This window comes from Scyliorhinus canicula, chromosome 15 (genome assembly GCF_902713615.1).
Source record: "Scyliorhinus canicula chromosome 15, sScyCan1.1, whole genome shotgun sequence".
Classification (NCBI taxonomy): Eukaryota; Metazoa; Chordata; class Chondrichthyes; order Carcharhiniformes; family Scyliorhinidae; genus Scyliorhinus; species Scyliorhinus canicula.
The window spans coordinates 143349638-143493816 of NC_052160.1; the positions used below are offsets into that span (position 1 = coordinate 143349638).

Below are 144179 nucleotides of genomic sequence, written 5' to 3' on the forward strand. Positions count from 1 at the left end.
CTCAGGCTTCTCAAAAGTTCTAACACATCTTCCTTCTGAATATCTACCTCCTCCAGCCTACCAGCCTGTATCGCACTATCCTCCTCAGCAACATGGCCCCTCTCCTTTGTGAACACTGAAGAAAAGTATTCATTTAGGGCCTCTCCTATATCTTCAGACTCCATGCACACATTCCCACTACTCTTCTTCACCGGCTCCAACTTCACCTTGGTCATTCTTTTATTCCTCACATAAGTGTAAAAAACCTTGGGGTTTTCCTTGACCCATCAAAGACCTCTCATTTTCTTCTTTCTAGGCTATTAATCAGAGGCCCTGGAACTCTGTACAGAAATAACACGAGCACTGCACTGTCCTGACCTGGACTTTCCTGGGCAGCTCTCTCCAGAAGATTCTGTTGTGAGATCATGTCCAATCGGTACACTGCCTATTTGAGTCTCTGGCTGTCTCTGACTTTTGAGACAATGACCAATCTTAGAGTCCTCTGACCACATCACCAAAAACGGTCCACCCACGTCGACGCTACCACCAAGAAAACACAACAACGCCTGTACTTACTCAGGAAACCAAGGAAATTTGGCATGTCCACATTTAATCTGACCAACATTTATCGATGCGTTATAGCATCCTATCGGGCTGCATCACAGTCTGGTATGGCAACTGCCCGGCCCAGGACCGCAAGAAACTTCAGAGAGTCATGAATACCGCCCAGTCCATCACACTAACCTGCCTCCCATCCATTGACTCCATCTACACCTCCCGCTGCCTGGGGAAAGTGGGCAGCATAATCAAAGACCCCTCCAACCCGGCTTACTCACTCTTCCAACTTCTTCCGTCGGAAAGGAGATACAGAAGTCTGAGAACACGCACAAACAGACTCAAAAACAGTTACTTCCCCGCTGTTACCAGACTCCTAAACAACCCTCTTATTGACTGACCTCATTCACACTACACCCTGTATGCTTCATCCGATGCCGGAGCTTATGCAGTTAAATTGTTCACCTTGTGTTGCCCTATTATGTATTTTCTTTTATTTCCTTTTGTTCCCATGTACTTAATGATCTGTTGAGCTGCTCGCAGAAAAATACTTTTCACTGTACCTCGGTACACGTGACAATACACGTGACAGGGGAGGAATTAAAAATTTGTGTCAGAGGCCCTGCCATCTCCTCCCTCGTCTCCCACAAATATCCTGGAACAGAATTCATCCGAACCTGGAGATTTGTCCACTTTTACGCCTGCCAACACCTCCAATACCTTGTCACTCCCGATGTCAACTTGCTCAAAAACCTCACCGTGTCTCTTCCAGATTTCCACATCTGCATCCTCTTTCTCTTGGGTGAAGACAGATCTGAAGTTTTCATTCAACACTCAGCCCACAGAAACATAGAATTCCCACAGCGCAGAAGGAGTCTGCACTGACCCTCTGAAATAGCACCCTACCTAGTAACCCCCCCCCCCCTCCCATCCCCGCAACCCCATAACCCCATAACCCTGTCTACTCTGCACACCTTTGGACTGAGAAAGGAAAGCGGAGCACCTGGAGGAATCCCACGCAGACACGGGGAGAACGTGCAGACTCCGCACAGACAGTCACCCGAGGCTGGGATTGAACCTGGCTCTCTGGTGCTTTGATTCAACAGTGCTAACCACCGCGCCAACATGCCGCGCAAGTGCCCTCTGGCTCCAGTCATAGACCTCAATCCATGTAACATTGCCTCCTGCTCCCTGCCTGACCCACTTCTCCTTTCCTGGGGTCAGCCTCCAACTGGAGAGTTTCTGCTCAATTCCACACCTCCCCCCACACCAAGTCCCAGCCCAGTGACCCCATTAAATCCCACCCATTGCTTCTTTGCAAATTCCTCACTGTTCTCTGATTTCTTCTCCAGATCCTTTATTTAGTCTCGTGCTGGGACTCTCAAAGGCACCAGACGGAAATCCAGTGACTGAGCAGATTCCCAGCTCCAGGATGGGGAAGTTGCTTCTCTTGACTGGTCAGTATTGGCTATTTTGTGTTGGATTATTTTCCCCTGTTCGGGGAGGCTGGTACGGGAATTGAACCCGCGCTGCTGCCTTGTTCTGCATTACAAGCCAGCTATTTAGCCCACTGTGCTAAACCAGCACCTACATCAATGCAGGAGTTCCTCAGGTTAGTTTCCTGGGCCCAAATACCTTCAGCTGCCTCATCAATGATCTTCCTTCCAATATAAGGTCAGATATGGGTGTGTTCAAAGAACGAAAACAACAAAGAAAAGTACAGCACAGGAACAGGTCCTTCGGCCCTCCAAGCCTGTGCCGACTATGCTGCCCGTCTAAACTAAAACCTTCTACACCTCCAGGGTCCGTATCCCTCTATTCCCATCCTATTCATGTATTTGTCAAGATGCCCCTTAAATGTCACTATCGTCCCTTGCCTCGTACATCTCCTCTAAACCTTGCCCCTCGCAGCTTAAACCTATGCCCCCTAGTAATTGACTCTTCCACATTTGGAACTATCCACTCTGTCCACGCTGCCTGGCAGCCACTGTCTCTCACTAGGGCGAGCAGGGCATGCCAGAAATCAACCACAGACTCACTGGGAAGTTGGTGCTGTGTGGATAGGAGATGCCTGGCGTAGATTTTGTTGGTCCGTTGAGCGTAATTCTCCTTCAGTAGCGCCATGGCTTCTGTGTAGGTCAGCGCGTCCTGGACAAAGGGGAAAGCTTTGAAGACCAGCCGCATGTACAGAATCTGGAGCTTCTGTGCTTCTGGGATTGGGTCTGGCGTAGACCCGATGTATGCTTCAAAACAGGCCAGCCAATGTTCAAAGTCTTTTTTGGCGTTGTCTGCTTGAGGATGCAGCTGCAGGCGATCGGCATGATGCGGAGGTCTGAAAAATCTCTGTGCAATAAATTGATGCACTGTCAATTACGACAAGACGAGAGTGGAGAGTAATCGAGCCTTTATTACACAGAGATGTGTGGCCTCCTACAGAAGCTGACGAAATGGCTGCTGTACGGGGAGCACACACATTTATACTCCACCTACTGGGCGGAGTCAGCAGGCAGGGATCTACCCCCGTACCTGTAGTACAGGGGCCTTACCGTAAAACCCATATTTCCAGCATAATACATCAGTGGTGACTACCACACACAGGAGGAGGTGGAGTTATCCCTGCTCAGTGCTTCGCACAGAATCCCCACCCTATCTCTGTTCCAAGTTCATTCTCACATTTTTGTGTAGTCTCGTCCAGTGGAGTCCGGGCTTTGTCCAGTAGCTGTCCATATATTTTCCCACTGATGCTCGATCAATGTTTCTGGAAGCGAGATTGGACGACAATTGGAGGCTTTATTGGACTAGATGTTACCCCCAGCAGCGCAGGCACAGAATGCAGCAGCTGGGGAGACACAGGCTCCTATACTCCGCCTCACTGGGCGGAACCAGTAGGCAGGCTTCACCAATGATATAGCAGTCTCAGGTACCTTCCACACCAATGGTCTTACAGCATCGATCTGGGTACCGTAATACCCCTAATACCGACTGCCACACCCACAAAGCCCCCCTTCTTGCTGCTTGTGCCTATCAGGTCCTCTCGTCGTGTGGTTTCTGGGGCCCTGGGGTACCCTACTGTCTCTTTGCGGAGGAAGTGCATTATTTGGAGGTGTGTCATTTCCTGTCCTTTTGCTAGCCTCCACTTCCTCATCAGTTCGGCTAGTGTCGCCAGTCTGTGCCCTGCGTAAAAGTCCCCGGCCGTCAGTGAGACCCTGTCCCGCCTCCATTTTTTGAAGGTGGTATCTAGCATGGCTGGGGGGATATCTGTGATTGCCGCAGTTGGGGGAAATCAGGGACATTTTAGTTAGTCCAAAGTGTTCTCTCAGCTGGGTCCACTTTTCAGCGTGGCCACTAACACTGGTGGCTACCATTGTGTATCTTGTTGATGGGAATGGGAGTGTAACTGTAGCCAGGGCCCGGAGGGTCGTTCCTTTGCAATAGGCCTCCTCCATTTGTACCCAGTCTGTGCTGAGTTCTTCTATCCATCAAGGGGCTTGTTTGGCACAGTGGGCTAAACAGTTGGTGGTAATGCAGAGCAATTACCAGAGCATGAGTTCAATGCCCGTACCGGCCTCCCCGAACAGGCGCCGGAATGTATCGACTAGGGGCTTTTCACAGTAACTTCATTGAAGCCTACTTGTGACAATAAGCAATTATTGTTATTATTATACTCTTTCTGCCGTTGCTGCCCAGTGGTAGTATTGTAGGTTTGGTAAAGCCAAGCCCCCTCTGACTTTCCCTCTTCGCAGTGTCTGTTTGGGAATTCTCGGGTTCTTACCCAGCCCCACACAAACGCCATGATTAGACTGTCCACATTTTGGAAAAAGGCCGTGGGGATAAAGATCAGAATGGATCTTAACACGAGGAGGAACCTTGGCAGTACGTTCATCTTGATCGTCTACACTCTGCCCGTCAGGGAGAGTGTGAGTGAGCCCCACCTTTGAAGGTTCTTTTTTACTTCCTCCACCAGGCTGGTCAGTTCCATTTGTGGATCTGTGTCCAGTCTCTGGCTATCTGCATCCCCAGGTCGCGGAATCTGTTCGGAACAGGAGCCCCTCCAGCTCTCTCCCTCCCCCATTTGGGTTCACCGGGAATGCCTCGCTTTTGCCCAGGTTACGTTTGTATCCCGAAAACATTCCAAACTCTTTCAGTATTTGCAGTGTTGCCTTCAGTCCCTCCTGTGGCTTTGTGACATTGAGGAGCCGGTCACCTGCATAGAGTGAGACTCTGTGCTCTCGGTCTCCTCTCCGGATTCCCTCCCAGCTTTTCGCGTCCCGCAGGGCTATCGCCAGGGGTTCGATCGCGAGCGCGAACAAGAGTGGGGACAGAGGGCAGCCCTGTCTTATTCCTCTCTGTAGCTGGAAGTATTCAGAGCTGGTGGTGTGAGTTCGGACACTCGCTTTGGGAGCGTTGTACAGGAGCCTCACCCAGGCGGTGAACCCCGCTCCGAGCCCAAACCGTTCCAGTACCTCGAGGAGGTAGCTCCATTCGACTCTGTCAAAGGTCTTTTCTGTGTCCAGGGAGACAATCACCTCTGGTGTTCTCTCACCGGGGGGGGGGGTCATTATTATGTTCAGCAGCCTGATGTTCGCTGTGAGCTGCCGACCCCTGACAAAACCCGTTTGGTCCTCTGCGACCACCTCTGGTACGCAGCCCTCCAGCCTTTTGGCCAGGACCTTTGCGAGTATTTTCACATCCACGTTCAGCAGTGAAATGGGTCTGTATGATCCACATTCCGTCAGGTCTTTATCTTTTTTGGGTATCAGTGACATTGTGGCCTGTGCTAGCGTGGGGGGCAGGGTGCCCCTTGCCAGTGAGTCCATTAACATGCCCCTTAGGTGAGGGACCAGGACTGGTGCAAATTTTTTGTAGAAGTCCGCCGGGATCCCGTCAGGTCGCAGTTCCTTCCCCGCCTGCATGGAACTCATGTTTTCCATGATTTTTCCCAGGTCTATTGGTGCTTCCAGCTCCCCCTGTCTGTCCTCCCCCACAACTGGTAGTTCCAGTGTGTCTGCGAACTGTTTCATCCCGGCTTTCACGCTCTGCTTCTGAAACAAAGAAGCAACATTAGCTATTCTCCAGCCCTCAGGGACCTCAGTAGCCAGTGATTTTCCAAAGACTTTTGTCAAGGCCCCATCAATTTGCTCCCTTACCTCACTCAGTAATCTGGGGCAGCTCCCAGATGGGGACCTATACACCTTAATGTTTTTCAATAGGCTCAACACTTCCTCCTTTTTTACCTTACTCTGACCCAGACTATCGACACACCATTCCCCAGAATCATCACCCATCAAATCCTTCTCTTTGGTGAATACTGATGCAAAATACTCATTTAGTACCTAGCCCATTTTCTCTGCTTCTACGCATAGATTCCCTCCCCTGTCCTTGAGTGGGCCAACCCTTTCCCTGAATACCCTCTTGATGTGACCATCAATTCACAGGACACGTGGTTGGAAGTGAACAGTGGTTTTAATAGTCTTACAACTGAGCCTGCCTGCGATGAGATGAACTGGCAGCAGGCTCACAACTGCAGATCTTTATACTTCTAGTTAGTGGGAGGAGCCATGGGCGGAACAATGGGCGGAGCCAAGGGTGGAGCCCAGTGCAAACTCCTCATCTCCCCCTATGGGCAGAGCCGCGCAACTGCTCGTATACCGAGCTTACAGAGACACAACACTCAATTACTAGGATTGTGATTTACCACATTCACCCCCTGTATAAAAACTCAAGTCCAGCGGGGGTGATTGTTTACAAATTGAGTCGGTCCGGCGACCGAGTCGTCCTCTGCGATCTACGAAGCGCTGGGGTTGTAGCCTCTTCTGGTGGCTGGGTGGTGGCGGTCGGCTCAGGGGGTGATTTGGTCCGAGCTTCGTACCCGACTGGTTCAACTGGTGGCGGGGAGCGCCGGAAACCCATAGGTGCGGGGGCGCGGAGCACAGGCAGTGAACCTGCAGGCGTGGGGGTGCCGGGCACGGGGGGTTGGGTGGGGTGTAGTGTGAGGGGCACTTTGGTGGTAGTGGTGTCAGAGTTGGATCCTGCAGATGCCAGGTCCCGGAGGGAAACAGTGTCCTGACAGCCGTCAGGGTATTCAATGAACGCGTATTGGGGGTTTGAGTGGAGTAGGAGCACTCTCTCTACGAGTGGGTCAGTTTTGTGGGTCCGGACGTGCTTCCGAAGGAGAACCAGGCCTGGTGTCTTCAACCATGCTGGGAGCGAAACCCCCGTGGGAGTGCCCCTGGAGAAAACAAATAGCCGTTCGTGAGGGGTCTGGTTGGTGGCCGTACATAGGAGGGACCTAATAGCATGGAGCGCGTCGGGGAGGACCTCCTGCCAATGGGAGGTCAGGAGCTTCCTGGACCGGAGGGTCAGTAGGACAGTCTTCTAGACCGTTGCGTCCCACCTCTCCACCTTCCCATTCCCCCTGGGGCTGTAGCTGGTAGTCCTGCTCGAGGCAATGCCCTTGTCGAGCAGGTACTGACACAGCTCGTCGCTCATGAAGGATGAACCCCTGTCGCTGTGTACATAGCTGGGGAAACCAAACAGGGTGAAGATGCTGTGCAGGGCCCTAATGACTGTGTGAGAGGTCATATCGGGGCACGGGAAAGCAAAGGGGAAGCGGGAGAACTCGTCTATGACATTCAGGAAGTACACATTCCGATTGGTCGAGGGGAGTGGCCCTTTGAAATCGATGCTCAGGCGTTCAAAGGGCCGGGAGGCCTTTACCAGGTGGGCCCTGTCTGGTCTATAGAAGTGTGGTTTGCACTCTGCACATAGAACATAGAACATAGAACATAGAACGATACAGCGCAGTACAGGCCCTTCAGCCCTCGATGTTGCACCGACATGGAAAAAAAACTAAAGGCCATCTAACCTACACTATGCCCTTATCATCCATATGCTTATCCAATAAACTTTTAAATGCCCTCAATGTTGGCGAGTTCACTACTGTTGCAGGTAGGGCATTCCACGGCCTCACCACTCTTTGCGTAAAAAACCCACCTTTGACCTCTGTCCTATATCTATTACCCCTCAATTTAAGGCTATGTCCCCTCGTGCTAGCCACCTCCATCCGTGGGAGAAGGCTCTCGCTGTCCACCCTATCTAACCCACTGATCATTTTGTATGCCTCTATTAAGTCAGCTCTTAACCTTCTTCTCTCTAACGAAAACAACCTCAAGTCCATCAGCCTTTCCTCATAAGATTTTCCCTCCATACCAGGCAACATCCTGGTAAATCTCCTCTGCACCCGTTCCAAAGCTTCCACGTCCTTCCTATAATGAGGCGACCAGAACTGTACGCAATACTCCAAATGCGGCCGTACTAGAGTTTTGTACAACTGCAACATGACCTCATGGCTCCGGAACTCAATCCCTCTACCAATAAAGGCCAACACACCATAGGCCTTCTTCGCAACCCTATCAACCTGGGTGGCAACTTTCAGGGATCTATGTACATGGACATCGAGATCCCTCTGCTCATCCACACTACCAAGAATTTTACCATTAGCCAAATATTCCGCATTCCTGTTATTCTTTCCAAAGTGAATCACCTCACACTTCTCCACATTAAACTCCATTTGCCACCTCTCAGCCCAGCTCTGCAGCTTATCTATGTCCCTCTGTAACCTGCAACATCCTTCCGCACTGTCTACAACTCCACCGACTTTAGTGTCGTCTGCAAATTTACTCACCCAGCCTTCTGAGCCCTCTAGGTCATTTATAAAAATGACAAACAGCAACGGCCCCAGAACAGATCCTTGTGGTACGCCACTCGTAACTGAACTCCATTCTGAACATTTCCCATCAACTACCACTCTCTGTCTTCTTTCAACTAGCCAATTTCTGATCCACATCTCTAAATCACCCTCAATCCCCAGCCTCCGTATTTTCTGCAATAGCCGACCGTGGGTAACCTTATCAAACGCTTTACTGAAATCCATATACACCACATCAACTGCTCTACCCTCGTCTACCTGTTCAGCCACCTTCTCAAAGAACTCGATAAGGTTTGTGAGGCATGACCTACCCTTCACAAAACCATGATGACTATCCCTAATCATATTATTCCTATCTAGATGATTATAAATCGTATCTTTTATAATCCTCTCCAAGACTTTACCCACCACAGACGTTAGGCTCACCGGCCTATAGTTACCGGGGTTATCTCTACTCCCCTTCTTGAACAAAGGGACCACATTTGCTATCCTCCAGTCCTCTGGCACTATTCCTGTAGCCAATGATGACCTAAAAATCAAAGCCAAAGGCTCAGCAATCTCTTCCCTGGCTTCCCAGAGAATCCTAGGATAAATCCCATCAGGCCCCGGGGACTTATCTATTTTCACCTTGTCCAGAATTGCCAACACTTCTTCCCTACGCACCTCAATGCCATCTATTCTAATAGCCTGGGTCTCACCATTCTCCTCCACAATATTATCTTTTTCCTGAGTGAATACTGACGAAAAGTGTTCATTTAGTATCTCGCTTATCTCCTCAGCCTCCACACACAACTTCCCACCACTGTCCTTGACTGGCCCTACTCTTACCCTAGTCATTCTTTTATTCCTGACATACCTATAGAAAGCTTTTGGGTTTTCCTTGATCCTACCTGCCAAAGACTTCTCATGTCCCCTCCTTGCTCGTCTTAGCTCTCTCTTTAGATCCTTCCTCGCTTCCTTGTAACTATCAAGCGCCCCAACTGAAACTTCACGCCTCATCTTCACGTAGGCCTCCTTCTTCCTCTTAACAAGAGATTCCATTTCTTTGGTAAACCACGGTTCCCTCGCTCGACCCCTTCCTCCCTGCCTGACTGGTACGTACTTATCAAGAACATGCAATAGCTGTTCCTTGAACAAGCTCCACATATCCAGTGTGCTCAACCCTTGCAGCCTACTTCACCAACCTACACATCCTAAGTCATGTCTAATGGCATCATAATTGCCCTTCCCCCAGCTATAACTCTTGCCCTGCGGGGTATACTTATCCCTTTCCATCACTAACGCACAGATCAGGCAATCCCTGGTGATGGCTTTTACCTCCTCGGTGGAGAAAGGCAGATTTCGGGCTTTGATGTAGTGGGCAAGCCGGGTGACCCCCGGGAGGCAGAGGTCGTTGTGGATAGCTTTCAGGCGGTTATCTTGCGCGCTGGCGCAAGTGCCGCGGGACAGGGCATTTGGGGGCTCGTTGAGCTTCCCCGGTCGGTACATGATATCATACTTGTAGGTGGAGAGTTCGATCCTCCACCGTAGGATCTTATCGTTTTTAATTTTGCCCCTTTGTGAGTTGTCAAACATAAAGGCAACCGATCTTTGGTCGGTGATGAGGGTGAACCTCCTACCTGCGAGGTAGTGCCTCCAGTGACGTATAGCTTCCACGGTGGTTTGTGCTTCCTTTTCGACCGAGGAGTGTCGAAGTTCCGAAGCGGAGAGGGTTCGGGATAAAAAGACGACTGGTCTCCCAGCCTGATTTAGTGTGGCTGCTAGAGCTACCTCTGAGGCATCGCTCTCTACCTGGAAAGGGACTGATTCATCCACCGCCCGCATGGCCGCTTTGCGATGTCCTCCTTGATGCAGGTGAAGGCCTGGCGAGCCTCATCTGATAGAGAAAAGAGTGTGGTTTTAAATAGTGGGCAGGCTTTGTCCGCATACTGAGGGACCTACTGGGCATAATATGATAAAAACCCCAGGCACTTTTTGAGGGCCCTGGGACAATGAGGGAGAGGGAGTTGTAAGAGGGGGCGCATACGGTCCGGGTCAGGGCCCAGGACTCCGTTTTCCACGGCATAGCCGAGGATGGCTAGCCTGATCGTGTGGAAAATGCATTTCTCCATGTTATACGTGAGGATGAGTTTCTGGGCAGTCTGGAGAAATTGATGGAGGTTAGCGTCGTGGTCCTGCTGGTCATGGCCGCAGATGATGACGTTGTCCAAGTACAGAACTGTGGCCCGCAGCCCGTACTGGTCCACCATTCAGTCCATTGCTCGTTGGAACACCGAGACCCCATTCGTGATGCCAAAGGGAACCCGGAGGAAGTGGAAGAGGCGGCCGTCGGCCTCGAACGCCGTGTACTGGCGGTCCTCCGGGCGGATTGGGAGCTGGTGGTATGCAGACTTCAGATCCACCGTGGAGAAGATTTTATAATGGCCAATTTGATTCACCATGTCTGCAATCCTGAGGAGGAGGTACGCATTGAGGAGCGTGAACCAATTAATGGTGTGGCTACAGTCCACTACCATTTGGAATTTTTCCCCGGTCTTGACGACCACCACCTGAGCTATCCAGGGGCTATTACTGGCCTCTATGATCCCCTCACGGAGAAGCCTATGGACCTCGGTTCTGATAAACACCCTGTCCTGCAGGCTGTATCGCCTGCTGCGAGTGGCTACGGGTTTGCAGTCCAGGGTGAGTTTGGAAAAGAGGGAGTCGATTTGTAGCATAGCGAGGCTGCAGATAGTGAGTGGGGGCAAGGGCCCGCCGAAGCTGAGTGTGAGGCTTTTGAGGTTGCACTGGAAGTTGAGTCCCAGTAAGAGTGGGGCGCAGAGTTCGGGGAGTACGTATAGCTGGACGTTCGAGTAGCTAGTGCCCTGGATCGTTAGGGTCGCGGTGGTGCGCCCTTAGAGGTGAACGGAGTGTGAGCCCGAAGCGAGGGAGATAATTTGCCGTGTAGGGAAAATAGGGAGCGAACAGCATCTTACCAGATCTGGGTGTGCGAAGCTCTCGGTGCTCCCGGAGTCAAAGAGGCACGGCATCCTGTACCCGTTGATTTAAATGGTCATCATTGAGTTGCGGAGGTGTTTCTGATACAACTGGTCCAACGTGACCGCGCTGAGTTACGGGTAGTCGGCGGCTCGACCAGCTGTGCTGGAGTGGCCCCGTGATGACTGTCCGCTGAGTTCGTTGTCTTCGAGATGGGTTTCAGAGTTTGAGGAGGATGGATCCCAAGGTGGCTGCCCCCGTGACTCGCACGTGGCGGGCGGCGAGGAAGATGGCGCCCAAGATGGCGGCCCCATGAGTCGCACGGGGCGGGTGGGGGTGGAGTCGGAGTACAGGCCGCAGCATTTCGGGGCCTGCGGGCCACTGAGTTTTGGAAACGAGTGCTCTGGGCTGCGGGAGAGTTTGGAGATGGGGAATTCTTTGCCAGGCAGACCCGGGCATAGTGTCCTTTGCGACCGCAGCTGCTGCAGGTCGCGTTGCGGGCCGCGCAGTACTGCCGTGGGTGCTGGGGCTGTCCGCAAAAATGGCACACTGGGGCTGCGTAGTGGGTGGGTGGCCGCGCGGCGCAGGCCTGGGGCAGTCGCTGGTCGGGGTCCCAGGGTGGGGTCGCTTGGTCCACGGGGAACGAGGTGATGCTGCGGAATGAGACCTCCATGGTAGTAGCCAATTCTACAGTGTCCTCCAAGTTCTGGGCCCCTTTTTCAAGCATCCGCTGGTGAACATAGTTTGACCTGAGCCCTGCCACGTACACATCTCTGACAGCGAGCTCCATATGCTGTTCGGCTGATACAGCTTGGTAATTACAGTCCCGAGCTAAAGCTTTTAAATCACGCAGGAATTCATCCGACGACTCTGCGGGGCGCTGGTGGCGGATCGTAAAAATGTGGCATGCGTAGACCTTGTTGATGGGCCACACGTACATTCGATCTAGCATGGCTAGGGCCCCCGTATACGAGGTAATACTGTTAAGTTGAGTAGAGATACGGTGGCTCACACTTGCGTGCAGTAGACTGAGTTTCTGCTCATCTGTAGTTTCTGATGTGCTTTATTCAGCCAGGTAGGCCTTGAAACATCTGAGCCAGTGTTGAAAGATTTCTTTCGCCTCTGCAGCCTGCGGGTCGAGTTCTAGTCGATCAGGTTTGAGGGCTGATTCCATCGTCATTTTCTTCAAGTTTCCTAAGACTATTAAATTGATGTGACCATCAATTCACAGGACACGTGGTTGGAAGTGAACCGTGGTTTTAATAGTCTTACAACTGAGCCTGCCTGCGACGCGATGAACTATCAGCAGTCTCACAACTCTAGATATTTATACTTCCAGTTAGAGGGAGGAGCCATGGGCGGATCCATGGGCGGAGCCAAGGGTGGAATCCAGTACAAACTCCTCATCTCCCCCTATGGGCAGAGCCGTGCAACTGCTCGTATACCAAGCTTATAGAGACACAACACATACAATATAACACAGTGTGGATTACTAGGATTGTGATTCACCCCACGTCCTGCTTTTTATATATGTGTAAAAAGCCTTGGGACTTTCCCTAATCCACGGATGCACAGTGCTTAGCACCAGGGCTTCACAGCGCCAGGGTCACGGTCTGTGTGGAGTCTGCACATTCTCTCTGTGCTGCGTGGGTTTCCTCTTCCTCTGTGTACCCGAACAGGCGCCGGAATGTGGCGACTACGGGCTTTTCACAGTAACTTCATTGTTAATTGTGAACCTACTTGTGGCAATAAAGATTATTATATTCTTTTCATCCTGTTTGCCAATGACTTTTTGTCACCCCTTTTCACTGATGAATGCACAATGTTCAGCACCATTTGCGACTCCTCATACACTGAAACAGTCCACGTGCAAATGCAGCAAGACCTGGATAATATCGAGGCTTGGGATGACAAGTAACAAATAAGATTCACACCACATAAGTGTCAGACAAGCATCTTCAATAAGATGCCCCTTAACATTCAATGATGTGGAGATAGCAGCGATGGACTGGGGTGAGCACAGTAAGAAGTCTCACAACACCTGGTTAAAGTCCAACAGGTTTATTTAAAATCACAAGCTTTCAGATGAAGGAGCAGCGCTCCGAAAGCTTGTAATTTCAAATAAACCTGTTGGACTTTACCATGGTTTTCACATTCAATGGCATTACCATCACTGAATACCCCACTATCAACATCCGAGATGACAATGGATCAGAAAGTGAACTGGGCTAGCGAGAGAAATACTGTGGCTACAAGAGCAGGTCAGAGGCTAGGAATCTAGCACCATCCAAAACCATGACCATCACCATCCAGAAGGACAAGGGCAGCAGATACCTGGGAACGCCACTGCTGGGAAGTTCCTCTCCAATCCTGACTTGGAAATCACCATTCCTTCACTGTCACCGGGTCAAAATTCTGTAACTCTCTCCCTCGCCATCCTGTGGGTGCACCAACACCACACGGACTGCAGTGGTTCAAGAAGGCAGCTCACCACGACCTTCTCAACTGCACTTAGAGATGGCAGCAAATGCTGGCCTAGCCAGCGAAGCCCACATCCTGTAAAAATAAATAAATAAATTGTTTACATCCAGATTGACTGGATTTCAACAAACTGTTAACGCCCTGGGTTTGATTCATCTGAAAATGAAATCATCATCAAAGATATAGAAGATTAAACAGAATAGAAATTAATTTACGACATTGATGTCAGAATATCCTTTACACCGAGAATAATCAAATTAAAATATTAAGTTAATTTAGTTTGTAATGGATCCTTTGAGACCAAAACTCTGCAGACATTTGATAATTGTTTGTCAAATGTGATATGAACTGAAAATGTGTATTTATTTTTATTTTAGTGAGTTTGGTCTTCTCACAGTACGTATCATTGGGTAAGTTTTTGTACTTTTCTATTTTATATAAATTGGTCAGTTTCATTGTTCCTGGGAAAGGTGTCGGGTGGAATTAAAAAAATAATATAAATTTAGAGTAGCCAATTATTATTTTCCAATTAAAGGGCAATTTAGCATGGCCAATCCACCTACCCTGCATATATTTGGGTTGTGGGGGCGAAACCCACGCAGACACGGGGAGAATGTGCAAACTCCACACGGACAGTGGTCCAGGGCTGGGATTCGAACCCGGATCCTCAGCGCCGTAGGCAGCAATGCTAACCACTGTGCCATCGTGCTGCCCCTGAGTGGAATTTAATAGCCCCATCTGGCAGCAGGTTTGGAGGTGGGACAGAGTTTAATCAGGTGGAGGGTGTGGGGTAGGGACCCTGTTTCCTTCACGCCTCTGCCCCATTGAGTCCAGGATTGGTCAGGATTATGAATGGAATCCCCATCCTTTTAAAAAATAATTTACAGCACCCAATTCATTTTTTCCAATTAAGGGGCAATTTAGCGTGGCCGATCCACCTACCCTGCACATCTTTGGCTTTTGGGGGCGAAACCCACGCAGACACGGGGAGAATGTGCAAACTCCACACGGACAGAGACCCAGGGCCAGGATCAAACCCGGGTCCTCGGTGCTGCGAGGCAGCAATGCTAATCACTGTGCCACCGTGCTGCGCAATAAGTGGCCAATTACTGCCCGTTGAAGGGACATATTCCACCATGATTAAATGTGTGCAGTGGGAGAGACGATTGAGTGATACGGTGAGAAGGTTTGAAGATCAGGTTGACTAATGTAAAGGTGAGAGGTTTATACAGCCCAGAGACCTTTCCACTTCCGAAACGTGATTGTTTTCCTCACCATCAGTTCCTGGGATTTCCACCTCCCATCCTGCAAGATGTTCACAGCTTCTCCTGTTTCTATCGGTTATTCAGGTTCCTCTAAACATGGTTTGGGTTAAATATCTGCCTCCAGTGTAAATTAAACCGTGCAAATTAATATAAATTGCTCAAATTTGTGAGGGACGTGAATCCAAATTGCGCACAGCTCTCCGGCAGGACACTGGAGACAAATAAATTACTTTGAAGAAAAATGCAAACGTTTCCCTTGGAACCAAAGTCAAAGTTCCCTCAGAACCTCAGCAAATGTTTATTCCCGTCATGCCCAAGGATTCTGGAAAGTCCGTCACGTATTTCTTTTTAAAATTTTGTCACCTTATTGTCTTTAATATTTCAAATAACTACAATCTGTTCTTCATCACTTTAGTCCCGTCCTACGTACTGCTCTGTCACTACATAAAAACATTTAAAAGAATGTTACCAAGCATTGACTTCATCCCAGAAAAGATTGACCCTTCCCTCTGCACCCACTTGGTTTATACGAATTTCAAAGATTCTCCCAATCTGACTGAGTGGAATGATGATGATATGTACAAGAGATTTAATGATCTGAAAAAGAAGTAAGTGATATCATTTTCTCTGAATTGTATTAGTTAGAAATTTCAAATCCATTTTACGATGTACAGTTATTTTTGTTTTTGCACACTAACTTGCTAAAAGAATTCTGTAACCAGGTCCAAAATCTACTGCTCCTGACTGCAGTACGGAAGCCTAGATGGTGGGGAACCTAATTTGGTGGGAAGCAAAATAATCAATTTCCTGACTGATGCACTATCAATGACCACAGAAACGAGGTTGTAGTCCGAATTGAAGGCTTTAATCGACAAGATGTTTCCCCAGCAGCTCAAGTACAGAAAAGGCAGCTGCAGGGGAAACATGGGTTCTTATACCCCGCCTCAATGGGCGGAGCTACCTTACATTCTGACCAATGGGTTACAAACCATTGGGCCAATGAGCAGCGAGCCTTTTCCACCAATGGTGGCTCAGCACTCCAAGGTACCGTAGTACCTCTAGTCATACTACCGCATTCACCCCCCCTGTTGAAAAAATTAACCGGGGGGCGCACTGCTTGATCGTCCAGCCATAACTGGCGGTCTGTGCGGGTGGAATAGCATAACTGGTAGTATGACTAGTGATAGGGTACTGCACTCCTCTCGTACGGCGGCTTCCCACTGGCCCGTAACTATTTACAGAGACATCTACGGTTCTAGAATTCTGGCAATAGGTTGTGTACATGTCACATTCAAAAGAGTCCATCAATAGTTCATAGTGACTCGATCAGGCGATCGGGAGCCTTGGTCGTCCTTTGCGATTGACGGAGCATCGGCGGAGACGTCGATGGAGGTGCAGACGTCGGTGACTCCAGGAGTGTGGATCCGGTCCCTGTGGCGGTTTCAACACCCCTAGATGGCGCTGGTGAGGATGGTCGGACCGGGGAGGGGGCGTCTAATCCTCTAGGTGGCGCAGGTGAGGGGGTTGCCGGACGAGGGAGGGGAGCATCTGTAGAGTGCAGTTGTGGGTGGGGGTGGTCCGGGCCTAGCCTGCGAGAAAAACGGTTGTCCAGGGAAGGGGGCTATGGTGAGAGGTGCCGGTGGGGGGGAGGGTGGGGCTGGTGGCGAGGGCGATGGAGGGGATCCGGCGGGCGCCAGGTCCCGTAAAGAGACCGTGTCTTGTTGGCCGTCGTGGTACTCCACGGATGTGTATTGCGGGTTAGCGTGGAGCAGTTGGACCCTCTCGACCAACGGGTCCGATTTGCGTGCCCGCACGTGTTTCCGGAGCAGGATGGGCCCGGGGACTGCCAGCCAGGTCGGGAGCGGGGTCCCTGAGGAAGATTTCCTGGGGAAGACAAGGAGACATTCATGAGGTGTTTGGTTAGTTACAGTGCAGAGCAGCGTCCGGATGGAGTGGAGGGTATCTGGGAGGACCTCCTGCCAGCGGGAGACTGGGAGATTTCTGGGCCGCGGGGCCAGTAGGACGGTCTTCCGTTCTCCCTCTCAACCTGTCCGTTACCCCAGGGTTATAACTGGTCGACCTGCTTGAGGCAATGCCCTTGCTAAGCAGGAATTGACGCAGTACGTCGCTCATGAAGGAGGACCCCCTATCACTGTGTATGTAGGTGGGGAATCCGAACAGGGACAAAATGCTGTGGAGGGCTTTGATGATGGTGGTTGTGGCAGGGGATGGTGAACGGGAAGCGGGAGTACTCGTCAGTTGAGGAAGTATGTGTTGGGTTGGTGTCGGGGAGGGGACATTTGAAGTCCATGCTGAGGAGTTCAAAGGGACGGGAAGCCTTTATCAGATGCGCTTTCTCCGGGCGGTAGAAGTGCGGCTTGCACTCCGCGCAGATGTGGCAGTTTCTAGTGACTGTCCTGACCTCCTCGATGGAGTAGGGCAGGTTACGGGTCTTCACGAAATGGAAGAAATGAGTGACCCCCGGGTGGCAGAGGTCCTTGTGCAGGGCTCGGAGGCGGTCCACTTGTGCGTTGGCACATGTGCCGCGGGATAGGGCATCAGGAGGCTCGTTTAGCTTCCCAGGACGATACAGGATCTTGTAGTTGTAGGTGGATAGTTTGATCCTCCACCGCAAGATCTTATCATTCTTTATCTTGCCCCGCTGTGCATTGTCAAACATGAAAGCTACCGACCGTTGGTCAGTGAGGAGGGTAAACCTCCTGCCGGCCAGGTAATGCCTCCAATGTCGCACAGCTTCTACTATGGCCTGTGCTTCCTTCTCGACCGAGGAGTGGCGGATTTCGGAAGCATGGAGGGTGCGCGAGAAGAAGGCCACGGGTCTGCCCGCTTGGTTGAGGGTGGCTGCCAGAGCAACATCAGACGCGTTGCTCTCGACTTGGAAGGGGAGGGACACGTCGATGACGCGCATTGTGGCCTTTGCGATATCCACTTTGATGCGGCTGAAGGCCTGGCGGGCCTCCGTCGACAGGGGCAAAGTGGTAGTTTGCCTGAGAGGACGGGCTTTGTCGGCGTAATTGGGGACCCACTGAGCGTAACAGGAGAAAAACCTGAGGCAGCGCTTCAGGGCCTTGGAGCAGTGAGGGAGGGAGAACTCCATAAGGGGGCGCATGCATTCCAGGTCGGGGCCTATAACTCCATTGCACACTACATAGCCGAGGATAGCTAGGCGGTCGATGCTAAACATGCATTTGTCCTTATTGTAGGTCAGGTTCAGGAGTTTTGCGGTCTGGAGGAATTTGCGGAGAGTGGTGTCGTGGTCCTGCTGGTCATGGCCGCAGATGGTGACATTATCGAGATACGGGAGTGTTGCCCGTAAACCGTATCGGTCAACCATTCGGTCCATCTCTCGCTGGAAGACCGAGACCCCGTTTGTGACACCGAAGGGAAACCCTTAAGAAGTGGTTGAGTCGCCCATCTGCCTCGAACACAGTGTACTTGCGATCGCTCGCGCGGATGGGGAGCTGGTGGTAGGCAGACATTAAGTCTACCGTGGAGAAGACCTTCTACTGCCCGATCCTGTTGACCAGCACGGATATACGGGGAAGAAGGTACGCATCTAGTTGCATAAACCTGTTGATGGTCTGACTGTAGTCTATGACCATCCTATTCTTGTTCCCGGTCTTCACCACCAAAACTTGTGCTCGCCAGGGGCTGTTACTAGCCGCAATGACCCCTTCCCTCAGAAGCCGCTGGACCTCGGACCTGATGAAGGTCCGGTCCTGGGCACTGTATCGTCTGCTCCTGGTGGCGACGGGTTTGCAATCCGGGGTGAGGTTTGCAAACAGGGAGGGGGGATCGACCTTGAGGGACACGAGGCTGCTGACAGTGAGGGGGGGGGGGGGGGGGGGGGGGGTATAGGGCCGCCAAATTTAAACGTCAGACTCTGAAGATTACATTGAAAGTCTAACCCCAGGAGTGTGGCCGTGCAGAGGTGGGGAGGACGTAGAACCTGTAATATTTGAACTCCCTCCCCTGGACAGTGAGGTTCGCTACACAATACCCCTTTATCTCAACCGAATGGGAGCCAGAGGCCAGGGAGATCTTTTGGTTGACGGGATGGACAGGAAGAGAACAGTGTCTTACCCTGTCGGGATGTATAAAACTCTCCCTGCTCCCAGAGTCGAGCAGGCAGGATGTCTCGTGCCCGTTGATCAGTACTTTCATCGTCGCAGTGGACAGTGCGGGGTCGAGACTGGTCCAAAGTTACCGATGCCAATCATAGCAAAGGTTCAGAGCCATCATCGGGCAGTGTGTGGTCACCCGCGCTGGGGTCTTTGGAGGCGGCCCACTGGTCGCACGTGGCGTCGGCAGAGCAAGGTGGCAGTGCCCGGAGGCCTCATATGGCGCTGGAGGAGGAAGACGGTGCATTTCATGGACCGCATGGGGCACATGGAGAGAGTCAGAGCAACGACCCGCATTCGCTGCCTGGGACCGCAGCGACCGCCCTGGCTTGGCAGACCGCCATGAAATGGCCCTTCTTGTCGCACCCCTTACACGTTGCTGATCGGGCTGGGCAACGCTGTCGGGGGTGTTTTGCCTGTCCACAAGAATAGCAACGGGGCCCAGCGGGGTTTCCAGGGCGTCTCGCAGAGCAGGCCTGAGGTGGTCCAGAGTCTGTGGGGGAAGAATTCCACGCTGTCCAGGGAGCCACCGTGCGGTCGGGGGCGTAGGCACGGGCATTTCGGGAGGCAACGTCCAGTGAGTTTGCAAGAGCCCGTGCCTCCGTGAGGCTCAAAGTTTCTTTTTCTAGAAGTCTCTGGTGGATTAGTGGGGTCTGCATACCCGCAACATAAGCGTCTCGGATCAACAGCTGTTTCTTCGTTGGCCGAAACTTGCGGGCAGCCGCAGTTCCTCCCCAGTACGAGGAGCGCACAATAAAATTCATCTAAAGACTCACCAGTGGTCTGCCGCCTCGTTGCCAGTAGATGCCAAGCATAGACTTGGTTTACTGGACGGGTATAATGTCCTTTGAGTAGTTCCATTGCAGAATCGTAGTCAGTCGCATCCTCGATGAGTGTGTAGACGTCCGGGCCCACTCTCAAGTGCAAGACCTGTAGTTTCTGCTCCCTCGTAGGTGTGCTTTCTGCTGTGCCGAGGTAGCCGTTAAAACATGCTAACCAGTGCTTCAAGGTTGTTGCTGCGTTAGCCGCGTGGGGGCTAACCTGTAGATACTCCGGCTTGATGCGGAGCTCCATTCTTTAAAATCTTGTCGATTAAATTGATGCACTATCAACGACCACAGAAACGAGGATGTCATCCGAATTGAAGGCTTTAATCGACAAGGTGTTTCCCCAGCAGCTCAAGTACAGAAAAGGCAGCTGCAGGGGTAACACGGGTTCTTATACCCCGCCTCAATGGGCGGAGCTACCTTACATTCTGACCAATGGGTTACAAATCATTGGGCCAATGAGCAGCGAGCCTTCTCCACCAATGGTGGCTCAGCACTCTCAGGTACCGTAGTACCTCTAGTCATACTACCACACTGACGGCAGAATGAACTTTTGCAGATAGGGTTTGGAGTTTATAAAGGCGAGCGAGCTTCCCATCGTTGTCGGAAATCTCTATTTCATGCATTTCCATGACACGCATGCTCATTGACAGGTCAGCTTGCCACCATTTGCTGCCCCTCCAAATTATTTTCTCTGCCATTAAAAAATTAGAACGTTTATATTTCTGATGACCCATAACTGTCATCCATATGTCGAGTTTGACTTCTTCCTGGACTTTAATGTGAGCAGCTAGGAGACAAAGCAGTGCAAAGTCTAGACAGGGGGCAGAGACCAGAGGAGAAGCGTAGAGAGGAGACTAGACAGGACAGGGAGTGTGAGAAAGAGTTAATGTTCCTCAGTACTGAAGTATGAATTGAGTTTTGAATGTTGAATAGACAGCACCAGTGTGGTGAATGTAACTTAGTAATTCACACTGTATTTACCGATACCATTGTAAGCACAGTAGTGTTATCCGAACACTAGGGGGAGTAGCTCTGGGAATGCTCATGAGTTTATACAGGACTTCACCCTTGGCTTCGCCCACGACTCCTCCCCTGGACTGCTGTATAAATACCCTTGTCCAGAGCCAGCCTGCAGTTCATCGAGAGTTCAACGGGTAACAGGCTGGCTCTGTAGTAAGTAGATTAAAACCACTGTTCATATCTTAAAGCACGTGTCTAGTGAATTGATGGTTCCATCAATTTAATCTACATAAGAACAGTCAGGATCGATCATGGAGTCAGCCCTCAAGCCTGGACGCCTGGAACTCGACCCACAGGATGCAGAGGCAAAAGAAATCTTCTCCCACTGGCTGCGGTGCTTTAAGGCCTACCTGGCAGAAGCGAGCACAGCCTAAACAACAGAGGAACAGAAGTTAAGTCTACTGCACGCGAGGGTGGGCCACAGAATCTCTACGCAACTAAACTCAGCCGGTTCATATACTGCAGCGCTAGCGATACTCGATAAGATGTATGTAAGGCCCATTAACGAAGTTTATGCACGCCATGTGTTCACGACTCGCTGCCAGCGGCCTACCGAATCACTCGCCGAATTTTTAAGAGAGCTCAATAATCTATCAAATGACTGTAACTATCAAGCGGTTACCGCGGCTGAACATAGAGAACTTGCTGTACACGATGTTTTTGTAGCGGGCATCAGGTCTAATTATGTGCACTAACGACTGCTGGAAAAGGGGGCCCAAGACTTAGAAACAACTGCGGAAATTGCTACCACGATGGAGGTCTTCTTGCGCAGCCTCACCTCGTTCCCCGCCGACCCCACGACCCAATCATGGGCCCCCGACCAGCGACTCCCCCAGGCCTGTGCTACGCGGCTGCCCAGCCACCATGCTGCCCCAGCCAGCCACTATGCTGCTCCAGCCTGCCATTTTTGCGGCCAGAATCAGCACCCGCGGCAGCACTGCCCGGCCCGCAACGCGACCTGCAGCAGCTGCGGGCGGAAAGGTCACTCCGCGAGAGTGTGCCTCGCAAAAAGGGCCCCAGCTTCCAACTCCCCAGCGGCACAAAGTAATCGCTCCCCACACCCGCAGGCCCGCGGGGCCCGAAACGCTGCGGCCTATGCCCCGACCCCGCCCCCTCCTGCCACGTGCGATCCATGGGGTCTGCCATCTTGGCAAACCTCCACCACGCGACCGGCCACGTGCGACTCCTGGGGGGGGCGCCATCTTGGACGCCATCCTCCTCGCTGCCCGCCACGTGCGATCCACGGGCCCGACCTGCATCTCCACGCACAGACAACTCATCGGAAGAGTACGACCTCCCCAGGTGCTCGTCACGCGGCCCGCAACTCAGCGCAGTCACCCTGGACCAATCACGCCCGAAGCATCTGCGAACTTCGATGGCAGAGGTCCAAATCAACGGGTACAACACGCCATGCCTTTTCGACTCCGGGAGCACTGAGAGCTTCATACACCCAGACCTGGTAAGACCCTGTTCACTCCCCATTTTCCCCGTGCAGCAAACTATCTCGCTCACTTCAGGCTTCCATTCTGTCCAGATCAAGGGGCGCACCGCCGCGACACTCACAATCCGAGGCGCTAGCTACTCAAAATTTCAGCGTTTTGCCCGACCTCTGCTCGCCATTCTTATTAGGCCTAGATTTTCAGTGTAACCGTAAGAGCCTCACCCTCAGTTTCAGCGGGCCCCTGCCCCCACTCACTATCTGCAGCCTCGCTACGCTGCGAATCTCCCTCCCTCCTCTCTTCGCCAATCTCACAAAGGACTGTAAACCCGTAGCCACTCGTAGCAGGCGATACAGCCTGCAGGATAGGGTATTTATCAGATCAGAGGTCCGAAGGCTTCTCAGTGAGGGGATTATAGAAGCCAGCAATAGTCCCTGGAGAGCTCAGGTGATAGTCGGGGAAAGTTTCCGCATGGTTGTCGACTAAAGTCAGACCATAAATAGATTTATGCTCCTCGACGCGTATCCCCTCCCCAGGATTGCAGACATGGTAAATCAGATCGCCCAGTATCGGCTCTTTCCCACGGTGGATCTGAAGTCTGCATACCACCAGCTCCCAATCCGCCCGGAGGACCGCCACTACACGGCATTCGAGGCCGATGGCCGCCTCTTCCATTTCCTCCGGGTCCCCTTCGGCGTCACTAATGGGATCTCGGTGTTCCAACGAGCAATGGATGGAATGGTGGACCAGTACGGTCTGGACCACGTTTCTGTACTTGGACAATGTCATCATCTGCGGCTATGACCAGCAGGACCACGACGCCAACCTCCACCGTTTTCTCCAGATGGCACAGAAATTAAACCTCACTTATAACAAGGAGAAATGCATTTTCCGCACAACCAGACCAGCCATCCTCGGCTATGTCGTGGAAAACGGAGTCCTGGGCCCAGACCCGGACCGTATGAACTCTTAGAACTCCCCTCCCCCATTGCCCCAAGGCCCTCAAACGGTGCTTGGGCCTCTTCTCCTACTACGCCCAGTGGGTCCCTCAATATGCGGACAAAGCCCGCCCACTCTTTAAGGCCACACGATTCCCCCTGTCAGCTGAGGCACGCCAGGCCTTCAACTGCATCAAGGAGGACATCGCCAAAGCGGCCAAGCGGGCGGTGGATGAATCCACTCCATTCCAGGTTGAGAGGGACGCCTCAGAGGTAGCTCTAGCAGCCACACTAAATCAGGCAGGGAGACCAGTCGCATTTTTCTCTCTCTCCGCTTCAGAACTCCGACACTCCTCAGTCGAGAAAGAAGCACAAGCCATTGTGGAGGCTATTCGTTACTGGAGGCACTACCTCGCAGGTAGGAGGTTCACCCTCATCACCGACCAAAGATCGGTTGCCTTTATGTTTGATAACTCGCAAAGGGGCAAAATAATAAATGATAAAATTCTGAGGTGGAGGATCGAACTCTCCACCTATAGCTACAATATTAAGTATCGACCCGGGAAACTACAGGAGCCTCCGGATGCCCTATCCTGCGGGACATGCGCCAGCGCGCAGATTGACCGACTGAAAGTCACCCACAACGACCTCTGCCACCCGGGGGTCACCCGGCTCGCCCACTACATCAGAGCCCGAAGGAGGTAAAAGCGGTCACCAGGGACTGCCCGATCTGTGCGGAGTGCAAACCGCACTTCTATAGACCAGACAGGGCCCGCCTGGTCAAGGCTTCTTGGTCCTTTGAACGCCTCGCGATTGATTTCAAAGGGCCACTCCCCTCAACTAACAAGAACGTTTACTTTCTAAACATCGTAGATGAGTTCTCCCGCCTCCCCTTTGCTATCCCGTGCCCCGACATGATCTCCCACACAGTCATTAGGGCCCTGCACAGCATCTTCACCCTGTTTGGTTTCCCCAGCTACGTGCACAGCGACGGCGGTTCGTCCTTCATGAGCAACGAGCTGCGTCAGTACCTGCTCGACAAGGGCATTGCCTCGAGCAGGACTACCAGCTACAACCCCAGGGGGAACGGGCAGGTGGAGAGGGAGAACGCGGCGGTCTGGAAGACTGTCCTACTGACCCTCCGGTCTAGAAAGCTCCAAGTCTCCCAGTGGCAGGAAGTCCTCCCAGATGTGTTCCACGCTATTAGGTCCCTTTTGTGCACAGCGACCAATCAGACCCTTCACGAGAGGCTCTTCATTTTTTCCAGGGGCACTACCACGAAGGTCTCACTTCCGGCATGGCTGAGGACACCGGGCCCCGTACTCCTGAGGAAACACGTCAGGGCGCACAAAACCGACCCCCTTGTTGAGAAGGTGCGCCTGCTCCACTCCAACTCCCAGTACGCCTTCGTTGAGTTTCCTGACGGCCGTCAGGACACAGTATCCCTCCGGGATCTGGTACCCGCTGGATCCAGCGGCCCCTCTACCCCCACAGAAGGACCCCTCACCCTACACCCCATGCTGCCGCCCCCTCGCGCTCCCGAGCCCACGAGCTCGCTCCACCAGTTCCGTGCACCCGCGCCGGCCAGCCCCCAGCGCCCCCAGTCCCCGGTCAAACAGGTACAGTATGAAGTTCGGACACAACCCTCCCTGGAGTCCGCCATCGTACCCCAGCACACAACTTCATCCTGCACTTTAAAGTGAGTAGCGAGGAGACAAAGCAGTGCAAAGTCTAGACAGGGGGCAGAGACCAGAGGCGAAGCGTGGAGAGGAGACTAGACAGGGCAGGGAGTGTGAGAAAGAGTTAATGTTCCTGAGTACTGAAGTATGAATTGGAGTTTCGAATGTTGAATAGACGGCATCAGTATATAAAGTGAATACAGGTGGCATTGTTTGGATGTGGAGAAGTGATACTGAACCAAAAGAAATTTGGAGTGGAAGAAATCAAGACTTGCTTCCGTGTTCTTGTCATAGATTTACCATTGGAGCTTAACAATAGTAAGAGAGGATGGTTTCTCCCTGTCAGAAAAAAGAATGCAAACTAAGGTGTTTTCAGACGATCGACTATCTTCTCAATTCTAAACTGAAGAGTGATTTAGAGCAACTTGAAAAAGAATGGCTGAATCCAAGGGTAGGATGCTAGGGTATCACCGTTGTTTTCAAGAGCATCAACCTGAGGATTAATGGAGGAATGAAGTTGCCATGGAGATTACATGTGGGAGAGAGTCGGGGTGTGTGTGAGAGAGAGAGAGAGAGTCGGGGTGTGTGAGAGAGAGAGAGAGAGTCGGGGTGTGTGCGAGAGAGCGAGAGAAAGAGTCAGGGTGTGTACGAGAGGGAGGGAGAGAGAGAGAGAGAGAGTCGGGATGTGAGAGAGAGAGAGAGAGTCAGGGTGTGTACGAGAGGGAGGGAGAGAGAGAGAGAGAGAGAGTCGGGATGTGAGAGAGAGAGAGAGAGTCGGGGTGTGCGAGAGAGAGAGAGAGTCAGGGGTGTGAGAGAGAGAGACAGAGAGAGAGTCGGGGTGTGTGCGAGAGAGAGAGAGAGAGAGTCGGGGTGTGTGCGAGAGAGAGAGAGAGTCAGGGTGTGAGAGAGAGAGAGAGAGAGAGAGAGAGAGTCAGGGTGTGAGAGAGAGAGAGTCAGGGTGTGTGAGAGAGAGAGAGAGAGAGAGTCGGGGTGTGTGAGAGAGAGAGAGAGAGAGTCAGGGTGTGAGAGAGAGAGAGAGAGAGAGAGTCAGGGTGTGAGAGAGAGAGAGAGAGAGTCAGGGTGTGTACGAGAGGGATAGAGAGAGAGAGAGAGAGTCGTGGTGTGAGGGTACGAGAGAGAGAGAGAGAGAGAGTCAAGGTGTGTACGACAGGGAGAGAGAGAGAGAGAGTCAGGGTGTGAGAGAGAGAGTCGAGGTGTCCGAGAGTGAGAGAGAGAGAGAGAAAGAGTAGGGTGTGTACGAGAGGGAGAGAGAGAGAGAGAGAGAGTCGGGATGTGAGAGAGAGAGAGAGAGTCGGGGTGTGTGCGAGAGAGAGAGTCGGGATGTGAGAGAGAGTCGGGGTGTCCGAGAGGGAGAGAGAGAGAGAGAGAGAGTCAGGGTGTGTACGAGAGGGAGAGAGGGAGAGAGTCAGGGGGTGTGCGAGAGAGAGAGAGAGAGACGGGGTGTGTGTGAGAGAGAGAGAGAGAGAGAGAGTCATGGGGTGTGAGAGAGAGAGAGAGAGAGAGTCAGGGTGTGTACGAGAGGGAGAGAGAGAGAGAGAGTTGGGGGTGTGTGTGCGAGAGAGAGAGAGAGAGAGAGAGAGACGGGGTGTGTGAGAGAGAAAGAGAGAGAGACGGGGTGTGTACGAGAGAGAGAGACGGGGTGTGTGCGAGAGAGAGAGAGAGAGAGAGAGAGAGTCAGGGTGTGTGAGAGAGAGAGAGTCAGGGTGTGAGAGAGAGAGAGAGAGAGTCAGGGTGTGTGAGAGAGAGAGAGGCGGGGTGTGTACGAGAGGGAGAGAGAGAGAGAGAGAGAGAGAGTTGAGGTGTGTGAGAGGGAGAGAGAGAGAGTCGGGGTGTGTACGAGAAAGAGTCAGGGTGTGTGAGAGAGAGAGAGAGTCGGTGTGTGTGTGAGAGAGAGAGAGAGAGACAGGGTGTGTATGAGAGGGAGAGAGAGAGTCGGAGTGTGTGAGAGAGAGAGAGAGAGAGAGACAGGGTGTGTATGAGAGGGAGAGAGAGAGAGAGAGAGTCGGAGTGTGTGAGAGAGAGAGAGAGAGAGAGGAGGGGTGTGTGAGAGAGAGAGAGAGAGTCGGTGTGGAGGGAGAGAGAGAGAGAGAGAGAGAGTCGGAGTGTGTGTGAGAGAGAGAGAGAGAGAGACGGGGTGTGTGTGAGAGAGAGAGAGTCGGAGTGTGTGTGTGTGAGAGAGAGAGAGAGTCGGTGTGTGTGTGTGAGAGAGAGAGAGAGACGGGGTGTGTATGAGAGGGAGAGAGAGAGACAGAGAGACGGGGTGTGTATGAGAGGGAGAGAGAGAGTCGGAGTGTGAGAGAGAGAGAGAGAGAGTCGGTGTGTATGAGAGAGAGAGAGAGAGACGGTGTGTGTGAGAGAGAGAGAGAGTCGGAGTGTGTACGAGAGGGAGAGAGAGAGTCGGTGTGTATTAGAGAGAGAGAGAGAGTCGGAGTGTGTGTGAGAGAGAGAGAGAGAGACGGGTGTGTGTGAGAGAGAGAGTCGGTGTGTGTACGAGAGGAGAGAGAGAGAGAGAGAGTCGGTGTGTGTACGAGAGGGGAGAGAGAGAGAGAGAGAGAGTCGGTGTGTGTACGAGAGGGAGAGAGAGAAACGGTGTGTGTGAGAGAGAGAGAGAGAGTCGGTGTGTGTTTGAGAGAGAGACGGTGTGTGTGAGAGAGAGAGAGAGAGAGAGTCGGTGTGTGTGAGAGAGAGAGAGAGAGAGTCGGTGTGTGTGTGTGAGAGAGAGAGAGAGAGAGAGTCGGTGTGTGTACGAGAGGGAGAGAGAGAGACGGTGTGTGTGAGAGAGGGAGAGAGAGAGTCGGAGTGTGTACGAGAGGGAGAGAGAGAGTCGGAGTGTGTACGAGAGGGAGAGAGAGTCGGAGTGTGTACGAGAGGGAGAGAGAGAGACGGAGTGTGTACGAGAGGGAGAGAGGGAGACAGAGTGTGTACGAGAGAGAGAGAGAGAGTCGGAGTGTGTGTGAGAGGGAGAGAGAGAGCCGGAGTGTGTACGAGAGGGAGAGAGGGAGTCGGTGTGTGTGTGAGAGGGAGAGAGAGAGACGGAGTGTGTACGAGAGGGAGAGAGGGAGTCGGTGTGTGTGTGAGAGGGAGAGAGAGAGTCGGAGTGTGTACGAGAGGGAGAGAGAGAGAGTCGGTGTGTATGAGAGGGAGAGAGAGAGTCGGTGTGTGTGAGAGAGAGAGAGTCGGTGTGTGTACGAGAGGGAGAGAGGGAGACGATGAGTGAGAGAGAGAGAGGGAGTCGGAGTGTGTACGAGAGGGAGAGAGAGAGTCGGTGTGTGTGAGATGTGGCCGGTCCAGGAGGCTTCCAGCTTCCCGGATGGCTTCATCTGCAGAAAGTGAACCCAACTGGAGCTCCTCACAGACCGCATGGTTCGGTTGGAGCAGCAGTTGGATGCACTTTGGAGCATGCAGGTGGCGGAAAGCGTCATAGATAGCAGTTATATAAATGTGGTCACACCCAAGGTGCAGGCAGAGAAATGGGTGACCACCAGAAGGGGCAGGCAGTCAGTGCAGGAATCCCCTGTGGTTGTCCCTCTCTCGAACAGGTATACCCCTTTGGATACTGTCGGGGGGATAGCCTATCAGGGAAAAACAGCAGCAGCCAGAGCAGTGGCACCACGGCTGGCTCTGATGTTCAGCAGGGAGGGTCAAAGCGCAGAAGAGCAATACTCTATAGCCAAGGGCACAGATATGCGCTTCTGTGGATGTGAAAGAGACTCCAGGATGGTATGTTGTCTCCTTGGTGCCAGGGTCCAGGATGTCTCAGAACAGGTAGCGGGCATCCTGAACGGAGAGGGCAAACAGGCAGAGGTTGTCGTACATATTGGTACTAACGACATAGGCAGGAAGGGGCATGAAGTCCTGCAGCAGGAGTTCAGGAAGCTAGGCAGAAAGTTAAAAGACAGGACCTCAAGGGTTGTAATCTCGGGATTACACCCTGTGCCACGTGCTAGTGAGGCAAGAAATAGGAAGATAGAGCAGCTAAACACGTGGCTAAACAGCTGGTGTAGGAGGGAGGGTTTCCATTATCTGGACCACTGGGAGCTCTTCCGGGGCAGGTGTGACCTGTATAAGAAGGACGGGTTGCATCTAAACTGGAGAGGCACAAATATCCTGGCCGCAAGGTTTGCTAGTGCCATACGAGAGGGTTTAAACTAGTATGGCAGGGAGGTGGGTACCGGAGCAATAGGTCAGAAGGTGAAAAAATTGAGGGAGAACTGGGAAATAGGTCCACTATGGCTCTGAGGAAGAGCAGACAGGGAGATGTTGCTGCAAATAGCAGGACTGGGGGACTTAAGTGCATATGTTTTAATGCAAGAAGTATTACGGGTAAGGCAGATGAACTTGGAGCTTGGATTAGTACTTGGAACTATGATGTTGTTGCCATTACAGAGACCTGGTTGAGGGAAGGACAGGATTGACAGCTAAGCATTCCAGGATTGAGATGTTTCAGGTGGGAAAGAGGGGGGTGTAAAAGGGGTGGCGGAGTTGCGCTACTGGTTAGGGAGAATATCACAGCTGTACTGTGGGAGGACACCTCAGAGGGCAGCGAGGCTATATGGGTAGAGATCAGGAACAAGAACGGTGCGGTCACAATGTTGGGGGTTTACTACAGGCCTCCCAAAAGCCAGCAGCAGATAGAGGAACAGATAGGTAGACAGATTTTGGAAAGGAGTAAAAGCAACAGGGTTGTTGTGTTGGGAGACTTTAACTTCCCAAATATTGATTGGGACTCACTTAGTGCTAGGGGCTTAGACGGGGCAGAGTTTGTAAGGAGCATCCAGCAGGGCTTCTTAAAACAATATGTAGATAGACCAACGAGGGAAGGGTCTGTACTGGACCTGGTGTTGACCTTAAATGAACCCGGCCAGGTGGTAGAAGTTTCAGTAGGGGAGCATTTCGGGAACAGTGACCACAATTCAGTAAGTTTTAAAGTGCTGATGGACAAGTACAAGAATGGTCCTGAGGTGAATGTGCTAAATTGGGGGAAGGCTAATTATAACAATATTAGGCAGGAACTGAAGAACATAGATTGGGGGCACATGTTTGAGGGTAAATCAACATCTGACATGTGGGAGGCTTTCAAATGTCAGCTGAAAGGAATTCAGGACCGGCATGTTACTGTGAGGAAGAAGGATAAATACGGCAAATTTCGGGTATCTTGGATAACGAGAGATATTGTAGGCCTCGTGAAAAAGGAAAAGGAGGCATTTGTCAGGGCTAGAAGGCTGGGAACAGACAAAGCCTGTGTGGAATATAAGGAAAGTAGGAAGGAACTTAAGCAAGAGTCAGGGGGTCTAGAAGGGGTCACGAAAAGTCATTGGCAAATAGGGTTAAGGAAAATCTCAAGGCTTCTTACAGTACATAAAAAGCAAGAAGGTAGCCAGGGAAAGGGTTGGCCCACTGAAGGATAGTCAAGGGAATCTATGTATGGAGCCAGAGGAAATGGGCGATGTACTAAATGAATACTTTGCATCAGTATTTACCAAAGAGAAGGAATTGGAAGATGTTGAGAGTGGAGAAGGGTGTGTAGATAGCCTGGGTCACATTGAGATCCAAAAAGACGAGGTGTTGGGCGACTTGAAAAATATTAAGGTAGATAAGTCCCCAGGGCTTGATGGGATCTACCCCAGAATACTGAAGGAGGCAAGAGAGGAAATTGTTGAGGCCTTGACAAATCTTTTGATCCTCGCTGTCTTCAGGTGATGTCCGGGAGGACTGGAGTGTACCCAATGTTGTTCCTTTGTTTAAGAAGGGTAGTAAGGATAATCCAGAAAACTGCAGGCCAGCGAGCCTTCCGTCAGTGGTAGGGAAATTGCCAGAGAGAATTCTTCGAGGCAGGGTCTACTCCCATTTGGAAGCAAGTAAACGTATTAGCGAGAGGCAGCACAGTTTTGTGAAGGGGAGGTCGTGTCTCTTTAACTTGATAGAGCTTTTCAAGAAGGTCACAAAGATGCTTGATGCAGGTAGGGCAGTGGATGTTGTCTATATCGACTTCAGTAAGACAAGGTCCCTCACGGCAGACTGGTACAAAAGGTGAAGTCACACGGGGTCAGAGGTAAGCTGACAAGATCGATACAGAACTGGCTAGGTCATAGAAGGCAGAGAGTAGCAATGGAAGGGTGCTTTTCTGATTGGAGGGCTGTGACTAGTAGTGTTCCACAGGGTTAAGTGCTGGGAGCTTTGCTGTTTGTAGTATATATAAATGATTTGGCCGAAAATGTAACTGGCCTGATTGGTAAGTTTGCAGATGACACAAAGGTTGGTGGAATTGCGGATAGCGATGTGGACTGTCAGAGGATGCAACAGCATTTGGATTGTTTGGAAACTTGGGTGGAGAGACGGAAGGTAGAGTTTAATCTGGACAAATGTGGGGTAACACATTTTTGAAGGTCTAATGCAGGTAGGGAATATACAGTGAATGATAGAACTCTCAGGAGTATTGAAAGTCAGAGAGATCTCGGTGTACAGGGCCACAGGTCACTGAAAGGGGCAACACAGGTGGAGAAGGTAGTCAAGAAGGCATACGGCATGCTTGCCTTCATTGGCTGGGGCATTGAGTATAAAAATTGACAAGTCACGTTGCAGCTGTGTAGAACCTTAGTTAGGCCACACTTGGAGCATAGTGTTCAATTCTGATCGCCACACTACCAGAAGGATGTGGAGGCTTTAGAGAGGGTGCAGAAGAGATTTACCTGGATGTTGCCCGGAATGGAGAGCATTAGCTATGAGGAGAGGTTGAATAAACTCGGTTTGTTCTCACTGGAACATCGGAGGTTGAGGGGCGACCAGATAGAGGTCTACAAAATTATGAGGGGCACAGACAGAGTGGATAGTCAGAGATTTTTTCTCAGTGTAGAATGGTCAATTACTGGGGGGCATAGGTTTAAGGTGTGAGGGGCAAGGTTTAGAGGAGATGTACGAGGCAAGTTTTTTACACATAGCGTAGTGGGGCCTGGAACTCGCTGCCGGAGGAGGTGGTGGAAGCAGTGACGATAGTGACATTTAAGGGGCATCTTGACAAATACATAATGAACGGTCTCAGGCTGTTCACCATGTCGTAACTGCGCTTAATCGTCATCCCAATGCTGAGCACAACATTGTAAAGTTTTATGATATAAATGCACCAATCATTCATGAGGGATGGTGTAAATAAGTTGTGGGTTCATTTATTTAGATTGGGAACATGGGAACTTTTCAACACAGATAGAAAATTCTGCTCAAGAACAAAAGTGAAACAAAGACTGGATAACATAACAGACGGCTCCCTTCTCGTGATGTCATAGTGCTATTCCTTAAAAGTTTCTCACAACAGATAGTGCCACTTACCCTGCGGAGCAGAGCAGATCATTCGTCCATTTTAATCGTCCAGACACTGTTGGACAGCTCTCCTGTGGGCCCCACTGGAGCTAACCTCTGCTGCACCTTCCATCCTCCTGTGGTCAAACAGGAGGTCCTCCTGCTCCCAACCTTGGGAAACGGCACCTTCCACATTTCCTGGACAGCCTGGAGGGGAACGTGCAGGGAGGCGCTGCTGAACCGTGGGGCCATGCGTGGTCTGGGTCTGGGATATGCTGCTTGATGTTGAATTCTGCACAGCTGCCAGACAGATGTTCCTGGTGTGCACAAGGTGAATGTCCATCGTGGGGGTCTTTAAACATGGTGCCAGGGTCTTCAACCCCATGAGGGAACGGCAGGGGCGGTGACTTACTGCTCACTTAGCTGTCAGCTTCACTGTGTTTCCTGCACATACATTTGTAATGAGCTGAACAGCGAGGGATTGCTCAGGAACTGCCATCCCACTCACCCCACAGCAGCCCACAACCCAATGGAAATCATTCCAACATCCACTCCCAACACCAACCTATCAATGCAGAATGGAAGATATCGCCCCCACCCCAGGTATCATTGAGAGAATCGGTGTGTATCGTTTATATGCGTTGAGAAATGAAATGTTGCTGTTGTAGTCTCCAACCTTATTCACTGTTATACTGACGCTTGTGGTTTCTGTCATTTTTCTGATCAGAAATAAGAAGCTGAAAACACTTTTAGGATTTGGAGGTTGGAATACACGAACCAGCAGGTAAAATTTATAACTTCCCAAAATTATATAAGTCTCAAAGTTCAGTGAGCTAATTGTAAATATCAATGTCAGCATTTCTGTGATTATTTTGATGAAATTAAATTGGTCATTTTCAATAATGCAAAAGAAGGATGGCAGCAGATACTGAGTTTATACTGTTCTGTGCTGGTTTAAACTGGAATTGTAGACAGTCCAGCACCAATGACAGAGATGGGCTGGGACTCGCTTTGATTGATTTGGTAGTTGGCCAATGAATTGGCCCAAAGGGTTGTACTTTGCTCGGTAACAGGAGGTGATTGGATCTTTCCTCCTGAAATACTTCTCAGGGACTTGGAGGTTTTAGTTTTGATCTCGGCATCACAGAGGTAAAAGGTGTAGGTAATCCTCTCCAGAAAGCTGTTGCTAACTCTCTGCAGAAAGCTGTTGCTAACTCTCTCCAGAAGGCTGCTGTGGGAGCTCTTCTCTCTCTCCAGAAAGCCTGTAGATGTTGGATTTAAAAAAAATTGTTCTTGGGATATGGGTATCGCTGGCTGGGCCAGAATTTATAGCTCTTCCCTAATTGCCTTTGAGGGGGCTGTTAAGAGTCAAGCACATTGCTGTGGGTCTGGTGTCACATGTAGGTCAGACCAGGTAAGGACAACAGATTTCCTTTGCAAAGGATGTAAGATGGGTTTTTGACGACAAGCAACAATGGTTTCACGGTCATAATTAGAATTTAATTGCAGAGTTTTATTGAATTCAAATTTCACCATCTGCAGTGGCGGGATTTGAACCTGGATCACCAAAGCATTACACTGGGTTTTTCTCTGGTTTATTAGTCTAGTGACAATACCACTAGGCCACCACCTCTTGGGACTGCAGAGATCTGAAGACAAACCGTGATCTGAAAGAAAGTTTTGATGAGAAACATTCAGCCTCTCCAGGAGAGTTGTGTGTACGGTAATTAAATATTACAGGCTACAAAACAAAGACTCCTTTCTCTGTCACTTGAGTTATATATTACTCCTTTCCACACCTCTGTGTGTATCTGGTTCATGTGTAGAGGGTAGGGAACAAGTTAAAGTGGGAGCTTGGATTGTTAACAGTTGTTAACAGTTAACCAACTGCATCTGCTGTGCCTTTCATTATAGTTCTTGTTTCTACTTCCAAAACTGGTGAGTGTAATTATTGGGCAGCCAAGGGCCAAAGACTTTGGGTTGTTTTAATAAGAAATCACTTGTGTTGTGTCTGCAGGCCGAGTGAGCTGGAATTGACCATGTGCTTGCCCAAGATGTCATAACATAATATGGGGTCTTGGGTCAGGGGTCATTGGAACGGTAGAGGACGTCGTTTGAGTTGCAGCATAAATTAAAAAGTAGCACCAGGATGGTCGGGATATGGAAGGATGGGTCGGGAAGCTGTTGAGCAAATTCTTAAGGTGGATGACTTACCTCTGATTAATTTAAAAGAGATTCGCAAATAAAAGATAGTTGAAGTGGTGGGTGAATTAGAAATAGAGGCACCAGGTCGAACAAGGAAGGTGGAGATAATTGAAGCGATTATTCAGCATTAAAAACATTTTTAAATGCCAAAAGCACAGCCTGGATCAGGGCACCAATCAGAATTCGCCAAATCTAGTTCCAAATGGAACAAAGGGAGATGTAGGAAAGAGAAATGGAGAGGAAGCATAAGGAAAAGTACAATGAAAGAGAAATGGAGATGGACACAATTCTTGTCTTTTTCCAATTGAGGGGCAACATCGTGTGGCCAAGTCACCTATCCTGTACATCCTTTTGGGTTGTGGGAGTGAGACCCATGCAAACACGCGGCGAATGTGCAAACTCCACTCGGACAGTGACCTGGGGCCACGATTGAACCCTGGTCCTCGGTGCCGTGAGTACAATGAGCATGTTAAGTGTTCAAAGACACAATACTGTCAGGAAAAAAATGGCCTGATTCTGAAAAATCAATTTTTAACGCTTTCTGTTTCAATCTTCCCACCATTAGATATTTAAACATTTCCAACACACTGGAAAGGCGAACAGCTTTCATCAATACTGCAATCGAATTCCTGCGAAGACACAGATTCGACGGTTTAGACCTGGACTGGAGGTTTCCGCGCAGAGAAAGCAATCCCGCCAAATATAAACAATATTTTACACTCTTGGTCAAGGTAAATGATCTAAGGTTATAATCTTCAATATGACATCTTGTAAAGACATTTAGATATGATATAAATCCAATATTGCATCCCCAATATCAGTGGAGGCCACACGTTCATGAAAATGACTGCTGGAGGAGCAGTAAAAAGGAACAAGCATGTTTAGTTTCATCAGTATCACGGTATCAGCTGACAGGTTTGGAGGTTCCAGTGCGTTACATAGAACATTACAATGCAGTACAGGCCCTTCGGTCCTTGATGTTGCACCGACCTGTGAAACCCCTCTTAAGCCCATTTACACTATTCCATTTTCATCCATATGTTTATCCAGTGACCACTTAAATGCCCTTAAAGTTGGCGAGTCTACTACTGTTGCAGGCAGGGCATTCCACACCCCTACTACTCTCTGAGTAAAGAAACTGCCTCTGACATTTGTCATATATCTACCACCCCTCAATTCAAAGCTCTGTCCCCTCGTGTTAATCATCACCATCCGAGGAAAGAGACTCTCACTGCCCACCCTATCTAACCCTCTGACTATCTTATATGTCTCAATTCAGTCACCTCTCAGCCTTCTCCTCTCTAACGAAAACAACATCAAGTCCCTGAGCCTTTCCTCATAAGATCTTCCCTCCATACCAGGCAACATCCTGGTAAATCTCCTCTGTACCCTTTCCAATGCTTCCACATCCTTCCTATAATGTGGTGACCAGAACTGCACGCAGTACTCCAAATGTAGTCTTATTGTAGAGTTATGTACAGCTGCAGCATGACCTTGTGACTCCGAAACTCAATCCCCCTACTGATAAAGGTTAGCACACCATATGCCTTCTTAACAGCCCTATTAACCTGGGTGGCAACTTTCAGGGATTTATGTACCTGGATGCCGAGATCTCTCTGTTCATCTACACTACCAAGAATCTTGCCATTAGCCCAGTATTCTGCATTCCTGTTACTCCTTCCAAAGTTTACCACCTCACACTTTTCTGCATTAAACTCCATCTGCCACCTCTCAGCCCAGCTCTGCAGCTTATCTATGTCCCTCTGTATCCTATAACATCCTTCAGCACTATCCACAACTCCACCGACCTTCGTGTCATCTGCAAATTTACTAACCCATCCTTCTGCACCCTCTTCCAGGTCATTTATAAAAATGACAAACAGCAGTGGCCCCAAAACAGATCCTTGCGGTACACCACTTGTAACTGAACTCCAGGATGAACATTTGCCATCAACCACCACACTCTGTCTTCTTTCAGCTAGCCAATTATTGATCCAAACCGCTAAATCACCTTCAATCCCATACTTCCTTATTTTCTGCAATAGCCTACCGTGGGGAGCCTTATCAAACGCCTTACTGAAATCCATATACACCACATCAACTGCTTTACCCTCATCCACCTGTTTGGTCACCTTCTCAAAAAACTCAGTAAGGTTTGTGAGGCATGACCTACCCTTCACAAAACCGTGTTGACTATCGTTAATCAACTTGTTCTTTTCAAGATGATTATAAACCCTATCTCTTATAACCTTTTCCAACATTTTACCCACAACCGAAGTAAGGCTCACAGGTCTATAATTACCAGGGTTGTCTCTACTCCCCTTCTTGAACAAGGGGACAACATTTGCTATCTTCCAGTCTTCCGGCACTATTCCTGTCGACAAAGACGACATAAAGATCAAGGACAAAGGCTCTGCAATCTCCTCCCTGGCTTCCCAGAGAATCCTAGGATAAATCCCATCTGGCCCAGGGGACTTATCTATTTTTTCATTTTCCAAAATTGCTAACACCTCCTCCTTGCGAACCTCAATTCCATCTAGCCTGATCGACTGAACTTGAGTATTCTCCTCGACAACATTGTCTTTCTCCAATGTAAACACTGATGAAAAATAGCCATTTAACGCTTCCCCTATCTCCTCTGATTCCACATACAACTTTCCTCTACTATCTTTGATTGGCCCTAATCTTACTCTAGTCATTCTTTTGTTCCTGATGTACCTATAGAAAGCCTTAGGGTTTCCTTGATCCTATCCGCCAATGACTTTTCGTGTCCTCTCCTCGCTCTTCTTAACTCTCCCTTTAGGTCCTTCCTGGCTAACTTGTAACTCTCAAGTGCCCTAACTGAGCCTTCATGTCTCATCCTAACATAAGCCTTCTTCTTCCTCTTTACAAGTGCTTCAACTTCCTTAGTAAACCACGGTTCCCTTGCTCGACAACTTCCTCCCTGCCTGACAGGTACATACTTATCAAGGACACGCAGTAGCTGTTCCTTGAAAAAGCTCCACATTTCGTACCCATCCCCTGCAGTTTCCTTCCCCCATCCTATACATCCTAAATCTTGCCGAACAGCATCATAATTGCCTTTCCCCCAGCTATAATTCTTGCCTTGCGGTATATACCTATCCCTGCCCATTGCTAAAGTAAACATAACCGAATTGTGATCACTATCACCAAAGTGCTCACCTACATCTAAATCTAACACCTGGCCGGGTTCATTACCCAGTACCAAATCCAATGTGGCCTCGCCCCTTGTTGGCCTGTCTACATACTGTGTCAGAAAACCCTCCTGCACACACTGCACAAAAACTGTCCCATCTATAGTACTCAAACTATAGTATTTCCAGTCAATATTTGGAAAGTTAAAGTCCCCCATAACAACTACCCTGTTACTCTTGCTCCTGTCGAGAATCATCTTTGCAATCCTTTCCTCTACATCTCTGGAATTATTCGGAGGTCTATAGACAACTCCCAACAGGGTGACCTCTCCTCTCCTGTTCCTAACCTCAGCCCATACTACCTCAGTAGAAGAGTCCTCAAACGTCCTTTCTACCGCCGTAATACTTTCCTTGATTAACAATGCCACCCCCCCCCCCCCATCTTTTATCATCTTCTCTGTTCTTACAGAAACATCTAAATCCTGGAACCTGCAACAACCATTCTTGTCCCTGCTCTACCCATGTCTCCGAAATCGCCACAACATCGAGATCCCAGGTGCCAACCCATGCTGCAAGCTCACCCACCTTATTCTGGATGCTCCTGGCGTTGAAGTAGACACACTTCAAACTAGCGTCTTGCTTGCCGGTGCCCTCTTTCGAACTATTAACCCTATCCCTGACCTCACTACTCTCAACATCCTGGGACTACAATTTAGGTTCCCAACCCCCTGCTGAATTAGTTTGAACCCCCCCGAAGAGCACTAGCAAATCTCCCCCCCAGGATATTGGTACCCCTCTGGTTCAGATGAAGACCATCCTGTTTGTAGAGGTCCCACCTACCCAGAATGAGCCCCAATTATCCAGGAAACCAAAACCCTCCCTCCTGCACCATCCCTGTAGCCACGTGTTCAACTCCTCTCTCTCCTTATTTCTCACTTCGCTAGCACGTGGCACGGGTAACAACCCAGAGATAACAACTCTGTTTGTTCTAGCTCTCAGCTTCCACCCTAGCTCCCTGAATTTCTGTCTCAAATCCCCATCTCTCTTTCGACCTATGTCATTGGTACCTATGTGGACCACGACTTGGGGCTGCTTCTCCTCCCCCTTAAGGATCCCAAAAACACGATCAGAGACATCACGAACCCTGGCACCTGGGAGGCAACACACCAACCGCGGGTCTCTTTCGTTCCCACAGAACCTCCTGTCTGTTCCTCTAACTATGGAGTCCCCAATGACAAGTGCTCTGTTCCTCTTCTCCCTTCCCTTCTGAGCAACAGGGACAGACTCTGTGCCAGATACCTGTACCCCATTGCTTACGCCTGGTAAGTCATCCCCCGCAACAGTATCCAAAACGGTATACTTGTTACAGAGGGGAACGACCACAGGGGATCCCTGCACTGCCTGCCGGTTCCCTCTCCCTCCCCTGACGGTAACCCATCTACCTTCTTCTTTTACCTGAGGTGTGACTACCTCCCTATAACTCCTCTTAATAACCCCATCCGCCTCCCGAATGATCCGAAGTTCATCTAGCTCCAGCTCCAGGTCCCTAACGCGGTTCTCGAGGAGCTGGAGTTGGGTGCACTTCCCACAGATGTAGTCAGCAGGGACACTCAAGGTGACCCTTTCCTCCCACATTCTGCAGGAGGAACATTCAACAGCCCTAGCCTCCATTCCCTCTGAACTAACTTCCCAACTACTGAAAACTAATAACTAAAAAAAACCAAAAAAAACTTGTTAGTTTAGCAATCTGACGGACAGAACTTTTTTTTTGGTTAGAGGAGGAGGATGGGTGGGAGACACTACGTAAGTATTGTTTCGGGTAAAGCTGTCACTCGAGAACAGCCCCTTCGCAAACCACCTTCAACTTACGCTGACCATACTGCACTTATGCAAATCTCCCCGGTACAGCCAATCAGAAGCTCTGCTCTGCTGCCCTCTGCTGGATGCTTGACTTCACTCGAACTCCTCGGGTCACTTGCGTAGGTACACCTTCAACTTACGCTGACCACACTGCACGTATGCAAATCTTCCCGGAACAGCCAATCAGAAGCTCTGCTCTGCTGCCCTCTTCTGGATCTTGTTGAAAGTCATCTGAAACTCTAAATAAACCACATTCTTCCTGGTCAACTCTACTAGTTACATCTTCAAAGAATTCTAGAAAATCTATCAAGCATGATTTCCCTTTCGTAATTTCATGCTGACTTTTTTTGATTATACCACTGCTTTCCAAATGCTGTGCTGTGAAATCCTTGATAATTGAGTCCAGCAACTTTCCTACAATCAACATTAGGCTCACAGGTCTATAGATCCCTATTTCTCTCGCCCTCCCTTGAAGAATAGCGGGGTTATATTAGCTCCCCTCCAATCTGTAGGAACCATTACAGAGTCCAAAGAATTTTGGAAAATGTCCACGAATGGATCTACTATATCTAGGGCCACTTCCTTAAGTACTCTGGAATGATGATTATCGGGCCCTGGAAATTTGTTCTCCTTGAGGGTTGAGGGTGCTAGGCCCTTTCTCATTAGAACAGAGAAGGATGAGGACGACTTGATAGAGGTTTATAAGATGATCAGGGGAATAGATAGAGTAGACAGTCAGAGACGTTTTCCCCGGGTGGAACAAACCATTACTAGGGGACATAAATTTAAGGTGAATGGTGGAAGATATAGGGGGATGTCAGAGGTAGGTTCTTTACCCAGAGAGTAGTGGGGGCATGGAATGCACTGCCTGTGGAAATAGTTGAGTCGGAAACATTAGGGACCTTCAAATGGCTATTGGATAGGTACATGGATTACGGTAGCATGATGGAGTGTAGATTAATTTGTTCTTAAGGGCACCACGGTAGCATTGTGGATAGCACAATGTGTCACAACTCCAGGGTCCCAGGTTCGATTCCGGCTTGTGTCACTGTCTGTGCGGAGTCTGCACATCCTCCCCGTGTGTGCGTGGGTTTCCTCAGGCTGCTCCAGTTTCCTCCCACAGTCCAAAGATGTGCAGGTTGGGTGGATTGGCCATGATAAATTGCCCTTAGTGCCCAAAATTGCCCTGAGTGTTGGGTGGGGTTACTGGGTTATGGGATAGGGTGGAAGTGTTGACCTTGGGTAGGGTGCTCTTTCCAAGAGCCGGTGCAGACTCGATGGGCTGAATGGCCTCCTTCTGAACTGTAAATTCTATGATAATCTATGATTAATCTCGGACAAAGGTTCGTGGGCCGAAGGGCCTGTTCTGTGCGGTATTTTTCTATGTTCTATGTTTAATCTCATTAATTTCGCCACAACCATTTCTTTAGTAATACTAATTTCCTTCAGCTCCTCACTAAAACTTGTGTTTCTCAGAACTTCTGGTACATTATTCATGTCTTCCTTTGTGAAGACAGAAACAAGGTACAAATTTAGTTCCTCAGCCATTTCTTTGTTTCCTGTTATGAATTTCCCTGTTTCTGATTGTAAGGAGTTTACATTAGTTTTTATAATTTTTTTTTCTTTACAAACCAACTGAAACTTTTACAGCCAATTGTTATGATCCCCACTGGTTCACTTTCAAATTGTATTTTCTCCTTTTTAATCAATCCCTTGGTCTGCCTTTGCTGAATTTTAAACTGTTCCCAATCCTCAGGTCTATTGCTTTTTCTTGAGAATTTATATGCCCCTTTTTTGAACCTGATACTACCTGTAATTTCCCTTGTAAACCATGGTTTGGCTACAGTTCCCTTTCTACTCTTGTGCCAAATAGGAATAAACAGCATTTGGAGTTGACCTATTCATTCCTTCGATGCTGCCATTGCCTGTCCATTGTCCTTCCTTTCAGTAATGTTCCCCAGTCCATCATAGCCAGCTCATGCCTCACACCACCATAGTTACCTTTATTGACGTTCAGGACCTGGACTCAGAATCAACTACCTCACTATCCACCTTGATAAAGGATTCTACCAGATTATGGTCACTTATCCCCAATTGATCTTTCACAACCAGATTGCCAACTCATCATTTCTCATTGCACAATACCCAAGTCCAAGATGGCCTGTTCTCTTGTTAGTTCCTCAGAATATTGGTCCAGAAAACCATCCCGTACACACTCCAGAAATTCCTCCTCTTTTCTACTGTGACTAATTTGAGTCACCCAATCTATATGCAGATTAAGATCACCCATAATCATAGATGTTCCATTATCACAAGCATCTTGGTGGGAAATTGACTCAATATTACCCTGCCATTGGGGGAATTTCAACATGGTTTCAGACTGGCGGCTTTCTGACTTTTGGACAACCCTCTCACCCGCCACCAAACGTGCCACAGGCACACTGAGAGAATTCAATTAGTCCAATAACAGTTCTTTAAGAGAGACAGAATGCCCATGAGGGGAGACTATCAACTGGAACTGTGACTGCATAAATTATGTTTATCATTATTAACATTTGCTCATTCTTTGTAGGAATTTATGAGGGCCTTTACGACAGAGGCATTGTGTTCTGGGAAGGACAGACTCCTGCTGACAACTGCAGTGACTGCTAATATCATACTTGCAAATTTAAGATACGAGATATCTGAGGTTTCCCAGTGAGTACAGGAAGATTGAATTGTATAACCTTCGGAAAAAGCTCTCGGGATTCGCTGTCGGGAATTCTCCGTTGCGCCGGCAGCGCACCCACACCTGGGAATTTCCCCAGGAAACCCCATTGGCTGGCTGGTGGGACAGGGACTCCCGCCCCTCATTTTGCTTCATTTGCTGGAACTCACCTGCTATTCTCTAAAACAGCTCCATTGGAGGTCAGGCAGGGCTTTGATGAAGAGTTTATCTAAATGATGAGTCCCTGACAATGCAGCACTCCCTCAGTAATGCAGTGAGGAGTCTTGTGTAGCTCTCAAACCCAACACCTTCCGACCAAGAGGAAACTCCTGTTCTCTGAGGAATTGGGATGGTTTCTGTAATCCGGGTAATTATAGTCAACGCTCAATTATCACCATTTCAACTTTGCTTCAATGATCCTGCACAAATGTGGTAAAGTTCAGCACATCACCAGCATTTCACCCTCTTCCATCTGCAACATTCACAATCAGCAAACTAATGGCTACAAATAGAGGTTACAAAACACAAGTGAATGATTTTTATTCTGCAAAACCTCTGAATGTTTTGAATATTGTTCATTTTGAATGAGTACACCCAATCATGTTCCAAGCAGCCATTTTAATTCTTATTCTTCCTCGCCCAATGTTCCTCACTCTGCGGGGTGGCACAGTGGTGTAGTGATTAGCACTGCTACCTCATGGCACTGAGTACCCGGGTTTGATTCTGGCCCCGAGTCACTATCCGTGCGGAGTTTGGACATTCTCCCCGTGTCTGCGTGTGTCTCAGCCCCACAACCCAAAAGTGGATTGGCAACGCTCCGTTGCCCCTTAATTGGAAAAAAGGAATTGAGCACTTTAAATTTATAAACAAAAAAAAAATGTTCCTCACTGAGCACCACTAACCTATTGAGAGCAGCATGGTACCACAGTAGATTGCACAGTTGCTTCACAGCTCCAGGGTCCCAGGTTCAATTCCCAGCTTGAGTCACAGTCTGTGCAGAGTCTGCATGTTCTCCCCGTGTCTGTGTGGTTTACTCCGGGTGCTCCGGTTTCCTCCCACAGACCAAAGACATGCAGGTTAGGTAGATCGGCCATGATAAATTGCTCTTCGTGTCCAAAAAGGTTAAGTGGGGTTACAGGGATAGCGTGGAGGCATGGGCTGAAGTGGGGTGCTCTTTCCAAAGGCAGGTGCAGATGTGATGGGCTGAATGGCCTCCTTCTGCACTGTAAATTCTATAATAATAGAGGGTTCAGGCCTGGGGCCTGTTTTAATGATACTTCTCTTGTACTGTTTAGCTGGCACAAACAGCACCAGGGAAACGTCTTTGAGTGAAGATTCACGCAAATAAACCATTTTGTCCATGTCACAGAACGATGTTTGTTATTTTTATTCTGAACAAAGAACTGATGGAACCATCAATTCAGCGAACACGTGTAGTTGGATCTGAACAGAGGCTTCAATACACTTTGAACAGAGCCAGCCTATTAGTCGTTGAACTTCAGATGAACTGCAGGCTGGCTCTAAGGCACTGATCTTTATACATCGGTCCCAGGGGGATGAGTCCTGGGCAGAGTCAAGGGAGGAGTCCAGTGCAAACTCTTGCGTGCTCCCAGAGTGACTCCCCCTGGTGGTCGGATAGTGCAACTGCACTTACGATGGTGGATAGTGAACATATATACACAGAGTTATATTGGCAACTATATACAACATTGATCTTACAACGGGTCGATAACGAACATAGATACATGGAGTGATATTGGCAACTATATATAGTGTGAATCACATTCACCACAAGAACAAAGAAAAATTACAACACAGGAACAGGCCTTTCGGCCCTCCAAGCCTGCGCCGATCCAGATCCTCTACCTAAAACTGCCACCTATTTTCAAAGGATCTGTATCCCTCTGCACCCTGCCCATTCATGTATCTGTCTAGATACATCTTAAATGATGCTATTGTGCCCGCCTCTACCACTTCCGCCGGCAATGCATTCCAGGCACCCACCACCCTCTGCGTAAAGAACTTTCCACGCCTATCTCCCTTAAACTTTTCCCCTCTCACCTTGAAATCGTGACCCCCAGTAATTGAGTCCCCCACTCTGGGAAAAAGCTTCTTGCTATCCGCCCTGTCTACACCTCTCATGATTTCATAGATCTCAATGAGGTCCCACCTCAACCTCCACCTTTCTAATGAAAATAATCCTGATCTACTCAACCTCTCTTCATAGCGAGCACCCTCCATACCAGGCAACATCCTGGTGAACTTCCTCTGCACCTTCTCCAAAGTATCCACATGCTTTTAGTAATGTGGCGACCAGAACTGTACGCAGTATTCCAAATGTGGCCGAATCAAAGTCTTATACAACTGTAACATGACCTGCCAGCTCTTGTACTCAATACCCCTTCCGATGAAGGAAAGCATGCCGTATGCCTTCTTGACCACTCTATCGACCTGCGCAGCCACCTTCAGGGTACAATGGACCTGAACTCCCAGATCTCTCTGTACATCAATTTTCCCCAGGGCTTTTTTCATTTACCGTATAGTTCGCTCTTGAATTGGACCTTCCAAAATGCATTACCTCGCATTTGCCCGGATTGAACTCCATCTGCCATTTCTCCGCCCAACTCTCCAATCTATCTGTATTCTGCTGAATTCTCTGACAGTCCCCTTCACTATCTGCTATTCCACCAATCTTAGTGTCATCTGCAAACTTGCTAACCAGACCACCTATACCTTCCTCCAGATAATTTATGTATATCACAAACAACAGTGGTCCCAGCACGGATCGCTGAGGAACACCACTGGTCACAGTTCTCCATTTTGAGAAACTCCCTTCCACGACTACTCTCTGTCTCCTGTTGCCCAGCCAGCTCTTTATCCATCTGGCCAGTACACACTGGACCCCATGAGACTTCACTTTCTCCACCAGCCTACCATGGGGAACCTTATCAAATGTTTTTCTGAAGTCCATGTATATGACATCTACAGCCCTTCCCTCATCAATCAACTTTGTCACTTCCTCAAAGAATTCTATTAAGTTGGTGAGACATGACCTTCCCTGCACAAAACCATGTTGTCTCTCACTGATAAGCCCATTTTCTTCCAAATGCGAATAGATCCTATCCCTCAGTATCTTCTCCAACATCTTCCCTACCACTGATGTCAGGCTCACAGGTCTATAATTCCCTGGATTATCCCTGCTACCCTTCTTCAACAAGGGGACAACATTAGCAATTCTCCAGAGTTCCGATACCTCACCCGTGTTCAAGGATACTGCAAAGATATCTGTTCAGGCACCAGCTATTTCCTCTCTCACTTCCTTCAGTGACCGGGGATAGATCTCATCTGGACCTGGGGACTTGTCCACCTTAAAGCCCTTTAGAATACCCAACACATCCTCCCTCCTTATGCTGACTTGACCTAGAGTAATCAAACATCTATCCCTAACTTCAACATCCGTCATGTCCCTCTCCTAGGTGAATGCCGATGCAAAGTACTAGTTAAGAATCTCACCCATTTTCTCTGACTCCACGCATAACTTTCCTCCTTTGTCCTTGAGTGGGCCAACCCTTTCTCTAGTTACCCTCTTGCTCCTTATATATGAATAAAAGGCTTTGGGATTTTCCTTAACCCTGTTTGCTAAAGATATTTCATGACCCTTTTCGCCCTCTTGATTCCTTGTTTCAGATTGGTCCTACATTCCCGATATTCTTCCAAAGCTTTGTCTGTCTTCAGTCGCCTAGACCTGATGTATGCTTCCTTTTTCCTCTTAGCTAGTCTCACAATTTCACCTGTCATCCGTGATTCCCTAATCTTGCCATTTCTATCCCTCATTTTCACAGGGACATGTCTGTCCTACACTTTAATCAACCTCTCTTTAAAAGCCTCCCACATATCAAATGTGGATTTACCTTCAAACAGCTGCTCCCAATTCACATTCCCCAGCTCCTGCCGAATTTTGGTATAGTTGGCCTTCCCCCAATTTAGCATTCTTCCTTTAGGACCACTCTCGTCTTTGTCCATGAGAATTCTAAAACTTACGGAATTGTGATCACTATTCCCAAAGTAATCCCCGACTGAAACTTCAGCCACCTGGCCGGGCTCATTCCCCAACACCAGGTCCAGTATGGCCCCTTCCCGAGTTGGACTATTTACATACTGCTCTAGAAAACCCTCCTGGATGCTCCTTACAAATTCTGCTCCATCTAGGCCTCTGACTCTAAGTGTATCCCAGCCAATGTTGGGAAAACTAAAATCTCCTATCACCACTACCCTGTTGCTCTTACATCTTTCCATAATTTGTTTACATTTTTGTACCTCTATCTCACGCTCGCTGTTGGGAGCCCCAACATTGTTGCCGCATCCTTCCTATTTCTGAGCTCTGCTCATATCGCCTCACTGCTCGAGTCCTCCATAGTGCCCTCCTTCAGCACAGCTGTGATATCCTCTCTGACCAGTAATGCAACTCCTCCACCCCTTTTACCTGCCTCTATCCCGCCTGAAGCATCGATATCCTGGGATATGTAGTTGCCAATCATGCCCTTCCCTCAACCAAGTCTCAGTAATAGCAATAACATCATACTCCCAGGTACTAATCCGAGCACTAAGTTCATCTGCCTTACCTACTACACTTCTCTCATTAAAACAAATGCACCTCAGACCACCAGTCCCTTTGCGTTCATCATCTGCTCCTTGCCTACTCTTCCCCTGAGTCACGCTGACTTCATGATCTAGTTCCTTGCAAGCTGGTTCAGTGTTCCAGTCCCTCCCAGGCGGTGGAAACGAGGTTTGCGTCCCGTGCCGATGGGCGCATGAAAAACAGGCATTTCCATTTATTTAAATGTACTTAGCGCATTAGACCCAGTGTGATCGGCGCTTCCGTGATGCCCCACTCCTCTCAGGCTGAAGTCCAGTGGGAGCTGTTTACTACAGGTATTTACAAACCTGGATTTGGCACCGTGGCTGCTGAGGGGGAGAGGGAAGGTAAGTAAAGTTTGAAAAAAGTGTTTATAATTGTTCCGCTTGCTGGTGGGTTGCTGCCAGGGCCGGGGGAGTAGCTGGGAGTCCACCCAGGCCAACCCTCTGGAATCCCTCAGACCCCAGCTGACCCATCACCAGGATGGGCCTGGCCAAACTCAATCAGTGGCCCACCAGGTGCTGCCACCCCTCAATTCACTCATCAGAAGCTCAGCCCCACTGCAGGGGAAGCAGGGGAATAGCAGGGCCCACCCCAAACACAGGACCATAAGACCGTAAGACCAAATGACATAGAAGCAGAATAAGGCCACTCGGCCCATCGAATCTGCTCCGCCATTCAATCATGGCTGATATGTTTCTCATCCCCATTCCCCTGCCTTCTCCCTATAAGCCAAGATCCCCTTATTAATCAAGAACCTATCTATCTCTGTCTTAAAGACACTCAGTGATTTGGCCTCCACAGCCTTCTGCTGCAAAGAGTTCCACAGATTCACCACCCTCTGGCTGATGAAATTCCTCCTCATCTCTGTTTAGTCTGAGATGGTGTCCTCTGGTTCCAGTTTCTCCTACAAATGGAAACATCCTCTCCACATCCACTCTATCCAGGCCTCGAAATATCTTGTAAGTTTCAATAAGATCCCCCCTCATCCTTCTAAACTCTAATGAGTACAGACCCAGAGTCCTCAACTGTTCCTCATACGAAAAGATGTTCATTCCAGAGATCATTCTTGCGAACCTCCTCTGGACCCTTTCCAAGGCCAGCAAATCCTTCCTTAGATACGGGGCCTAAAACTGCTCACCATACTCCAAATGTGGTCTGACCAGAGCCTTATACAGCCTCAGAAGTACATCCCCGGCCCTCTTGACATGAATGCTAACATTGCATTTGCCTTCCTAACTGCTGACTGAACGTGGAAGTTAACCTTAAGATAATCGTGAACAAGGGCTCCCAAGTCCCTTTGAACTTCTGCTTTCCGAAGCGTTTCCCCATTTAGAAAATAGTCTATGGCTAAATTCCTCCTTCCAAAGTGCATAACTCACACTTTTCCAAATTATATTTCAGCTGCCACTTCTTTGCCCACTCTCCTAGCCTGTCCAAATCCTTCTGCAGCCCCCTTGCTTCCTCAATACTACCTGTCCCTCTACAGACTGTTGTATCATCTGCAAACTTAGCAACAGTGCCTTCAGTTCCTTCCTCCAGAACATTCATGTATATTGTGAAAAGTTGTGATCCCAGCACAGACCCCTGAGGCACACCACTAGTCACCGGCTGTCATCCTGAAAAATACACTTTTATCCCCACTCTCTGCCTTCTGCCAGTCAGCCAATCCTCTATCCAGGCCAGGATCTTACCCTGAGCACGATCGTCATGATATGCAGACATGCACTTAATGAGATCCAGACAGGCAGCTCATAAACACAGAGAACAGGACACAACCAATCAGAAAGCAGAACACTTGGGGGTGGTTTCCCACTATAAAAGGCACGAGGCACTCACACTCCGCCTCTTTCCATTAGGGACATCTACCGAGTGAGTTCAGTGTATATATCACGTAACGCATACAGAACGTGGCTAAGAGCTAGTCTGGTTCAGTCAGACAGAGAGATGACACTTAGGTTAGCAGAGAGTCGAACTCACAGAGAGCTGTGCTAACTGTGTGACAGGTTCAATAAGTCAAATTGAACTAACTTCAAAGGCCTGTAGTCTATTTCAGTTATAGCTGCATCCAGTTGTAGCCCGTGTTATCTCAGTGTGCTTAACACGACAACATGGGCTCTTAACTTATTTAACAATCTCCAATGCGACACCTTGTCAAAGGCCTTCTGGAAATCTAAATAAATCATATCCATTGGTTCTCCTTTGTCTAACTTGCTTGTTACCTCCTCAAAGAACTCAAACAGATTTGTCAAACATGACCTCCCTTTGACAAAGCCTTGCTGACTCAGTCCTATTTTATCATACACTTCCAAATACTCCATGAGTCATCTTTAATAACGGACTCTAAAATCTTACCAATGACCGAAGTCAGGCTAACCGGCCTATAATTTCCTGTCTTCTGCCTCCCTCCCTTCTTAAACAGTGGTGTTACATTAGCCACTTTCCAGTCCTCTGGAAACTTTCCTGTTTCCAATGATTCCTTAAAGATCACCACCAATGCCTCCACAATCTCCTCAGCTATCTCTTTTAGAACCCTAGGGTGTAGTCCATCCGGTCCAGGTGACTTATCCACCTTCAGACCTTTCAGTTTCCCCAGAACCTTCTCCTTAGTGATGGTCACTGTACTCATCTCTGCCCCCTGATTCTCCTGGAGTTCTGGCATCCCTTTGGTGTCTTCTTGAAGACTGATGCAAAGTAACTATTCAGTTCATCTGCCATTTCTTTGTTTAATATTATTACTTCACAGCCATGTTTTCCAGGGGACCAATGTCTATTTTTGCCTCTCTTTTACCTTTTATATTTTGTCAAAACCTCTTCCTATCTTCTTTTACATTACTAGCAATGTTGCACTCAAAATTCATCTTCAGTTTCAGGAGGGTCAAATATGAAATTTCATTACATTTTTCAACCTCTCTCCCTTTATTGCATTTTTAGTTGTCCCCTGCTCACTTTTAAAGGACTCCCAATCCTCTAGCTTCCCACTAATCCCCACCACTTTGTCTGCTTTTTCTTTCGCTTTTATGCTGTCCTTGACTTCACTGGTTAACCATGGATGCCTTTCCCTGCCCTTAGCATATTCCCTCCTACCTTGAGGTGAATTTCTGTTGTGCCTCCCGAATAACCCCCAAAATTCCTGCCATTGCTGTTCCACTGTCTTCCCTGCTTGGCTCCTTTTCCAATCAATTCTGGCCAGTTCCTCCCTCATGTCTTTGTAGTTATCCTATTTAATTGTAATACAGTTACATCTGATTCCAGCTTCTCCCTCTCAAACTGAAGAATAAATTCTATCATATTGTGGTCCAAGCTCCCGAAGGGTTCCTTCACCTTAAGATTTGGGTAGCATGGTAGCACAGTGGTTAGCACAATTGCTTCACAGTTCCAAGGTCCCAGGCTCGATTCCCGGCCTTGGGTCACTGTCTGTGTGGAGTCTGCACGTTCTCCCGTATCTGCGTGGGTTTCCTCCGGGTGCCCCGATTTCCTCCCACAGTCCAAAGATGTGCAGGTTATGTGGATTGGCCATGCCATATTGCCCTTAGTGTTGAGTGGGGTTACTGGATGGAGGTGTGGGCTTGGGTGGGGTGCTCTTTCAAAGAGCCGGTGCAGACTCGATGGGCCGAATGGCCTCCTTCTGCGCTGTAAATTCTATGATTCTAAGATCCCGAATCATGTCTGCCTCATTACACATCACTAATTCCAGAATTGCCTGTTCCCTCGTAGGCTCTACCACAAGCTGCTCCAAAAAAACCATCTCTTAGATATTCCACAAATTCCTTTTCTTGAGAACCACTGCCAACATGATTTTCCCAGTCAACCTGCATATTGAAGTCCCCATGATTATTGTAATATTGCCTTTTTTACATGCCTTTTCTATCTCCTGATTTATTTTCTCCCCCCACATCCTGACTCGTACTAGGGGGCCTGTACATAACTCCCATCAGGGTCTTTTTACCTTTACGATTCCTCAACTCTACCCACAAAGATTTTATGCCTTCTGATCTTATATCGCTCCTTGTTATCGATTTAACTTCTTTCCTTACTAACAATGCAACCCCGCCCCCTTTGCCCATCTGCCTGTCCTTTTGATAGGACATATATCCTTGGATATTTAGATCCCAGTCCTAATCCTCTGGCGGCCACGTCTCTGTGATTTCCACAACATCATACTGGCCGGTTTCAATGTGCGCTACAAGCTCATTTACCTTGTTCCGTATACTGTGCACATTAAGGTACATTAAGGCATTTTTCCCTCAGTCCTGCATTGACCACCTCCCTTCTCACACTTGTCACCTTTTTTGCTCTGCTTGAGGGTGATGTTGTTCTCTTATTTTTGTTCTGTATTTCCCCTTCAGTTATTAGATCTCCCAAGCTAATGCTCTGGTTCCCACCCCCCTACCATACAAGGTTAAACCCTCCCGAGTGACACTGGCAAACCTCCAGCCAGGATATTGGTGCCCCTTGAGTTTAGATGCAACCCGTCCTTCTTGTACAGGTCCTACCTGCCCTGGAAGAGATCCCAATGGCCCAGAAATCTGAAACCCTCTCTCCTACACCACCAGTTTAGCCACGTGTTTAGCTGCTCTATCCTCCTATTTCTAGCCTCACTGGCACATGGCACAGGGAGTAATCCTGAGATTACAACCCCAGAGGTCCTGCTTCTGAGCTTATTGCCCAACTCCCTGAACTCCTTCTGCAGGACCTCATCACTCATCCTGCCTATGTCGTTAGTGCCTGTGTGTACTACGACTTCTGGCTGTTCACCCTCACCCTTCAGGATGTTCGTTCAGAGACAACCTTGACCCTGGTACCAGGGAGGCAACATGCCATCCTGAAGTCTCTTTCACGTCCACAGAAGCCCCTATCTGTGCCCCTCACGATAGAGTCCCCAATAATTATCTCTCTCCTGCACTTTGCCCTCCCCTGCTGAGCAACAGAGCCAGTTGTGATGCCACTGTTCTGGCTGCTGTTGTTTTCACCTGATAGGCTCTCCCCCCCCCCCCCCCCCCCCCACAGTATCCAAAACGGTATACCTGTTAGAGAGGGGGACAGCCACAGGGGATTCCTACACTGACTGCCTGCCCTTTCTAGTTGTCACCCATCTGTATGAACCTTGGGGGTGTGACCACGTCTCTATAAATCATATCTATGATGCTTTCCGCCACCTGCATGCTCCTAAGTGCATCCACCTGCTGCTCCAACTGAACGACGTGGTCTGTGAGGAGCTGCAATTGGCAACACATCCTGAAAATATAGTCGACCCGAGCGCTGGAAACGTCACCGATCTCCCACGTCTCACAGTTAGAGCACTACACCCCAACGAGTGACATTTATGCACTCGTTAATTAATTCAAAATTAACACTTCAATTGTTCTTCGGTTCAGTTACAATTAACTATATGGCCCTGGCGCTAGATTTTTACTGTAGAATTAAATGCTAAATACTAATTTCTGCTCTCAGGTTTAGTTGCGCGCCTTAACAGTTAATCAATTAGATTTAATTAGTTTATCAACGTTATTTTTTTTTCACGTTTAACAGATTCACTACCAGCCAATCAGATCACAGCTTTACTGTGATGTCAGTTCACATTTCCCCCCCCACAATTTGAAAATATATTTGTATCACTTACCTTCCCATGATACTCTCTGGATCTCTCTCTGCAGCTTAACAGTTACAAAGCCAGAAGAAAGGAAACAAATCAGCAGGGAAAAAGCACCTCCTCCCACACTGCTCCGAATTACCACACTGCTCCAAATTACCAAGCTTCAAACCTCACTCTGGCTGCCTCAATCACTCAAGATGTCTCGACTTCATGTGCGCAAAGCTTACTGAGTGTGCACTTTATGCCTCTATCTTATATAGAACCCAGCTAAACTGAGATGGCTCACAGTAGTTAGGCTTCAATGTGATTTACACCTTTTTGCTGCATATCAGGCTTCAGGTGATTGACAGATAACTGCCACTCAACAATTAGGGGTGGGGGCAGCTCCAGCCAATTTGACACTAAACTCGACACTGAACTTTTAACTGAAAAACAGGACACCTGCACCATGGCATTGGGCACCCTCCCTGGCACATTGCCCTTCACATCGCAGAGACTTCACCAGTGATACTCTCATCTAGCCCATCCCTCAGGATCACCAGCTGTCTTCCTGCCTGTCCACCGCGCCCCTGCTCACATCCATCCTGCCCCTGGTCAGGTTGTCACAGCCTGTGTGTCACATCCAGGACCTTCATCACACTGTAGATAATCACCCAGTCGATGCACACTTCCTTCAATCTCCCCCATCTGCGGGACCTGTCCACACACAAGCCCCTAAGCATGAAGGTGATTGGTGGCTCATGGTGTCTCTCTCTACCGAGGTGCCACCTGCTGGCGAGATAATACATGGTCCACCCAATGCGGAGACCCACAGTAACCCCACTGGGGTAACAGGACAGGGGCCACAGGACCTGTCACTGACACGGGTTGCAGTAGCCATTGGTACCCCCGTTGACAGGGACGGGTGGTGAGGATAGACGCTGCCCACTTCACAGGCCCAGTGACACTCACTGCTGGAGACTGGGGTGCACTGCAGAAGGTAACATAGTGATGGGTGGTGTTGAACTCAGGGTCACCATGTAGCCTGTTGGATTTGGATGGGTAAGGGAATATTCATCTTGCTGACATGTCTTCATTTATCCCCCCCCTGTGGAGAATTAATTTCGGACGACAGTCAGGAATGCGCACTATCGACCTGGCTGCAGCTTCCATTGACCATGCGCGGTGGCTGGAGGTACAGGGCCTGCTCCGGGAGGACTCTGCACAAAAGGGGCCTGCCCCAGAAGACCAGGAGACAGCTGGTGAGACTCGAGTGCCTGCCGTCCTGAGGGAGGCAGCCTGACGCTGCCATTTGCTGTACCTGGGTGCAGGTGGAAGAGGTGGTCAGTGCCGTGGGCAACATCGTCTAGACTGGCATGAAGTGCCAGAAGAAACTCCACAACCTCCACAGGGCGGCCAGAGTGTGTTGGCACACACCCGTCCCACACACCCAACCCACCCATAGGACGTCCGAACCCCCACCCTGCTCCACATGCCAGCACCCACGCAAGCCGCCATGGCCGTGTGCCATGGCCACTGATGCCATCATCTACCCTACCCCTGGACTACATGCATCGGAACGTCTAACGCTGTTGTTATTTGTGTTTTCCAGCCCCCGCCAAGGAGAAGCCAACCCCAACTCTCCAAGTGACCCTAGCCCTCCCTCCCCGTTCCCCCTTAATCCCGACCACACCCCCTCTCCCACCACTGAATCATGCTATCGATGCTCTCTCTGTGTCTCCTCAGGAAAAGCACTCCCATAATCGGCGGGAGAGGGCCCAGGCTGCCGATGCTTGCTCAGCGGGAGAGGGCCCAGGCTGCCTGTGATTGCTCAGCGGGAGAGGGCCCAGGCTGCCGATGCTTGCTCAGCGGGAGAGGGCCCAGGCTGCCGATGCTTGCTCAGCGGGAGAGGGCCCAGGCTGCCGATGCTTGCTCAGCGGGAGAGGGCCCAGGCTGCCGATGATTGCTCAGCGGGAGAGGGCCCAGGCTGCCGATGCTTGCTCGGCGGGAGAGGGCCCAGGCTGCCGATGCTTGCTCAGCGGGAGAGGGCCCAGGCTGCCGATGCTTGCTCAGCGGGAGAGGGCCCAGACTGCCGATGCTTGCTCAGCGGGAGAGGGCTCAGACTGCTGGTGGTTGCTCAGCGGGAGAGGGCCCAGGCTGCCGATGCTTGCTCGGCGGGAGAGGGCCCAGACTGCCGATGCTTGCTCAGCGGGAGAGGGCCCAGACTGCCGATGCTTGCTCAGCGGGAGAGGGCCCAGGCTGCCGATGCTTGCTCAGCGGGAGAGGGCCCAGACTGCCGATGCTTGCTCAGCGGGAGAGGGCCCAGGCTGCCGATGCTTGCTCAGCGGTAGAGGGCCCAGACTGCCTGTGATTGCTCAGCGGGAGAGGGCCCAGACTGCTGATGCTTGCTCAGCGGGAGAGGGCCCAGGCTGCCGATGCTTGCTCAGCGGGAGAGGGCCCAGGCTGCCGATGCTTGCTCAGCGGGAGAGGGCCCAGACTGCCGATTCTTGCTCAGCGGGAGAGGGCCCAGACTGCCGATGCTTGCTCAGCGGTAGAGGGCCCAGACTGCCTGTGATTGCTCAGCGGGAGTAGGCCCAGACTGCCGATGCTTGCTCAGCGGGAGAGGGCCCAGACTGCCGATGCTGGCTCAGCGGGAGAGGGCCCAGACTGCCGATGCTTGCTCAGCGGGAGAGGGCCCAGACTGCTGGTGCTTGCTCAGCGGGAGAGGGCCCAGGCTGCTGGTGGTTGCTCGGCGGGAGAGGGCCCAGACTGCCGATGCTGGCTCAGCGGGAGAGGGCCCAGGCTGCCGGTGATTGCTCAGCGGGAGAGGGCCCAGACTGCTGGTGGTTGCTCAGCGGGAGAGGGCCCAGACTGCCGATGCTTGCTCAGCGGGAGAGGGCCCAGACTGCTGGTGGTTGCTCGGCGGGAGAGGGCCCAGACTGCTGGTGGTTGCTCGGCGGGAGAGGGCCCAGACTGCCGATGGTTGCTCAGCGGTAGAGGGCCCAGACTGCTGCTGGTTGCCGGACTTGATCCTGGCTGGCTTCCTCTCCTGACTCCGAGAACACCTCAGGGGGGAGCTCCGACGATGCCAACATAATAGTCGCAGCTCAGCTGTCAAATCCAACCCCACCCCCCCCACCAGCATAGATACACACATCTCGGTGGGACATGTTAGTGGTCAGGCTCCTGGGGCACAATCTGGTGAGCACCACACTGTTGCTGATGTACATCAGCTGGAGGCAGAGACCCCCAGGTGAGACAGCCTGATGCTGAGCCTCTGAAAGTGGGTTACCTGGAGCTGATGGAGATGATAAGGAGCGGCCGGGACATTCAGAGTGAAATATCAGTGTCACTCCAGCAGATCCACAGCCGCTTGGAAATATCCCAGAGGCTACGGGAGCAGATGATGGCTCTGGCAATGAGTGGCACCAAGGCTAACACTGCCAGGATAGGGACCGCAGTGGAAAGCCTAATGCACGATGTTGGCACCATGAGTGAAGGTGTCCAAGGCATAGCACACTCGGCGATGGCCATGGCTGAGGGTCTCGGCAGAATGTCTGACTCGCTTGGGGATGTGACCCAGTACCAGGCTAACCTTGATGAGGTTCTGTGGGACATGTCCCACTCTCAGATGGGCATGGCGGAGGCCCTACAGAGCTTGTCCCAGTCGCAGGTGGGCCTCGTTGAGGCCCTGCAGAAGATGGCCCAGTCACTAAGGAGATCGCTGAGGGTGTCGACAGAATGTTGCGGACCATGTCGAGCCCACCAGGTGGGCAGAGCCAGACGATTCAGGGGCAGCCAAGGGCCGAACCATCTTGCCCTCCATCCCAAGGTGAACCCCAGGGCCCTATGGGCACCGACCTGGAGGAGGGGCCTCTGAGTGCCGACCCGGACTAGTCCCATGGAGTGGCGACAGTGACCTTCCACTCCCCTGAGTTCCACCCATCTGATGAGGCCGCGTCTCAAAATCACGGAACAGGGTGACACGGATGGGTGTGTGCCATCGACAAGTGATCCAGGAACTCCATTCCCACAGCCCCCAGGGGATGCCCACCAGGTGCATCGAGGGCCAGGGGATGAGGTAAGCAGCTGGCAGTCTCCACCTCAGATATGCATCCTGGGGAAACACCTAGTTGTCGTTGGAGAGCTAGGAGGGCCAGGCATGTTGAGGATCACTGAGGTCACCAGGGTAGGGGGTGGGGTTGGGGGGGCTGGGGGGGGGGGGGGTTGGGGAGGTGGCACACTTGGGAATGGGGTATTCTACAGCACATTAAACAACTTTTTGCACAACCATTATGATATCTCTGTGACGTTATTCTGCAATGCGGCCTCGAAACCCTTTGCCCATCCCTCCAGGAAATCCCCCCCCCGCCCGCCGCTCACCCCGCCTCCGGCCATGGACATGTCCCCGGAGCTGCATCCCATCCCCTGGGTGTTTGGATGTTGCCTGCTGCCTGTGTGGTGTTGCTTCCCGCAGTGCTTTAGCACAGTGTCTGATTGGGATGCTGGGCAATGACTCCCACATGCTACATGGCCCGCCCACCCACAGGAATCCATTTGACATGTGTTAAGTGCTGACTTACCCACGTTTGCCAATTACCTATTAGCGATATGCTTCAGGCGCGCTGCCAGAGTCCTCAGCATGGGGGTTATGGGTGGGGGTTATGGGTGACCGTCAGGGCAAATGGGCAGGGGCACGGGTTGCCACCCAAACGGAGTTGGGAGCCAGAGTTTGGCATGGTGGTGCCGCAGGCGATTGCCCTCCCAGTTACCCCACCATCACCAACCCCGCCCTCCCTGCCCCACCCCCGCCAGGCCCAGCACACCCAGGCTCTTTGCCTCCTCAGCTCCCCACGGAAGCCCTTTCGCCAGGTTCACGTTTTCAAAGTGAGTCCTAATCGGCGCCAGCGTGACCACTTGCTGGGGAGGCCGCAGAATGATGGGAGGCCGTTGGATATGGGGTGGCTGTCATTAATTGTATAGACTTGGGGCTGAAGTGGTGAGGATTGGTTTCTCGGCAAGCTAGGGCCAGATCCCGATTTCACCTACGGGAGTGGGCCGGTTGCATTGCACAGTTTGGGGCCTGCTGCGAATCTCGTTTTTGGCCTTTCCTGCTACTCACCGGCCTTGTTAGATTTGAGTGCAAGTGTAACGAGGCCGGAAGATCATGCCCATGGTCTCCGAAACGGAGAATCCTGCCCTCTCTCTTCAAGCATTGTTCTGGCTCCAAACGTCAAAGATAGGATGCAAAGTTGGAACTCTGACTGGGAATCAGTAAACCATTCACAATTAGATATAATTGACTATTAGAAATAACTGGATGGCAATGCTTCATTTTGTGTTTCCTTGAACAGATATGTGGACTTTATCTCTCTGTTGTCATTTAATCTTCGGGGTGTGTGGGATGGTATCACTGGGCACCACAGTCCCCTGTATGCTGAATCCAAGGAAGTTTTCCCACAAAAGTTCTTTAATATTGTAAGTATGTCGGTTCAACATTGATATCTATACGGCATTATTTATATTATCACTTTAATTATTTTCCCAGCATAATACAGAAAATGTTTTTTAGCTCTGCAAAACTTCAGTAAAGGCACCAAGCTATATTATTTTGCAGAATATCGCTTTGAAATACTGGAGGGACCATGGTGCACCAAAATTAAAACTACTTGCTGGATTCCCAACATTTGCAATTAGCTTCACCCTTCAAACTTCCAACACAAATCTCTTTGCTCCAATTACTGGAGGAGGTGATCCTGGTCTAACCATTCATAGATCTGGAATCTTGTCTTATCACGAGGTAATTATGCTGAAAATGTTACTTGGTTTTCACATGATAAATTCTCTCAAATTGATTTCACGTGGAAAGTGATCAGGTAGTAATTGATTCACGACATTGTGGTGGAGTTTCCTTCCTGGTTCTGTTAAAAACTGGAATTACGCTTTGTTTCTGCAAAAACATGTGTATATACGGATATATATAAGGGGCAGCAGGGTAGCATGGTGGTTAGCATAAATGCTTAACAGCTCCAGGGTCCCAGGTTCGATTCCCGGCTGGTTCACTGTCTGTGTGGAGTCTGCACGTCCTCCCCCTGTGTGCGTGGGTTTCCTCCAGGTGCTCCGGTTTCCTCCCACAGTCCAAAGATGTGCGGGTTAGGTGGATTGGCCATGCTAAATTGCCCGTAGTGTCCTAATAAAAGTAAGGTTAAGGGGGGGGTTGTTGGGTTACAGGTATAGGGTGGATACGTGGGTTTGAGTAGGGTGATCATGGCTCGGCACAACATTGATGGCCGAAGGGCCTGTTCTGTGCTGTACTGTTCTATGTTCTATATATATTTATACATGTGTCTAGAACCAGATTGAAAGAGGGAAAGGAACAGGCCAGTGGCGTTAGTCTAATTTTCCTGGAAACTCTGTCAGGTTTTGTTTCTCCATAAACAAATCAGTGAAATGGTTATTTTTGGTCGTTGACAGCTTCATCCAGCCCGACACGGGGCCCCGGGACAGACAGGAACTCTGCAGCATCATAGAATGTACAATGCAGAGGGAGGCCAATCGACCCATCGAGTCTGTACCAGCCCTTGGAAAGAGCACCCATTTAAGCCCACGCCTCCAACCTCTCCCCGTAACCCAATAACCTCATCTAACCTATTGGACACGGAAAGTAGTGGGAGAACAACTGCTAGATACTGACGCCAAACATCGTATGAAGTTGAATTGGACTTTTTATTTAACCTTGCTTAATTAGTATGTGAATGGAGAATGGAAGGTACCTGAGTGAAGAACACCCATTAGTTTGATAAACTATTAGAAACTTTTAGACTGGATGACTTCAACTCAACTTTAAGCCAAAGAGCTCAACATTTGATGAGGTACAGGGAGTCCTTACTGAAAGTGTTGGTAGTGTTGGTTGCGTTCCTGAAAATTGCCACTTCCAGTGAAACACCATTCAGTGAAGCATGGGCCAGAACTCTCCAGTCATTGCAATTCAATTTTCCTGCCGGGAGTACAGCCCCACCTGTGGGTTTCGGGGCGGTGTGCGATGGTTGCAATAGGAAATCCCTCTGACAATCAGCAGGAAGATAGAATCCCACCACCAGTGAAGGGTGGGCAGCTGAGAAACAGACGGCTAGAGGACTGGAGAATCCCTTCCATGGTTTCCTATTGGAATAAATGTTAAAACCAGAGTTAGGCTTCTGAGGATGTTTGCCCAGAAAAATCAATGTAAAAATTGAAACAGTATTGTCATGTAAATGTCCCTTTAAGAAAAGTGTGCTTTATCAAATGGCTGCAGTTGTGTCATTGTGTGGGTGGAGCTGGAAGCTCTTTTTGGCTCTGTGTTTAGTTTCACTTTCAGTTGGAGAGCTGTACTGAAACTAAGCAGATGTGTATTGATCTCTCTCTCTGCAAACTAAAGAATGTCTCCAGATCACTTGATGATTTCAAAGTAATACCTGTTTAAGGAAAGAGTTTTTTGACTTATGGATGTTGTTTGAAAAGTTATTAAGGGTTTTCTATAGAGTACTGTATCTTTTTGGGGGGGTCATCAGTGTTGGTAGTTGGTAAGATGTTAATGTGGGTTCATAAAATGTTAACTGGATTTATAGAATAAACATTGTTTTTGTTCAAACATACTTTAGATCTCTATTGCATCAAACCCGTAAAGTATGCCCTTGTGCCCCCATAACCAAAATCTATTAAAAGTTGTAGATCAGGTGAACTCCATGATATACTTTGGTGTTCTCTAAACCCTGGCCCATAATAATATAACATTACAGTCTGAAATACTCCACAATACAGTAAGTGACTTTAAAATTACTGGCATGCTTGGAGGCTTCATTCTGTAACAGGTTCTTCAAACACACATTGTGTACAGTAAAGTGCAGAGCTGTACCTTTGTACAGCAAAGAACTCTTTTAGTCAGGTATGTGCTGCACCAGCAGCAAAGCAATTTGAAAAACAAAGTTTGTGGAACCGTGCTGTACCTGTCGGATACAGCACAGTGGAGAATTATTTCAAAAACAAGTCCAGAGTTCCACAACTCGGACTGGGTGCAGCAGAAAACGTTTGAAAATAAAGCTTAGTTTAGTACACCGGGGGTGGGGGGGGGGGGGGGGGGGGTAGGATGTTGGGAAACCTGAAAGTCCAGCGAAACAAAAGCTCTCGAATGCACAGAAAGAACCAAATGGTCACAACCCAGGATGCACACAGGGATCACTGGGCTCAGTCGCACTTTGGTGACACCGTGTCGAGATTGGTCACATTTCTCACACACCCTAAAACAGGGAACGTTGCAATTTAGTTGCCAGTGGACATAAAAAATAAAGCCCTTTAAATGAAGCCATTTTAATAGGGGACACTTAAAATGGGGATTTACTGTTTGTAAAATCGAGTCAATCTTTATAGAACATAGATTTATATGTCGGTTGGCAACAGCTGACTCTTTTGCCGTACAATTTGTGAGTTATATTCTGTCTCAGACACCGATTAAACTCAACATAGCCACCATTTTGGTTGCATTGATGCTGATTAATCAGATCATCATCATATCACATTGCAACTTCAAAAGAAACTCGCACTGAAATTACAAATTAACCATTTCTACAGTTCCTCCAGTAATCTTGGAAATCATCCACTAACGCTACGAGTGGAGATGAAAGACAACTTCAGGGAAATTCCAGATTTTGATCTAACTTTATAACAGATCACAGAGACATCACAATGTGCTTCAAATACAGTGAACAATCCCAGAAATATCAATGACATGATATCCATGTAATCAATTCCAATGATGTTGTTCACAGGAATGTTGAGATGAACTTAATGTTCTGAAAATGCAGATAAGGATTTATTTTAACATCTCATTTGAGGGTAGGGCTGCTAACAACATGGCGGCCTCTCTGTAAATCAAGAGTTTCAGCCTTCATCAGGTGCTGCATTTGACATGGAACCCACAGCCTCTGGCCTCAGAGTGTTGCTAAAGGAGCCAAACCTGACGGGTTATAAATGTCATGAAAGGAAATGCATAAAATAATTTAAAATTCCTCAACGACACAATGGTCTGATTTTCCTAAATGAATTGATGGACCATCATTGGGAGCAGGGTCACTATTCTTCAATCTGCTCATGGAGTTCGCCAGGTGTGTGGAAGCAGAATGTGTGTCAAATTATCACCATGCATTCAGATAAACAGCAAATGCTACATTTCAATGCTTCCCATATCGTCCCACTGTGCTATCATAATCTCCAGCACAGGTGATAAAGTAATATTGTAAAGTTATGATCCTAGACCAGATTCCAACAGTTGCTAGGCTACTGGACATATACCCAAATATTTTATTCAGTTTACAGGACTGTGAGCGCTCCAGTAGTAATTTCACACACAAATAGGGATAGGGTTAATTAAAACAAACTTTACGGACCAGGGTTTAGAAAACTCCAAAATAAATCATGGAGTTCACCTGATCTACAACTGTTTATAGATTTTCGTTCTGATGAACACAAGGGCCTGCCTTTCAGATATTATTCAACAGTGTCCTTCGTCACTTTTAATCAAAAACAAAGTTTATTCTACGAATTTAGTGAACATTTTCTATAAACACATACAGTAAGCATTCTTATCAACTACAAACATAAATACCTCAAACAGCTACAGTAATCTATGAATCACCTTTAATAAATGTCCCCCTTAACTGTTCCAATTTAATAACAAGATCCAATTAACCTTTTCAAAGGTGTGGCCCAACACACGGCACTCTTACTAACTTTAAAACTCGGTATGGATACTTCCTGTTTCCTTTACAAAACAGAGGTTGGAATTCCTTCCAGAAAACAGTAATTTATTTTCAAGTTATCAAGCAGTCTGGAAATAGCTTTTAAAATGCAGATAGAAAAAAACTTTATTTCAGCCTGTGCAGAACAAAACCAGTTCACACTCAAAGCAAAAGTAAAACAAACTCCCCGAGCCACAGCCCAGCTCAACGCACACAATGACATCACTGAAGCCATGTGATAAAAAAAACATTTTGTTTTTCCCATCACATTACTAACACATTATTACTGACTTTAACATCACCAAGACCAATAGCTTTCAATTTCCAGTTAACCAAGCTTAACAAACAGTTAAACAATACCTTTAACTGCTACCTTTATCTCCACTCGAACAACATCCATCTCAGGTCAAAATCCACTTTTAAACTCAGTTAAATGGTTATTTAAATAGTTCTTTGGGTGGTCATGTTCGAAATGGTCACACATTAGGTGGCTCCAACTTAGAGAAATTGATTTTAGCTCTTTTCACCCATTTAATAGGTGATTTTGTATATAAAGTAGAACATAATGGTTTCTGGAGGATTTATCCACACCCGCCCCTCCACCAAAATAAAGAGGAATGCCACTGGGATATTGGACCTGTCAAAAGTCAGTTCAAGCTGACCTTTGCGCAGTATTGGCAAAGAAAATGGTGGAGGGGTAACATCGTCATTGATGGCCGCACCCCCACTGGAAAAGTTAATGGACTTCATTTCAGGAGAGTTTCAACTGCAAAGAAAAGAGATGCAGAAGGATTGGTCAAGGGCAATTGAGAGAGGAATAGCTCCTCTTCAAGGATACTTAGATCAGGTGGAGTAGCACCTGTAATCCCAGGAGGCAACGATACGGGAGGTCGAGAGATCAATGTCAGACCTCAGCGAACAAACGTATCACTGGAGTCAGAGAGGTGAGGCCTGTAAAATACTGAGGGAAAAGGTGGAAGACCAAGTAAATCGGTCTCGGAGACAAAACCAACGGATCATAGGCCTGCCGGGGGGTAGCAGAAACAAGTACAATCAACTACATCTCCAAAATATTTACAATGTTTGTGGAAGAGAGACTGTTTGAAGAAGATTCATTAAGACATGGGCCAAGAGCTGGGGAGCCTCCGCGGGTGCTGATTATGCATATGCACAAATTTCAGTCGAAGATCCTGAGCTGGGAAACATCCGATCATCGCTGGGAGCGGAACCACATCAGGATACACCAAGACTTTGGAGCTGAACTGACCAAACGATGGGCCAAAGCGTCATTATTTCACAGTAATATCCGGTTCAGGGTGTTGTACCAGACAAAACTTGCATAACTTTTCAAGGCCAAGAATATTATTTTTTGATGCCAGAGAAAGAAGATAATTTTGTGAAGGAACATGGGCTGGGGGAGGGCTAAAGGTGAAAAAATTTGTTTTGTTTTGGGGTTGATATCTTCATGTCAGTTTGCAGGTTGTATTGTTAAAATATTTGGCTGGTGTTGTATACATGGGCCGGGCGCGATTCTCCGCTGCCCACGACGGGTCAGAGAATAGCGGGAGGGCCTTCCTGACATTTTTCCCGACCTCCCGCTATTCTCCCCCCACGGCCGCCCCACGACATGAATCGCTGCTCGCCGTTTTTTTTACAGCGAACAGCGATTCTCCCCTAGCCGATGGGCCGGGTTCCCAGACCTTTACGGCCGTTTTCACGAACGCAAACACACCTGCTCTCACCGTTCGTGAAAACGGCCGCAAAGTGCCGTCCCGGACAACCATGGCACCGATTGCGGGCAGTGAGACCGGAACCCGCGCATTCTTTGTTCCTCCGTCGCCCCGCAGGATCAGTCCGCGGGGCAGCTGAGGGGCATGACGGCCCGTGCATGCGCGGGTTTGACGCATATGCGTGATGACGTCATCTGCGCATACGCGGGTTGGAACCGTCCAATCCGCGCATGCGCGGCTGACGTCATCGTGCGCGTCAGCCGCTGTGACCCTTAGCGACGGTCGCTAAACCTGCAATGCCGTGCTTCGCGGGGCCGCGCTGCTAGCCCCGACCGGGGGGGAGAATCGGGTACCGGGAGGGGGCGCGGAGGCTGCCGTGAAACACGGCCAGTTTCACGGCAGCCTTTACGACTCTCCGCATTTGCGGAGAATCGCGGCCGGCCTTTGTGCTGGGGTTGCTGATTGAGGGGAGGATCACGTATGAGGAGCGTTGGTTGAGTTAGATTTGTTCGATTTTCATAGTGGTGTATTTTTTGTATATGCCTTTTTTTCATAACTTTAGCATACCCATTTCTTGTTTTCCAATTAAGGGGCAATTTAGCATGCACAATCCACCTACCCTGCACATCTTTTTGGCATGTGGGAGTGAGACCCACGCAAACATGGGGAGAATGTGGAAACTCCACACGGACAGTGACCCGGGGACGGAATCAAATCCGAGTCCTCAGCGCCATGAGGCAGCAGTGCTAACCACTATGCCCACCCTTGTGCACCTGATATTATGTGCTTTTTAATGTTTACAGAAGTTAAAATAGTTGTTACTGTTTCACCTACATTGGTTGACACCATAGAGTTGTTGAGTTGATGAGCAGATTGGGCAGATCTGAGTCACTGGGGAGGAAGATAAAGGAGAAGTTGTGCGGGAGAGGGGTAGTCAGGGTGCTTTGGGTGGGACACTTTGTAATAATCTCCAGGCTGGAGCCATTATGCCAGCAGCGAATGCTGGCAAATATAAGCATTGTGGGAGAGAGAGCTCTGGTGGGAAGCCAGTTAAAGGAGGGAGAATGGGGATGAGTGAGGGGGGGAAATGAAATGAAATGAAAATCGCTTATTGTCACGAGTAGGCTTCAATGAAGTTACTGTGAAAAGCCCCTAGTCGCCACATTCCGGCGCCTGTCCGGGGAGGCTGGTACGGGAATGTAAATGTAAAGTGTATGCAAAATGTATGTAAAATGTAAAATGTAAAGTAAAATGTAAAGTAAAATGTAAATGTAAAGGGTGGGATCGGTGAGGTGGGATCAGGTGGAAGGATTGGGGGAGGGGCTGGGGGTGATTGGAGGGTGGGGGATGGTTGATGACGCAAGCATTTTTCTGGATAGGATGGGGTGGGCTGTCATCGAGAGTGGGCCTGGACGAGAGAGAGAAATGTACCAGAAGGTAATGGAAGTCTCAAGTGGAGTGAGCAGAAGAATTCCCCCGGTAGGGATAGTAATGTGGAATGTGCGGGGACTGAATTGTTCCGTTAAAAGATCACGGGTCTCTGCTCATCTAGGTTTGAGGGCAAATTTGGTCTTCCTACAGGAAACGCATCATGAGGGAAAGATCAGGCATGATTGAATAAAGGACGGGGACAGTCAATCCATTCGAGTTTTGATTCTAAGACAAAGGGCATGGCGATCCTGCTTAGTAAAGTGATGACATTTGCAGTGGTCAGAGAGTTATGGAACCCGAGGGGGGGGGGGGGGGGGGATTTGTCATGATGAGCAGAATGTTGGTGGGAACATCAGTGGCTTTAGTTAACCTATACGCGCCCAATTGGGTCAATGCCAACTTCGTGAAGAACATGCTGACATCCATTTTGGCTTTATACTCTCATCAATTGATAATTGGAGGAGATTTTAATTGTGTTAGATCCAAGGGTGAATAGGTCCAACCCCAAATCAATGGCTAGATCGAGGATGGAAAGAGAGTTCGGGGGATTTATGGTGGTGCGGGGTGGATCCGTGAAGGTTCAGGCATCCAGGAGAGAGGGAGTTTTCCTTCCTTTCCCAAATACTCCCTCATTGACTGTTGCCGTTGGGAAGTCTATGCAGTCAGGATTAGTGGGGGCAGAGAATGCAGGGATTGTAATCTCGGACCATGCGCCCCACAATGTAGATATAAGGTTTGACTCAGGTGGGGTCCAAAGCCCAGGATGGTGATTGGACTTGGAGCTCCGGACAGAAAAGGAGTTTTGTGCAAAAATGACCCAGGTGATTATGGAGTATGTGGACCTCAACCAATATGGAGAGGTTTCTGCCTTGACTGTTTGGGAGACTCTGAAAGTAGTGGTTCAGGGGGAAATTATTTCCTACATGGCGCATATGGATAACCTAGAGAGAGTACAAAGACAAACGTTGGTGGGTGCTATCACAGAAGTAGAATGGCGGAATATGGTGACCCCAACTAAGGAACGACTGGCGGAGCGGAAGGAACTTCGGGGGAGGGGGAAGGTGGTGAGGCAGCTTTGCCATGCGAGGGAGTACCAATATGAATATGGAGAAAAGGCTAGTCAATTACTAGCCCATCAATTGAGACGGCAGGCTGCCACAAGGGAAATCGCACAAGTAACAAAGGTGGGGGGAGGATTGGTAACAATGCGGGAAAAATAAATATGGCATTTGAGGATTTTATTTCTGTCAATATATTTTCATTTCTTCCATTTAACTTTTTCCCTCACCATTGTTCCACCTCGCCACCCCCCCACCCCACCCCCCCAACCCCCCACACACACAAATTGATCCATCTGTTTCCTGCTCCTAGTTGCCCTTTACATTCTGTACACCTTTGTTCTGCATTCACACATTCTAATCTCTTTATGTGCCACTATTAGCACCCTACTTTGCCTTGGTCACCCCCATTTACATATTTTTTTAATGGAATATGTTCTGCTGTGTCTGCATCTCCAACAGTGATTGTCATAATATACACCAGTATATCATGGTGCAGACACACACACTGATGGACATTCAGTAGGACCAATCAACATGCATAACACCGCAGCCAATCACCAGTTAGAGCACACTCACTATAAAGACAGAGGGCATCAGTTTTCCCGCTCATTCGGGATGCAGCCTCTCAGAAGTACAGAGCTCACAGCTTACAGCCCAGATCCTCACCATGTGCTGAGTGATTAGACTGGTTGGGAGAGGCACAGGTCTTTAGTTAATCTAACATTGTGTAAACCACAGTAAAAGTATGTTCAACAGTTGATAGTTTAACAAAATAGTGCAGTACTATTTTAAGTGTTGGTGGCCTGTATGTGTTTCGCGGATCCACAGTACCCAACACATCAGTGATGGCACTGTTTCTTCCAGGAGGGTGAGATCAATCTGGAATGCAGCCAGTCCCTGATATCGGACTGTCCTCCAGCTGTCGCTCCCCCAGGCGTTCCTATCTCCACATGATGTACCACAGCATGTGTGATGTGCGCACAAGATGGTGACCCATCTTGAACGGGGAGCATTTGGGGGGGGGGGGATTGTGAGGAGTAAGGGATGGGGGTGATGTGAGAGGAAGGAACATGGTGACTCATCACGGCTGCCCTAAGGAGGTCGTTCATCATCTTCCGACATTGCAGGTCGGTTCTCACGGTGGGGCCCACGGCGCACACCACCTGTGCCACCTTCGCCTTAGCCCGGTTGAGGTCCGCTGGCGGTAGCCTCCTGCCCATCCTGGGGAATAGGCTATCCCGCCTTTCCTCCACAGCGTCCAGCATTGTCTCCAGCATTGCATCAGTAAATATTGGGGCCGCTGTCCTTGGTGCCATCTTCCTGTCTACATTGAGTGTGTGTGGGGAATGGTGTGTGTCTGCAGTTCCAACTTGTCAAGCTCTCCAGTGCCATTTCTGGCCCCAGTAAATCCCATGTTGGTGCCATTTGGAATTGCTCTAGTTTCACTTGGGTGTAGTGCTGGTCCATTAACATGCCCTGAATGGCTCCGGGACCAGCATTCCCAATGGGGAACACTCCCAGTTCCATCCTGGCATCGACACTTATCTCTGTTTCTCAGCAGGGTGCCGTCACTGGCAGTGGAATTTTCCGTTCTGCCTCTGACCAATGGGATTTCCCATTGTCCCAACCCCGCGCTGCCAGGTCAACTGCCGGAAGAACGGAGAATCCTGCCGGCGGAGAATTCACCCCTTAATGTCCGAAACGGATAATCTCGCCCTATGTTCTCCCACCGGGAATGAATCACCTGTGATTTGCACTTATGCTGGGAAAGGGAATTCACACGTAATTCACCATCACTTGGCATGCAGATTTATGCAGAGCGGGGTTTATGTTGAGTAGTCGGCCTGATAGCAAGGCCCAAAGGCTGGCAACCTCCCACACCGCAACCCAATTCCGGGCCCCTCCACGGGATTTTCTGGGTGTGAGAGGGTGATCCCCCCCCCCCCCCTCCCCCCCACCACCACCAACTCCACCGGTGACCCCCTTTTCAGAGGCCCCCACCAGAAACCCACCCCCATAAGAGAAGCCCCCACCAAAAGCTCCAATAGTTGCTCTGGGGGAGACGCCTCATCTGGGAGTCTGTGATGGTGGGAGGATGGTGAAGGTGGGGTTGGGGTGAGCTGGATTTGTATTGTGGGCTGGAGTGAGCCTTGCACTGGACTTTGGGGTAACTCCGTTAAGAGTTACACCCGTGGCCCACCGCGAGGTCCACCAAGCCCAGGACCACACTGACGACATCAAATCCCACCCACATGATTCCCGGCCCAGAGGACCACGCAGGCCTGGCGAGTCCAGTGCCCAGTCCATTGACAGGGTAAAATTGCATCAATTTGAACTAGTTCCATCCTCCTGCTGGCGAGGGACATGAACCTTGATGTGTCTGCCAGCAGGGATGGGAGCATCGGTATAACACCCTTCGTGTTTATTTCACTGCATTGGAAACTACACTACTGGCAGTGAGTGGCAGAGAACCCAGCCCTATATCTGTGTGTCCATATATACATCTGTATGATATCCATTACAGAAATTGAAAAAGATATTTTCATACCATAGAGAGGTGAGCTCATTCATAGGGCGCAATTCTACGGCCTTATTACACTATCATTCAAGCGAAACGAGGCCAGCGAATAGCGGGAGAGGCCAAAAGCGAGAACCGCGCCAGGCGCCAAACAGTTTGTGATGCAACCGACCCACTCCTGTAGGCGTAATCACGATCTCGCCAGAGTGAGGAGAGAAACCAATTGGCACCACTTAAGCCCAATTTCCATTGCACTTTGTAGGAGCCACCCCATATCCAACGGCCTCCTGTTATTCAGTGGTTGTGTTGATTAGTACTCCTCTTGAAAAGGGTTTCTGTGAGGAGCCGAGGAGGTGGGTAGCCATCTTTGCTCACAGGCAAAGAGCGCATGAGTGATGGGGTTGCCACCCCATTGCTCGGTGGGGGGGGTTGGGGGGGTGAGGGACTCTTGGCTGGGGGTGGAGGGGCCCTCTGCAGGTGTGGGCCATCATAGGAGGGTGGAGGGGGTGCACGGGGGGGGGGGGGGGGGGGGGGGGCAACTGGCAGGCAACCGCTCGCTGCACCACCATGCCAACCCTTGGATCATTTATGTGTTTCGGGTTCGCTCCCCGTACGGGCCACTAGCATTTATGTGTTTCGGGGGCAACTGACTGTCTCGCCCGGGGGTTCCTGCTTCTACCTGCTGTGCATCATCAGTGATGTGGTGCTCTCCAGTTTGTGTCCCCGAAGTCTAACCACTAACATGTCCCACCAGGATATGTGTATCCGCGCTGGGGCAGGATGCAGATGCCAGCTGTGCTGCGACTATTATGGTGGCATCTTCGGAGCTCGCCTCCAAAGTGTTGTCTTCGGAGTCAGGTGTGGGTGCCACCCGGGATGGGCTGGCGTTGTCAGCTGGACCTGCGGGAGAATGGACATGTGATCAGTGGGAGAGATGGGTCAGTCAGTAAGGCAATAACAATGCACGTTTGAAAGGTCCTCTGCGTGGAGCCTGGTGGTTCCTCAACCACAGCGCCGTCCGCACAGCCCCCGCGTGGGTGACTGATTTATCCTTGACCACCCCAGTCACCTCCAGGGTACGCTGTTCGAAGGAGGTAAGGATTCGTAAGTCGGTCACCCCTCCACCAGTCTCGGCCCTCTCCCGCTGACTACGAGCGAGCTTTTCCTGAGGAGACACAGAGGGGGCATCGTTAGCCACACACATGGTACACAGTGGTGGGTGAAGGGAGGATTGGGGTGTGTGGTTTGAAGGGGGAGGGAGATGGAGGGAGGGGTGGGGGTCAGATGGAGATTGGGGGTGTCGATGCTCCATTTTGGGTGGGAGGGGGTGGGGGGCTTTGGTGTCTACTCACTCGTGTTGCCCGGTGTATTTTGTTGACCATCTTAAGGCACATGAGGCCAATCCTCCTGGTGACACTCCCCGAGGTGACAGATGCTGCCACCATCCCAGGCAGCACTGGCTGCCTTGTGGCAGACTCGCAAGGACGCTTGGGGGAACAGGACATCCCTGCTGGCCTCCATTGCCTCCCTAGGCCAGCTTCCCCGAATCTTTAGGCTGGTCTCCTCGGCACCATTATTGCGAGCTGGCTGGGGTTGGCTGAGCAAGTGCAGCTGAAGTGATGCTCGACCTTGTTAGCGGGGGCCTGACGAGCACGGTGCCGGTGAATCAGCTGGCGAGCCTTCATTTTCGGCAAGAAGCCCATTGGGTTCTCATTAAGAGAACCAATTAGCGTTGAATTGCGTTGTTGGCCTCACTGAGCCGAGCGGCGGGAAGCTCGTGGCAATTCTCGCTCACTACCACACTTCGAAATGTTTCCAGACATTCGCGCCCATAAAGTCTACAGTTTGTGCCTTTGGAAAGGAATTGCTGGGAGGATAACTGTTCCCTTCCTTTGTGATTAATAGGAAGATGGGAACATGGGAATTCGGAGCAGAAGTTGACAATTCAGCCCCTCCTGTCTGCTCCGTCATCCAATCAGATTATGCCTGATCTCTTCCTGATCCTCACTGTCAACGTAGAAAAGATAATTCCACACACATTTCAGACTCAGTAGCAATTTGTCGCAGGCTTTCATTTGACAATTTGACATTCTTCTCCTTCTATGATTAGAAATTGTATTTTGGTTATTATGGATAGAATTGGATTAAAATATCAAAGTGATTGAACCTATGGGAGAACTGCATTAATTTGCACTTATTGGTTTTGATTGACAGGTCTGTCCATTTTTGAAAAATTCCACCATTAAATACATTGCGGATCAGAAGGTTCGTTATGCATTCAGGGGTAATCAATGGGTCGGATTTGATGATCGGGAGAGCTACAAAACCAAGGTATGAGTTTTGAATTTATCTCTATAATTTCACACATATTCTCTAAGCATCCAGTTCACAGTTCATTAATAGCATCAGAGATGTGTAGGGGCATAGTGGTATTGTCACGGGAATAGTAATACAGAGACCCAGGGACATGTTCAAATCCCACCAGGGCAGATGGTAAAATTTGAATTCAATAAAACTCTGGAATCAAAAAGTCCAATGATAACTATGAAACCATTGGTGATTGTCGGAAAAATTCATCTGGCTCACTCATGTCTTTTAGGGACATAAATCCGTTGTCCTTACCAGGTCTGGCCGACATGTAACTCAATCCACACCAATGTCCTTGGGGATGGGCAATACATGTTAGCCCTGCGTGAATGAATAAAAAATTGTCACAGTTCAATAATTTCAATGGAGTTTTTATCAATCATCAGCTTAGAGTGGTTCTGTTCACTGCCAAGAAAACACTGATTGTGATGTATCATTTTGGTACAAAGTAAAGAACAAGGCTAATTTTTCCCAGCTGCAGCAGAGGCTGAAGAAAATCATTTTTTTCTGGTGAAAGGGATTGTCCCGTGATGATTCTCTCATTTCTGAATGTGACATCAATATTACAACAAAGGGACATCCAGCAGTTGGTCACTCTTGTCGTTCTCCACATTCATTTCATGTTGTATGACCCATTCCACACTCCATGTGATGTGATAGACCAGTTCCATATTTCATTGTCTGCGATGACCACATTTGTATTTTGCTTTGGATACAAAAATAAACTTTGCAGATCGTTATTGTAATAAGCTGTGGGCAACGGCAGCACAGGGTTAGCACAGTTGCTTCACGGCACCAGGTTCGATTCCCGGCTTGGGTCACTGTCTGTGCGGAGTCTGCACGTTCTCCCCGTGTCTGCGTTGGTTTCCTCCCGGTGCTCTGGAGCCCTGCGGACCCTGAAGGCAAAATGATGAGTCTCCATCCTCCCGTTTGTACGGGGCACGAACCTTGATGCCACCACCAACGGGCGACTGGGACATCGGAAACAATCTGTTTATTCCCCGACACAGGATTCAATGCCATATCGAGAACTTTGCTACTGGTGGCGGGTGATGGGCGGTGGAGTTTCTGGCCCGTGGTTTTCGCTTTCTATAAAGTTACCACTGTCTCTGCCTGAGGCATCAGCTGCAAGGGACAGGTGAACTTTGCCGGTAAACGGTGCGCGGCAAAGAAACACACGGCTTTGCCCATAATCCCCAAACGGAGAATTCTGCTCAATACGATTTCTGATCGAATTCATCTCTCGATGTTGGAGCTCGAGCTGAAGATGGAACCTCCCGATGTTGAACTCAGGAGCTGCAGGTTCCAACCTGGAGAGATGCCACCTGCAGTTCCTGCTCCAACATCGCGAGACTCCGCCAGCAGCTCCAGGTGTCCGTGCCAGTAAGTCCTGATTTAATCTGGAACAGAGTGCAATCCTATTGGTGCCAGATTGACTAGAAATTCAAAATGACTCTCTGACATTCTCTGGGCCGATGCTGACCCACCATTATCCAGCAGGATGGTCGGGAAGGCAGGTTTCCCAGGTCCCCTCAACACAAACCCAGTTATTCAATGATATCTCACCGCTGCGGTGTTTAGAACCAGGGGACACAGACTCAGAGAAAGTGGCAGGTCATTTCGCACTGGGATGAGGATGAATTTCTTCACTCAGAGAGTAATTAATCTTTGGTGTTCTCTCCTCCAGCTTTCTCTCCTCCAATTTACTCTCCTGCAGTGTTCTCTCCTCCTGTGGGCTCTCCTCCAGTGTAACATGCTGAGGGGGAGGACAAGGCATCCATGGCTGATGAGGGATGGCAAGGAGAGTATAATGGCTAAGTAAAAAAACATACAAAATGGCAAAGATTAGCGGGAAACCAAAGGATTGGGAAGCCTTTAAAAGCGAGGGGGCTGCAGAAGGACTTGGACAAGCTAGGAGAGTGGGCAATGAAGTGGCAAATGAAATGCAATGTCGAAAAGTGTGAGGTTATTTACTTTGCAAGGTGGAATGGAGACATTGACTAATTTCTAAATGGGAAAATGCTTCGGAAAGCAGAAGCACAAAGGGATTTGGGAGTCCTTGTTCACAATTCTCTTCAGGTTAACGTGCAGGTTCAGTCTGCAGTTAAGAAGGCAAATGCAATGCTTGCATTCATGTCTAGAGGGCTAGAATACAAGACCAGGGATGTACTTCTGAGGCTGTGGAAGGCTCTGGTCAGACCCCATTTGGAGTATTGTGAGCAGTTTTGGGCCCCATATCTAAGGAAGGATGTGCTGGCCTTGGAAAGGGTCCAGAGGAGATTCACAAGAATGATCCCTGGAATGAAGAACTTGTCGTATGAGGAACGTTTGAGGACTGTACTCGTTGGAGTTTAGAAGAATGAGAGGGGATCTTATTGAAACATACAAGATACCGTGAGGCCTGGATAGAGTGGACGTGCAGAGGATTCTTCCACTTGTAGGAAAAATTAGAACAAGAGGACACCATCTCAGATCAAAGGGACGATCTTTTAAAACAGATGAGGATTTTTTCAGCCAGAGGGTGGTGAATCTGTGGAACTCTTCGCCGCAGAAGGCATTGGAGGCCAATTCACGGAGCGTCTTTAAGACAGAGATAGATATGTTCTTGATTAATAAGGGGATCAGGGGTTATGGGGAGAAGATAGGAGAATGGGGATGAGTGAATATCAGCCATGTTTGAATGGCGGAGCAGACTCGATGGGCCAAGGGGCCTAATTCTCCTTCTATGTCTTATGGTCTAATGGTTCTCCTCCAGTGGGATCTCCTCCTTTGTTCTCTCCTCCTTTGTTCTCTCCTCCAGTGGACTCTCCTCCCCTGGGCACTCCTCCAGTGGACTCTCCTCCAGTGGGCTCTCCTTCAGTGTGCTCTACTCCATTGGGCTCGCCTCCAATGGGCTGTCCTCTAGTGGGCACTCCTCCAGTGGGCTGTGCAAGCTCAGTTGTTGAGCAAGTTCAAGAGTGAGATCAGTCGATTTCTACACATTGAAAACATCAACAGATACAGGAATAGTGCAATAAAATGGTGTTGAAGTGGAAGATCAGCCATGATCTCCTCAATATTCTGGAGAGGACTCGAGGGGCAATTTCTGCCCCCAGTTCTTATGTTTATTTATATCACCCATTTTACCTTTTGAAGGAAAAGGACTAAATCTTCAAGAAAAAACTTTGTTTGACACTTTCTGGTTATACTTTTATGTCTATTTATCTGTAGGCTGAGTGGGTGAAGAGGAACAGATTTGGAGGTGCCATGTTGTGGGCCATGGATCTGGATGATTACAATGGAACTTACTGCAGTCAAGGATTGTTTCCTTTGGCCAATACATTGAAGACTGTTCTTGGCATCTGATTCTGGTAAATTATTACATGTTACCAAACTGAACATGAACTGATTTCTATTGCTGTAGTGTATAATATTTTAACAAAACGTTGGCGCGATTTAATGGCCTTGTCGCGCCCGACTTAGTGATGTGACAAGGCCATTGAATCTCGCGAGATTCACAATGCTCAAAACGCCCTCGTGAGACTTAACTGAATCTCACAAGACGTCATGATTTGTATCTTGCCCTCACTGGGCAAGATCCAGATTAACATATTTAAGTGAACCATTAGGCTCACATAATGTCTGAGCCGTATTCCCTTGACGCCTAGGAACTGATTTCCGCAAGCGTGTACCAGGCATAATGGCACCTGGGGGGAGGATGGCTCTCCCAGGCCATTGGAGACCATTGGGTGGTCAGGCTCTTGGTAGGGTGGTACCTCAAACACCCCTGTTGACAACCGGGTACCGGAGTGACCCTGGCGGAACCCAAACTGAGTGTCTGTGAGCAGGTTATTGCTGAGTAAGTGCTGCTTGATAGAACTGTTGATGCCTCCTTCCATCACTTTGCTGATGATGGAGAGTAGACTGATCGGGCGGGAATTGGCTGGGTTAGAATTGTTCTGTTTCTTGAACACTGGGTACACCTGGGCGATTGTCCACATTGCTGAGTAAATGCCAGTGTTACAGCTGTATCGGAACAGCTTGGTTAGTGGTGTGGCAAGTTCTGGAGCTCAAGTCTTCAGTACTATTGCCGGAATATTGTCATGTTCTGCCTTTGCAGTATCCACTGCCTTGAGCCGCTTCTTGTTATATACTTTTTAATTAATTTACAGGATGTGTGTGTCGCTGGTTAGGCCAGCTCATACTGCCCACACCCAGTTGCCCTTCAGAAGGTGGTGGTAATTTGCCTTCTTGAACCACTTCAGTCATTGAGCTGTAGGTACACACACTGTGCTGATTGGGAGGGATTTCAGGATGTTGCCCCAGCGACCGTGAAGGAACAGCAATATATTTCCAAGTCAGGATTGTCATGTGAGAGTACCTTTAAGAAATGGGCGTTTATAAATGGGTATGTATATAAATATCTGGAGTGAGAGTACCTTTAAGAAATGAGTGTTTACTACTGCAGTGATGTCAGAGAGTGGGTGGAGCTGGGCTGTCTGTCAGCTTTTTACTTTCATTTTTGAATGGGCTGCAGGATGTGATTTAGTTTCATTTTCAGTGTTGGAGCTGAAGCCAGACAGAGCAGGTGTACTGCTGTTCTCTCTGCCATCAAAAGACCATCTCTTGATCATTTGGTGAATTCAGAATTAGAAAATGTTTTCAGTAGTGACTTTAACCTGATGTGCTTCTGATAAAGGTTATGTTTTTAAGTCATATGGATGTTAAAAAGTAAAGCTTAAAGGTTTACTTAGTGTTGTAGTCTTTGGGGGTTGTATTTGAATGTTGAGAGTGAGTTTTCTGGAAAGCTACTGATCCTAGGTGGCTGGTCAGCTCCTTCCACACTCCCCTATAGCTCTTCATCTAAGTGAGGCATTTAACTCACTGACTCATCACCTGCTTGGGAATCTCCCAAATATCCAATTAAATTTCTAAAGAAGGTGTCTCATGACCAGATTCCTGGTTCACTTCTTTCATCTTATTTCAAGTCTTCAACCTCTGCAGTGGGAAATGATAACCTCTGAAAACCTCTGATAACACTACTGGCCCGGTGTCAGTGCTTTAACTTCATTGGATTCGAGCCTCGTTCTGGCCTCTGACAGTTAAACCGGACCTTCCATGGCCACCTCAACCCTCATACGTTGTATGGCCCACTGCAGGGTTTCTAAACCATTAGCTTTCTGTCCCCTGCAGAATCCAGCAGGTTTTCTGAGATCTTTACAGCAACTTTGGACGGTCCTTGAGTCTTGAGGGCTCCGAACCTGAAAGCTGCAGATAGCTAAATGTCTGTTCCTTTGCAAGGATAAGTTTGGGATCACACCAGATGTTATCAGTCTTGGAGCAAACTCACTTTGCAAATAAATTCGAACCAGTGCAACCTCCACGCTCCCTCTAATGATTCTCTTGTTTAATACTCTAATTCACTGTATTTCTGCTCTCAGGTGGCATTTCTTTAATGTCCCGCTCTTGTAATGTTTGCAGGTAGACAGTGGGCTGGATTCTCTGCTTCTCCCAGCTGCGTGTTTCTCAGCAATGTGCAGGTCACTGGCATCGGGATTCGCTACTCCAGCTGCTTGTCAATGGGATTTCCCATTGAAAGCCATTCCACGCTCCCGGGAAGTGCACAGGTATGGGTGCACGGCCAGCAAGAACAGCGAATCCCAATGGCCAGAATTCCAGCCAGTGTGTCTGAGGATGCGGAAGCCCTTTTCCGGCTCTTTTAACCAAGCTGACCATTCCCCTGGCCACAGGCTTGGCTTTTTCCACTGCATTCCCTGTGGGTTACCTTACACACCAGCAACTTTCTTTTCCATGTCCTGCTTCCCCACATTGAAAACACACAGGGCGCTTTCTAATGGTCTCTCCTCTGAGTTCCTCTTTTAAAATTTGGGGACTCTTCAGTCCTTCCTTCATTATTCTCTTTTTCTCCCCAGACTGCCCCGACTTCATCTATCTCCCTTCTATCTCTCCCTTGCCTGTGAGAATGACCAGATCACAGTTCAGTTGGAACTGGAGTCACACCGTCAGCTGCTCCTTGGGTTGCCGATCAAGCTTTGGAAACCTTTTGTTCTTCCATATGGGGTCTTCATAGAAATTGGAAATCTATGCAAGTTTGTTTCGGCTGTTTCGGAAGTCTGAAGCCTCGAGAAAACTTGTTTAACATTCGCATGGTTTGCTGCAGTTTCAACTGACAAGAAAACATTATCACTTGCCTGACCTAAACCTCACATGCCTCACCGATTAACCTGCTTTACCTTAGCTGTGTCCAGCTCTCTGCTGGCCATGATGACATTTGCTGTGCGAGGCTGTCAAATGAGATGAGAAATGATTCCACATCTCCCTCCTCAAGTTTTGAGATAATGTGTGAGAATTTGAAAGTTCAGCATGGGGTAGTGGTATCCCTCCCTTCTGGTGGTCCTTGGGCACAGTGGGATTCTTGTTATTAAATTGGAACAGTTAAAGGGGGAATTCATTAAGGGTTATACATAAATTACTGGAGGTGAATCATAGAATTTACAGTGCTGAAGGAGGCCATTCGGCCCATCGAGTCTGCACCACCCCTTACAAGCGCACCCTACTCAAGCCCACGTACCTATCCTATCCCCGTAACCCAGTAACCCACACTTAACTTTTTTGGACACTAAGGGCAATTTAGCATGCCTAATCCACCTAACCCGCACATCTTTGGGCTGTGGGAGGAAACCGGAGCACCCGGAGGAATCCCACGCAGACACGGGGAGAACATGCAGACTCCACAGTGACCCAAGCTGGGAATCGAACCTGGGACCCTGGAGCTATGAAGCAACTGTGCTAACCTCTGTGCTGCCCTGTGTGGGGTCTTTATGTTTGTAGTTGATAAAAATGCTTACTGTATGTGTGTATACAAATATTAACTAAATTCGTCGAATAAAGTTTGTTTTTTTGATTAAAAGCGCCGAAGACCTCTTTTGAATAACATCTGAGAGGTAGGCTCTTGTGCTCACCGTAACCAAAATCAATAAACAGTTGCAGAACAGGAAAACTCTATGATATACTTTGGAGTTTTCGAAACCCTGGCCCATAACAAATTGGGGGCTCGTCCGGGAGAAAAGACTATCTTTCGTGATTGGGTGGCTTAGTGAATTTAAAGACAGTGAGGGGTGAGCATATTTGTGTTTGATTTTCAGGTGTTGTTTTCAAGTTTAAATAGGGAGTGTGTTGTGGACAATGGCTCTTTCAGAGGCTCAGAAGTTTTTGCGGGCGGATAAGGTCACACACGGTGCCTTATAAACAGAGAATAAAAAAAGGCTCAGATTTGGCAAAAACATTGCAGTTAACAGTGCCTGATAAAATGTGAAAAGAAGAGGTAATTGAGGCGGTAGCTGAGCATTTAAAATTGCCTGAGACACAGTCAGAATCATTGGAAATGGCAAGAATTCAATCACAGATTAAGTGGCTTGAACATGAAAAAGAATTAAAGCAGCTTGAATATGAAATGAGGGAAAAAGAAAGAATAACCCTCGCAGAACAAAAAGAGAGAGAAAGAGAGGTACAGATCAGGGAAAAAGAAAAAGAGAGAGACTTTGAACTTCAGAAACTGGCCATGAAATGTAAAAGTCAGTTAACATCGGCAAAGGTAACGAGAAATATACAGTCTGAGGATAGTGATGAGGATAGTGAGCAAGACGTCATAGTCAGAGGCTTGGGGGGATCTATGTAAATATATCCAAGCATTTCCCACGTTTCATGAGAAGGGTGTAGAAGCCTTTTTCATTTAATTTGAGAAGGTAGCTAAACAAATAAAATGGCCACAGGAGATGTGGGTATTTCTGATTCAAACAAAGTTGGTAGGTAGAGCTAATAAAGTGCATCACTATCAGAGGAGGTATCCGGGGCGTATGAGGAGGTGAAAAAAATCATCTTCAGTTTATATGAACTGGTGCCTGAAACCTACAGACAAAGGTTTAGAAATTTAAGTAAAGAATCTGGTCAAACGTACATAGAGTTTGAAAGGATCAAACAGAGTAATTTTGATAGGTGGATAAGCGCTTTGAAAATAGACCCGAAAATATGAAGCTCTTAAAGAAATGATTATTTTGGAAGAGTTTAAAAATTCAATTCTTGATGTTGTGAGAACTCATGTGGAAGAGCAAAGGGTTAAAACTACGAGATACGCAGCAGAAATGGCAGATGATTAGAATTAGTTCATAAATCAAAATTTGGTTTCCGACATCAGTTTCAGTCTGTGAGGGATAGAAACTGGGGAAAAGAGAAATACTCAGCTGTTAAAGGTAAAGTGGATACGATGGGAGATAATAAGGATAGTGTACCTCAGATTAAAAAAGAAATCTGGGAGGGTGGAAGAAAAGTTTCAAATGTTTTTACTGTAATAAATGAGGCCATGTAATGTCACAGTGTTGGGGTTGAAGAAAAGCACTGGGAAGGCTGTTGTGCTAAAAAAGGATAAGTCAATGGGGTTTATTAAAGTAGTAAAGGAAAGTCGAAGTGAAGCAAAGGAGGTGAAAAAGAATGTACAGCCTGATCAAGAGGTGATTGATAAGAAGGTGCTCTTTCAAGAATTTACTTGTGTGGGTAAAGTTTACTCATGTGTACCAGGATGAGTAGGTAAGAAGTCAGAATTTTAAGAGATATGATAGCTAGTCAATCTTTAACAGTAAGAGATGAGGAGTTATTTAGTTTGGGAGGTACATTGCCAGAAAAGATGGTAATCTGTGGAATTCAGGATGAGAAGAGTAGTGTTCCATTATTTCAGGTGAGGTTGGAAAGTCCAGTGAAGAGTGGTGAAGTGGTAGTAGGAGTATTAGAGAAACTATCTCGTCCAGGAATGCAGTTTATCTTGGGTCATGATATAGCTGGATCGCAGGTGGGAGTGATGCCTCCTGTGGTTGATATATCAGTGGAAAATCAAACTGAATTGTTGAAGGACGAATATCCTTGGATTTTTCCGGATTATGCAGTAATAAGGTTGCAAAGTCACAGGTTAAGACAGGAGGAGAAATCAAAAAGTTCAAGTTGAATGATCAGAAACGATTTTTGATCAGGTGGTTGGAAAAGAACAAGAACAGATTGAGGATGAGGCGGATATTTTTAGTTCAGGAAAATTGGCGGAGTTACAACAAAAAGATAAAGAAATAAAACGGATCTATCAGAAAGCATACACGAAGAGGATTCTGAGTGTATACCAGAATGTTATTACCTTAAAAATTATGTCTTATGAGAAAATGGAGATCTTTACATATGCTGGCGGATCAAAAGTGGGCAGAAGTTCATCAAGTAGTATTGCTGGTAGGGTATAGAAAGGAGGTGTTGCGAGTAGCACATGAGGTACCAGTCGGCGGTCATTTGGGAGTAAGGAAAACTCAAACTAGTGTAGAAAAACATTTTTATTGGCCTGGACTACATAAAGATGTAGTTAAATTTTGTCGATCATGTCACACATGTCAAGTGATAGGGAAATCTCAAAGGTGATAAAACCCATTAATACCCATTCCAGCAATTGAGGAAACCTTTTACAAGGGTCTTAGTTGATTGCTTGGGGCCGCTTCCTAAAATGAAAAGTGGGGATCAATATCTTTTCACTATAATGGATGTGTCTACGAGGTTTCCAGAGGCCATTCCAGTACGCAACATTTCAGCTAAAAAGATTGTGGAGGAGTGACCTCAAATTTTACTAGATATGGACTGCCCACAGAAATACAATAGGATTAAGGATCAAATTTTTCCTCGAGGTTGTACATGGAGTTTATGGATAGTTTAGGAGTAAAACAATTTAAATCAACTGCGTACCATCCAAAATCGCAGGGAGCGTTAGAATGGTGGCATCAGACGTTAAAGCAATGTTGAGGGCTTATTGTCAAGATTATCCAGATGATTGGAAGAAAGGAATTCCATTCGTACTGTTTGCAATTAGGGATGCACCTAATGAGTCAACCAAATTCAGTCCATTTGAACTAATTTTTGGTCATGAGGTAAGAGGTAAGAGGACCACTTAATCGATTAAAGAGAAATTGGTGTGAGCAGACTGAAATGACATTTTTGGATCACATGTGAATTTTTAGGGAATGATTAAATAGAGCGAGTGAATTCGCGAGACAACATTAAAAAGTTGCCCAGCATGTGATGAAACAGAGAGTGGACAAGAAAACAAACATTCATAGCTTTGCCAGTGGACATAAAGTTTTAGTATTGATACCAGTGGTAGGTGAACTTTGGAAGCAAGGTTTTGTGGGACTTTATCAGATTGAAAGGAAATTGAGCAAGGTGAATTATTTGGTAAGAACGCCAGATAGAAGGATAACTCATTGAGTGTGTCATGTGAATATGCTTAAAAGGTACTTTGAAAGGGAAGGAGATAAAAAGGAAGAATTTTTGTGATTCTAACTCAAAGTGAAGAACCAAATTAAGATGACTGTGAATTTGACATTCCTCAATTTAAATTGGATAACAAGGATGTTCTTAAAAATTGGGATAAATTATTGAGTTACCTTCCAGAGGAAAAACAAACTGACCTGAAAGAGTTATTAATAGCACATGGGCAAGTTTGTGGAAATAAGTTGGGAAGTACAAAGTGGCTAAAAATGATGTGAATGTGGGAAATGCTGTTCCAATTAAACAACATCCACATAGACGTAGCCTTCTAAAATTGGCACAATTAAGCAAAATGCTTAAAAATAGCATAATTGAAGTGGGTTGCAGCCAATGGAGTTCGCCCCTAGTGATGGTACCGAAACCGGACAGTACCCAAGGATTGTGTGTGGACTACATAAATGTTAATGCAGTTACAAGAACAGAATATTATCCTATCCCATGCTTGGAGGGCTGCATTGAGAAGGTTGGGCAATCAGCTTTTATCTCCAAACTGGATTTACTTAAAGGTTACTGGCAGGAACCTTTATCCGAAAGGGCGAAGGAAATTTCATCTTATGTGACTCCAGATGGGATATACCAATTCAAAGTTGTGCCATTTGGCATGAAAAATGCTCCAGTCACATTTCAACGGTTAACTACCAAAGTCATTTCAGGATTACCCAATTGTGCGGTATACATGGATGATCTAGTAATTTTTAGTCAGACATGGAAAGATCATTTGAAGATGAAGTTATTCGATCGACTTCAGGAGGCGGGTTTGGTGGTAAACCTTGCCAATAGTGAATTTGGAAAAGCTCAAGTCACTTTCCTTGGCCATACAATTGGACAGGGACAAATGGTCCCACGGGATGTGAAACCAAAGTTATTGGGGAGTTTCCAATACCCTGGACACAAAGGGAATAATGTGATTTCTTGGCATGAGTGAAGGCTGTGTTAACCACTGGTCCTGTGATGGCCACCCCAAATCACACAAAACCATTCAACGTTGCTGTCGATGCGAGTGATGTGGGCGTAGTTGGTGTGCTCTCGCAAGAATACAACAAACGCATAGAACGGCCTTTTGGAAATGTTTCTAAGAAATTGAATGATCACCAGAGGAAGTATTCAACAATTGAAAAGGAGACTTTGAGCTTGGTGCTGGCTTTGCAACACTTTAACATTTATGTTACCAGCAATTCGCCTGAAACTATTAAATATACTGATCAAAATCCATTGCCGGTTTTGGTGGATCCAGGAATACAGATGCCAGAGTGTTTGCAGTTAATTGTTACAGCCATTTCATTTAAGAATTCTGCATGCGGCAGGACGTGAACATGTGATCGACGATGCTTTGTACGAATGTGATGAAGAGAAGCAGATTCGATGGTGGATGAAGAAGAACTAAAATGGTCTGTATTATTATCAATGTTGCCTGTTTTGTTTTCATCTGGAAAATGTATATTTAGTGTCAATTGTTATTAATGGGCAAGTGAAAAGTTGAAAAATGAAACCATCTTTGAAGTTGATGGTTTATTTTTTTTCTTGGGGTGTGATCTCATGGGAGTGTCCCTTTAAGAAATGTTTTTGTCTTATCGCATGGCTTCAGTAATGTGCGGAAAGAATGATTTTCCCCAGGAGTGATTGCATGAAAAAATAGGGCTTTTGTATTTTTAAAAGAAAACTTGATTATGCATACAATATTAAACGTTTAACTTCACACACAAAAGGAACAGCTTACAATTACCCTAAACACTATCGCATAATTTCCCAATAAACAATAAGAAAATAAACAGTCAGCTCACAATCTATCTTCAATTAGCATAGAGTAATACTTGCTTTAAAAAACAGATTTGGCTCCTGTTAGAACCTCTTCAGTCTCTGGCTGAATATCTTCAAAAAAAGGATGGTTTGCCTGGCGTGTTTTAACTTCTTCCTAGTCCCCAGAGAGGACTGTTTTGCTTTAAAGATTATTACACTTTTATAAATATCCTACTGTGACAGAATTGTGGGCTCAGGGTCAGACAGATCAGAATTCAGCTCCTCACTCTCCCAAAGCTTCTCTGAAACTTAACTGCCTCTCTGCACTCCTGGGATCCACCCAGTAATAACCACATCTCCTAAGCTAAAAAAGATCTCTGCAGGATGCAAAAGCACATTAACTCCCCAGGAACTTCCCCAGTCAAATCACATTTCTCTGATCAATTTCACCTGCTATTTCCTAGAAGTAAATCTAAATATTTTTTTTAAAAACATGACCACTGCAATCAAGCACACTCTCAGGCCAGGTGTTTAACTCTTAAATTGTCCCAATATTTAGAAGTCAATGTTCCAAAAATCCTCTTTTCTTCATACCTACCCCCTTTAAGAGAAATGAACCAGCAATGGAACAAATAGCTTCATTTTCAAAAACGCTTGAAACTTTAAACATTTCTTCAGATTACATGCTACTTATACTCTATAAGATATATCATTTTACATTGTTAAACAGGCAAATATCAAAATGAATATGGTCCATTTTATTATTATTTCACATGGTCGTGATGAAGCATCAGCAATCACATTTTCTTTTGTACACGCTCTGACATAAATTCTATCTGAGTAATCCTGGGATAATCAAGCAGACACATGGTCTCTGTGATAGCTTTCAGAAATTTTTCAAAAAATTCTTGAAGTCAAGTTTTCACATTCAGGACAAGATCTTCAGCCTCTGGATCCAGTATTCTTACACTGAAGATGCTCTCTGTGAAACAGTGAGACAGCTTCATTCCTTCACTTGTTCCCCATGGCCAGATTATATATCATCACCTCCTGTGTCACTACCATGATAGGAATCTGTCTGTTGTTGAAGCTCCACAGTTCCTGCATTTTCTTTCATTGCAATCTGATGTCCTGTGATTAATTCCCTCTCTTGGTGAAGTTGTCGTCATTCCACTTCTAGCTCATGCAGGTAACTGCTGGTGTGCTGGAGTTCCTGTGCAATGTGTCGCTGGAATCCCAGTTTCTCCTGAATTTGCCTGTCCAAGCTAGCATTCACTACTGCGTAACCAACGCTGATACCTTCTGCTTGATGAGGCTCCAATGCCAGCTCTTCAGCTCTTCATTAACTCTGTCAAGGAGTACAGTGTGGCATTTATGGAAATCAGCTATCTCCGTTTGTACCTGTGCTAATTGTAGTGATGTAGCGATGGCGGCGTTGGACTGTAGTGAGCACAGTAAGAATTTATACACCAGGTTAACTTTATTCCCACATACAGCTCTGTGACTGTAATAACTCTTTGAGGTCATTATGACTCTCCTCAAGAAGGTAAATATTTTACATCTCACTCTTTGGATAAAATTTTAGTTCCATGAGAAGCATTAAAAACTGTGGAGCAACAAAGCATAGCTTGCGCAGGGTGAAGTCGAGACATCCTGAGTGGGAGACAACCAGACTGGGGATTGGAACTTGGTAATTTGGTGCAGTGAGGTAACCAAGAAAGGAAATCAAGAAAGGGAAGACTTCAATCTATTTGCCCTGTTTTTCAGTTGAAAATTCAGTGTGTAGCTCAGTGTCTGATTGGCCGAAGCTGCCTCAACCCCTAATTGCTGAGTGGCAGTTATCTCAGTCATCTGAAGCCAGATCAGTGGCTAAAGGTGTAAATTGTATTGAATTGCATTCTTCTGTTTGAAGCTAAGTAGTAGTGTGACTCATCTTCAGTTAGCTCAGTTCTGTATAAAAGGCAAACACAAAGCATACTCAGTAAGCTTGCGCAGGATTAAGTTGACACACCCTGAGGTGCTTTTTCCCTATAGTTTTGTCTTCTTTCTTCTGGCTTGTAACTGTGAATTTGCAGGGAGAGATCCAGAGAGCATCCCGGGAAGGTAAGTGATTTTACTACCTTTTCAAATTGTATGGGGGGCAAAACTGTTACATCACAGTAAAGCTTTGACAAAGAGCCATCGGACTCGAAACGTTAGCTCTTTTCTCTCCCTGCAGATGCTGCCAGACTTGCTGAGATTTTCCAGCATTGTCCCTTTCGTTACAGTAAAGCTGTGACCTGGTTGGCTGGTTGGGAACCTGTTAAATTAGAAAAAAACAAATAATATTGCAAAACAAATCTAATTGATTAACTAGATAGTGGAGTAACTAAACCTGAGGGCAGAGATCGGTATTTAGCATTTATTTTGGGAGTAAAAATCTAGCATCAGGGCCATATAGTTTATTGTAACTCAATCTAACAATAAATCAAGTGGTGATTTCAAATTAATTAACTAGTGCTTAAATGTCACTCAGCGGGGTGCAGTGTTCCAACTATGAGATGTGGCAGATTTGTGACGCTTCCAGCATCCCGGTCGCCTACATCTGCAGCAAGTGTAACCGATGGCAGCTCCTCACAGACTGGTTTGGTTGGAGCAGCAAATGAATGCACTTCGGAGTATGCAGGTGGTGGAAAATGTAATAGGTAGGAGTTATAGAGATGTTGTCACACCCAAGGTGCAGGCAGAAAGATCGGTGACCACCAGAAGGGGCAGGCAGTCAGTGCAAGAATCCCCTGTGGTTGTCCCCCTCTCGAACAGGTATACCCCTTTGGATACTGTCAGGGGCAAAAGCCGATCAGGGGAAACCAGCAGCAGCCAGAGAAGTGGCACCACGGATGGCTCTGATGTTCAGCAGGGAGGGTCAAAGCGCAGAAGAGCAATAGTCGTAGGGGAGTCTATAGTCGGGGCACAGATGGGGGCTTCTGTGGAAGTGAAAGGGACTCCAGGATGGTATGTTGCCTCCCTGGTGCCAGGGTCCAGGATGTCTCAGAATGGGTAGTGGGCATCCTGAAGGGGGAGGGCAAACAGGCAGAGGTCGTGGTACATATTGGTACTAATGACATAGGCAGGAAAGGGCATGAGGTCCGACAGCAGGAGTTCAGGGAGCTAGGCAGAAAGTTAAAAGACAGGAACTCTAGGGCTGTAATCTCGGGATTACTCCCTGTGCCACGTGCCAGTGAGGCTAGAAATAGGAAGATAGAGCTGCTTAATACGTGGCTAAACAGCTGGTGCAGGAGGGAGATTTTCAGTGATCTGGACCACTGGGAGTTCTTCCGGGACAGGTGTGACCTGTATAAGAAGGATGGGTTGTTCGAAACGGGAGAGGCACAAACATCCTGGCCGCCAGGTTTGCTAGTGTCACATCGTGGGTTTAAACTAGTATGGCAGGGGGGTGGGTACCAGAGCAAAATGTCAGAAGGTGAAAGAAAATGAGGGAGAACTAGGGAATAGGGCCAGTATGGGGCAACACGGTAGCATGGTGGTTAGCATAAATGCTTCACAGCTCCAGGGTCCCAGGTTCGATTCCCGGCTGGGTCACTGTCTGTGCGGAGTCTGCACGTCCTCCCCGTGTGTGCGTGGGTTTCCTCCGGGTACTCCGGTTTCCTCCCACAGTCCAAAGATGTGCGGGTTAGGTGGATTGGCCATGCTAAATTGCCCTTAGTGTCCTAAAAAATAAGGTTAATGGGGGGGTTGTTGGGTTACTGGAATAGGATGGATACGTTGGCTTGTAGGGTGATCATTGTTCGGCACAACATCAAGGGCCGAAGGGCCTGTTGTGTGCTGTACTGTTCTATATTCCATGTTCTATGGCTCTGAGGAAGAGCAGACAGGGAGATGTTGCTGAAAACAACGGGTCTGGTGGCCTGAAGTGCATATATTTTAATGGAAGAAGTATAACAGGTAAGGCAGTTGAAGTTAAGAGTTTGCATTAGTACTTGGAACTACGATATTGTTGCCATTACAGAGACCTGGTTAAGGGAAGGACAGGATTGGCAGCTAAACGTTCCAGGATTTAGATGTTTCAGGTGGGATAGAGGGGGATGTAAAAGGGGCGGAGGATTTGCTCTACTGGTTAGGGAGAATATTGCAGCTGTACTGCGGGAGGACATCTCAAGGCTATATGGGTAGAGATCAGGAATAAGAAGGGTGCAGTCACAATGTTGGGGGTTTACTACAGGCCACCCAACAGCCAGCGGGAGATAGAGAAGCAGATAGGTAGACAGATTTTGGAAAGGAGTAAAAGCAACAGGGTTGTTATGATGGGAGACTTTAATTTCCCCAATATTGACTGTGACTCACTTAGTGCTGGGGGCATAGACGGGGCAGAGTTTGGAAGGAGCATCCAGGAGGGCTTTTTAAAACAATCTTTTGATAGTCCAACTGGGGAAGGGGCTGTACTGGACCTGGTATTGGGGAATCTATGGAATTCTATGGAATTCCTTGCCCAGTGAAGCAGTTGAGGCTCCATTATTAAATATTTTTAAGATAAAGATAGATAGTTTTTGAAGAATAAAGGGATTAAGGGTTATGGTGTTCGGGCCGGAAAGTGGAGCTGAGTCCACAAAAGATCAGCCCTGATCTCATTGAATGGCGGAGCAGGCTCGAGGGGCCAGATGGCCTACTCCTGATCCTAGTTCTTATGTTCTTATGTTCTTATGTTCTTATGTTCTTATGAATGAGCCCGGCCAATTGGTAGAAGTTTTAGTAGGGGAGCATTTCGGGAACAGTGAACACAATTGGTGGGCAGCACGGTAGCACAAGTGGCCAGCACTGTGGTTTCACAGCGCCAGGGTCCCAGGTTCGATTCCCCACTGGGTCACTGTCTGTGCAGAGTCTGCACATTCGCCCCGTGTCTGCATTGGTTTATATGTTTTCTTTTTCTTCACACTGACCTTTATTGATTTAAACCACACACACATGGAGCCCGCACAGCACATGAAGGCGGGAGCTGGTGTCATTTACCCATCGCTTCCTCTGACACTCTCAAACTCACCTGAGGAAGGAGCTGCGCTCGGAAAGCTAGTCATTCCAAACAAACCTGTTGGACTTTATCTGGGTGTTGTGAGATTTGTGACGATGCCCACCTGATGGACCATCAATAATAGACAAAGTGAGTTAGAGAACTAAATTGTGGCTTTAATACACTGAGATGTGTGCCTGCTGCTGGTCCCTCACTGGGGGCAGGGCCACAGATCAGCCAAATATATACAAAGCCTGAGGGGCGGGGCCACAGGCAGAGCCAACAGAAGCAGCAACAACAACAGGAAGTAACAATGGAACAAACAATAACAGTGAATACACATATACAGCAGTGAGTAACAGTGGAACATGGTTCACCACATTCACCCCCTGTTTAAACAAAAGAAGTCCAGCGGGGGTGAAGTGGACTCACAGATTGAGTTTGACAGGAGCTTTAAACTTCCGCCGTAATCGCCTCAGTCCCGGCTGTGGTGTGGGCACGGTGTCGAGACCTTCGACTCCGGGAGTGTGTTGTCTTCTTCTTCATCCCGATGAGCCGACGGAGAGGGAGACGGTGTAGGGGCGGGGGTGGTAATGGTCATTGGGGAGGCTGCCGGTGCCAAGTCCTGAGGCAGCCGAGTGGTGGTGATGGTGGTAGACGGTGTAGGGGCGGGGGTGGTAATGGTCATTGGGGAACCTGCGGGCGCCAAGTCCCGAGGCAGCCGAGTGGTGGTGATGGTGGTAGACGGTGTAGGAGTGGGCATGTTGGTGATAGTCGCTGGGAAACCTGCGGGTGCCAAGTCCCTGAGGGAGACTGTGTCCTGCCGCCTTTCATGGTGTGCCACGTAGGCATACTGTGGGTTTGCATGGAGGAGCAGAACTCTCTCGACCAGGGGATCTGACTTATGGCTCCTCGCACGCTTCCGGATGAGGACGGGCCCTGGGACTGTCAGCCAGGATGGGAGCGAGACCCCTGAGGTGGACTTCCTAGGGAAGACAAACAAACGTTCGTGAGGGGTATTGTTGGTGGCAGTACACAGAATTGACCGGATGGAGTGGAGTGCATCGGGAAGGACCTCCTGCCAGCGGGAGACTGGGAGATTTCTAGACCGTAGGGCAAGAAGGACGGCCTTCCAGACCGTCGCGTTCTCCCTCTCCACCTGTCCGTTTCCCCGGGGGTTGTAGCTGGTCATCCTGCTTGAGGCGATGCCCTTGCTAAGCAGGAAGCAGCTCATCACTCATAGAAGACGAGCTCCGATCACAATGGACATAGGTGGGGAAACCAAACAAGGTGAAGAGACTGTGCAGAACCTTGATGACGGTGGCAGAGGTCATGCCAGGGCATGGGATGGCAAAGGGAAAACGGGAGTACTCGTCAACAATGCTGAGGAAGGACAAGTTACGGTCAGTGGAGGGGAGGGGCCCTTTGAAATCGGTACTGAGGTGTTCAAAGGGACTGGAGGCCTTCACCAGATGAGCTCTATCTCACCGATAGAAGTGCCGTTTGCACTCCGCGCAGACTTGGCAGTGCCTGGTCCTGGTCCTGAACTCCTCGGAGGAAAAAGGCAGGTTGTGGGCCCTGATGAAATGGAGGAGCCGGGTGACCCCCGGGTGACAGAGGTCATTGTGGAAGCTGTGCAGTGAGTAACTGTGGAACGTTGTTCACCACATCACCCCAGCCATCTGGGGCCGGCATGGCGGGTCCATCAACGCTGCAAACCGCCCTCTGAAAGCGGAGACCATCTCTCAGAAGGCCGCGCAGATGGACACGCTCACACAAAACGCTCACCATTTTACAACCAATCTTATGTCCCAAAAGGTCCAGAAGAAACGCTGCGAGTGTTGCCCCCTCACACTCTTTTTGAGAGACCCAAAAATGAAGAAACCGGCTATTCGCAGCCATTAGACACCCACTCAGTGCCACACCCACTCAGTGCAACACCCCCTCAGTGCCACACCCCCTCAGTGCAACACCCCCTCAGTGCCACACCCCCTCAGTGCCACACCCCCTCAGTGCAACACCCCCTCAGTGCCACACCCCCTCAGTGCCACACTCTCTCAGTGCCACACTCTCTCAGTGCCACACCCTCTCAGTGCCACACCCACTCAGTGCCACACCCTCTCAGTGCCACACTCTCTCAGTGCCACACCCTCTCAGTGCCACACCCTCTCAGTGCAACACCCCCTCAGTGCCACACCCCCTCAGTGCCACACTCTCTCAGTGCCACACCCTCTCAGTGCCACACCCACTCAGTGCCACACCCTCTCAGTGCCACACTCTCTCAGTGCCACACCCTCTCAGTGCAACACCCCCTCAGTGCCACACCCTCTCAGTGCCACACCCTCTCAGTGCCACACCCACTCAGTGCCACACCCTCTCAGTGCCACACCCACTCAGTGCCACACCCTCTCAGTGCCACACTCTCTCAGTGCCACACCCTCTCAGTGCCACACCCCCTCAGTGCCACACCCTCTCAGTGCCACACCCTCTCAGTGCCACACCCACTCAGTGCCACACCCTCTCAGTGCCACACTCTCTCAGTGCCACACCCCCTCAGTGCCACACCCTCTCAGTGCAACACCCCCTCAGTGCCACACCCCCTCAGTGCCACAACCTCTCAGTGCCACACCCTCTCAGTGCCACACCCCCTCAGTGCAACACCCCCTCAGTGCCACACCCCCTCAGTGCCACACCCTCTCAGTGCAACACCCCCTCAGTGCCACACCCCCTCAGTGCCACACCCCCTCAGTGCCACACCCTCTCAGTGCCACACTCTCTCAGTGCAACACCCCCTCAGTGCCACACCCTCTCAGTGCCACATCCTCTCAATGCCACACCCTCTCAGTGCCACATCCTCTCAATGCCACACCCTCTCAGTGCCACACCCACTCAGTGCAACACCGCCTCAGTGCCAGACCCTCTCAGTGCCACACTCACTCAGTGCAACACCGCCTCAGTGCCAGACCCTCTCAGTGCCACACCCACTCAGTGCAACACCGCCTCAGTGCCAGACCCTCTCAGTGCCACACCCCCTCAGTGCCACACCCTCTCAGTGCCACATCCTCTCAATGCCACACCCTCTCAGTGCCACACCCACTCAGTGCAACACCGCCTCAGTGCCAGACCCTCTCAGTGCCACACCCACTCAGTGCCACACCCTCCCAGTGCCACACCCTCCCAGTGCCACACCCTCTCAGTGCAACACCGCCTCAGTGCCATAACCTCTCAGTGCCACACTCTCTCAGTGCCACACCGCCTCAGTGCCACACTCTCTCAGTGCCACACTCTCTCAGTGCCACACTCTCTCAGTGCCACACCCGCTCAGTGCCACACCCTCTCAGTGCCACACTCTCTCAGTGCCACACCCGCTCAGTGCCACACTCTCTCAGTGCCACACCCGCTCAGTGCCACACCCTCTCAGTGCCACACCCGCTCAGTGCCACACCCTCTCAGTGCCACATCCTCTCAATGCCACACCCTCTCAGTGCAACACCCCCTCAGTGCCACACCCCCTCAGTGCCGCACCCTCTCAGTGCCACACCCACTCAGTGCAACACCGCCTCAGTGCCGCACCCTCTCAGTGCCACACCCACTCAGTGCAACACCCCCTCAGTGCCACACCCTCCCAGTGCCACACCCTCTCAGTGCCACACCCACTCAGTACCACACCCACTCAGTGCAACACCGCCTCAATGCCACACCCTCTCAGTGCCGCACCCCCTCAGTGCCGCACCCCCTCAGTGCCACACCCTCTCAGTACCACACCCACCAAGTGCCACACCCTCTCAGTGCCACACCCTCTCAGTACCACACCCACCAAGTGCCACACCCTCTCAGTGCCACACCCTCTCAGTACCACACCCACCAAGTGCCACACCCTCTCAGTGCCACACCCTCTCAGTGCAGTGCAGGAACCCAGATCGGCCAATACTCACACCAATTGCTGCCCAGAGATGGCTTTGTTCTCAGGGGAATTGCTTCCAGCCTCCACCTTGCCCTGGGCCGTCGCCATGCTGAGGAGGCTGGGCGGAGCGGGGAGGGGAGCGGAGGCGGAGCGGGGAGGGGAGCGGGGGCGGAGCGGGGAGGGGAGCGGAGGCGGTCCTGGGAGGGGAGGGGTGGGGTGGTGGCCCCAGGAGGGGAGGGGAGGGGGGTTGCAGGCAGCGGGGTGATACACCATCAATAACACAGGAAGAGTGATGAACGTGACTGAGGCTTCAGTACGCTAAACAGCAAGCCTCCTGCCTCTGGAGCCGAAATGGGTCCGGACGCGGAGACTTGCCACTTCTATAGAGAAGCCCAAAAGGAGGAACCGCAGGCGGAGGCAGCCTGGACAAGCCCAGGCATGCACAATATAATGCAGTACATGTAATAGAATAACATGGTTTACCACATTCACCCCCTGTTTAAATAAAGTGTCCGGCTGGGGTGAAGTGGTGTTAAAGGTCAAGTCTGTCAAGGGCCTTGACCTCCCGCTGTGATCGCCTCAGTCCCGGCTATGGTATGGGCACCGGCGTCGAGACCTGGGCGTCCGGGAGCGTGTTGTTTACTTCTTCTTCACCCAGATGTTGAGTCGGTGAAGGGGGGTTCTGTGTATGGGCGGGGATGGTGGGGCTTGTCGCCGGTGGGCCTGTGGGTGTCAGTTCGCGAGGGAGGTGAGCAGGAGTGGGAGAAGGTGGTGTAGGGTCGGGGGGTGGTGGTGATAGTCGCCAGGGAGCCTGCAGGAGCCAAATCCCGAAGGGAGACCGTGTTCTGCTGCCCGTCCTGGCGTGCCTGGAGCAGGTCCTTCTCGACGAGGGGGTCAGTTTTATGGCTTCTCGCATGCTTCCGGAGAAGGACAGACCCTGGGACTGTCATCTAGGACAGGAAGAAGACCCCGGAGGTGGACTTCCTGGGGAAGGCAAACATACGTTCATGAGGAGTCTCGTTAGTGGCCATACATAGGAGCGACCAAATGGAGTGGAGTGCATCAGGGAGGACCTCCTGCCAGCGGGAGATTGGGAGACCTTTTGACCATAGGGCCAGGAGGACGGCCTTCCAGACCGTTGCATTCTCCCTCTCCACCTGTCCATTTCCCCGGGGGTTAAAGCTGGTTGTCCTGCTGGAGGTGATGCCTTTGCTGAGCAGGAACTGACGCAACTCGTCGCTTATAAAGGAGGAGCCCTGATCACTGTGGATATAGGTGGGAAACCCGAAGGGTGAAAATACTGTGCAGGGCCTTGATCACGGAGACAGAGGTCATGTCAGAGCAGGGGATGGCGAAGAGGGAACCTGGAGTACTCGTCAACGATGTTGAGGAAGTGCACGTTACGGTCAGTAAAGTCCATGCTGAAGCGCTCAAAAGGGCGGGAGGCCTTTTCCAGATGTGCTCTGTCTGGCCGATAGAAGTGCAGTTTGCACTCCGCACAGACCTGACAGTCCCTGGTCACGGACCTGACCTCCTCAATGGAGTAAGGCAGGTTGCGAGCCTTGATGTAATGGAAAAAACGGGTGACCCCCAGGTGACAGAGATCGCTGTGGAGGGCCCGGAGTCGGTCCACTTGTGCGCTGGCACATGTACCACAGGAGAGGGCATCTGGCGGCTCATTGAGCTTCCCGGGTCGATACAAGATGTTATAGCTGAAGGTGCAGACCTCGATCCTCCACCTCAGAATCTTGTTATCCTTGATCTTGCCCCGCTCCGTGTTATTGAACATGAAGGCAACCGACCGTTGGTCAGTGAGGAGAGATAATCGCCTGCCAGCCAGGTAATGCCTCCAATGTCTCACAGCTTCTACGAGGGCTTGGGCTTCCTTTTCGACGGCGGAGTGTCGAATTTCAGAGGCATGGAGGGAACGGGAGAAGAAAGCCACGGGCCTGCCAGCCTGGTTGAGTGTAGCGGCCAGAGCAAAGTCCGATGCATCGCTCTCCATTTAGAACGGAATGGACTCGTCCACAGCGAGCATCATGGCTTTGGCAATATCTGCCTTGATGCGATTGAAGGCCAGTCGGGCCTCAGCCATCAGGGGAAAAGTGGTGGATTTGATCAGTGGACAGGCCTTATCTGCATAGTTGGGGACCCACTGGGCACAGTAAGAGAAGAACCCCAGGCATCTCTTAAGGGTCCTGGGGCAGTGGGGGAGGGGGAGTTCCAGGAGGGGGTGCATGCGGTCGGGGTCAGGCCCTAGGACTCTGTTCCATGACGTAGCCGAGGATGGCTAGGCAGGTTGTGCGAAAAATGCATTTCTCCTTATGGTACGTGAGGTTAAGGAGCTTAGCGGTGTGGAGGAATTTTTGGAGATTAGCGTCATGGTCTTGCTGGTCATGGCTGCAGATGGTGACATTGTCTAGGTACGAGAACGTGGCCCGCAGCCCGTATTGGTCAACCATTTGGTCCATTTCCCTTTGGAAGACCGAGACCCCGTTGGTGACGCCGAAGGGGACCCTGAGGAAGTGGTAGAGGCGGTCGTCTGCCTTGAAGGCCAAGTATTGGCGGTTCTCCGTGCGGATAGGGAGCTGGTGGTACGCGGACTTCAGGTCGACTGTAGAGAAGACTCGATACTGCGCAATCTGATTGACCATGTCAGATATGCGGGGGAGGGGATACGCATTGAGCTCCGTGTACCGGTTAATGGTCTGGCTGTAATCGATGACCCTGCGTTGCTTTTCCCTAGTCTTGACGACCACCACTTGGGCTTTCCAGGGGCTGTTACTGGCCTCAATGATCCCCTCCCGCAGGAGTCGCTGGACCTCTGACTGCTTCTGCTTCTGGTAGCGAAGGCCGTACAGTCCGGGGTGAGATTCGTGAAGAGGGAGGGTGGGGCGACCATAAGGGTCGCAAGGCTACAGACGGTGAGGGGGGGGGGGGGGGTAGGTGTCTGCCAAACCTTAAGGTAAGGCTCTGGAGATGGCACTGGAAGTCGAGCCCCAGTCGAGCAGCACAGAGATGGGGGAGGATGTAGAGCTCAAAGTTGGTGTACTCTACAACTTGGACAGTGAGGGTTGCGACACAATACCCCAGGATTTCTAATTCTACTGCGTGCGATCCGATGCCGGGGGATTTTCTGGGTCGCGGGTAGGATTGGGAGGGAGCAGCGCCTGACCGTATCTGGGTGTATGAAGCTGTTGGTGCTCCCGGAGTCGAAAAGGCAGGCCGTCTCATGCCGTTGATCCGGACGGTCATCGGGGACTTTGCGAGGTTGTGCGGCCGGGACTTGTCGCGCGTGATGGAGGCGAGCATCGGAAGGCGGTCGGCATGCCAGTCAGAGGTAGCGGCGGCCAGCGTACGGTCGGATGACCTGGGCTCCCGGGAGGCTGCCGAGTGGTCCCAAGATGGCGGCCCCTGTGGGTCGCACATGGCGGGTGGCGCCGCAGCTGCTGGCGGCCCTGACAGGCAGCAGGCAGCGCTTCTGGGCCTAGAAGGTTCAGGGGGAGATCAGGCCTGGCAGGCTTTTGCAAATTGGCCCTTCTTCCCACAGCCGTTACAAGTTGCGTTCCATGCCAGGCAGCATTGTCGGGGGTGATTACTCTGGTCGCAGAAGTAGCACTTCGGGTCCCCAGCGTTGGCGGCTCGCTGCGCGGTGCAGACTTGCGCCGCACCTGGGTCGATTGATGGCTGCGCCCACCAGGTCCACGGGGGTGCCGAGCGGTCGGATGTGTAGGCCCCCATGTTCTGGAAGGCCACCTCCAGCAAGTTGGAGAGTTGTACTGTCTCTGGGAGGTTGAGTGCCCCCCCTTCTAATAATCGCTGGCGGATATAGTTCGAGTTCATGCCCACGACATGAGCGTCCCTGATCAGCCGTTCTGCGTGCTGGGTAGCCAATATCGCCTGGCAATCACAATTCCGGCAGAGGATGCGCAGGGCATGCAGGAAGTCTGCAAGTGATTCCCCAGGGCATTGCCGTCTCGTGGTGAGGAGGTGCCTAGCATATATCTGGTTTACAAATTTCACGTAGTGTCCTTTTAGCAGCGTTTTCGCTTCCGCATATGAGGGGGATCCTTTGAGTGAAGTCCGAGGTTAATAAAAGTGAAAGTGACTCCCCAGATGGAATCCCACAGTCTGGGCATTTTGACTGAATCTTTCAGCCAGAAGGTCCTCCTTAGCCATCCAACCAATGGGTTCGCAATCACTCCGAGTGTTGGAAGGACTGCCAGCTGAAAAAAACAACTTCAACATCTGAAGAAAGGGCCCTCATCTTCCGCCTCCCAGTTATCCTCTTTTATTTTTCCAATCCCTCTCCCTCTGCATGTGTATGTCTTTTGTGCGTTTAGGTAGAGGGTGGGATGGTGAAAGCGGGGAATGAGTTGGCCGTTATTTTAGGATAACTATTGCATGTCTTATAGAACATAGAACATAGAACGATACAGCGCAGTACAGGCTCTTCGGCCCACGATGTTGCACCGACATGGGAAGTCAAAAACTAAAGGCCATCTAACCTACACTATGCCATTATCATCCATATGCTTATCCAATAAACTTTTAAATGCCCTCAATGTTGGCGAGTTCACTACTGTTGCAGGTAGGGCATTCCACGGCCTCACCACTCTTTGCGTAAAAAACCTACCTCTGACGTCTGTCCTATATCTATTACCCCTCAATTTAAGGATATGTCCCCTCGTGCTAGCCACCTCCATCCGCGGGAGAAGGCTCTCACTGTCCACCCTATCTAACCCTCTGATCATTTTGTATGCCTCTATTAAGTCACCTCTTAACCTTCTTCTCTCAAACGAAAACAACCTCAAGTCCATCAGCCTTTCCTCATAAGATTTTCCCTCCATACCAAGCAACATCCTGGTAAATCTCCTCTGCACCCGTTCCAAAGCTTCCACGTCCTTCCTATAATGAGGCGACCAAATTCTCTATTGCTGTTAGAAATAAATAGTTGTGTTTCACTTACAAATCTGGTGCCTGGACGTCATTGGAGAAGCCAAGGGCCCAGTTGTTGGGGGAAACATTATTCAAATTATTTGTTAATTTACTTGTGTTGAGACTCCGGGGCCTGTTGGGCTGGAATTGACCGCACACTTACCCAGGGTGTCGTAACAATATGTGTCGGTGGGTGTGAGTGTGGATGTGTGGATAGGGGATGGTTATGGGCATGTATGTGTGGGGTGTGTAGGTGGGGGCATGCGTGTGTGTGTTTGGGTGACGTGTGTGTGAGGGCATATGTGTGTGGGGGGTGTTTGTGTGTGTGGGTGGGTGTCTAGGGGTGGGTGGGTGTGTGCATGTTTTGTGTGTGGCTCTGTGTGCGAGATGAGTGTGTGTGTGTACATAAGAACATAAGAACATAAGAACTAGGAGCAGGAGTAGGCCATCTGGCCCCTCGAGCCTGCTCCGCCATTCAATTAGATCATGGCTGATCTTTTGTGGACTCAGCTCCACTTTCCGGCCCGAACACCATAACCCTTAATCCCTTTATTCTTCAAAAAACTATCTATCTTTACCTTAAAAACATGTAATGAAGGAGCCTCAACTGCTTCACTGGGCAAGGAATTCCATAGATTCACAACCCTTTGGGTGAAGAAGTTCCTCCTAAACTCAGTCCTAAATCTACTTCCCCTTATTTTGAGGCTATGTCCCCTAGTTCTGCTGTCACCCGCCAGTGGAAACAACCTGCCCGCATCTATCCTATCTATTCCCTTCATAATTTTAAATGTTTCTATAAGATCCCCCCTCATCCTTCTAAATTCCAACGAGTACAGTCCCAGTCTACTCAACCTCTCCTCATAATCCAATCCCTTCAGCTCTGGGATTAACCTAGTGAATCTCCTCTGCACACCCTCCAGCGCCAGTACGTCCTTTCTCAAGTAAGGAGACCAAAACTGAACACAATACTCCAGGTGTGGCCGCACTAACACCTTATACAATTGCAACATAACCTCCCTAGTCTTAAACTCCATCCCTCTAGCAATGAAGGACAAAATTCCATTTGCCTTCTTAATCACCTGTTGCACTTGCAAACCAACCTTCTGTGACTCATGCACTAGCACACCCAAGTCTCTCTGAACAGCGGCATGCTTTAATATTTTATTGTTTAAATAATAATCCCGTTTGCTGTTATTCCTACCAAAATGGATAACCTCACATTTGTCAACATTGTATTCCATCTGCCAGACCCGAGCCCATTCACTTAACCTATCCAAATTCCTCTGCAGGCTTCCAGTATACTCTGCACTTTTCGCTTTACCACTCACCTTAGTGTCATCTGCAAACTTGGACACATTGCCCTTGGTCCCCAACTCCAAATCATCAATGTAAATTGTGAACAATTGTGGGCCCAACACGGATCCCTGAGGGACACCACTAGCTACTGATTGCCAACCAGAGAAACACCCATTTATCCCAACTCTTTGCTTTCTATTAATTAACCAATCCTCTATCCATGCTACTACTTTACCCTTAATGCCATGCATCTTTATCTTATGCAGCAACCTTTTGTGTGGCACCTTGTCAAAGGCTTTCTGGAAATCCAGACATACCACATCCATCGGCTCCCCGTTATCTACTGCACTGGTAATGTCCTCAAAAAATTCCACTAAATTAGTTAGGCATGACCTGCCTTTTACGAACCCATGCTGCGTCTGCCCAATGGGACAATTTATATCCAGATGCCTCGCTATTTCTTCCTTGATGATAGATTCCAGCATCTTCCCTATTACCGAAGTTAAGCTCACTGGCCTATAATTTCCTGCTTTCTGCCTACCTCCTTTTTTAAACAGTGGTGTCACGTTTGCTAATTTCCAATCCACCGGGACCACCCCAGAGTCTAGTGAATTTCGGTAAATTATCACTAGTGCATCTGTAATTTCCCTAGCCATCTCCTTTAGCACTCTGGGATGCATTCCATCAGGGCCAGGAGACTTGTCTACCTTTAGCCCCACTAGCTTGCCCATCACTCCCTCCTTAGTGATAACAATCCTCTCAAGGTCCTCACCTGTCATAGCCTCATTTCTATCAGTCGCTGGCATGTTATTTGTGTCTTCCACTGTGAAGACCGACCCAAAAAACCTGTTCAGTTCCTCAGCCATTTCCTCATTTCCCATTATTAAAACTCCCTTCTCATCCTCTAAAGGACCAATATTTACCTTAGCCACTCTTTTTTGTCTTATATATTTGTAAAAACTTTTACTGTCTGTTTTTATATTCTGAGCAAGTTTACTCTCATACTCTATCTTACTCTTCTTTATAGCTTTTTTAGTAGCTTTCTGTTGCCCCCTAAAGATTTCCCAGTCCTCTAATCTCCCAGCAATCTTTGCCACTTTATAGGGGCAGTTGGTTGGTGTGTGCATGTTTTTATTTGTTGGACGTGGGTGAGTGTGTGCCAGTGTGGGTGTGTGTGTGTGGGTAGATTGGGGGGGAGGCCGTGGCAATTGATTCTGACAAGAGAATGAAAATCTCCATCAAAGTGATAAAGCCAAAGTTATTCAAATACTATCCCCATTTTGTTTTCCAGGATGCAGCACTTGATCGGATCCAGGATCACATCACAACCACTATTCTCAACACCCTCAAATCACAGCTATTGGATCTGACACCGATATAATTGAAGGGTGGTGTGGCAAGTCTAATGGGTTTCATGTTGAACCAAGTGATCGGCAGAAACATCACCTTTGTGATGAAGGCCATCCCTTATACATGATTTGTCCTGATAATTTGATCTTTGATGAAAATTGTTGTTGATGCAGTTGGCCTTAATTAATGTAACAGTAATGAACAGATTTGATTGTGACTTGTTGCATCAAAATATGAATGTAAATTAAAGCACAGAAAATGAAAATGAGTTTGATAATGTGTTTGTCTGTCAAACATCAAGGCAAGATTGTGTCAAAATAACCACAGCTGTATCTTCATGTCAGTGAACTGATTGCTATGACATATATCTGTTCAGAAGAAAGATGTTTTATTACTAAAAATAGATAGCAGAGAATCATGCAGAAACAGAAAAGTGTGACTGTTTGTCAATGGCAACAGAAACAATGGTGTTGGAATTGAATGAATTTGAAAACGACATCTGGACACTGTAAACGATGATCCTGCTCGATCTTTTGATTCTGAGGATTTTAAAAATCTTTTCAGCACAATAACAAATTGCATTTTAATATTCCATACAATTTACAGGAGGGTGTTTGTACAAAACTTGACACTGTGCCATATGAGGAGATATTTGGCCAGACGATTGTCATGTTCTGTTCTGCTGGGAGGTTACAGACTTGAAACTGAGCAGAAATCTCCCATCTCGGCCGCGGTGGGATTCGAGGTGGGTGACAGCAGAGAATCTGGCAGCCAGCCAAAACTGGAAATCCACCGACATAAACATCGGGCAATTCTCCCAATGGTGGGTAATGGCAACTCGGTGTTCCTGCTGTCTGGTGGCATGAACACCGTTTACATCTCATTAATTAAAACAGTTGCTTGTCCCAATCTCCTCATGCCTTTCAATCTTATGTCAATCTCAAACCTGTTTGAAAATAAATGAGGAGCAGACGTCAGACAGACCTCAGTTCAGTGCTAATGCAAGGTGAGTGTAACATATTTAGCCGACCTGACATAGCGCTGCGCTATTCTTGTTGCAGTAACACTACATTGCTGGGTCTGAGCCTGGTGCCCTCCTGCTCTATGCCAATGTTATCTGTGAGGACAGCACTGTGCTGTGGGACTTGTATACCCTCCACTTCAGACGGTTGCCAGTACTACGCCTGCAGTAGGGGAGTGAACAGGGGTCTTTTGCCCCTGGTGTCTGACATTGTTATCCACAAAAGCTCTGTGCTGTGGAACTCCTTCAGCCCCCCCCCCCCCCCCCCCCCGCACCTCCCCCCCCCCCCCCCCCGCACCTCCCCCCCCCCCCCCCCCCCCGCCCCAAGCTTGACTGATAAGAAGTTTGACCAGGGGTGGGGTGCATGCTGAGGGTGAGGCTGATAAATAAAATGGGGGAAATGGGGAAGGAAGGCTGGGGAAAATGGCAAGGTGGCACGATGGAAGGCAAAGGGGCAAAGAGTATTTTTGTCACCCTCAGTCCTACCTCCAAATTGTCTTCAACGTGGAAGAGTACTGATTAATCAGCTAATGGGGCCCAGTAGGTGGTAACCAGCTGATGGTTTACTTGTCCAAAGTAAGAAGTCTTACAACACCAGGTTAATGTCCAACAGGTTTGTTTCAAACACTAGCTTTCGGAGCACTGCTCCTTCCTCAGGTGAATGAAGAGGTATGTTCCAGAAACATTTATACAGACAAAGTCAAAGATGCCAGACAATGCTTGGAATGCGAGCATGTGCGGGTAATCAAATCATTACAGATCCAGAGATAGGGGGTAACCCCAGGTTAAAGAGGTGTGAATTGTCTCAAGCCAGGACAGTTGGTAGGATTTCACAAGCCCAGGCCAGATGGTGGGGGATGAATGTAATGCGACATGAATCCCAGGTCCCGGTTGAGGCCGTACTCATGTGTGCGGAACTTGACGATAGGTTTCTGCTCGCCGATACTGCGTTATCGCGCATCCTGAAGGCCACCTTGGAGAACGCTTACCCGGAGATCAGAGGCTGAATGCCCTCGACTGCTGAAGTGTTTCGCGACTGGAAGAGAATATTTCTGCCTGGCGATTGCAGCGCGATGTCCCTTTATCCGTTGTCGCAGCGTCTGCATGGTCTCGCCAATGTACCACGCTTCGGGACATCCTTTCCTGCAGCGTATGAGGTAGACAATGTTGGCCGAGTCGCATGAGTATGTATCACGTACCTGGTGGGTGGTGTTCTCACGTGTAATGGTGGTATCCATGCCGATGATCTGGCATGTCTTGGACGCACGTCAATCCCCCCCCCCCCCGTCGCTCGTTCAAACGCCTGGCTCTTCGCGCTCCTTATAAACTCCCGGCTCCTATTGGCGAGGGAACAAAAACGGCATATCCTCCACTCATGCGTTGGCACCGGCGTGTACACGCTCATAGAGGACACAACAGACTATGACGCAGCCATGGACTTGCTTAAGGGACATTTCATCCGGCCGGTGAACCAGGCCTACGCACGGCACTTGCAGGCCACGAAACAGCAATTCCCTGGTGAGTCTTTAGACAAATTCTACCAGACCCTCCTTGTTCTGGGGAGAAACTGCGCCTGCCCACAGGTTTCTGCGGCCGAACACACCGAACTTTTAATTAGAGACGCTTTCATAGAACATGGAACATAGAACATAGAATACTACAGCCTTTCGTTGCGGATATTCAATCTTCCCAGATCCGCCAGAGACTCTTAGAGAAATAAACTTTAAGCCGCACCGAGGCACGGGCCCTCGCTTCCTCTATAGATGTCGCTAATCGCAACGCCCGTGCGTACGCTCCCGACCACACGGCGGCCCCCTGGGAAGCATGGAACGCGACCCCCCACACCTCCGCAGACTCGGAACCCCCTCAGGCCTGCGCCGCAGGGCGCCCCGATAAACCCATGGGCCCCCGCTGCTACTTTTGCGGCCAGGCCAAGTGCTGCCCGGCCCGCACCACAACCTGTAAAAGCTGCGTCCAAAAGGGCCATTTTGCGGCCGTTTGCCAGTCAAAGGTGGTCGCTGCAGTCCCGAGCAGCGACCGCGGGTCCCCCCCCCGCACGGCCCGCGGACCTCGCTGCCCCCACCCCCCACCATCACGAGTGGTCACCGGGCGCCCCCATTTTGGGCCCCCGACTCCACGTGCGGCCAACGGGCGCTGCCATCTTGGATTGGCACCGAGGACCCCGCAAGTGACCATTCGCTGCCGGATGACGAATCGGAGTCCCTGCCACGAATTGCCTCAGTAACATTGGATCAGTCACGGCCCCGCACGCTGTCCACAGCGACCATGAAGATCCTTCTCAACGGCCACGCGGCGAGCAGCCTGTTGGACTCCGGGAGCATGGAAAGTTTCATCCACCCCTCCACGGTAAGACGCTGCACACTTCCCGTTTATCCGGTAAAACAAGAATCGCTCTGGCCTCCGGTTCGCACTCGGTCCAGATCACAGGGTGCTGCATAGCGGTCCTCACGGTCCAGGGGAGGGAGTTTAAAAATTATAAGCTCTTCGTCCCTCCCCACCTCTGCACGGCGGCATTCCTGGGGTTAGATTTCCAGTGCAACCTCCAGAGCTTAACGTTCAAATTCGGCGGCCCTTTGCCCCCCCTTACTGTCTGCAGCCTCGTGTCCCTCAAGGTCGATCCCCCGTCCTTGTTTGCAAACCTCACCCCGGATTGCAAACCCGTTGCCACCAGGAGCAGATGGTACAGTGCCCAGGACCGGACCTTCATCAGGTCCGAAGTCCAAAGGCTTCTGAAGGAAGGGGTTATCGAGGCCAGCAACAGCCCCTGGCCAGCACAAGTGCTGGTGGTTAAGACCGGGGAGAAAAATCAGATGGTCATAGACTACAGTCAGACCATCAACAGGTTTACACAGCTGGACGCGTATCCTCTCCCATGTATCTCCGACCTGGTCAACAGGATCGCGCAGTGCAAGGTTATTTCCACAGTGGACCTTAAGTCCGCCTACCATCAGCTCCCCATCCGCGCGAGTGACCGAAAGTACACTGCGTTCGAAGCGGATGGGCGATTCTACGACTTTTTAAGGGTTCCTTTCGGTGACACGAATGGGGTCTCGGTCTTCCAAAGGGAGATGGACCGAATGGTTGACCAACACAGTTTACGGGCAACCTTCCCGTATCTCGACAATGTCACCATCTGCGGCCACGACCAGCAGGACCACGACACCAACCTCCGCAAATTCCTCCGTACCGCAAAACTCCTTAACCTGACCTACAATAAGGATAAATGCGTGTTTAGCACCGACCGTCTAGCCATCCTCGGCTACATAGTGCGTAATGGAGTGATAGGCCCCGATCCCGAATTCATGCGCCCCCTGATGGAGCTCCCCTTCCCCCACTCCCTCAAAGCCCTCAAGCGCTGTTTGGGCTTCTTTTCATATTACTCCCAGTGGGTCCGGTCCCCAATTACGCCGACAAAGCCCGCCCACTCATCCAGTCCACCACGTTTCCCCTGTCGATGGAGGCCCGCCAGGCCTTTAGCCGCACCAAAGCAGACATTGCAAAGGCCACGATGCGCGCTATCGACGAGTCCCTCCACTTTCAAGTCGAGAGCGACGCGTCTGATGTTGCTCTGGCGGCCACCCTCAATCAAGCGGGCAGACCCGTGGCCTTCTTCTCCCGTACCCTCCACGCTTCCGAAATCCGCCACTCCTCGGTCGAGAAGGAAGCACAGGCCATAGTTGAAGCTGTGCGACATTGGAGGCACTATCTGGCCGGCAGGAGGTTTACCCTCCTCACAGACCAACGGTCAGTGGCCTTCATGTTTGATAAAGAACGATAAAATCTTGCAGTGGAGGATTGAGTTGTCCACGGACAACTACGACATCTTGTATTGTCCTGGGAAGCTAAACGAGCCTCCCGATGCCCTGTCCCATGGCCCCTGTGCCAATGCACAAGTGGACTGCCTCTGAACCCTCCACGCGGACCTCTGCCACCCGGGGGTCACCCGCTTTTTCCATTTCGTAAAGACCCGTAACCTGCCCTACTCCATCGAGGAGGTCAGGACAGTCACTAGAAACTGCCACATCTGCAGGAGTGCAAGCCGCACTTCTACCGCCCTGAACAAGCGCATCTGATAAAGGCTTCCCGCCCCTTTGAACGTCTCAGCATGGACTTCAAAGGTCCCCTCCCCTATGCCAACCGCAACACGTACTTCCTCAACGTGATTGATGAGTACTCCCGCTTCCCGTTTGCCATCCCCTGCCCCGACATGACCACAACCACCATTATCAAAGCCCTGCAAAATACCATCTCCCTGTTCGGTTACCCCGCTTACATTCATAGCGATCGGGGGTCCTCATTTATGAGTGACGAGCTGCGTCAATTCCTGCTCAGCAGGGGCATCGCCTCCAGCAGGACGACCAGTTACAACCCCCGGGGTAACGGTCAGGTCGAGGGGGAGAACGGTACGGTCTGGAAGACCGTCCTGCTGGCCCTACGGTCCAGAAATCTCCCAGTCTCCCACTGGCAAGAGGTCCTCCCAGACGCCCTCCATTCTATCCGGCCACTTCCCTGTACTGCCACTAACCAAACGCCTCACGAACGTCTTCTCATTTTTCCCAGGAAGTCTTCCTCAGGGACTCCGCTCCCGACCTGGCTGGCTGCCCCCGGGCCCATTCTGCTCCGGAAACACGTGCGGGTGCACAAGTCAGACCCGTTGGTCGAAAGAGTCCAGCTACTCCACGCAAACCCGCAATACGCGTATGTGGAGTATCCCGACGGCCGACAGGACACGGTCTCCCTCCGGACCTGGCACCCGCCGGGTCTCGGCCACACCCCCCAACACCAGCCCCCCCCCCCCCCGACCTCCACTGCCCCCAGCACCCACAGCTCAGCGGACAGGGCCCCCCTCCCCCGGACTGGCCCCCGCTAGCTCCGACTAGGGGTACGGACACAGAAACAAGATCATCGCTCCCGGAGTCACGGGCGATCAACGCTCCGACGTTGCCGGCACCGCTGTGCAGGCCAAGCTGGACATCGAAGGCGCCCACTCGACTGATTGAATCGATGTGGCCTACTGGTGGACTTCTGCCTGCGGATGGACTCTTGTGATTTTCTTTAGTTCTTTACCTGTTCACCCATCCCCTCCCCCCTCCCCCCCCCCCCCCCCCCGATTATGCGCACTGTACATAGTTGTTGTTTTACCTTTTGCACATAAGTAATGGGTCGGTGGGCAGCCATCATCGATGCGACGGTATGACCTAAACATTTCCAGTCATACTACCAGTCTCACGTACTCACGGGACACCACCCAACCCTCATGCCCGTGTTTCCCCCCCTGCCCGCTTCTATTTCAACAAGGGGTGAATGTGGTGGTATGACTAGGGGTATTACGGTACCTTCGAAGTGAGCTGCGATTGGTGCAGAGGACTCGCTGCCCATTGGCCCGGCTAAGTCATGTGCCTCTCAGCCGATTGGCTGAGAGGTAGGTAGCTCCGCCTACAAGGCGGGATATAAGAACCCGTGCTTCCCGGCAGTCGGCCATTCTTCTGTACATCTGCTGCCGGGCACACATCTTGTGCATTAAAGCCTTTTGTTTGGATCTCATCTTCGTTGAGAGCAGAAGTGTGTGGAATAGAACCGATACTGATGAGGATCCTGTCAATCAGAGTCCGGGAGAATTCTCAATTGAGAAAAACGGAAAACCATATCGGAAATGCTGATGTGGAAGGTTGGATCCTCCAAACAGTTGCCGTGGAGACATGGGAACTGCGAGAGTACAATAGAGTCCTCACAGAAGTGTGTTGTGAGGAAATGTAGTCAAGGCTCGAGATGTCACCACCTTTAACCAGTAAGAGGCAGAGAAAAATGGGAGGGGAGTTGAGAAGAAAAGGGAATATCTCTGCTTGGGTGGAAAGCAGGAGTGAGTAAATGGCAAAATGAATAATGGTGCAAGACAAAAAGAGGGAGGGTAGCAATGGGGCAAGATAATGATTGGCTGAAGCTAGACAGAGTGGAGCCACAATCAGGATGTGTGTGTAACTGTTCAATGGTTTTCAATGTGACATTTGGTTGCTGGAAGGTTACACCTCATTCTGGGCAGTGGACGTGTACGATAACGGTTGGCTGAAATGAGACAGATTGGAGCCAATGAGTTTTGACTGATGCGGATCCGAGGACAGACGCGGACAAACAACCATAAGAAAAATGATATAAACGAACAGAAGCAAACGCAGCGGATTGAACACGACCTGCTCCTGCCATGTTTCCTTGCTGCCCCGAAACCCAGAGCTGGGATATCTGACCTTGATTCAGGTAATTGTTGGTTAAAGGCTGTGAACATGATTGAATTTGTTGGACCCAGAAATTAATTATCGGGGAACTGCAATGACCTGATTGCTAAGGGGCGTTTCCTCCAAGCTCAACATCGGCTCTTAGAAACATAGGAACAGGGGAAGGCCATTCAGCCCCTCAACCCTGTCCCACCATTTTATGAGATCATGGCTGATCTGTGATCGAACTCATGTACCTGCCTTTGGCCCATATCCCTTGATATCTTTGCTGAACAAAAATCTATCCATCTCAGATTTAAAATTAACAAATGTCCTTAGTTTAATTGCTGTTTGTGAAAACTTACAATTTATCCATTAACATATTACCCTGACTCTGGGGGAACATTTCGTGCCAGCGCCTACAGAAACAGCGTCTCTACTTCAACAACAAGAACAGAAATGTGAACACGACAGATTAACTTGAAATTTACATGAAATAATTCCTCATTGGATTCTGACTCTGGACTCTGGAATTCACATGAACCAGCTTTCAATATATTCAGGTCCTTGTATCTCTATCCCCCATCCTCCTGACCTCCGCGCTTTAGTGTGTGTGGATGTGTCTGTGTGGGTGGGCGAGTGTGGGTGTGTGTGTGTGGGGGGGGGGGGCGAGTGTGGGTGTGTGTGTGTGGGGGGGGGGCGAGTGTGGGTGTGTGTGTGTGTGTGTGTGGGTGGGCGAGTGTGGGTGTGTGTGGGTGGGTGGGCGAGTGTGGGTGCGTGTGTGTGGGTGGGCGAGTGTGGGTGTGGGTGTGTGTGTTGGTGGGCGAGTGTGGGTGTGTGTGTGTGGGTGGGCGAGTGTGGGTGTGTGTGTGTGTGGGTGGGCGAGTGTGGGTGTGGGTGTGTGGGTGGGTGGGCGAGTGTGGGTGTGGGTGTGTGTGTGGGTGGGCGAGTGTGGGTGTGTGTGTGGGTGGGCGAGTGTGGGTGTGGGTGTGTGTGGGTGGGCGAGTGTGGGTGTGGGTGTGGGCGGGGCGAGTGTGGGGTGTGTGTGTGGGTGGGCGAGTGTGGGTGTGGGTGTGGGCGGGCGAGTGTGGGTGTGTGTGTGGGTGGGCGAGTGTGGATGTGTGTGTGTGTGTGGGTGGGCGAGTGTGGGTGTGTGTGTGTGTGTGGGTGGGCGAGTGTGGATGTGTGTGTGTGTGTGTGGGTGGGCGAGTGTGGGTGTGTGTGTGTGGGTGGGCGAGTGTGGGTGTGGGTGTGGGCGGGCGAGTGTGGGTGTGTGTGTGGGTGGGCGAGTGTGGGTGTGGGTGTGGGCGGGCGAGTGTGGGTGTGTGTGTGGGTGGGCGAGTGTGGGTGTGGGTGTGGGCGGGCGAGTGTGGGTGTGTGTGTGGGTGGGCGAGTGTGGATGTGTGTGTGTGTGTGGGTGGGCGAGTGTGGGTGTGTGTGTGTGTGTGTGGGTGGGCGAGTGTGGATGTGTGTGTGTGTGTGGGTGGGCGAGTGTGGGTGTGGGTGTGTGTGTGGGTGGGCGAGTGTGGGTGTGGGTGTGGGTGGGCGAGTGTGGATGTGTGTGTGTGTGTGTGGGTGGGCGAGTGTGGGTGTGGGTGTGTGTGGGTGGGCGAGTGTGGGTGCGTGTGTATGTGGGTGGGCGAGTGTGGGTGCGTGTGTATGTGGGTGGGCGAGTGTGGGTGTGGGTGTGTGTGGGTGGGCGAGTGTGGGTGTGGGTGTGTGTGGGTGGGCGAGTGTGGGTGTGGGTGTGTGTTGGTGGGTGCGTGTGAGAGGTGCAATGTTGCTCACCCACTTTTTTGGCGGATTCTGAGTTTTTCCTCACTTAAGTTTGCTGTGGACTTTTAGGGAAAATAGACACTGCCTAATCTTTAAAAACTAATTCAAAAACTTCTGCTTGTGGACAAAGATATCTGTGCAGTTTGACTGTCTCGCACCTGTCCAAACTGAGGTAATAAGTCTGATGATATCTCATACTTTATTACTCAACTTTATGTAATGTTCATGCAAAAAAAATCACCTCCGACAGTTAGCGTCTTGTGATACATTCCTGCAATTTGATTGTTAATCCCACTGCTGTCAATTACATTTTTCTTCTGTGTCTTGTGTATGAATATTATGAAGCATGGGAAATATTCAGCAGAGTAGTGTCAGCTGTAACATATTAATAAACTATTTTAGCTCTGCTGTCTTTATGGGTCACATGTATCTCACCAAGTATTACTGTTACGACCAGGTGAGCTGGAGTGACCTGGACTCTCATTTCTATTTATCTCTCTGGATTGGGCACAAGAAAACATTTCAAAAATTGTCTTTTCCCCATGAAAGCCTTTTTCCAAACCAAATGTACTTATTGTAAATAAGGACCCAATAATGGCAGGAAGTTTATTAGTTCCTGACCCCAGGACTGACGTGAGGTTGACATTTTTCAATTTGCCGTTGTACAGCCCGGTTTGAAGTCGGGCGGTGCAGTCCCCAGTTGGTAGATCCTCAGAGATAAAGAAGTGAATTTCCCAAAACTGAAAATTGGCTTCTTTAGTTCTGGGGTCACAGACAGACATAAACTCAGTAATTGAAGAATCTTGTTCAGCCAAGTGTCATGGAAGTGTCCCTTTAAGAAATGTTTTGTCTTCTCAAATGGCTTCAGTGATGTCATTGTGTGGGTGGAGCTGGGCTGTGGAGTTGGGTTTTTAGTCTAGTTTTTGAGCTGGGAGCTGGCTGTGGCTCTGAGTTTTATTTTCAATTTTGAGCTGGGAGTTGTTGTGTGGCTCTAGGTTTTGCTTCTGTTTTCACATTTTGAAGCTGAATTCAGACAGAGAAGTCTTGTCTTGTCTCTCTCTCTCTGCAGATCACTTGATAACTTGTGATAACTGTTTTCTGGATGGAATTCAAACCTACTATTTTGGTAAAAGGGTTTATGGGATATTGTTATTGCATTGAAACAGTTAAGGGAATTTACGAAGGGATATATATAGAGCGCTATAGCTGTGTGGGGTAGTTATGTTTGTAGTTGATTAAAATGCATCCTGTGTGTGTTTATAAATCTGTGAACTGAATTCGTAGAATAAACTTTGTTTTTTGATTAAAAGTGCTTTAGGCTCTGTTGACTAACACCTGTAAGGCAGGCACTTGTGCTCCTCATAACCAAAATATAGAAACAGTTGATATACTTCGGAGTTTTCTAAACCCTGGCCCATAACACAAGGTCCAGTTTTAAATTTGGAAATAGCAATGAGTACACAGATATAGTTCATTAAAATATACAGTGCGTGGTCTCAGTGCCTCACAAATAACTGCAGCTTTCCTGCTGCTTTGTAACATGTCCTTGACAACCTTACACAGCTCATCGCAGGGCGTTTGCTCCTTACAATTAGGAATGTGTCAGAGAATTGGAAACTGAAACACTTGGGGCAGGATTCTCTGTTTCTGAGACCAAGTGCTGATGTCAGGATTTATACGACAACTAAATTGGTGCCATTCCTGGAACAATTCATGATCTGTTAATAGGCTGGCACCAGCGCCTTGTGGAACACGATCAATGAAAAATGGTTTCTGATTCGCCGGGGTCGGGACTCACACTCGAGAAGATGACAAGCTGCAGTCGCACATTAACACTTCACTCCCAACACACTCATCCCAGACAGCGAAGACCGGCGCCCCAGTTTCCAGATGCCAAGACCCGGCTGGGCACCATGGAGGAGGGGCGGACCTACCCTGTCCCCCAGGAAGGGAAGGAGGCTGCCAACAGCCGCTGGACACCGAGAAGGTGGCCCATGAGAAGCTGGAGGGGGACGACCGGATCTGCAGCTCCACACCACAGCGGAGCGGCAGGCACTGGACCTGGTTGGTAGACCTGGAGTGAGGGCAGTCACTGAGGCGGAGTCAGCATTGGACAACCAAGTGAGACCTCACTGCATTGCGATTTCCAATGGAATGCCTAGCACAATCCCACACCACCCCTCACCACCCCCTCGCCAACCCCCATGCCACGCCTCCGCCACCCCTCACCACTCCCGCACCACCCCCACACCAACACCTCACCAGCCACCATACATCCACACCACGCCTTTGCCACCACCTTACCAACCCCATACCACCCCCTCACCAACCCTCATACCCCCACAACACACCTCCGCCACCCCCTCACCACACCCACGCCATCCCTCCCCACTACCACCATCCCAACCCGTAATAAAATCATATGTCATGTCTTGTATCTTGCAGGATCACCTGGTGACGAGGCCGTCCCGTCTGGTGTCCCCCACCCCCAAACCCAACCCCAAAAGATTCCAGCAATGAGGAGGTGACAGAAAGCGAAGAGAGCCCCCAAACGCCAGCCCTAGACACCCTGGAGGACCAGTCTGGGGACAACACTGACTTCCTTTGACAGCTGTCACCAACACCCTTCACCATCCCAGAGATGGTGAGGCGGAGAATCCCGGGGGGCGCGTCACACCAGATTTCAGGAGAGGGATGGAGAATTCTGTCCCATGTGTTCCAGGAGAAGGTGCTCGTTAGGAGTTTGTAGCAGTGACATATTAGAGTAGCTCTGTAGTATCTCAGTGTAAGTTAGTGTTGGACCATTATTTCCAAATGTATTGATCTTAGACATTTTAGTAATTTGTTAGTGTAGTGTGAGGAAATAAAATAACTTTGTTTATAAAACAAAGTCTAATGTTCTTTGTTCACACAACAATATCAACATCCAACACCCAATCAAAGACCGTTACACAGGGGCGTAGATTTAGGTAATCCTTTAACTCCAGTGCCTGCAGTTTCTTCCTGGAAGTGAAGAAATAGGCTGGAAATGGGAAATTGTGGCAGGGAAGACAGTGTCTGGTCCCAAAGGTTTGTCATGCTTCTCTATGGTCCGTCTCCAGGTGACACAGGATCATTTGGAGATCTTATTCCCAAGTGATGGCCAGAGAAGGTCCTCTCACCTGAATAAAGAAGCCTGGATGGAGGGAGCAATGGGGATAAGCAGACATGGGGTCCAGCAACACAACTGCATTCAGTGACTCCTTGCCCAAAGGTTGGAGGATACAGCATCACCTCATTCCCTTACACCCTCCACCAGCACAGATAAACTTGTGCAGTCGATGTGATGTTCACTTCTAAGGCATCATCGTGATTAGCACTGCTGCCTCCCAACGCATGGGACCCGAATTCAATGCTGACTTTGGGAGACTGTGTGGATTTTGCACATTCTCCCTGTGTCCGCGTGGGTTTCCTGCGGGTGTTTGTGTTTCCTCCCACAATCAGCGCATAGATGATTACATAGATGATTTGGAGTTGGTGACCAAGGCCAATGTGTCCAAGTTTGCAGATGACACTAAGATGAGTGGTAAAGCGAAAAGTGCAGAGGATACTGGAAGTCTGCAGAGGGATTTGGATAGGTTAAGTGAATGGGCTAGGGTCTGGCAGATGGAATACAATGTTGACAAATGTGAGGTTATCCATTTTGGTAGGAATAACAGCAAACGGGATTATTATTTAAACGATAAAATATTAAAGCATGCCGCTGTTCAGAGAGACTTGGATGTGCTAGTGCATGAGTCACAGAAGGTTGGTTTACAAGTGCAACAGGTGATTAAGAAGGCAAATGGAATTTTGTCCTTCATTGCTAGAGGGATGGAGTTTAAGACTAGGGAGGTTATGTTGCAATTGTATAAGGTGTTAGTGCGGCCACACCTGGAGTATTGTGTTCAGTTTTGGTCTCCTTACTTGAGAAAGGACGTACTGGCGTTGGAGGGTGTGCAGAGGAGATTCACTAGGTTAATCCCAGAGCTGAAGGGGTTGGATTATGAGGAGAGGTTGAGTAGACTGGGACGGTACTCATTGGAATTTAGAAGGATGAGGGGGGATCTTATAGAAACATTTAAAATTATGAAGGGAATAGATAGGATAGATGCGGGCAGGTTGTTTCCACTGGCGGGTGACAGCAGAACTAGGGGACATAGCCTCAAAATAAGGGGAAGTAGATTTAGGACTGAGTTTAGGAGGAACTTCTTCACCCAAAGGGTTGTGAATCTATGGAATTCCTTGCCCAGTGAAGCAGTTGAGGCTCCTTCATTACATGTTTTTAAGGTAAAGATAGATAGTTTTTTGAAGAATAAAGGGATTAAGGGTTATGGTGTTCGGGCCGGAAAGTGGAGCTGAGTCCACAAAAGATCAGCCATGATCTAATTGAATGGCGGAGCAGGCTCGAGGGGCCAGATGGCCTACTCCTGCTCCTAGTTCTTATGTTCTTATGTTCTAATCCAAGTATGTGCAGGTTAGGTGGGGTGATAAGATTATGGAGAAAGGGCGGGGGAATGGTAGGGACGTCTTTCAGAGGGCCGATGCAGACTCGATGAGCCACATGACCTCCTTCTGCACTGTAGGAATTCTGTGGAATTCTGAGTGGGCAGCAAATCTATTGTCATGGTGTCTCTGTCTTCCTCACAATCTGTCGGGTGTATAGTGGGTAGAGAGGCTCTGGTGTGGGCATCAACCAAGTACAGCTCCTTCCTGCTTTTGTAGACGAGGCTGAGATTGTAGCATTGCAGCTTTAACATCGTGTGAAGCAGTAGTGCAGACGCAGTGTGAAGAGGCTTTTTTAAGATTATGAGTGGCCGATGATCTGTCTCAACAGTTGCAGGATGACCAGATGTGAAGTCATCAAAGACAAAAGCAAGAAGATCCTTTTCAATGTGTCCATAATGAGTCACGGTGTCAGTGAGAGCCCTGGAAGTAAAGGTTATTGGCCGGATATTCGGGATGCAGACTACACCAATGCTGGGGGGTTTCTGCTGAGATAAGTACGGATGATCAAGGGTTAAAGTATGGTAACAGCGGGGGGGGGGCTGCGAGTGCCGGTGTGAGTCAGTTGATGATGCTGTGTGGTACTCTTGCCAGCACCACTCAACGTCCTGTAGAGAAGATGACAAAGATGTCCAGTGACCTCATTCCGACACGGAATGAAACTAAAAAGATAGGGCTGTATTCTCCGATTTTGGGGCTGTGTCCGGAAGATCCGTGGCGTTTTACGTGGGGAAAATCGGCGCGACCCTGGCACTGATCCTCTGACCGGTGAGGGGCTAGCAGCTGCGACACGTAAAATGACGCGGAAAACGCAAAACCTTCTCAATGTAAACAGCCGGAGATTTGCCAGGTCTGTGGCTGCGCATGCGATTGTCGACGACCTGCAGCGGTCGTACTGCACAACACAGCGCCGTCAGTGCCTGGAACCGACCTGCCAAACACGAACAATTGCCAAAGCCCGGCAACCCCCCCACCAGTCCCCCTAGCCGTCGGCAAAGTCCCCATCGGCCAGCAGCAAGGCTCCCACCCGACTATGGCAGCTCTGGACACAGTCCGCGGCGTCAAACCGGGTTCCCGACCGCTGAGACCCCATGTGTCCAGCGTGGTCGGGAACCTGGCCCATCGGGGGCGGAGCATCGGGGGAGGGCATTCAGGTAATGTCCTGAGGGCGTCCCTACGGCGTGCGGCGTACTCCTCGAGGACACCATTTTGGAGAGGGCGGACCACCCGAAAATAGGCGCCGTCGCCGATTGGGTCGTAAAAAGGGATTCTCCGACTGATTGCCGATTATGAAATTGGCGCCGGCAAGCGGAGAATCTCACCTATAATCTCTTAGACCGAGGATGTGCACTGCACTGTAAATTCGATGGTCTATGATCTATGTGCTGTAAACCGTGCTTGTCCATGGAAATTCCCTTGTGTCTTAGAGCTGTCTTGTCTTGATCTGTCTTCATACCATTGACTATGAGGAAGTGAGCCACTTAGGGAAACTGGTTGATCCTGAAACTTCTTTTCACAGGTTTAAGTGTCAGTTCTATGATCCCAATTCTATCGAATTTGAGGCAAAGCCGTGCGTCATGTTCTGGGGCTGTTTAGCACAGGGCTAAATCGCTGGCTTTGAAAGCAGACCAAGCAGGCCAGCAGCACGGTTCAATTCCCGTACCAGGCTCCCCGAACAGGCGCCGGAATGTGGCGACTAGGGGCTTTTCACAGTAACTTCATTTGAAGCCTACTCGTGACAATAAGCGATTTTCATTTTTCATTTTCATGTTCTTGCATAATATCACCACAAATTAGGATATCATCGATAAGAACTTCACAAGATTAGCCTGCAAAGAGATGCACCACTGGAAGATAATATAGACCCCCATAAGGTATATGAAAAAATCAATATCTGCCTTCCAGAAACATGCATATGGTTAGTTTTGAAGATTCTTCATCGAGCGGGATCTGCCAAAACCTGCATTTTCATCCAAGACACTGAAAGCCTGAACATTTGGCATGTCTGTTATCACCTGTCCCACTGTCTTCATAGAGTGATGAGGTCAGAGCAGCGCCTTGTTCACATGCACTGGGTCGGTGCACATCCTGACCGAGCCATCCTTCATTACTGAAACCCATTCTGTGGCCTCATCCACAGGAGTGACAATGCCCAGTGTCATCTGATTCACCTAACTGACCACTTTCTGCTTCATGGTTCTTGGAATTCCTCTCGGTGCACCAACTGTTCGGAGGCACCAAACCATCTTGTCTAACGTGATAAACAACTAGTTTGCAATGATGTCACGTTTCAAGAGGTCTTTTCACCCTATCATTTCTGGGCCTGGTGTTGCAGTTCATGCATCTCTGGACCAAGTTGAGTGAGTTCCAGTGTAACTGCCCCGAAGGCCTAATAGTGACCTTTCTTCTGGCTAACGATTTGAAACTTGAAGTTGTCCTGTGTGCAGTGAATAGTGGCTATGCTTTTGGTGTGGATGGTTTGTCTGCCATAAGCCATGAGGTCCACCTGGGGGCCTGGGTGCGGTGCTGCAGATGGATCTCGTTCCCAGGGATTTGGCTGCACAATACATTACACTTTGCTCCAGTGTCAACCTTTACTTTCAGTCTTGCCTTGCTGAACATCATGTTGAGGGTGGTGAAGGTTTCACCCTTGACTGTGATTGTTGAAACTCTTACAGTGGAGTGTTGTCAATGTCATAATATACACACAGGTATATGATGGTGCACAGGCAGGCAGTGATTGACACACAGGATAACCAATGAACACACAGAACACAGCAGCCAATCACCAGATAGGACACAACCACTATAAAGCCAGAGGACACTAGTTTTCCCGCTCTCTTGGGATCCAGCCTCTGAGACAGTCGGAGCTCGTGAGAAACAACTAGAACATACACCATGTGGTAGTCAGATAGTCTGGTCAGGTTAGCCTCAGGTCTCCAGTCAAGTCAGCAGAGTGTCAACCCACAGTTAAAGTATTTATGATAGTTAAGAGTTTAATAAAATCGAGTTGCATTTCTTCAAGTGTTGGAAGCCTGTCTCTCTCACTGCTATAGTAAATGCAGTCCTTGCAGACCCAGCTTACCCAACACATCATGGTACCAGTGAGTCGTGCTCGAGTTTGACGGACCTACCTTGAGATAGTCTGCCTTTGACCAGCGATCAGCCATCCGGTAACATGAACAGCGTCCGCCCTCCCCCCGCAGCTCCGCATCGCCAGGAAACCTCGGTGCAAACTGGATGATTTTCAAGCAGAAGTTCCAGCTGTATCTTGAAGCCACCGACCTCGAAGCTGCATCGGATGCCAGGAAGATCGCTCTCTTCCTCGCTACAGCCGGGGACCACGCTATCCACATCTTTAAGTCCCTCACCTTTGCTGAAAGCGAGGACAAGACAAAGTTCAAAACAGTCCTGCTGAAGTTCGACAGCCACTGTGACATCGAAGTGAAGGAGAGCTTTGAACGCTATGTGTTCCAGCAGAGGCTTCAGGGTAAGGATGAACCTTTTCAGTCCTTCTTAGCCCATCTCCGTATCCTCGCACAGTCCTGCAACTACGGTTCCACTTCCGACTCCATGATCTGCGACCAGATCATTTTCAGGGTCCACTCTGATTCCCCTTCACCAGCAGCTCCTTGAAGTTAAGCAGCTCACCCTTACCATCGCCATCGAAACCTGCGTCCTACACGAGCACGCTAACAACCGGTACTCCAATATCAAGGCAGCAGAGACGGCGTGGCAAGGCGTCCATGATGCGGAGCGGGTGCAGGTCGTAAAACAGCTACAGGGCCTGAGTCTGGATGAGGGCGGCTATTTCGCGTGCTTTTCCCGGGCTCCTGCGCATGCGCGCCACGACCAAGGGGACGGCGAGGCCGACGACCGAACTGCGCACGGAGCGTCCTGGTGTCAGCGCTATGATGTGCAACAACCGTGGCTCCACCCATTTAAAGCGGCAATGTCCTGCGAAATCTCGACGCTGTCTCCAGTGTGGCAAGCTTGGCCACTACGCAGCCCTGTGCAGATCTGCTCAACTGCCCAACACACAGCGATCCCAGCCACAGCGCAGGAACGTCCGGTCAGTACAGCAACCCGTTGCAGACTCCGACTCCGACATGGTTCCAGATCCCGACACCAAGGGCCTCACATCCCCATTCCGGGTGGGCATCATCACCAAGCATATGCTGCTTTCAGCAAAGATGGTGAAACAACTTCCAGTGATGAGCATTGATCCGGACGACGAGTGGTGTGCCACCCTTACGGTCAACAAGGCTCACATACGCTTCAGGCTGGACACCGGCGCCTCAGCAAACCTCATTTCCAAGTCTGACCTTGACACCATCCGTGTCAAGCTAAGCATTCTTTCACCGGCCTGCCAGCTCCTCGCCTACAATGGCAATGCCATTGCTGCCAGTGGCTCATGCCAGCTTACGGTGTCCCATCGTTCTACAAAAGCAACGCTGCGTTTTGAAATTGTAGGAACCAACAGAGCTTCCCTGCTCGGTGCTCGGGCCTGCAAACTCCTGAACCTTGTGCAGCGGTTTCACACCATGTCGCCCGCTGAGGCAACGGCCTCGCCAGATGCTAACGTCCAAACCCAATTAGATGACATCATAGCACAATACCATGGCGTCTTCAAGGGTATGGGCACACTCCCCTACCGATACAGATACTACTGAAGCCGAATGCCACACCTGTGGTTCATGCACCCCATCGGGTGCCGGCACCCCTTAAGGACCGCCTCAAGCAGCAGCTGCATGAACTCCAGGACCAGGGCGTCATTTCTAAGGTCACGGAACCCACGGACTGGGTTAGCTCCATGGTTTGTGTCAAAAAACCCTCAGGGGAACTCCGCATTTGTATCGACCCCAAAGATTTGAACCGTAACATCATGAGGGAACCCTACCCTATCCCTAAGCGAGAAGAGCTCACCAGCAAAATGGCTCACGCCAAGTTTTTCACGAAGCTGGATGCCTCCAAGGGATTTTGGCAAATACAGCTGGACGCGTCCAGTCGAAAGCTGTGCACATTTAACACCCCGTTCGGTCGTTACAGTTACAACCAGATGCCCTTTGGCATCATCTCCGCCTCGGAGGTATTCCACCGAATAATGGAGCAAATGATGGAGAGCATCGGGGGGGTGCGGGTGTATGTCGATGATATCATTATCTGGTCCACAAATCCTCAGGGGCACATCGATCGTCTCAAACAGGATCCACGAGATTGGCCTCCGACTCAACAGAGCCAAATGCTCATTCGGTCAAGCAGAAATAAAGTTCCTTGGCGACCATATTTCGCAGTTCGGTCTGCAGCCAGATGCAGACAAGGTGTCGGCGATCAACGCTATGAAGACCCGGAGGACAAGAATTACGTCAGGTCAGGTCAGGTTATCCTCAAGTCTCTAGTCAAGTGAGCATAGTGTCAACCCACAGTTAAAGTATGTATGATACTTAAGAGTTTAAGAAAATCGAGTTGCATTTCTTCAAGTGTTGGAAGCCTGTCTCTCTCACTGCTGCAGTAAACGCAGTCCTCGCAGACCCAGCTTACCCAACACATCAGTCAGGGGCTCAGTGGCTTGGCTGAGCTTCAGTTTGTCCACCTTGCTGATGCTCCGAACCCTGGAGAGTTAACCGATTGCAATGTGAAAGATGGCAGAGGAAGGTTGCTGTACTTTGTATTTGCAACATTTAGCAAAATTATTCCACTTGCCACATTTGTTGCATCTTTTATCAGACGCAAAACATGTTTTGTTCTGAGGGTGATGACCACTGCAGTTGGAGCAGGATGGATGGTGCCCTGTTTCATGAAAACTTCTGTTTCCTTCTTAAAATCTATGCTGCTTTTTCTGATTGTTTCACATGCAGATGCTAATGGCTACTGTTGTGCTGAATCTTTCTCTCGTAGCAGCTGTTTGTGGACAAGATTACTCAGGTCACTGTATAGAATTGGATTGATTCATCTGCCCTTTGGTTTGTTAAATTAAACACACGCATGTTGAGGATCATATTTTTTACCAGAAGATGAATATTCTCAAATGTTTGCAGAATTATTTCAGAGTCCGCTTTCTTTATTTGAAAAAAAAACTTGAATTTCTCGATAGCCCCAGGGGCCAATAAACTCAATAAGATAAAAGTTTGTGCCTTTATTGACTTGTCAGATAATGCAGCACAGCAGTAAATATGTCACTCCTTCGCAAACCTTTCCCAACTGTTGCAATGTTTCCTTCAAAGACAAGCGGGTCGATGGCGGTGGCCTTGTGGTGTTGTCACTGGGCTAGAAATCCAGAGACCCAGAGTACTCCTCAGGGGCCCCAGGTTCACATTCCACCACTGCAGATGGTAAAATTTGAATTCAATGAAAAACTAGAATTAAAACTGCAATGATGACCATGAAATCATTGTCGATTGTTGTAATGACTCATCTGGGTCACTAATATCCATCAGGGAAGGAAATCTGCCATCCTTGCCTGGTCTGGCCTATACGTGACTCCAAACCCACAGCAATGTGGTTGACTCTTAACTGTCCCCTCAAGGGCAATTAGGGATGGGCAATAAATGCTGCCACTGTCTGCGACGCCCACCTGCCATGGAAGAATAAAAACTAAATGTGGCCCAGTCCTCGAGTCCAACTGCCAAAATCTGACACTATGTCAAAGTGCTGGTTTCCCAAACACCGACACATTCACCGACACATTCACTAGCTAAGCTCGAGTGACAGCTTTACCCGAAACACTACTTACGTAGTGTCTCCCACCCATCCTCCTCCTCTAACCAAAAAAAAAGCTCTGTCCGTTGGATTGCTAAACTAACAAGCTTTTTATTTTTTTATTTTTCAGTTGTTGGGAAGTTAGTCCAGTGGGAATGGAGGCTAGGGCAGTTGAATGTTCCTCCTGCAGAATGTGGGAGGAAAGGGTCACCTCTAGTGTCCCTTCTGACTACATCTGCGGGAAGTGCACCCAACTCCAGCTCCTCGAGAGCCGCATTAGGGACCTGGAGCTGGAGCTGGATGAACTTCGGATCATTCGGGAGGCGGAGGAGGTTATTGAGAGGAGTTATAGGGAGGTAGTCACACCTCAGGTAAAAGAAGAAAGTAGATGGGTTACCGTCAGGGGAGGGAGAGGGAACCGGCAGGCAGTGCAGGGATCCCCTGTGGTCGTTCCCCTCTATAACAAGTATACCGTTTTGGATACTGTTGCGGGGGACGACTTACCAGGGGTAAGCAATAGGGCGCAGGTCTCTGGCACAGAGTCTGTCCCTGTTGCTCAGACGGGAAGGGAGAAGAGGAACAGAGCACTTGTCATTGGGGACTCCATAGTTAGAGGAACAGACAGGAGGTTCTGTGGGAACGAAAGAGACTCACGGTTGGTATGTTGCCTCCCAGGTGCCAGGGTTCGTGATGTCTCTGATCGTGTTTTTGGGATCCTTAAGGGGGAGGGGGAGCAGCCCCAAGTCGTGGTCCACATAGGTACCAACGACATAGGTAGGAAGAGAGATGGGGATTTGAGACAGAAATTCAGGGAGCTAGGGTGGAAGCTGAGAGCTAGAACAAACAGAGTTGTTATCTCTGGGTTGTTACCCGTGCCACGTGCTAGCGAAGTGAGAAATAAGGAGAGAGAGGAGTTGAACACGTGGCTACAGGGATGGTGCAGGAGGGAGGGTTTTGGTTTCCTGGATAATTGGGGCTCATTCTGGGGTAGGTGGGACCTCTACAAACAGGATGGTCTTCACCTGAACCAGAGGGGTACCAATATCCTGGGGGGGAGATTTGCTAGTGCTCTTCGGGGGGGTTTAAACTAATTCAGCAGGGGGATGGGAACCTAAATTGTAGTCCCAGTGTACAGGATGTTGAGAGTAGTGAGGTCAGGGATAGGGTTAAAAGTTCGAAAGAGGGCACCGGCAAGCAGGACGCTGGTTTGAAGTGTGTCTACTTCAACGCCAGGAGCATCCGGAATAAGGTGGGTGAGCTTGCAGCATGGGTTGGTACCTGGGATCTCGATGTTGTGGCGATTTCGGAGACATGGGTAGAGCAGGGACAGGAATGGTTGTTGCAGGTTTCAGGATTTAGATGTTTCTGTAAGAACAGAGAAGATGGTAAAAGAGGGGGGGGTGTGGCATTGTTAATCAAGGAAAGTATTACGGCGGTAGAAAGGACGCTTGAGGACTCGTCTACTGAGGCAGTATGGGCCGAGGTTAGGAACAGTAGAGGAGAGGTCACCCTGTTGGGAGTTGTCTATAGACCTCCGAATAGTCCCAGAGATGTCGAGGAAAGGATTGCAAAGATGATTCTTGACAGGAGCGAGAGTAACAGGGTAGTTGTTATGGGGGACTTTAACTTTCCAAATATTGACTGGAAATACTATAGTTCGAGTACTATAGATGGGTCAGTTTTTGTGCAGTGTGTGCAGGAGGGTTTTCTGACACAGTATGTAGACAGACCAACAAGGGGCGAGGCCACATTGGATTTGGTACTGGGTAATGAACCCGGCCAGGTGTTAGATTTAGATGTAGGTGAGCACTTTGGTGATAGTGATCACAACTCGGTTATGTTTACTTTAGCAATGGGCAGGGATAGGTATATACCGCAAGGCAAGAATTATAGCTGGGGGAAAGGCAATTATGATGCTATTCGGCAAGATTTAGGAGGTATAGGATGGGGAAGGAAACTGCAGGGGATGGATACAATCGAAATGTGGAGCTTTTTCAAGGAACAGCTACTGCGTGTCCTTGATAAGTATGTACCTGTCAGGCAGGGAGGAAGTTGTCGAGCAAGGGAGCCGTGGTTTACTAAGGAAGTTGAAGCACTTGTCAAGAGGAAGAAGAAGGCTTATGTTAGGATGAGACATGAAGGCTCAGTTAGGGCACTTGAGAGTTACAAGTTAGCCAGGAAGGACCTAAAGGGAGAGTTAAGAAGAGCGAGGAGAGGACACGAAAAGTCGTTGGCGGATAGGATCAAGGAAAACCCTAAGGCTTTCTATAGGTATATCAGGAACAAAAGAATGACTCGAGTAAGATTAGGGCCAATCAAGGATAGTAGTGGAAAGTTGTGTGTGGAATCAGAGGAGATAGGGGAAGCATTAAATGGATATTTTTCGTCAGTGTTTACACTGGAGAAAGACAATGTTGTCGAGGAGAACACTCAGGTTCAGTCGACCAGGCTAGATGGAATTGAGGTTCAAAAGGAGGAGGTGTTAGCAATTTTAGAAAATGTCAAAATAGATAAGTCCCCTGGGCCAGATGGGATTTATCCTAGGATTCTCTGGGAAGCCAGGGAGGAGATTGCAGAGCCTTTGTCCTTGATATTTATGTCGTCTTTGTCGACAGGAATAGTGCCGGAAGACTGGAGGATAGCAAATGTTGTCCCCTTGTTCAAGAAGGGGAGTAGAGACAACCCTGGTAATTATAGACCTGTGAGCCTTACTTCGGTTGTGGGTAAAATGTTGGAAAAGGTTATAAGAGATAGGGTTTATAATCATCTTGAAAAGAACAAGTTGATTAGCGATACTCAACACGGTTTTGTGAAGGGTAAGTCATGTCTCACAAACCTTATTGAGTTTTTTGAGAAGGTGACCAAACAGGTGGATCAGGGTAAAGCTGTTGATGTGGTGTATATGGATTTCAGTAAGGCGTTTGATAAGGTTCCCCACGGTAGGCTATTGCAGAAAATAAGGAAGTATGGAATTGAAGGTGATTTAGCGGTTTGGATCAGTAATTGGCTAGCTGAAAGAAGACAGAGGGTGGTGGTTGATGGCAAATGTTCATCCTGGAGTTCAGTTACTAGTGGTGTACCGCAAGGATCTGTTTTGGGGCCACTGCTGTTTGTCATTTTTATAAATGACCTGGAAGAGGGTGTAGAAGGATGGGTTAGTAAATTTGCAGATGACACGAAGGTCGGTGGAGTTGTGGATAGTGCTGAAGGATGTTATAGGATACAGAGGGACATAGATAAGCTGCAGAGCTGGGCTGAGAGGTGGCAGATGGAGTTTAATGCGGAAAAGTGTGAGGTGGTTCACTTTGGAAGGAGTAACAGGAATGCAGAGTACTGGGCTAATGGCAAGATTCTTGGTAGTGTAGATGAACAGAGAGATCTCGGCATCCAGGTACATAAATCCTTGAAAGTTGCCACCCAGGTTAATAGGGCTGTTAAGAAGGCATATGGTGTGCTAGCCTTTATAAGCAGGGGGATTGAGTTTCGGAACCACAAGGTCATGCTGCAGCTGTACATAACTCTGGTGCGGCCACACCTGGAGTACTGCGTGCAGTTCTGGTCACCACATTATAGGAAGGATGTGGAAGCTTTGGAAAGGGTTCAGAGGAGATTTACTAGGATGTTGCCTGGTATGGAGGGAAGGTCTTACGAGGAAAGGCTCAGGGAATTGAGGTTGTTTTCGTTAGAGTGGAGAAGGCTGAGAGGTGACTTAATAGAGACATATAAGATAGTCAGAGGGTTAGATAGGGTGGACAGTGAGAGTCTTTTTCCTCGGATGGTGATGACCAACACGAGGGGACATAGCTTTAAATTGAGGGGTGAGAGATATAGGACAGATGTCAGAGGCAGTTTCTTTACTCAGAGAGTAGTAGGGGTGTGGAACGCCCTGCCTGCAACAGTAGTAGACTCGCCAACTTTAAGGGCATTTAAGTGGTCACTGGATAGACATATGGATGAAAATGGAATAGTGTAGGTCAGATAGGCTTCAGATGGTTTCACAGGTCGGCGCAACATCGAGGGCCGAAGGGCCCGTACTGCGCTGTAGTGTTCTATGTTCTATGTTCTAAGCAGTTATTTAAGGTTTATACTCTGCCTGTGCTGCCGGGGAGACACCAGCTCTCCGGACACAAGACCCTTTTGTGCCTGCATCATCACATGACCACTCTGTCAACATGAGTTGAATTACATTCACAGAATCGCAGGACCATACACCGCAGAAGAGGCCTTTCAGCCCACTGAGTCTGCACTGACACGTGAAAAACACCTGACCGACTTATCTAATCCCATAGCCTTGAATGTTATGATGTGCTAAGTGCTCATCCAGGTACTTTTTCAAGCAGTGTTTTTCAAACTTTCTTTCCCGGAACACACATTTTCCAACGGGCCGACCTTCGCGTCCCAGCTGGCCAACCTATGCAACACACGGCTCATTCGCTTGCCTTTAAGGTGAATGGGAGCCTGCTTAGGTCCTCATGATCTCACTTGAATCAGGTTCACAGGAGGAGAGGGCAATGTGCATATTAGGTGCAGACTTCAGCCAGTTCCTTCGTGCCGTCTTCACCTTTATGAAAATGGGAAATCCAACCTCACACATGTAGGTCATCGTGAAGGGCAATAGCAACAAAATGCTTGTTTTACTCAGCACTGGATACTCATGGGAGATACTACTCCAAAATGCTGAAAGCCTCTTGGGCTTTTGCCATGTTTTTAATGTGGTATCATAGGTCAGCTACAGCAGTGCAGTCTTTTAATTTTGAGTCAGCTGTAAGTTAATAACTGACTCTGGGGTCTCACCTTCAAAAGGAATTTTCTACCCATCAATTCTCTTTTAAATTCTGAAACTTCTCCTCTCATTTACCTGTACTTCTCTGCATATATATATCGGGTTTGTATCCTTATTTGCTTCGGCGCAATTTAAAAAACTGTACCTCAGGAAATCATCTTTACACTGAGTTTGCCTCTGAGTTCAGTTTCTTCTTTGTAGGTTGTTAATCAGAGGCCCTGGAACTCTGTACGACAATAACACGAGCACTACTCTGTCCTGCCCTTGACTCTCCTGTGAAGCTCTCTCCAGCTGGTTCTATTGTGAGATCCTGTCCAATCGGTACACTACCTATTTGAGTCTCTGGCTATCTGTTACTTCTGAGAAAATGGCCAATCTTTACCATCCTCTTGCCAGCAGTTGGAAAATTAAAGCAATTCTGCTCTGTGATTTGGTGCCAAAGGCATGTACGTGGAGAGCGCGTGACATCAAGTGTATGTGCAGAACACATGATCTGCTCTCTGCTGCCATTTGTAGCTGGAAGAATCCACACAGCATCATTTTTTTTTGAAAAGGTGGGAGCGGCCGCCATTCCCAAATATAGAAGCAGTTAGGGCTGTTGGCGCTACGCCCGTGTTTGGGACAACCGTGGAAATGGTGTAACCAATTGCTCTGCACCCTCCTGATACCAGCCTATGCTTTGAAAAACCCTGGGTGGGCTTGTCTGGGTGTGAATCCCGCCCCGCCGCCCTGATGCCGGCTGCCAGATTCTCCGGCGCCAGTTTTTCGGCTGGGGCGGGAATCGCGTTGCGCCAGTCAGAGACCGTAGGCAATGGCCCCCCGGCGATCCTCCACTATGCGATGGGCCAAGTGGCCGCCCGTTTTCGGCCTGTCCCGCCAGCGTAAACCAAACAAAGTCCTTACCGGCGGGACCTGGCTCTGCGGGCAGCCTCCGGGGTCCTCGGGGGAGTGCGGGGGGATCCGGCCCCGGCGGGGGGGGGGGGGGGGGGGGGAGGGGGAGGCAGCTACCACAGTGGCCTGGCCCGTGATCGGGGCCCACTGATCCGCGGGAGGGCCTGTGCCGTGGGGGCACTCTTTCCCTCAGCGCCGGCCAATGTAAATGTCAGCCATGGCCGACACGGAGAAGAACCACCCTGCGCATGTGCTGGGATCACGCCAGCCCACACTGGCACTCCCGTGCATGTGCCAACTCGCGCCAGCCGGCAGAGGCCCTTCACTGCTGGTTGGCGTGGCACCAACCCTGCCGGCCTAGCCCCTGAAGGTGCGGAAGATTCCACACCTTCCTGGCTGCCCAACGCCGGAGTGGTTCACGCCACTCCTCGGCACCGGTACGGCCCACCCCGCCGGGAGAGAATCCCGGCCCATGTTTTAAAGGATGTGAGGCAACCTGCCTCTATAGACCCTCCCAGGCAGTGCATTCCCATCACCACTTACTTTTTTCCTCAAATCCCCCTAAACCTCCTGCCCCTCACCTTGAACTTGTGTCCCTTTGTGACTGACTCTTCAGAGAAATAGCTGCTTCTACCTCTCTGCCCATGCCCCTCATAACCTTGTACACCTCAGTCACATTGCCCCTCTGTTTCCCCGCTCCAACAAAATCAACCTCTGCCAATCAAACCTCTCTTCATAACTTAAATGTTCCATTCCAGGCAACATTCTGATGAATCTCTTCTCCAATCTCTCCAGTGCAATTACATCCTTCCTATAATGTGGCGAGCAGAACTACACACAGTGCTCCAGCTGTGGCCTCATCATCAATGTTCTATACAACTCCAACATGACATTCCAACTTTTGTCAGGCCATTCATTGAATACACCCTTGTCAAATTACCGCTCCTAAAGTGTACCATCTCTCGCTTTTCAGAGTTAAATTCCAACAGCCACTTTTCTGTCCATTTGTCCATCCCGTCTATATCTTCTTTTCACCCAAGACACTCAACCTCACTGTTAGCTACCCAGTCAATCATTGTGTCATCTGCAAACGTATTGATCCTATCCCCCACATTGTCACATATGGCATTTATAACAATGAGGAACAATAGCACAGATCCCTGTGGTGCTCCATTGAACACCGGCTTCCAGTCACTAAAGCAGCCGTATGTCATCGCCCTCTGTCTCCTACAGCTTAACAAATTTTGAATCCACCTTATCAAGTTACCCTGTATTCCGTGTGCATTTACCGTCTTTACAAGTCTTCCATTTGGGACCTTGTCAAAGGCTTTGTTAAAATCCATTTCAACTATATCAATTGCACGATTTACATTGTAGATTTGTTAAGCCTGACCTCCCTCTGACAAAGCCATACTGATTATCCCTGATCAAACCTTGCCTCTTAGTGGAGATCGATTCTCTCCTTCAGAATTATCTCCAATAGTTTCTGTACCATTGACGTGAGACTCACTGTTCTATAGTTCCCTGGCTTATCTGTAAAACCCTTCCGAAATAATGGGACTGCATTAGCTGTTCACCAGTCCTCTGGCACCTCCCCGGTGGCCAGGGAGGAATTAAAAGTTTAGATCAGAGGCCCTGCAATCTCCTCACTCGTCTCTCACAGCATCCTGGAACAGAATTCATCCGAACCTGGAGATTTGTCCACTTTTAAGCCTGTGAACACCTCCAATACCTTGTCACTCCCGATGTCAACTTGCTCAAAAACCTCACAGTGTCTCTTCCAGATTTCCACATCTGCATCCTCTTTCTCTTGGGTGAAGACAGATGTGACGTTTTCATTAACACTCAGCCCACAGAAACATAGAATTCCCACAGCGCAGAAGGAGTCTGCACTGACCCTCTGAAATAGCACCCTACCTAGTCCCACCCACCTGCCCTATACCCGCAACCCCATAATCAGACCTAATCTTTGGATTGTGGGAGGAAGCTGGAGACAGGGGGAGAAAGTGCAAACCCCACACAGACAATCACCCAAGGCTGGAATTGAACACGGGTCTCTAAGTGCTTTGATGCAACAGTGCTAACCACTGTGCCGCCATGTGCCTTCTGGCTCCAGTCAGAGATTACTCCATTGGTCACTAACAGCTCCAGGGTCCCAGGTTCGGTTCCCGGCTGGGTCACTGTCTGTGCGGCGTCTGCACGTCCTCCCCGTGTGTGCGTGGGTTTCCTCCGGGTGCTCCGGTTTCCTCCCACAGTCCAAAGATGTGCGGGTTAGGTGGATTGGCAATGCTAAATTGCCCGTAGTGTCCAAAAAGTAAGGTTAAGGGGGGGGTTGTTGGGTATAGGGTGGATACAGGGTGGATACGTGGGTTTGAGTAGGGTGATCATTGCTCGGCACAACATCGAGGGCCGAAGGGCCTGTTCTGTGCTGTACTGTTCTATGTTCTATGTTCTAATGGGCCCTACTCTTTCCCTGGTTATATTCTTCCTATTGATATATTATTGATATATTAGTAATAATAATCTTTATTCATGTTACTACAATTAGGATTACTTTAACACGGCAATGAAGTTTCTGTGAAAATCCTCTATTTGCCACACTCCAGCGCTTGTTTGGGTACACTGAGGGAGAATTCAGAATGTTCAATTCACCTAACAAGCACGTCTTTCAGGAATCGTGGGAGGAAACCCAAGCAAACACGGGGAGAACATGCTGACTCGGCACAATCCGGGAATCGAACCCAGGTCCGTGGTGCTGTGAAGCAACAGTGCTAACAACTGTGCTTCCTTGCCGCCCTTATAGAATATCTTTCAGAATATCTTGGGATTTTCCCCACGTTTACCAGCCAGGGCTTTTTCAATTCCCTTCTGTGCTCTCCCACTTGCTTTGTGAAGCTTTCAAAGAGGGCACTTTCTGTACCCTCCGCTGATTTACTCCCCTCGTACCAGCTAAAAGCCTCTCTTTTCCTTCTCATCGTTTCCTGAATGTCTTTGGTCAACCATATTTCTTTGGGATTGTTACTCCTTCCTGTCACCAAGAGGAAATACCAGTCCACCTTGGCCGATCATGCCTTACTTTACTGAAACCCAAACTCCCCAAATCCAAAATAATATTTTGCAACTTGTATATTTCTTTCTCCGTAACAAGCTTAAATTGTATCCTGTTGTGATCACTGTCACTGCAAAGAACAAAGAATAATACAGCAACAGCACAGGAACAGGCCCTTCGGCCGATCACGTGTCCGATCAAGACCAAATGCCTGTATCCTTCTGTGGTGATCACAAGTTAACCAGATGCAACACAACTGAGCGACCACTAGAGGGAGCACGGGAGAGCCATATAAATACATCAGGACAGGAAGTGAGGAGACACTCTTCACAGCAGGCGGGCTGGTAAGCAGGACACAGCAAGCAAAGCTGGTAGTTAGCACTGGAAGGTAGTTCTAGGTCGAGCTCTGGAAACTGAACGAACTCACAATAAAGCATCTTCTCCACACTTGAGACTACGAGCTTTATTAAGACACGAGGAACAACACATGGTACCCAGGAGTGATTTCAGAAGCTTATGACAGGACAACTCAGCTGCAGATACAGAAAGCACAAAATGGCATGGAAATCTCATACTGGACATTTGACTGGGGAAGACATCGCTAATTCGAGGATGTGGCATGGATACCCACCTCAGCTGGACACGACTGGTAATGTAAGAAATGTCTGGAAAAGGTTTAAACAAATGTTCGATTTTTATCTCATAGCTAATGATGTTGCAGAAGCCTCAGACAAAATTAAAATAGCAATTCTCATCGAAGGGCCTGTCAATAGGAAAGTGTATAATGGATTTAAATACTCAAAAGGTGAAGACAGGAACAGCTTACAAACGTTACTAAACAAATTTGAAGAGTACTGTGAGAAATTTGAACAGCAAGGCATGCTCACAGTCCAACCTGCACAGAGACTGAGTGATGCAAAACTTTAAAAAATCACAAAAAGATCAGGAAATCGCGAATGCACAGTACAGATCAAAAAGAAGAAATAACAAGAATTTTTCACAAAGCCAAAACGCTGAAATCCAGTCCAGATCGGAAAGAAAAGGTAACTTACAACTTTTAGAAAGAAAAAACGCTGAAATCCGCGATAAAATGGCGTCGGAGCACATTTTGCAGTCTCTGGTAAGCAAAGAACTACAAATCGCGTCTGCGCATGCGCCGGAACCGGAAGTTGCGCATGCGCCGGAACCGGAAGTTGCGCATGCGCCGGAACCGGAAGTCGCGCATGCGCAGTTTACAAAAGATCGCGTCGCGGATCGTTATGCGCATGCGCAAGCCGCGCATGCGCAGTCAAAAAAAGTCTTCGTCGCGGACCGTCATGCGCATGCGCAAGCCGCGCATGCGCAATGGACACCGAACCGCACAAGGAAAGAAAGCCGATTTGCGCATGTGCAAGTCGTTCCTACGCGTGACGTCATGACGTCTGAGAATCCTGACCACGCCCACTTAAAAGGGCAATGCCCGAAAATTGAAAACAAGACACTTAAAGTGGTAAAACCAAATTTTCTTGCCTCAGAACACAGAAAAACGCCTGAACTTAAACCAACAGTGAAAAACAACTTGCACAAAACCTTGGAAAAAGCTGCCTTCACCACACACAGTGAAGCGAACAAAAAGAATTCCGAAACAACAAAAGATGATTTGTTTTTCGACGATTACCTCTCAGACCTGACTGGGTCAGTCGGATATGCTTATCACAGCATCAGCGACACGGTCGCAAAGCACAACACGAACCAACTCGTGGTAGATGAATCCAACCAAGATGATTTGGTTTTCAAAGAATACTACTCAGACATGGCTGAGTCAGTCGGATATGCTTATCACAGCATCAGCGACACGGTCGCAAAGTTCAACACGAATCAACTCGTGGTAGAAGAATCCAACCAGGATGATTTGGTTTTCGGAGAATACTACTCAGACACAGCTGAGTCAGTCGGATATGCTTATCACAGCATCAGCGACACGGTCGCAAAGTTCAACACGAATCAACTCGTGGTAGAAGAAGCCAACCAAGATGAAATGGGTATCAAAGAATACTACTCAGACATGGAGGAGTTATTTGGACATGCTGATCACAGCATCAGCGACACCGTTGCAAAGCTCAACACGACTCTACTCATGGTGGATGAATCCAACACCATGGTGCCATGGCAGCTCGTCGATACATTGGATGACAGCAATACCCAAGACGAAGACGACGCCACACAGAGAGCACAGGAAGACTCCACGGAGCGAGCGATGGCAGGCTCCACAGTGCGAGTGATGAAAGACGCCAACAGGGATGCAAGCAAACACTCCCGGGCGGACACCAAGCATGAACAAGACCATGAAGGTAAACCCGCTGTACCTGAGCAACCGCAAGCAGACTATGAAAGTCTACCAAGCTCACAGGAACAAGAAGAAAGAGCGGACTATGAAAGTCCAACACGCTCACAGGAACAAGAAGAAAAAGCAGACTATGAAAGTCCAACACGCTCACAGGAACAAGAAGCAAGAGCAGACTATGAAAGTCCAACACGCTCACAGGAACAAGAAGAAAGAGCGGACTATGAAAGTCCAACACGCTCACAGGAACAAGAAGAAGACAATGCACCTCTGCCCACTGCATGCGAAGACAGTGACAAGGTGCTCGCACTCGACGTACAGGATCACAGTGAGACTGACAGTTCTCAGCTTGTCTGTACCGAAGCACAGAGCGAAAACAGTGACAAGGTGCTCGCACTTGACGTACAGGATCACAGTGAGACTGACAGTTCTCAGCTTGTCTGTACAGAAACACAGAGTCGGGCCACCCAACAGTCCAGAGAGACAACGCCAAAAGAAAACATGCAGATTTTGACTCCAGAAGAGGAGCACCTGGAGTCCACAGAGACAATGCCGAAAGAAACCATGCAGATTCTGACTCCAGAAGAGGAGCACCTGGAGTCCAGAGACATCAAACAAAAAGAAACCGTGCAGATTTTGACTCCAGAAGAGGAGCACCTGGAGTCCAGTGAGATAACATCAACAGAAATCATGAAGATTTTAACTCCAGAAGCGGAGCACCAAGAGTCTAGAGAAACCACGTCAACTGAAATCATGCAGATTTGGACTCCAGAAGAGGAGCGCCGAGAGTCCACAGACACCGCGTCAAATGTAATCAAGAAGACTTTGACTCCGGAAGACGAGCACCAAGAAAGCAAAGATGCGGAATCCAATTCTCCACAACTGATTGATGTCACCTGCACCGATGCAACATCAGATCATTCGCACCACTCGCGAGAAGACGAGCACCAAGAAAGCAAAGATGCGGAATCCAATTCTCCACAACTGATTGATGTCACCTGCACCGATGCAACATCAGATCATTCGCACCACTCGCGAGACGGAATGCTCAATGACTCAAATTATCCACTCGGGACAGTCATAGAGTATAACAAGAAAAACAAAAGTCAAAAGAAACACAGCAAGAACAAAAACAACATGAAGCGCGACAAGACCAACAACAATAGCAAGAAGCACAGCAGAAACGAGAACGACAACAGCAAGAATAAAAGCAACATGACGCGCAACAAGACAAACAACAACGTCAGGCACAAAGATAGCGACAACGACAGAGGCAGAAACAACAAGAATGGCAACAAACACAACAAAGTCAGGACCAAAGATAGCGACAACAACAAAGACGGAAACGACAAAAACAGCGACAAGTACGGCAACGGAAACAACAAAAACAGGAACGACAGAAACAACAGCAATGAAACAACGACTTGTACACAATGGCACTACTTGGCACATGATGGACGATGCCACAGCACACTGCAAAACGATAACAAGACTACAAACATGTCATGGGATGACAACGAATCGCACAAACTCACGTCTGCTCCAGAACAAGCAAGCACACCAGCATCCAAGGTGGATGAGACAATAAATCAACACCACAAGCACAAAAAAAAAAAGTCCATGCCAGTCAACATCAGTGATGTGACCATGCAAACACCTCGTGATGACGCATTGGGTACTTAAGATAACAAGGAACACCAACAACATTCACAGCGGACTGGCAATATCAATATCACCACGTCATCAACAACAAAAAGAAAAAAAAAAGCTCTGAACAAATTCATCAAGTTTGGACTCATAAATGTGTTTATTAAGTTTGGACATATAAAGACATTGGCTTTGTTAACTAAGGCAATAGCATCATCACTTGTATAGATACGCATATCACAAGTTACTGTTTTGTATAATTTTCCTTAATGATGTACAGAAACTATGTAATGAGAAAGAGGGGGATGTGGTGATCGTAGATTGACCAGATACAAAAAACAACAGAGCAAACACGAGCGGGAGAGCTATAAATACACTGGGACAGGATATACAATTTTCTTTAACGATGTTCAGAAAATATGTTAAGAGAAAAAGGGGGATGTGGTGATCACAAGTTAACCAGATGCAACACAACTGAGCGACCACTAGAGGGAGCACGGGAGAGCCATATAAATACATCAGGACAGGAAGTGAGGAGACACTCTTCACAGCAGGCGGGCTGGTAAGCAGGGCACAGCAAGCAAAGCTGGTAGTTAGCACTGGAAGGTAGTTCTAGGTCGAGCTCTGGAAACTGAACGAACTCACAATAAAGCATCTTCTCCACACTTGAGACTACGAGCTTTATTAAGACACGAGGAACAACACACCTTCTGTAACCCATCTGTTCATATCCCTATCCAGATTGGATCGACCAAAATGCATCACCTCGTATTTTAGCACAGGGCTAAATCGCTGGCTTTGAAAGCAGACCAAGGCAGGCCAACAGCACATTTCAATTCCTGTACCAGCCTCCCCGAACAGGCGCCGGAATGTGGCGACTAGAGACTTTTCAAAGTAACTTCATTTGAAGCCTAATTGTGACAATAAGCGATTTTCATTTCATTTCATTTCATTTGTCCCGGTTAAATTCCATCTGCCATTTCTCTGCCCAATTTTGCAGCCTATCTATACCCTGCTGTATTCTCTGACAATCTTCATCACTATCTGCAACTCCTGCAATCTTAGTATCATCTGAAAACTTGATAATTAGACCAGTTATGTTTTCTTCCAAGTCATTTGTATATATTACAAACAGCAGAGGTCCCAGTACTGATCCCTGCAGAACGCCACTAGTTACAGACCTCTATTCAGCCTGCTTCCTGCCGTTTACGTACACGCTCAGAGACACCCAGGGCCCAGGGAGGCAAACTACCGTCCTGGAGTCCTTTTCGCAGCCACAGAACACCCTGTCTGTGCCCCTGACTATTGAATCCCTGACCACTACTGCTTTTATACTGCTTTGTATTCCCCCCCTGTTGTGCAGCAGGATTATTCGTGGCGCCTTCACTTTGGCGACTGCTGTTGCTGTCCCCGATTGGCCTCACCCCTTATCAGTATCCAAAACAGCACACTGTCAGATAGGGGGACAGCTATAGGGGACTCCTGCACTCTCTGCCTACCCCATCTGGCGGTCACCCATCTATCTTCCTGGACCTTGGGTGTGACCATATCTCTGTAGTGCTTCCAGTTGCTGCTCTAACAGATCCATGCGTTCCGTGAGCTTTTGCAACAGAATGCACTTTCCACAGATGTAGTCCTCAGGAGCACTTGAAGTGTCCAAGGTGCCCCACATCGCGCAGGGTGGCACACAACCCCGCCAATTGACATCTCTCTCCCTCTATTGGTTGTTAGATTAAAAAATTAAATGCTAGTTAGGCCCCTGATGTACCATCAATTGAACGCGAGACGAGTTGCTGGACAAAAGTATGGCTTTAATCAGCTAGACGTTAGCCCTGCGGTCGATGACAGTAGAAAGACGACCGCCGGGAGTACATGGGTATTTATACCCCGCCCTGGAGGCGGGGTTAACTCAGCCTCTCGACCAATCGGGGAGCCGTCACATGACTGGTCTCAACCAACCGGTCGAGAGGCACATGACCGACCGGGGCCAATGGTAAGCCGGTGTTCTGCACCAATGGCAGGCAGCTATGCTAATCATACCAACACAGCCCCTAATAAAGAAATTACTGCTGCTGCTTTCATGAATCGGCGCCCAAAAATGTAATGTGTCTTCTGGTTACTATAGGTTGATATTCATTATTAAACCTAGCTTGTTACCCTCAAGTAAGTGTGAGAAGAAACAAAACCTCTTACTGTACAAAATGTAGCTCATAATCTACTCAGGTGAGTTCCCCCACCACCACCTCAATGACCAGTCCAGCTTCATTCCCCAGAATTAGGTCCACCACTGCTCCGTCGCTTGCTGGACCCGCTACATACTGATCGAAAAGATTCTCCTGTATACATTATAAGAAATATATTCCATTTAAACCCTTAACACTATGGTTATCCCAATTAATTTTAGACAAGTTGAAATCACCGAATATAATTACCCTATTGTTATTATTTTTACACACAGTTGTGGCTTCCGGTGTGCAGCATGGAGTCAGTGGTCACACACACGGCAGCTCCTGCTAAGATCACAGAAAAGAGCTCTTTTTTAAGCAATATGGAGTGGAATTTTTATGAAAAAGTATATATGAATGTAGGAGGAGTTTTTTCACCCAGGAATGATGGGGGCGATTCTCCGCACTCACGACGGTGCGGAGAATAGCGGGGGTCGTAAATTTTTACGGCCACACTGGTCTGATGCCCTCCCGCTATTCTCCCCCCCCCCCCACGCCCGCCTCACGACACGAATCGCTGCCCGCCGTTTTTTTACGGCGAGCAGCGATTCTCAGCTGGCCGATGGGCCGAAGTCCAAGCCCTTTACGACCGTTTTTAGGAACGTCAAACACACCTGGTCTGACCGTTCGTAAAAACGGCCGTAAAGTTGTGATCTTGAGAATCATGGCACCGATTGGCACGGCAGTACCACGGACACCGATCGCGGGCAGCGGGTACTTACCCCGCGCACTCTTTGTCCTTCCGCCGCCCCGCTGTATCCATTCGCGGGGCGGCTGAGGGGCATCCCGGCCCGCGCATGCGCGGGTTTTGTGCAAATGCGCGATGACGTTATCCGCGCATGCGCGGGTTGGAGTCTTCCAATCCGCGCATGCGCGGCTGACGTCATGTGACGCGTCAGCCGGCGCAAACTCTGGCAAGCGGGCTTAACGAAATTCGTTAAGCCCGCGATGCCGGAGTTCACGGCCGCGGCATGCTAGCCCCGACCGGGGACCAGAATCGGTTCCCGGTCGGGGAGGGGGACGCCCGATATGTTTCTTGGTTTCCAGTCCTGCAGAAACAGTGTAGGATTTGGCTGGGACTGCAGCAGAGAGACAAAGCCTATTCAGCATGCAGGGGGGGGAAGGGCTGTGTTCGAGGCCTCAAGCTGACCTGAGGGCCCTTGTGAAAGCTGGATTCTAGCAGCAAAGGGAACAACTGGAAAAGATCGCACCAAGGGGTATTTTAAGGGCCCGCAACGGCGCTGATTTGATTTTTCCCCGGGTGGGAACGCAGCCTCTGTGCTTGGCGGCCGGTGGATGGGCTGGACTAGAAGTGGAGCGACCAGAAAATTAACTTTGCAGCAGAAGAAGGTGCGAGGCAAAAAGGACAAGATGGCGGCGGGCGGGGAACCGGCAGCGTGGCAGCAGTGGGCGAGGGAGCAGCAGGAGCTGCTGCTGCGCTCCTTCCAGGAACTAAAAGCTGAGATCCTGGAGCCATTGAGGGTATCGCTGGACAGGCTCGGGGCGACTCAGACGGCTCAGGCGGCGGAGATTCGGGAGCTGCAGCAGAAGGCTTCGGAGAGCGAGGATGAACTCCTGGGCCTGGCGGTGAAGGTGGAGTCGCACGAGGCGCTTCACAAGAAATGGTTGGCAAGGATGGAGGAGATGGAGAATCGCTCCCGCCAGAAGAATCTGCGGATTTTGGGCCTCCCGGAGGGGCTGGAAGGTTCGGATTTGGGGGCCTACGTGATCCTGATGCTGAACTCGCTGATGAGCGCGGGGTCGTTCTGGGGACCCCTGGAGCTGGAGAGTGCCCATCGGGTGCTGCTGCAGAAGCCCAGGCCCAACGAGCCACCCAGGGCGGTGCTGGTCCGATTTCAATGCTTGGTCGACCGTGAGTGTGCTTCGTTGGGCAAAGAGGGGGAGGTGTAGTAAGTGGGAGAATACGGAGATCAGGATCTACCAGGACTGGAGTGCGGAGGTGGCGAAGAGAAGGGCTGGGTTTAACCGGGCGAAGGCATTGCTCCAGAAGAAGGGGGTCAAGTTTGGCCTGTTACAGCCAGCACGCCTGTGGGTCACTTATAAAGACCGCCAACTTTATTTTGACTCCTCGGAGGAGGCCTGGACTTTTGTCCAGGCAGAGAAGCTGGACTTGACCTGAGGACTGGGGGCTGGGGAACGTTGTACGCAGCCCGGAGGCTTTGTCCTCCTTGATATCCTTTCGCTCTTTTTGGTTCTATTGTACGATGTTTTTTTTTTTGCTGTCTTGCCTTTTCTTTTCTGCTTTTCGGGACTGTTATCTGTTTACTTGGATGTGTTATTATATCATGTTGGGATTTTAATTATTTCACTGTTTACGGGTTTGGGTGGGGTACGCGGCCCTGTTGGTTTGCTGCTGGAATGGCCAAGAAGGAGCTGGAGCGTGAAGAGGGGATCAGGATGGCGGTCTGTCGCTGTGGGGAACGGGCTGAGCGGGGGGCGCGGGCACGTGGCGGACTACGGAAGGGTGATGGCTAGTCGACGGGGGAGGGGGGCAGGTGGCCCTCCGATCCGGCTGATCACCTGGAATGTGAGGGGACTGAATGGGCTGGTCAAACGGTCCCACGTGTTCGCGCACCTGAGGGGGCTGAAGGCGGACGTGTCTATGCTTCAGGAGACGCACCTGAAGGTGGCGGATCAGGTCAGGTTGAGGAAGGGGTGGGTGGGCCAAGTGTTTCATTCGGGGCTGGATTCAAAAAACCGGGGTGGTGGCGATCCTGGTGGGGAAGAGGGTGTCGTTTGAGGAGTGTGGTGGCTGACCACGGCGGGAGATACGTGATGGTGAGCGGCAAGCTGCAAGGGGAACGGGTGGTGCTGGTCAATGTATATGCCCCAAATTGGGATGATGCGGGTTTCATGCGATGCATGTTGTGCCGGATTCCAGATTTGGAGGTTGGGGGCCGGGGGGGGGGGGGGATTTCAACACGGTGCTGGATCCGCCACTGGATCGATCCAGTTCCAGGACGGGTAGGAGGCCTGCGGCGGCTAAGGTGTTGAGGGAGTTTATGGACCAGATGGGAGGGGTGAATCCTTGGAGGTTCGCGAGGCCGAGTGCCAGGGAATTTTCATACTTCTCCCACGTGCATAAGGCCGACTCCCGGATCGACTTCTTTGTTTTGAGTAGGGCGCTGTTTGCGGGGGTAGTAGACGCTGAGTACTCAGCGATAGCCATTTCTGACCATGCCCCGCATTGGGTGGACCCCGAGCTGGGGGAGGAGAGGGACCAGCGCCCGTTGTTTGGAGGTGGGGCTGCTGGCGGACGAGGATGTGTGGGGGCTGGTTCGAGGATGCATCGAGAGGTACCTGGAGGCCAACGATAATGGGGAGGTCTGAGTGGCGATGGTCTGGGAGGTGCTGAAGGCGGTGGTTCGGGGGGAGTTGATCTCCATTCGGGCCCACAGGGAGAGAGGGGAGCAGAGAGAAAGGGAGAGAATGGTGGGGGAGATGGTGAGGGTGGACAGGAGGTACGCGGAGGCCCCGGAGGAGGGATTGCTGAGGGAGCGGCGCAGCCTTCGTGCTGAGTTTGACTTGTTGACCACCAGAAAGGCGGAGGCTCAATGGAGAAAGGCTCAGGGTGCGGTGTACAAGTATGGGGAGAAGGCGAGTAGGATGCTGGCACACCAGCTCCGTAAGCGGGATGCAGCTAGGGAGATTGGTGGAGTTAAGGACCGGGGAGGAAATGTCGTGTGGAGGGGGGTAGACATTAATGGGGTCTTCAGGGACTTTTATGAGAGACTATATCGGTCCGAACCTCCGGCAGAGAAGGGGGGGATGGGGCGCTTTTTGGACCGGCTGAGATTCCCAGGGGTGGAGGAGGGACGGGTGGAGGGTCTGGGGGCACCAGTTGAGCTTGAGGAGCTGGTCAAAGGGATAGGGAACATGCAGTCGGGGAAGGCGCCGGGGCCGGATGGGTTCCCGGTTGAATTTTACAAGGCGTATGCAGACCTGCTGGGCCCCCTATTAGTTAGGACCTTCAACGAGGCGAGGTAGGGGGGGGCTTTGCCCCTGACGATGTCTCGGGCTCTGACCTCCTTGATCCTTAAGCGAGACAAGGATCCCCTGCAGTGTGGGTCATACAAACCGATCTCACTCCTGAATGTGGACGCCAAGTTGTTGGCAAAGATCTTAGCCACGAGGATAGAAGATTGTGTGCCGCAGGATATCCACGAGGATCAAACGGGGTTTGTGAAGGGGAGGCAGCTGAACACTAATATACGGAGGCTCTTGAACGTTATTATGATGCCGGCGGTGGAAGGGGAGGCGGATATAATGGTGGCGCTAGATGCGAAGAAGGCGTTTGATAGGGTCGAGTGGGGGTACTTGTGGGAGGTGCTGGAAAGGTTTGGGTTTGGGGAGGGGTTTGTCAGTTGGGTGAGGCTGTTGTATGAGGCCCCAATGGCGAGTGTGGCCACAAATAAGAGGAGGTCGGAGTATTTTCGACTATACCGAGGTACGAGGCAGGGGTGTCCCCTGTCCCCCCTACTTTTTGCGCTGGAAATTGAACCCGTGGCTATGGCACTGAGGGAGTCGGGAGATTGGAGGGGGCTGGTCCGGAGTGGGGAGGAGCACCAAGTGTCGCTCTATGCGGATGACCTATTGTTGTATGTAGCAGACCCGGTGGGGGGAATGCCGGTGGTGATGGGGATTCTCCGGGAATTTGGGGATTTCTCAGGGTATAAGCTTAACTTTGGGAAAAGCGAGCTGTTTGTGGTACACCCGGGGGACCAGGAGGGGGGGATTGGTAGGCTCCCACTGAAAAGGGCGGAGAGAAGCTTCAGGTGCTTGGGGGTTCAGGTGGCCAGGAGCTGGGGGGCCTTGCATAAGCTAAACATCACAAGGCTGGTGGAGCAAATGGGGGAGGAGTTTAAGAGGTGGGACATGCTGCCGCTGTCTTTGGCGAGTAGGGTGCAGTCAGTCAAGATGACGGTGCTTCCGAGGTTTCTGTTCCTGTTCCAGTGCCTCCCCATCCTTATCCCGAAGGCCGTTTTCAGGCGGGTTAACAGGAGCATTACGGGGTTTGTGTGGGCACACGGGACTCCAAGGGTGAGACGGGTGTTCTTGGAGTGGGGCAGGGATGGGGGGGGGGGCTGGCATTGCCCAACCTCTGTGGGTATTATTGGGCTGCCAACGCAGCGATGGTGCGTAAGTGGGTAATGGACGGGGAGGGGGCGGCATGGAAGAGGCTGGAGATGGCATCCTGTCTGGGTTCGAGCCTGGAAGCGCTTGCAACGGCGCCACTGCCCCTCCCTCCGACGAGGTATACCACGAGCCCGGTGGTGGCAGCTACCCTCAAGATTTGGGGGCAATGGAGGGCGGCACAGGGGGGAGGTGGGGGCCTCGATGGGGTCCCCAATACAGGGGAACCACCGGTTTGTTCCGGGGAGAATTGATGGCAGGTTCCTGAGTTGGCAATGGGCAGGTGTCAGGAGGCTGGGGGACCTGTTCATATACGGGAATTTTGCAAGCCTGGGTGAGCTGGAAGGGAAGTTCAGGCTCCCCTCGGGGAACACCTTTAGGTACATGCAAGTAAGGGCGTTTGTCAGGCGGCAGGTGGCGGGGTTCCCCCTGCTGCCGCCGCGTGGGGTCCAGGACAGGGTGCTCTCGGGGTATGGGTTGGAGAGAGGAGGATCTCGGAAGTGTACCAGCTGATGCTGGAGGTAGACGAGGCCTCAGTGGAGGAGCTGAGGCAAGGTATGTTCCAGAAACATTTATATAGACAAAGTCAGAGATGCCAGACAATGCTTGGAATGTGAGCATTTGCGGGTAATCAAATCATTACAGATCCAGAGATAGGGGGTGATCCCAGGTTAAAGAGGTGTGAATTGTCTCAAGCCAGGACAGTTGGTAGGATTTTGCAAGCCCAGGCCAGATGGTGGGGAGTGGATGTAATGCGACATGAATCCAAATTCCCAGTTGAGGCCGCACTCATGCGTGTGGAACTTAGCTATAGGTTTTGCTCGATAATTCTGCTTTGTCTGGCACCCTGACTTTGTCTATATATATGTTTCTGGAACATACCTCTTCATTCACCTGAGGAAGGAGCAGTGCTCCAAAAGCTAGTGTTTGAAACAAACCTGTTGGACTTTAACCTGGTGTAAGACTTCTTACTGTGCTCACCCCAGTCCAACGCTGGCCTCTCCACATCATATCTCCTTACGGCAGTAACTGACTCCTTAACTAATAATGCAATGCCTCCCCCTCTTTCATCCCTTCCCCTGTCTTGCCTAAAGATTCTAAATCCCGGGATGTTGAGCTGCCAATCCTGCCCCTCCCTCAACTATGGCTGTGACTCTGTGATGCCTACGATATCACAATTCCACATGTCAACCCTTAACTCATCCGTTTTACTTGTAACACCTCTCGCATTAAAGTAACGGGGCGCGATTCTCCGCAAATGCGGAGAGTCGTAAAGGCTGCCGTGAAACTGGCCGTGTTTCCCGGCAGCCTCCGCGCACCCTTCCGGGACCCGATTCTCCCCCCCGGGCGGGGCTAGCAGCGCGGCCCCGTGAAGCACGGCATCATGGGCTTAGCGATGGTTGCTAAGCCCGCGCGCCAAGCGTCACGTGGCTGACGCGCACGATGACGTCAGCCGCGCATGCGCGGATGACGTCATCACACATATGCGTCAAACCCGCGCATGCGTGGGCCGTCATGCCCCTCAGCCGCCCCGTGGACTGATCCTGCGGGGTGGCGGATAAACAAATAGTGCGCGGGTATCGGACCCGCTGCCAGCGATCGGTGCCCACCGATCGCAGGCCCATGCCAACCTTTGCACGGCTGTGGTGCGGCCGTGCCAATCGGTGCCATGGTTGTCCTGGACGGCACTTTGCGGCCGTTTTCACGAATGGTGAGAGCAGGGTGTTTGCGTTCGTGAAAACGGCCGTAAATGCCTGGGAACTTGGCCCATCGGCCTGGGGAGAATCGCTGTTCGCTGTAAAAAACGGCGAGCAGCGATTCGTGTCGTGGGGCGGCCGTGGGGGGGGGAGAATAGCGGGAGGTCGGGAAAAATGTCGGGAAGGCCCTCCCGCTATTCTCTGACCCATCGTGGGCAGCGGAGAATCGCGCCCAAGGTCTTTCAACCTTGTCTTTCTCTACTCAAGCTTAATACAGCTGTACTCCCTCTGGCATTTTGCTTTACTGTGTTATACTGTGTCCCTATTCTGCGAGTAGTCTGTGACCCCACCCCCGCCAAATTTGTTTAAACTCCTCCCAATAGCACTTGCAAATCCGCCCTGAAGGCTGTTGGTCCCGCTCTGGTACAGATGTAGACCGTTCCGCTTGTATGTCCCATCTTCCCCGGAAACAGTCCCACTGAACCAGGAATCTAAAACACTCCCTCCTGCACCAACTCTTCAGCCATGCATTCATCTCCATTATTCTCGATTTCTGTGCTTGTCAGCATGTGACACTGGGAGTAATCCGGACATTACAACCACAAAGGTCCTGCTTTTCAATATACTGCCTAACTCCCTGAATTCATGATGGAAGGCCTCATCCCTCTTTCTTCCTATGTCATTGGTACTCACATGTACCATGACCTCTGCCTTGTTATCCTCCCCTGAAACACAACATACTGGAGTCATGTCGATGGCTACAGTAGCACGTATCTGTTCCCCTGATAGAATGATAGAATCCCCTATCACAATTACTATTCCCATCACTGCCATGTGGCATTGCCACCTCACTGCCCTCCTGCTCCCTGCCTGATCCACTTCTCCTTTCCTGGGATCAGCCTCCAACTGGAGTGGTTCTGCTCAATTCCACACCTCCCCCCACACCAAGTCCCAGCCCAGTGACCCCCATTACATCCCACCCATTGTTTCTTTGCAAATTCCTCACTGTTCTCTGATTTCTTCTCCAGATCCTTGATTTAGTCTCGTGCTGGGAATCTCAAAGGCACCAGACGGAAATCCAGTGACTGAGCAGATTCCCAGCTCCAGGATGAGGAAGGGGCTTCTCTTGACTGGTCAGTATTGGCTATTTTGTGTTGGATTATTTCCATTTCAGACGATCTGAAGCGGTAAATACGGCCACATCACCAGGCGATTGTTTTCATCAGAAGGTCACTGGTTTCTTACCTTCTGCCTGTTCATGTAACTGTTGTTTACACAGTGCCATGGGATTGTTTACATCCACAGTAACAGGCAGACAATGGAACAGTTTAACATCTGACCCAGAATGTGGCTGTCTGTGCGGGCACCATCCCTGTGATTGCCCAGTATGTGCTGGCACTGGCTGGGTTTCCGCAATGCCAACACCCACTCAGGAAATTATCAATGAGCTTCAACCAGAAATGCCAAGTGGCAAATCCATCTTGGTTTCCTCCAGAGGTCCCCAGCTTCATAGATGTCAGTCTTAAGCCAATTTGATCCACTCATCTTGCTCTCAAGGAGGATGAAGAAGGCACTGGATACTACAAAGTCTATGGGCCCTGACGATCTTCCACCAAAAGTACTGAAGACTTCTGCCAAGCTTTTCCAGTACAGCTGTAACACTGGCATCTACCTGGTAATGTGGGAAATTGCTCAGGTGTGTCCTGTACATAAAAAGGACAAATCTAACCCAGCCAATTACTGTCCCATGAATCTACTTTCAATCGTCAGTTAAGTGATGGAAGGAGTCATCAACAGTGCTATCAAGTGGCACTTATGTAGCAACAACCTGCTTACTGATGCTCCTTTTAGGTTCCACAAAGGTCACTCAGCTCCTGATCTTATTACAGCCTTGGTTCAAACAAAAGAGCTGAAGTCCAGAGGTGACTGGCCTTGGAGGTCAGGGGAAAGCTCTCCACTGGTTAGAGTCATACTTAGCACAAAGGAAGATAATTGTGGTTGTTGGAGATCAGTCATCTCAGTCCCGGAACATAATAATAATAGCTTACTGTTACAAGTAGGCTTCAATGAAGTTACTGTGAAAAGCCTTGAGTCGGCACATTCCGGCGCCTGTTTGGGGAGGCTGGTACAGGAATTGATCCCGCGCTGCTGCCTTGTTCTGCATTACAAGCCAGCTATTTACCCCACTGTGCTAAACCAGCACCTACATCAATGCAGGCGTTACTCAGGTTAGTTTCCTGGG

General features: G+C 49.5%; 1 protein-coding gene across 1 annotated transcript; it reads left to right on the top strand.

The window, feature by feature from the left end:
- The first annotated feature begins 13418 nt into the window (after window positions 1–13418).
- Window positions 13419–74689, top strand: LOC119978189 (acidic mammalian chitinase-like). Its single transcript, XM_038819619.1, has 10 exons — window positions 13419–13479; window positions 14077–14109; window positions 15380–15572; window positions 33054–33110; window positions 35097–35262; window positions 42119–42243; window positions 57819–57942; window positions 58082–58264; window positions 71192–71308; window positions 74555–74689. The coding sequence occupies exons 1-10, from the start codon at window positions 13419–13421 to the stop codon at window positions 74687–74689; spliced, it is 1194 nt and encodes a 397-aa protein (XP_038675547.1).
- Window positions 74690–144179: the final 69490 nt, after the last annotated feature.

Excerpts from the sequence above, each read along its gene's own strand:
- LOC119978189 (XM_038819619.1), top strand. The coding sequence starts at position 13,419 with ATGACAATGGATCAGAAAGTGAACTGGGCTAGCGAGAGAAATACTGTG. Across the intron at positions 13,480-14,076 it reads TACTGTGGCTACAAGAGCAG|TGAGTTTGGTCTTCTCACAG; the intron begins GTCAGAGGCTAG and ends TTTTTATTTTAG. Across the intron at positions 14,110-15,379 it reads CTCACAGTACGTATCATTGG|TCCCGTCCTACGTACTGCTC; the intron begins GTAAGTTTTTGT and ends TCATCACTTTAG.